The sequence below is a fragment of the Acomys russatus genome, chromosome 5, assembly GCF_903995435.1.
Source record: "Acomys russatus chromosome 5, mAcoRus1.1, whole genome shotgun sequence".
NCBI lineage: Eukaryota > Metazoa > Chordata > Mammalia > Rodentia > Muridae > Acomys > Acomys russatus.
In genome coordinates, this window is record NC_067141.1 from 49,008,418 (window position 1) to 49,142,170 (window position 133,753).

Sequence of the window (133,753 nt, forward strand, 5' to 3'; positions counted from 1 at the left end):
AGAGTTCTTATTTCAAAAACAAGATGAGGAACTTGGGAGATAATTCAGTTGGTAAAGTGCTTGCTTTTTTGAGTGAAATCTCTCAGAACCTCATTAAAAAAAAAAGAAGAAGAAGAAGAAGAAGAAGAAGAAGAAGAAGAAGAAGAAGAAGAAGAAGAAGAAGAAGAAGAAGAAGTCAGGTGTGGTGGCAAGCATTTGTAATCCCAGCACTGAGGAAGTGGAGATAGCTAGATCCCTGAAGCTCAGAGGCTAGCCAGTTAATTTTAATCAGTGCACTCTAGGCCAATGAGAGAGCCTGTCCCCCAAACCAACACCCAGGGTTGATTTACACACACACACACACACACACACACACACACACACACACACACACACACACACTGTTGTTTGACAGATTTCTGGAGAAACATGAACAAGTATCTATTCACCCCACAAGGATGCTGGATGTCCCGTTCTGGTGCTAGGCAGGATTCCCGGAGAACTGCTGGTCCTCTGTCTATGCGGGAATTGCTGGATTCACACCTGCTGCAACAAGAGACAGGAACTAAGCAGTGTGGGTGGGGGCAAGCCCGCAGAAAGCAAAGCTTCCTTCTTTCATGTCCTTTTCTGTGGGCTGCCACCAGAAAGTGTGAGCCAGATTTAAGGTGTCTTCTCACCTCAAATAATCTAAGAAGATCCCTCCCAGGGGTGCCCAGTGGCTCAGCTTTTAGTTGATTCCAGATTTAGTCAATTTGACAACCAGGATTAGCCATAGCAGCTGGCCTTGAACCCGTGATTCTTCTGTCTCAGCCTTAGAATGCTGGGATTACACTTAGATGCTCCCACAACTGTGCCTTTTAAATCATATATGTATAGCATAAATATATTTTAATATGTATAACACAGAAGTCACCACATTAACCATTCTGAGAAAGGCCGTTCACTGTAGAATACTTCCCAAAACCTTTCTCACCATCATTGTCCTAGTTTGGGTTTCTATTGCTGTGGAGAGACACGATGACCACAGCAACTCTTATAAAGGAAAACATTTAACTGGGACTGGCTAACAGTTCAGGGGTTTAGTCCATTATCATGATGTGGGAAGCCTGGCTGACATGGTGCTGGGGAAGTTGTTGAGAGTTCTACATCTTGATCTGCAGGCAGGAGAGAGAGAGAGAGAGAGAGAGAGAGAGAGAGAGACAGAGAGAGACAGAGACAGAGAGACAGAGAGAGAGAGACAGAGAGACAGAGAGAGAGGGACAGAGAGACAGAGAGAGAGACAGAGAGAGAGAGAGAGAGAGAGAGAGAGAGAGAGAGAGAGAGAGAGAGAGAGAGAGAGAGAGAGCGAGAGAGAGCGCACAGAGCCAAGTGGGCCTGGCTTGATCTCCAAAAAGGCCTCATGTACTCCAACAAGGCCATACCCCCTGATAGTACAGCCTCTTATGAGCCTATGGGGGCCATTTTCATTGAAATCACAATCCTTAACAAAATTCCCACTCAGGAGGCAGTTACCCCCTCATTCTTGCCTAATTCCAACCTACAGTGACCCAAATCTTCTGTCTTTCTGTGTTTGCCAATTGTGGGTGTTTTCATACATGGATATATAGCATATGTGACCTTTGTGGTTGGTTTATTTTACTTAGCACGATATTGTTAAGGTTAGTCTATATGATTGTGTATTTATCAGAATCCCATTCTTTTTCATTACTGAATCAAAGTTAAATTAACAATATACCACAGTTGAGTTATTTCCATCTTTTGGCTATTGTGAATTGTGCTGCTAATGCAACTGACCACTACTATTTGATGCTCTCTTTTCAGTTCTTTGTGTGGGGAGCTATACATGGGGAGGTAGACATGCTGGGTTATATGGTAATTCTATGATTAACTCCTCCCACCCACAGCCCTGCACATTGAACCCAGGTCCTTGCACCCATTCTGGGCAAGCTTGCCACTACTAAACTAAATGTCCAACCCTATGTTGAACCCCTTAAAGACCCATCAAACTCTTCCACACTGTGGCTCGACTATTTCATATTCCTACAAGCAATAAACAAGTGAACTCCCCAAACTTTCCCACATCCTCAACCCTCACCGCTTACTTCTTTCTTCCTCATTTTAAAGATGCATTTATTTTTATTTTATGTGCATGAGCGTTTGCCTACATGTATGTGTGTACATCACATGCATGCATGCTGCCTGTAGAGGCCAGAAGAGAATACTAGATCCCTTGAACCTGGGGTAAAAGATAACTGTGAGCCACCACGAGGGTGCTGACAACCAAATCTCAGTCCTCTGCAAGAGCAGCAAGTGCTCTTAACTGCTGAGTCATCTCTCCACCCCTCCTTTTCAAACAGAAAGCTAATCTGCAGGTAAGTCACAAAGGTCTGGTAAGGGATGGTCTATACCTGAGGTGTTACACGGTTTCCTGCTTCTCTATGACCATCTGATGGGAATCATCTGATCCTAGATGCAAGTGCATCTACTACTGCAGCCACTAGGGCCTAACTGTGCCTTCTGGGCACTTAATCAAACGGGGGGTATGACACCTGGTAAGTCCGAAGATAGTTTATCACAAGGGCTGTTCACAATGGTTTGAGGAACTTATAAGAATCAAAGGCTCATAGTGACCCAAGGCAAGGCATGGTTCCTTCATATAGACCTGAAAGGATTTGAAAGGTGCAACTTCACAGGCCCTATGGCCATCGGTCAAGGGGACTCTGCCAGCCCCATGGCACCTCAACAGGTGGGGGAAGTGGAGAAGAAGATATGCCTCACCTTTTGCCTCCGAGCTGTTTCTGAAGCTCGCAGGTAACCAAACCCAAACAAACCATCCAGACCATTAAACTAAAAAGCAAACAATCACAACTGTATCAGCTCAGCCCCACAACACTAAATAATACTTCCTGCCGGTGTCCTTTGACTGTTACCCTTTGTGGGTTTTGTCAAACTTTCATGCTAGTTTCAGATTTCATTTTTCACACACCACGTTGCCAGTTACTGAAAATTCTCCCACAGTCTAGCAGCTTGTATTTAAAATTATACTCAGGGTTTGTTGATTTTCTAATTTATGGGTTGGGTTGGCAGCCGTAGCAGAAGTCCAGGGTTAGGAACCGGAAAGCAACGGAAGACACATGACTGAGAATGTAGAATTTCCTGGCAGGGGGCTGGCCCATCAAGCCAAAGGCCAAGAAATTGCCCCAAAGTAATTTTAATTAGTAACTAGTAGGATCCTAACTTGGAAGGAACTCCAGAAGTTACCTACACATTCTACAAAGTTATGGTTTTTCTCCACCATTAGTTTATGTACAGTTGCCTGGACCCAAACCCTCCAAGAGCAAGACCCTAGCCCCAACTCCTTTCATGGCCTAAGAATTTCATTTCTTCTGAATTTTGATAGCAGGTGTTCCCACTAGTAGCAGGGAAGCAGGTAGTGGTGATGAAAGAGATTTACAGCACTGTCTCTACCCCCTTGAATTTTTGTGTTGCTTTCTGAAGAAAGGGGGCCAGTGTGCTATTGAAATAAGCAGGAGCCATAGAGGACCCTGGACTGGACGGTCAGTGTGAGATTCTGATAAGCAAACGTCTGAAGACCAACGTGGGATGGATGCTTTCCCTGTGAGGCTGAGAACGAGGGATGATTCATTTAGTGTGTGATTTAATTCGGAAAGTGGAAACAATGGGATGGAAACAGCTTTTATTTCTGGGAAAATGAAACAGACACAGATAAAAGCTAAGCAACTACAACAATGGCATGAATAGCAGCAGCCACAAGAAAGCCAAACCCATTACCCACAAAATCTAAAACCTTCTTTTATTTGGATTTTGGACTCATTACTTCCCCGGGGGTGGTGGTGGTGGTGGAGGCTTTTTAATTGAGTTTGTGGTTCCCTTAGAATTGAATAAATCACGTTATTAAATTAACTTTAATTTTTAGTTATTTTAATGTTACATGTTAGCTACCTACATGACATATGTAACATAATATATAACCAATATATGCTTCCAGTCTTTATGTTTAGAGATTTTTTAATTCTCAATTTTGGAGTCAAAATAAGAGTTTTGGCCAGGGGAGGTGGCAGTTGGTGAAGGGATATTTTGCATTTTGGACATGGGTTTCTCTCAGCCTGCTTTAACAGCACAGGGGTTAAGGGCTTAATTGTTGTGCTTTCCCGAAGGCCCTGGATTCCCCTCTGGCACTTCTTTTTCTTAAGATAAACATGAACGTTGACTTAATGTGTGTGTCTATTGAGACTGCAACCTTTTAAATTTTAGGGAAGTTTAAACCCAATTCTCACTTTATGCTTTAATGTAAACACACTTGTGGCCTTTGTTTTGAGAATGGCTTGCTACGGAATTGGGAGGAGGAGAGTGAAGATGCTTGTGTCCTGAGTAGAGCTGGGGACGGGGATGGGAGGTGGGGTGGGGGGTGGGTGGGTAGGTGGGGTGGGTGGGTGGGGGTAGGTAGGGGGATGGGGGTGGGTGGGTAGGGGGATGGGAGGATGGGAAGAAACTCCAGGGCCAGATTTTTGTAAGATTTGGGATTTGTAAGAAAGGCTTTCTGAAGAGGATACCGGAATAGTCATTGTGTAACTCTGGTGATAGCTACCAAAGTGCATATTCTAGGCAAGGATGGGCCGCAGTGGTGGTAACTACAGATTGGCAGAGGGGAGCCTGACTGGTGTCTGGGAAAATCTGAGCGACAGAAGGGTCTTTCTGGTGCCTGGTAAATCATACCCAGTCAATGACATTAGTTTAGTGTCGGGGCTTATTAAGCGAGCCCTGAATGATGTTGGAACTTGTTGGGACTTTTGAAAAGCAATAGAGACCAGTCGCCAGACCTGATGGTGCATGCCAATAATCACGGCTGAAGAAGCTATTCAGTGATTTCAAGCTTGGACACAGAGCAAGGCTCTATCATAAACAAACAGACAAATGAAAAGAAAACAAAAAATAAAAGCTTAACGAAACGACATGCTTCTATGAAGAAATACGATAAAAGCAGAAAGGAGAAGATGACGCCACATTCAAATCACAAGAATCCAAAAGGTTATCAAAGATTATTTTGAACAACCGTGTGCAAACACATTTTCGAACATAGAAGAAATGGACAGTTTCCTGGGCACGTACACTTTACTAAGATTTGTGAAGAAATAGAAAATCAGAATAAGCCAGTGTCAAGTAATAAGAGTGAACCAATAATAAAAGTGTGTCCCAGACAGCTTGATTGCTGAAGTCTACCAAACATCTCAAGACCAACTACTCAACTCTTCTCAAATTTCTCCCAAAAGCCAAAGAGAAAAGAGTTCCTCCAAATTCATTCTAAAAGATGCCTGTCATCCCAGAACCAAAGCCAGATGTGGGCAGCACAATAGCAACAAAAGAAAGCTGGAGCCCAAAGTCTGCGATGCACATAGATGCAAACTTTGATAATAAAATATGACTTTGTCTTCCACATGGACACTGATGCCCACTCACAGCTGGACTAAGGTGGAAGCTAAGAGACAGAAGTCCACTCTTACAGTAGGGTTATTGGATGAACAGATGTCTGTTTTGCCCAAGACTGGGTTTTCAGAGGTATAGAAATATTGGTAGCAACAAGGGAACAATTCAGGGCAAAGAACAGTTGTTTGAGCTGGGCGTGGTGGCACATGCCTGTAACCCCAGCACTCGGGAGGCAGAGGCAGGCGGATTGCTGTGAGTTCGAGGCTAGCCTGGTCTACAAAGCAACTTCAGGACAGCCAGGGCTACACAGAGAGACCTTATTTTGAAAAATCAACCAACCAACCAGCCAACCAACCAACCAACCAAACAAAACCCAAAAAACAAAACAAAATAAAAACAAAGCAAAACAACAATAACAAAAAACTGATCGACACATCACAAGTACACATTTTGTTTCACTTCAATGCTTGAATAAAATGTGTAATGTTTGACTTTTATTTTTAATCAAGGGAACCAATTCCCTCTCCTTCAACATTCATCTTTTCTTTACAGTGAAAATGTTGTCTCTTGTTTAAAATAAACAACCATCTTATTATTTAATCTCTGGTCTAATCTGTCTACTTAATCTATCTAATGTATGGTCACTCTAATCTGCAGCATCACAGCTCATTTCTCTAACCTGGTTACAAATTAGTGCCTATTAACCAAAATTGCCATCTCTCTCCCTACTGTCTACTCTTAGGACCTCTGAGAATCATATTTTAGAGTAAGACCAACTTTTTAGATGGTACAAGTGAACGGGAGTATAACGCATTTGTCTTACACATAACACAATGATCTCCAGTTCCATGTTGTTAACCGTGAAAGGTTCATCTTTTGTTGCTAAGCAGCATTCCATTGTGCATATTCCCCTGGTCTATTAGCTGGTTGGGTGGTGGGTACTTAGTCTCCTTCCTTCTCTTGGCTTTGTCAATGGTGCCGCCATAACGTGGGAGTGTGGCAATCTCCTTGGTATACTGCTTTCATTTTCTTTGGAAAGATACCCAGGGGTAGGATTATTGGGTTGTACATAACAGTTCTATTTCAGTTTTATTTATGGGTCTCCGTAGTGTTTTTCACAGTGGCTGTACAAATTTACATCCCTATCGACAGTGAGCAAGACTTCCTTTTTCTTCACATCCTTCATAGACTTACTGTTTTTTTTTTTTTTTTTTTTTTTTTTTTCTTCTAATCATCATTCTTAGAGTGAGGAGACATCTTCTGTGGTCTTAGCTTGCAATTCCCTAGGGGCTGGTGACGTTTAATCCTCCCTCACATACCTGTCAATCATGTCTGTGTGTTCTTTTACAACTGAACCATGTGCGTGTTTTGATATGAGCTTGTGCAGTTTCTTTCCATATTTTGAATATGAACCTCTCTAAATAAGTAAACAACTAGCCACGTTTGGGTGCTGGTCTATTATCTCACCAAGATAAGTAAGTCCTGATATCATCAGAGAACTCTTAAATGCAGTTATCATAACAACAGTTACTCAACTACACTTCCCTACTTGAAACCACTAATAAGATGTTGCCAAATTTTAACTTAGTGTCTGACAATAAATATCTGCAAATACCTTGCATTACACAATTTTTTTTCCTTTGTGTATTGTTAGAGGCAGAGAGAAGGCAGAAATCATGGCGAGATGTCTGAAGGACCGCTGGAGAGGAAAGGCTCAAAACCAACATTTACTAACACACGCATGTCAAGTGTGCCAGATGGTTTATTTAAATTTTTTGATTCCAGCACACCCCTTTCCTAGTAACAGCTGAAGCACAAGGCAGCTGCCTGAGTTCTTATCAGAGCTGCAACTTGAATGCCTCAAGATCTGGGAATTGGCCTCTAGTCAGTTTTAAAAGTGGTGTAGTTTTCAAAGCATCTGTCTGGAAAACTTGAGGGCCTATCAGCCGTTCACGTTTTAGAAAGAAGGGTTCACACAGATACCCTTTCCAGCAGAAGTCTGCTGTTTTTGGAGACTGGAAATGAAGTGGTTTCCAAGATGTGAGTGATGGGGCATCGGGGCAGGGCCTCAGTGTGGAGGAGGTGGCCACCCCACTCAGAGCACTGGGCCTCTGAGATCTGGAGGAGATAGTTGTCAACAGTGTAGAAAAAGAGGTGGGCAGATCCCAACCATAATCTCTATTTCAAAATTCTGGGCACAGTCGGCCCCACCCTCAAAAGGAGACAGTCACTTCTTCCTCTTTCTCCTGTGCATGACAGTTAGTTCCCTATTCTCAGAAGCCAGAAGAATCTCAGGTTCGCTTAAGGACAGCTGCTCACAGAGGATGGGCTGACTTTAGGGATACCGGATCCCCTTCTGTCTGATGTGCCTCCCTTCATTGGCTGTTTCTCCCTTTACTGCACGACAGGGCAGCCTGCATCCAACGGGAACTCTGCATTTAAGCATTTTGAAAGCATGTCTGCTCCCTTCATTGTCCCCTCGTAGGTTCTGCTTCTGTCCTCGACTTACCCAGTCTGTGTGTTCAAAGGGAGTTTGATCTGACATGTGCTGCTCCTTTGGGCTGATTGGCTAAGTTGATTAGAGCCCTCTGTAGCTTCCATGCTTTTGGATCAAGCTAAGTAAACACTCAGAAAATGCTCAGGATTGTTTTGTTTTGGTTTTTGAGACAGGGTTTCTCTGTGTAGCCTTGACCATCCTGGACTCGCTTTGTAGACCAGGCTGGCCTCGAACTCACAGCGATCCGCCTGCCTCTGCCTCCCAAGTGCTGGGATTAAAGGCATGTGCCACCACTGTCCAGCTTGGATTTTTTTTTTTTTTTAGGAACAGTTTTGCTATTACTATGACTTTGTTTCTGTAAAAAAATAATTTCAAAGTGACAGAAAAGTATTACCTTGAGGGATAGATACAAATCGAAATCCATAGTTCACGCACATAAAACCAGTGGCTATATTTTGTAATCGATTAGTGTTTAGGGAGATTTCATAACCTTCGTAGTAGAATAAGTGATTAGGTATTGAACAAATGAGGTCATCTACTTAACCTGCATGGGCAAATGTTTCATCTCACCCTTAACCTTTAAAGAGTAAAATTCAAATTAGGTACTAAGTGAGCAGCACTCACACTAACACTCAAATTCCGTTAGCACTCCCCACACACTCACAGTGGAATTAAAGACAACATTCATTCTGCACAACTAGCCGGATGAATCAAGATTAAAAAAAAAAGTTCACACCCTTTTGCCTGATAGAATCTTCTGAGAATTTATACTAAAGAAATAATAAAAAGATTAAGCAACCTCTGACTAAAATTTGTACTCTGTTACAGGAAAGTCATTTGTAATATTGAGAAATTAGTCATACCCTAAAATCCAGCAACAGGAAATGTTAATTAAGTTATGGCTGAGCTGCTCAGTGGGAAATTGTTTGGCCATGTTAACCAATGACTGGGAAAAACGAACCATCTAGACCTCAAATGGTAACAATGTAAGTAAATCTGAGGTGTAAAACAAAGAAACAAAACACCAAAAAATGTAGACTCACAGTTTGTAGCCACACTAAAAACAAACAACAAACAAAACAAAAACCCTTACGTTGTGTAAAGTATTCAAAGACATGTATAGAGTTATTCTTATGATAGAGAATGCAATTAAGACAGCAATCTGATCGTCTTTTCTTCCTTCCTTCCTTCCTTCCTTCCTTCCTTCCTTCCTTCCTTCCTTCCTTCCTTCCTTTCTGGTTTTTGAGACACAGTTTCTCTGTGTAGCCCTGGCTGGCCTGGAGCTCACTCTGTGGACCAGGTGCTGGTGCTGGGATTAAAGGCGTGAGGCTCTGCCTCCGCCACCATCACCATCACTTGGCTTCACCCCTGGCTTTTTCTGTGGGTGCTAGGGATCCAGACTCAGGTCCTTATGCTTGTGCAACAGGCTCTTTATTAACTGAGCCATCTCTGCAGCCCAGCTTTAGAATTTTCTTATGTTTTGGTTGATGCCTTTTTTTCACTTTCTCCCCAGTGTCATTATGGAATATTATCCAGTATTTTTGTCCCATAACGAGGACTATTTGAATGTACTTGATTATTCGTGCCAGCATGGCACCTTCATTGCGTATTGTGAAACTAAGTTAAAATATACGAATTGTTTTAAAACTACCGTTCAATTTTCACACCTATGAACATCAATTAAAAAAAAAAAACACGATATATTTAGTCAGCTGTTGTCACCACTAATACTGAGCGAACAACCAACAACTCCAAAGTTCAGTGGCTCAATAAATACACACTTATTTTCCTAGTTTGTGGCTTTGTGGGTAGCTAGAACCTCTCTGTTTGTGCTGCAAGAGGGCTTGGTTTGTACTGGTGTTTCCGGTTGCCCTCAGAACCCCACCTGCTATCACAGGCACCTTCTTCTTTCAGCGGGACAGCAAATCCAAGAGGTCAAGTTGCATTACTCATTTAAGACCTGGGCCCACGACTGCAACCATCCATTGGTCGAACAATGTAATTGTGTCCAGCATCAGCTGCATAGAGAAATAACTCCTGATGAGAAGCCCACGTGATGGCTGAGTGTGATGGAATAACCCTACAGTCTCAGTATTTGGGAGGCAGAGGCAAGAAGACCATGAGTTCCAACTAGCCTGGGATGTGTAGTGAGACTCTGATTCAACAAAAACAAAACCTTACAAACAAAAATAGAAAAAGCAGTTCACAGGACAGAAGGGAAATTCATTGAGAGCAGTGATCTAATCCACCAGACAGACAACAAACAAACAAATCAGCTCCAATACTTCAAAAGAAATGCCTATTGGCTTATAGAGCAGGCAACATTATTATTATTTAAGCATGTAAATCCTGTCTTACTTTTGCATCTAGGCCAGTGACACATTAATAGGATAGTTTATCGAGTGAACATTTATCTTAAAGAGCACGCATATCACTGATACTCTGATGATGTTCACTGACTTTTATCTAGGCTAGGTATCCATTAGTTTAATTGTGGGTGAAATTTGTTTTGGGGCTGTGAACAGCAATCTACCTCTTCTCTCCCTACGTTGTTTTCAGGGACTTCAATCAGGGAGTCATAGACTCTGAAAGGGAATCACCTAGTAGGACCCGCTCTTTGGTAAGAAATGGTGACTAAAGAGAAGAGTCCCTCTGGTTTCAAACCTTGTTATGTGATGGACCTCTTAACCAAAAAGAAGAGGGGTGGAGATGATTTTTAAGGTTAAAAGGTTAAACTAAACGTTCATTTAAACATAACAAAATAAATAAATTTCTTTGAAAAAATTTAATTTCTTCTATTTTAGAATAATAAGTAAAAGCAACAAAAAGATCTGGGTGCAAGCTGAATGGACAACTTGATTATTAAGTTAGAGGCAGCATGGCACTTATGCCAAAGCCTTCATCGTCAAGACTTGGGTTAAAATTGGACGGATACAAGAAACCAAGGGATTGTCAATATCCAAGAATGGGGCTAATTTCAACTTGGGAAGCTCTATGTAGCTTTGTCTACAAGGCTAGGTGGAGCAACTGGAACATTTGGAATGCCATGTTCTGGCTAGAGGGCTTCCTTCCAAAGAGCATCTGTTGGTTTGAAGAACATCTTAATATCTTTTCCAAAGGAAAACAAAAGTTTACACTCTGTTTTAGGTCTCTTACCACTTGACGGTCTGAATTAAATCAAACAAGAGAAAGTCATCAATATTCATCAAACAGACAAAAGCAGAGTCATTAAGCAAGTGATAGCAATCATTTTTTAATAATTAAAAAAGACTACAAAGATTTAGTTAATTCTTTTAAAAAATACACAAAAATTAAGTTTATGGGTTTGTAAAAAGTCAATGCTCATCATGAATTTGGGAACAAAATGCATTAGTACCAGAGGAACTAATTTTTCACTTTAATTTTTCAAAATGCATTCATATCCATTGTTGGCCAGCCACATGCCACTTTGTGACTGGATACAAGCCGAGTAATGCGCCCCTGGCCATTTTGTTGTGACAGCGTCACCCTATATACTTACACAAACGAAGATGGCTGAACCTCCAGGCAGCATGTCTTATCAGACCAGAGTAGCACCGCGTCATTGACAAAAACATCACTGTGGGTACAGGGCAGTGTTCTGCTGTTTCACAACATTTGGTGAAGCAGGCTGGGATCTTCTCATAGACATGTTAGTACTCTCCCTAGAAAGAGAAATGGTACATTCTCTGAATAAAGTCATGGAAGGACTTAGTATCTGAGATATAGTTAGACTGTGCCCATCCGAGGGCACCTACTCTGTGAAACCCTGTGAATATGCTAAAGACTAAAGACTAAGGACGTTGTGTTTCAGATCATTTGTTCATTTTGCAAGGATTCCACAATGGGGAAAGAGCGCTCATTTTATTGTTAAGGCTCTAAGGTAGTTTACATTTGTAACAAATCCATTGTTTGGTTAGAAAATTACACTCCAGTAATAGGTTATAAAAAAAAAAAAAAGATGGGGAAAACAGTATTTCTGCCTCAGGAGAAATGGTAAAAAGTTGTTTTGATTTTTGTTTTTTGTTTTTTTTTTTTAATATGAAGTGAAAAAAATGTAAAGTGTATTTTCAAACGTTTCGTCATTTTATCTGTCTGTCTGCCAGTCTGTCTATGTTTCTAGAAATGTGCAGCCCTGGTATTCTCGTTTGCCTCTATAAAGGCAATATGTATCATTATAAATACCTTGAAAAAAAACCTTCCAAAATGTCAATATCTAAAGGTGATTGCATGTTTCTTTTTGTTTTGTTTTTTCCTAATTCATAGGCTTTAAAAAACTTTATTATTTTCACATATGCTGAAATTGGACATATCTGCATAATGAATTTGTATGTGTTTGCCACCTAGATTCTAGGGTTGGCCATTCATCTGCTTAATGAAGAAATAGCCTGTCTATTTATGTTGCTCTCTGTTCATCTGTCGGCTCCTCTTTTAAGGTGGTCTAAGGTGAGTTGTAGACATCAGTGTACTTTCTCTAGATTTTCAGAATTCATACTACTGATTAGAATTCAGTGGTTAGTGTGGGATTTGGGGTAAATGGACAATCCAAAGTACACCATTCCTTGGATTTCTCCAATGCATACATTTAGTAATCCAGCCTCCTATCAAGGTGAAAAAAAGTTCTCATTTTCCAGCAAGTTCACTTACCTTCCTGTTCACATACCTATTCCTTAAAAGTTAACACTACTCTGCCTTTGAACACAACTTAGCTAAGAACAGCACACGTTAATAGTGTATTTTAATACAATGTTCATCCTCACTGACCTTTGATAGAGTCAGTGTTTTTAATCTGGGTGTCTTGATGTCTTCATAGCAGTATCTTTTGACTGATAATTTGATTATTCTTGTGCTCATGGCATTCATATATCTTTATGAAACCTTAGTTTAGCTTCTTTTGCTATTTACTTATTTACTTGAGATGAGGATCTCACTACATCACCCAGACTGGCCTCTAACTCTTGGGTTCAAGCAATCCTGTTTCAGCTTCATAAGTAGCTGATGTTTATGAGCATGGACCACCTGTCAAATGATGCTCACTGCCCTTTGAGCTTGTGTTTCGGTATGTCCTGGTCCTTCAAATTTCCCTATATTCATAGGAGCCTTTGTCCAATCATCAAGTTTGTCCTCTTTTCAAGTCTCTTTCTTTCCAGGCTTCTCTGTCCTTGCGCAGTCCTCTCTCTCTCTCTCTCTCTCTCTCTCTCTCTCGTATGTGTGTGTGTGTGTGTGTGTGTGTGTGAGAGAGACAGAGAGAGAGAGAGAGAGAGAGAGAGAGAGAGAGAGAGAGAGAGAGAGAGAGAGAGAGAGAGAGAGAATATCCAGGGCCTCCAGCATGCTAGGCAAGTACTCTGTCACCAAGCTACATCCCAACTCTCCATTTCTTTTCTTCAGTGTTCTTTGCAGCAGGCTCCTGTGGTCATTAAGTACACCTTTAACTCTTTTCAACTAAAGCACCTGGGCAATAGCCAGCCCCGAGTCAAAGAAGCCAAGGGAATCCTTTGTTCAGGTCTTTGAGGGAGCTGTCAGAGACTTAGGAAGCATAATCTCGTGTTTGAGCATCAGGTTTGTAATGGCGTCTCTGGGAATGGTGCTCACTTCACATTCTTGGTGATGGGAATGGGAGGCAGGCAGTTAATCTCAGGTTTCTTAGCACAAAGGTGTATCTCCCCTTCCACCAAATTGCCTCTTGGCTGTCATTAACTGCCCAGTTAAAATTTACAAAGTTCTACAAGATTTGATTTTCAGCATTTATGCCATCTTACCAATTGCTTTCACAGAGGATAAGGGCCTGGGAGCTCTCTTCTTTACTAGTTAGTGAAAATAATTTGGTTTGAAGAATAACCTTCTACCCATGAAAGTATCATAATTTACTCATTATTTCCCCAATTTTGAACACTTATTTTGTTTAAAAAAATTTGATACTTTAGATAAGACCATAATGAACACCAACAAATATTAAGCTTCTCACTGGATTATCTTGAGTCTCTCTTTAGGATTCACTTTTAGAAACAGAGTAGTCTAAGGAACTTGACCGTGGCTACCAATTGTCAAAAGGACTGATATTATTCCTACTTCAATTTCACAGCTAATCTTAAATGTTGAATTTTTCTGAAATAGTTCTGTCACTGGCAAACCCTATGAGAAGTAATGTATATTTTAACGTCTTAATGTTTTAAAGGATCACTTTGGAAGCTGCAATGTGCATTGAAATTATGCTAGAATCTTTTGAGATACAGGACCTTTAAGTCCTCAAGTTACTTCTTTACTGCTTACCTTCACGTCACACTGTGAACTGAAGATTGGATGGGTAAACCACAGCAGAGTTCTTGATTTTTAACAATAAATCAAGGTTTAAAAAAATCCTACTTTAAAATAAATGCCATTCCAAAAGATCTGCCCCTGCCAAAAAAGGGAAGCAAAACTAGAGCTACTACCAGAGGCTTTATGGGGGGAAGGAGCAGAAAACAAAAAAATCCAAACCTAGAACAGCAAAAACCACCATCACCACCACCAAACAAACAAACACCAAACAAAAAAAAAACCCAACAAAACAAACAAACAAAACAAAAGCAGCTTCCAGAGCCAGTCTCTCTAAGGGAAGTGCTAAAGCACAAATTCCAATATTGCATTAGTGTTAAAGATAATCTTTCATCTAGGAAGGCAGCGTCTTCAAATTTGCCATGCAGATGTGTAGGTCTCTGCTACAGATGTGTAGCTAGCTATGTCTGCCGAAATACCATGTGGTGTATAAGTGTGTCTAAAAAGGTCTTTTCCACATTACGTGCATGTCTGCCAATATTTCCCTCGCCAATTTAAAGATCACTGTTATCCTGAAAAAGTACAGTGTCCTGACAGATGTTTGGTTTGTATTTGATCAAGGCATTGGGTACCTCATAACGTGGCTGGTACCTTCAAAATGAAGAATGAAATATTGTGAAAATGCATTTTACATTTTCATGATTGGATGCTGTAATTTATTTGCACATTGCTGTCACTTTCATTTTTGCCCTCCACTGACTAGAACAGTGGGATGAATCAAGGGCAGGGGCTGCCGTGTGGGCTTGCTGTATCTCAACTCACCTCAAGAAGTATTTATGACGGAGGAAACATTTATTGTTCTAGAGGTTGTGAGAACTCATTCACCGTGTTCTGGATCCTTGGACCTACCATATAATCTTGCCTAGAAATGCAGCATACAGGAAGCTTCTGGCTGAGACATACAAAGCCTTAAGACATGGATGAAGAACATTGAAGGTCATTACTATTTTCTAGATTTTTAAGAATTGCTTCCACAGCCAAATGTCATTGTTTTGTTTGATCCAGGAAATGGCTGTCTTTGGATTCCCCACAGTGTAAGTAAGAGTAGGGAGGACAGATCCTCCCGTACATTTCTCTGCCTGTAACTTGTGCCACCTTTCAATAAACATTAGACACAAACAAGTACATGCAATTTTTAAAATTATGACCTAGTTAAAACACAGGTGGATTTTGGAATTAGTCTTAGACATTGTCTCTAAAAATGTCATTAGGTAGAGGAAATGTTCCCAAATCTGCAACAATTCCAATAATCCCGAAGCATTTTGGACCTGTAGTGGTCACTTGCGTGCACTCTCAACTTTTGCCCTGGGTTTCATTTCCTCTTTCACACCTGGGGAAGTTCCAGACTTGACTGAATTGAACTTTTTATGCTGAACTTTGAGCTGAGTGTGGGTGAAGAAAACCCACAACAACGCTGCTGTGAGCCTCGTGCCAAATTTTTGCTGTCTGGTGGGTTTTAAATTCTGCCTAGTAATCATCCGAGTCCCTGGGCCCTTTACCCTCCTACTCTTGTAGATAACTTCTTTGTGCCTCCACTTTTATCTTTCAAGCCAACATTCCTGCACACTGCCCACCCCCACTCTCTGTCAGTTGATGATCCTCTCTATGCATGGGGGTGGGGATCAAGCAGTGAATAAAAAGACCCAACAGTCTCTTTTGTACCCTGGTAATGTCTTCCCTTACTTTTTGTCAACTGTGGACTTTCTCTGCTCAAGAGAAACTGTGGTGAGTTTGCAGGGGTGGGTGACAGCCTGCAGTTATTCTTGCTTGGTCTGTGGTAGCATCTCCTCAAAATCCTGTCTCCCTTCTCCCACAACCCCTGCTGGGCTCTTCACAGCCAATGACTAGGCATGAGGAGGACATTAGAGCTATTTTTGTTTGTTTTATAAATAGATATAAATCCTTTGAACAATGCCCAGCATACTGTATGTTCTTTGCTATTATGTGTTATTTTTATTGCGATTTTTTTTCTGAGTGTTCTCCTACGTGTATAATAATAGATGCTTAATAAATATCTTTTATACAACCAGAATGAAGAGATTTAGGGTTAAAATTATCTAAAACTAAAGATTCAGAATATTTAGAATTATGTGATTATAGATGAACGGACATTGATAAACTCTGATGAGATTTTTAAACGTTAGTCTGGCTACAGTCAGTAAATTTTAAATGCATATTTCCTCTAGAGAGTCTAAGTGAGTATTTTGGGAAACATTTCTGTGTTTAGAAATGTGTGTACAATACTGACCAAATTTATTTCTGTAATTTGAAACATTAGAATGCTAAATATCCACAAGGAGAATTTTCAGTAAATTATGAGCCACCTGTTTCTGGGAGACTACATAAGAGTTTAGACAAACGAGGACCAACTATATAGATTGAAATGAAAGCTGTCCAAAGTGTGTGGAGGGAAAAGCTGGCAGCAGAAAGTACTGTGTAGGATTATCACTTTTGCTTACAGAACTCAAAGCCACAGCTATTGGAAATGTGTATGAACACGCAGCCCAGCAACTTTGAAAAGTTATACTGGGTTCAGTGGTCGATTCTGGGAAGTGAAGAGGGTAGGAAAAGCCAAAAGAAACCCACACTCAGTGTACTGTTTTCTAAATGGCTTAAACATTTCCACAAGGGGTATGTATTAACATTTACTTGAATATTTAAAAAAGAGGAGGGTAGTTTCCCCAGTGAATATACATCAACATTCTTTCATATTGATGATAGATGTGATCATACAACGTTAAGTTTTCATGAGGCTTAACGCATGTCCATTTCCATAATGAATAGGTGTCTCACAAATTGTCCCACGTATCACTCTCACTAAAGCTGTAACGTCGTTGGCTCCCGGCAAGCTTCCCGCCCATCTCGAAAGAGCTGATTTGGCATCTGGGAGGGACACGTGTGATGTGTGATATACCAACATTCTTGTAGCCTTGGAGCACTCAGCCAAAGTCTGCCGTAGGACTGCTGCATCTTTTATAATTGTCCTGTAACGAGTGAAGATGACAATAAACACATAAACAGAAACACCATGATTCAAAAGAAAGAAACAATAAACTGATTTTTCTCCCTCTAACAACAAATCACTCTATCAATTCTCAGGAAGCATTTAGTGAGTCAGACAGGGGAGTAAGAAAGCCCAAGACCTGTCTGGACTTCAGTTTGAGAAGCGCTGCATAACATATTAGTTTACTAGACTGCCCTGGAAGGTACTGCAAATTGGATGGCTGAAATCAATAGAAACTTATTCTTTCATAATTTTGAAGGCTGGGCTTTTTCAAGGGGCCAGCAAGAGTCAAGCTTCCTGTGAAGGCTCTGGGGAAATTCCTTCATTGCTTCTTCCAACTTCTGGCAGCCCCCAGGCATCCTTGATCCAGCTACACTTTAGGTAGATATGTCATGTTGACCTCTGCCTCCATTTCCCATGTTCCTGGGAACTCCTGGGAATTCCTGTCACTCTGGGTCAGGACCCTCCACGGTGTTTCCCTTTGCTGCTTGATTAGATCTGCAGAACTAGTGCTTAGGACCTCAGTGTGTTTTCTTGGGAGACCCAATGCAATTCATACTAGGCTGGCGGAAGTTTGATCTGCTGTGAATAGCAGCAAAGAGCATGTAACTGTGAGACTCAGACTCGAAGGGTTTAAAAGTGCTTCACAGAAGTTCGTTATAACAACTTCAATAAAAGCCTAGAATGATGAAGGCTTATCTTTTCTTTCTTTTTTTTTTTTTTTTATTTAAAGAAAGCAACTCTCAGGGTAACAAATTCAGGTATGTGCCATTGTAGTGGATCTCAGAAGAAACTCTCGAGAAAAGACTCAATATAAAGTACACACCCTATAAAAGTGTTCCCTCAAGACCAGCTGCCTCTCCTAAGAGGAACTCATCAGCTTTCCATTCATCAACTCTTATGACATGAAGCTAAAGAGGCATAGCTTCAAGACTTCAGAAAGAGGAGGCACCAAAGGGGAAGAGACAGAGGAAGAAAAAGGCCTAAAGAAAAAAGGGAGTTTGCTTTAGTGCTGGCCATTTAGTTCAAAGTTCTCTGACAGCACTGTAAAAAGGAGACTTGCCATGAAGCAGCCATATGGCCCAGTATTCGGAGTTTTGCCGGAAGTAGAGGGAAGAGGGGCTAAACTGAAGAGATCTGGAGATCCTGAGCCGGGATCCTCGAGATCCTCGGTGGCTGCCTTCCCTGCTCTCCTCCCTCTACCAGCCAGTTCCTGTGCAGCTCCATGCCTGAGAACCAAGGCAGCACTCTCCCAGTGGTCACCTTAACTCCAGAGGATGGGTAACCTCACTGCGGGCGAACAGAAAGGGGATGTATGGTCTATGACTCTCAATTCCAAATTCCCTGGAAGGGAACCTCTGGTTTTGCTTGAGTCAGGTGTTCACTATGGTCCAATCAAGGGAAACAGAGGGGCTCACAAACTAAACAGGCAACGGAGGCTGACTATTCTAGATAACGAGGGCAGGTTTTGGAGAAAGAGTGTGCAATTAAGTCTATGAAATCAATATTCTCCACAGTACCACTTAAGTATGGAAAAATTCTATTTCTATATTGCTACATTTTTGTATACATGTACTTACTTATGTTTGTGTGTGCTCGCATACAAAGGGATGTGAGTTGCATTCCCCAGCACCGTAAGGGAGGGCAGAGGACAACTTGCAGGACTTAATTCTCTTTCTACCATTGAGGTTCAAAGGATTGGACTCAAGTGGTCAGAGCTGGTGGCAAGCTCCCATACATGCTGAACTATTTCCCTGGATTTCTGTTTTTAACAGTGAATCTTGGAACGAATTATTTTTAAAAGAAAAATACTACCTGTGAGCAGGCAAGTTTCACCATATTAAGTCAAATTTGTTGTTGTTGTTGTTGGCTCTGGTTCTGTGATCCCAGCGACTCAAGCAGACAGGGGGTTCGTGAATTCAAGCCCAGCTTGATGCATATATTAAAACCACATTTCAAAAAGCCCCTTTTCTTTGTTGAACGTGGAGCAAGGTTGTACTTTACTTGCTGTGTATTTTGTCAAATAATTACTCTTACCTAGGAGTTGACAAATTCTTTCTCCCTTGGGTAAAGGAGTGGAAAACAGTTTGGTTCTCCCATACTATGGCTCGTATCAAGGGAAGGAATGTTTTGTTCCTCAGGACCTGTTTTCCTCTGTGGCTGTAAGGAGGACTGATGTCAGGATGAAGATGTCCTGAAGAGGAACCATGTGGTTGATTTAAAGTAAGGACATGTTGTTTATTTGTCTGTTTACCTGATTCAGATTTGAAATAAATTAGCCATTTTCCATAGCTATTATTTTCTTTTTTTTTTCCACCTCAGAAAAGCATATGTTCTCTATTTTGGAAAGAAACAAAATATTTTTGGATCTACCCTCAGACAGGTCCTTTGTGTGAGTCTGTTTTCCAGCCAGTGACTTGCTCAGCTCTTTCTTTGCCTTGAAATGGATGCTATCCTTAAGAATGACAGCAGATATCCCAGCACTTGGGAGGCAGAGGCAGGTGGATCTCTGTGAGTTCAAGGCCAGCCTAGTCTACAGAAGGAGTCTAGGCTAGCCAAGGTTACACAGAGAAACCCTGTCTCAAAAAACAAAAACAAAAACAAACAAACAAACAAAAAGACTGATGGTTCCTCCAGCTGTGGAGGTTCACCCCTGTGCCTCTGGCACTCTGGAGGAGAAAGTTCCAGCTACATAGTAAGTTTCTGCCTCAGCACACAACAAATACAACACAACCAACCAAAATAAATAAAACAGCAAACTACAAAGCAAATGAGCAAACAAAAAACCAAGAGGTTGTCATCTAATGAAGGGTTTTTGTTTTTTGTTTTTTTGGGTTGTTGTTTTGTTTTTGAGACAGGGTTTCTGTGTAGCCTTGGCTACCTTGGTCTGGTTTTATAGACCAGACTGGCCTGGAACTCACAGAGATCTGGCTGTTTCTCTCTCTCTCTCTTTCTCTCTCTCTCTCTCTCTCTCTCTCTCTCTCTCTCTCTCTCTCTCTCTCCAAGCCAGGGTCTTACTATGTACTTGAGGCTTGCCTTGAAATATCGAATGGCTGAGAAACACTTAAAGAAATGTTCAACATCTTTAGTCATCAGGGAAATGCAAATCAAAACAACTCTGAGATTCCACCTTACACCCATCAGAATGGCTAAGATCAAAAATTCAAGTGACACCACATGCTGGCAAGGATGTGGAGAAAGAGGAACACTCCTTCATTGTTGGTGGGAATGCAAACTTGTACAACACTTTGGAAATCTATCTGTCACTATCTCAGAAGACTGGGAATAGGGCTTCCTCAAGACTCAGCTATTCCACTCCTTGGAATATACCCAGAAGATGCTCCAGCACACAAGGCCATATGCTCAACCATGTTCATAGCAGCCTTATTCATAATAGCTAGGACCTGGAAACAGCCTAAATGTCCCTCAGTAGAAGAATGGATAAAGAAAATGTGGTATATTTACACTATGGAATACTACTCAGCTATTAAAAACAAGGAATTCCCGATATTTGTGGACAATTTGGAAGCAGCGCTGTTGCTTGATTTATAGCAGTTTGCTTTATTTTCTATAAATGGTATTAGGAGATTAAGGCTTCAAAGACAAGCTGCTGAACAAGAAGAATCATACATGAGACCTGAAGAAACAATCAAACCAACAAACATCCAAATCACAGTGAAATACAAGAAATATGGAGAAGAAAGCAGCAGCACTGCTTCCAACCGGCATAACTCCTCAGCCACTGAATTCAAACGTACCGAGGAAGGTAAAACACCAGATACATTTTTGAAAGATTTCAAAAGTGATGGATGACATCAAAGATGACACAGACAAATAAAGAAGTTCCACTAGGACCCGAGGAGGAAAACCCACAGAACAGAGGAAATGATCAGCAAAATGGATGAGAAAATCAACAATATTGATGAAAAACTGAACAACGTGGAAGAAAAGTTAGCAAGGAAGTGGAGAGACTTGAAGAAAACCAGATAGAATCTTTGGAAATGAAAATCTCAAGGCAGCAAACAAACCAACCAAGTGGAAAGCTTAATCAGTAGATTTAAACAAGCAGGACGCAGACATTAGTGATGAATGGGGACGAGGTCAAGGAGGCGCTGCATCCAAACAGCACTAGGGAGCAGTATGAGCTTGACACACCGCCCAAGAACTCTGGGGTATTATCAGTGGTCTAACCCCAAGCATTTGTGGAATGGGCAAAGGAAATGAGAGATAAAACTTAAGACATAAACAATCTATTCAGTTACATTATAACATAACTTCTCTCCCCCCCAAAAAAAATCTACAGAAAGAGATGAATATCCAAACACAAAAGAAATTCCAGAATTCCAAGTAGACATAACCAGAGAAGAGGCATTTTTTCCCCATATATTATCATCAAGATCTTAGGGATACAAAGAAAAGAAATAATACTAAACGTCTTAGAGAAAATGCCTACTCATCTACAAAGGCAAACATGTTTTAGTAGCATCAGAGGCAAAGAATGGGGCAGTATATGTCAAGCTTTCAAAGCAAACAACTGCTGACCGAGATGCTATCTCCAAGGAAGACAGAGAAGTAGACACATAATGCAAGCACACACCAAGTTTATGACTAGCAAGCCAGAAATGAAAAGTTAAACAGAGCAAAGCTAAAACACCCCCAAGGGAACATACAGACAGAGGAGGGGGCAACAGTCTCAGTCATGAGAGCACAGGAAAGAATCCATTCACTGAGAGGACTAGAACAAAGAAGAGCTTGAGGGGAACCCAGCATGTCCAAGGTACAACTAACACTACGGGCAGAGGAGGAACAGACTTTCTGAGGATCTCTACAAAGGGAGTTCCAGGACAGCCAAAGGCTACACAGAGAAACCCTGTGTTGAAAAGCCAAAAGCCACAAACAAACAAACAAACAAAAAATCTTGATCTCTGGCTTAAATTAAGTCTGTTTTAGAGAAGGTTCCAAGGGTTGTTAATGTATATTTTGTATCTGTTGAATTGAAATATGTATGTATGTATGTATATATATATATATATATACACACACATATATATATGAGAGACATAAACATATTTATGTATATATATTTTTTAAAGTAATTTCATCTATAGTGTAGTTTTGTTGTTGTTGTTGTTTTTCTATTTTTTTTAAGACATAGTTTCTTTGTGTAACCTTGGCTGTCCTGGACTCCATTTGTAGCCCAGGCTGGCCTCAAACTCCCAGAGATCTGCCTGCCTTTGGCTCTTGAGTGCTGGGAATAAAGGCATGTGCCACAACTTACTGCAGTGAGACTAAGAATCAATAGCAGAAGGAACCACAGAACCTGTAGAAATTCTTGAGGATGAATATTAAATTCACGAAAAACCAGAAGGCCCTTCATGAATTCATGAAGGAAAAAATTAAAAAGTCTTAAAATCAAGCAAAACTGACAGTACAATTATTAGTATCTTTGGGATATAGTTAATGCAGTTCTAAGAAGAAAGGTTATAGCTGTGAGTGCTGACATTAAAGAAACATCAGTGTGATGGCAAATATATGACCAAGAGATACATCTCAGAGGCTCAAAACAGAAAAGAGAAGCAGTAGACAGCAAGAAATAATAAAGATCTGAGCAAAAAATTAATGAACTGGAGACTAAAAGAACAGTACATAAAACCAATTCAAGTTGATTCTCTGGAATAAACAAGATTGCCAAATTCACAGCCAAGCTAACCAAAAGAATGAGAAAAGAAATACTCAAAAACATTAGGGATGAAAAACTGGATGTTGTAACAGATTCCAGTAAAATCTAGAGAATCATTAAGAAATATTTTGAATATTTAAATTCAAAGACCTGGAAAATTTGGGGCAGGGGAGGATAAATTCCTGGATACATACGACTTACTAAAATTAAATCATCAGTAAATAATCAACTTCTACAGATCTATAAGAAGCAACAAGATTGGTGCAGAAATTAAGTCTCTAACAAAGGAAAGCTCAAGGCTGGAATGATTCAGTACTGAATTCTTTCAAGGAAAGCCAATTCCCAGGCATCCTCGAACTGTCCCATAACTATGAAGAAAAAAACCCAACACTACCAAATTCATTATACAAAACAAGCATTACTCTTTTTTTCATTCTTTAATTTTATTAATTTATTCATATTACATCTCGATTGTTAGCCCTTCCCCTGTTTCCTCCCATTCTTCCCTCCCTCCCTTTTCTCTCCTTCTCCCCTCTCCTATGTCTGTGACTGAGGGAGACCTCCTCCCCCTATATATGCTCATAGAATATCAAGTCTCTTCTTGGTAACTTGCTATCCTTCCTCTGAATGCCACCAGGTCTCCCCATCCAGGGGACATGGTCAGAAAAGGGGCACCAGAGTTCGTGTGAGAGTCAGATCTCACTCTTCACTCAACGGTGGAGAATATCCTGTTCGTCGGCTAGGTCTTGGTAGGGGTTCGAAGCTTACTGCCTATATTCTCCTTGGCTGGTGCCTTAGTTTGAGGAGGACCCCAGGATCCAGATCTGCCTGTCATAAAGTTCTTCTTGTAGGTTTCCAGGACCCTGTGGGTCCTACTATTTCTCCTTTCTTCCATGCTACTCTTGCCTAAAGTCTCAATCGGATGTCCTCTCCTCTGATCCACTTTCTTGGTAAGTAAAGATTTTCATGGTACGTATTCCTTGGACTAGTGTTTTGATATAAGTGAGTATATACCGTTTGTCTCTTTTTGCTTCTGGGTGAACTCACTCATTATGATAATTTCTAGATCAATCCATTTGTCCACAAATTTCGGAAATTCCCCGTTTTTAATAGCTGAGTAGTATTCCATCGTGTAAATATACCACAGTTTCTTAGTCCATTCTTCTACTGAGGGACACTTAGGCTGTTTCCATGTTCTGGCTATTATGTATAAAGCAGCTATGAACATGGTTGAGCATATGTCCCTGTTGTGTGGTAGGGCATTTTCTGGGTATATTCCAAGGAGTGGGATAGCTGGGTCTTGAGGAAGCCCTATTCCCATTTTTCTGAGAAAGCCCCAGATAGCTTTCCAAAGTGGTTGTACTAGTTTGCATTCCTACCAGCAATGAAGGAGTGTTCCTCTCTCTCCACATCCTTGCCAATATGTGGTGTCATTTGAGTTTTTGATCTTAGCCATTCTGATGGGTGTAAGATGGAATCTCAGTGTCGTTTTGATTTGCATTTCTCTGATGACTAACGAGGACGAGCATTTCTTTAAGTGTTTCTCAGCCATTTGATATTCTTCTGTTGAGAATTCTCTGTTAAGTTAGGAAACAACTTCCTGAACAGTACACCAACAGCCCAGGCCTTAATGTCAACAATTAATAAATGGGACCTCATGAGACTGAGAAGCTTCTGTAAGGCAGGAGACACTGTCAAGAGAACAAAGCGACAGCCTACAGAATGGGAAAAGATCTTCACCAACCCTTCATCTGACAAAGGTCTAATATCCAAAATATATAAAGAACTCAAGAAATTAAACACCACAAAACCAAACAACCCAATTACAAGCATTACTCTTATATCTTAAACAGAAGAAAGTGCAAGAACAAAAAAATATATAATTTCTACAATGAACATACATATAAAATCCTGAAAATTCTTGAAGACATGAAGCTAGAGAAGTAGCTCAGGCAGCTCTGCCTTTAACTCTACGCCCAGGGGGATAGAGTGCCCTAATCTTGTCTCAGGCATCGGCACACATGGATACACACATGGATAAAAATAGTAAAAATACTTTTATACTCTTGAAAAATAATTTTTACAAGCATACATTATAGCCATCCACTATGATGAAGTTTGTTTCACTGCAGAAATGCAAGGTTGGTTCGCTGTACACAAGTCAGTAAAGATAACGCAGAACATAAATAGTATCATCTTATTAGATGCAGAAAAATCCTTCGACAAAGTTCCTTTGTCTAACATCACTTCATGATGAATAGCTCCAAAGAAACTATTAATAGAAGAAAATATCTCAACATAATAAAGGCTATGTACCGGAAACCTATAGCCAACACTATACTAAATGGAAAAGACTGAAATCTTTTCCTCTAAAATCAGGAAGAAGACAAAGGTGCTACCGTCAGGAGTCCTACTCAAAACATGTTCACAGTCTTAGCTAGAGCATTAAGACAAGTAAAACAGATGTGAATAGGAAAGGAAGAAGGCACATTCTGCCTTCTTGCTGACAACATGAGCCTATACTTAAAAGATCAACGACTCCACTAGAAAACACTTAGACCTGATAAATACTTTGATCAGTGAAGCGAGATGCAAAATAAATACACAAAGATGAGTAGCTTTTCATATTGAATTTGCCACGGCTATTAAATCAAGGGGGAAAACTCCCATTCACAATAGCTTTAAAAAATTTAGAAATAAACCTAACTACCCAGCCAAGGAGATAAAAAACTAAAGACCTTAATACTTTAGTCTCTGAAGAAAGAAATTGAAGAATACACAAGAAGATTAAAAAGTGTTCTGGAGTGTTCATGGGTTGTCAGAATTCATATGGAGAAAATGGCTATATTACTACAAATTATGTACACATGCAATGCAATTCCCATCAAAATTCTGACTGGCATTCTGTACAGAACTAGAAAAAAACAACTCGGAAATTCACAGAGAAGCACAACGACCTGGAATAACTAAAGCAATACTAAGCAAGAGCAATGCTGGTGCTGCCATAATACCTGATCTTACACTATACTACAGAGCCATAATAACATAAACAGTATGGCACAGCACAAAAACAGACATGTAGACAAGTGAAACAGAAGACCAAGAGAAAGCTCACACAGCTACTGATACATGTTTTGACAAAGATGGGAGATACGTACTCGGGAGAAAGGGCAGGTTTTTTTTTTTCCCCCCTTCAATAAACGGCGCTGGGAAAACTGGGTATCGATTGTAGAAAAATGAAACTAAAGACACATCTTTCTCTTGATATAAGACACATGCATGCTCGCACTCACACACACACACACGCACACGCAACCACACACAAAAAAATCAAAACGCCTTAAGACTGTAGTGTCAGACCTGAAACTTTAAAATTGCCTCAGGAGAATACAGTAATGCATAGATATAGGCCAGGACTCCCCCCAAAGGTCTCCAATAGCACAGGATGTAATCCCAAGAACTGGCAAATGGGATTACAGGAAATTCAAATGCTTCCTTCCCAGTAAAGGAAACATTTGCCAAAGTGAGGAGGAGATAGTTATCTTATAGAAAGCGAACAAATCTCAGCTAAATGTATCACAGACAAGCTCACATCCAGCATAGATGAAGGACTGCAGAAATCAAACATCAAAAAGAAATCATTCAGTCAAACAATTGGTCAATAGGCAATTTTCAAAAGTATAATTGCCCAGTGAATATTGGAAAAAAATGTTGAACATCTTTCACCATGAGGGAAATGCAAATTAAAATTGCTTTGAGAGCCTGTCTCACCCCAGTCATACAGGAAAACAAACAAGAACAAATACAAGCGAGGGTGTAGGGTAGAATAAACTCATTCACAATGCTAGTGGGAGTGTAACTCAAGGAGCCACTATAGAAATAAGTGTGAGCATACTTAGAAAACTAAAAATAGAACTACCATATAATTCAGTGGTGCCACTTCTAGACACATACAGCAAAAACACTTGCACATCCATGTTTATTGGTGCACTATTATTTCATAATAGCTAGAAAATACAACCAGCCTGGATGTCCACCAACAGGTAGGTAGGCAGTGGGAAAATGGTCTACACACACAAATGAAACTGACATTTGAAGGAAAAATGGGTGGAAGTGAAAGTCATTCGGATACATGAAGTAAGCTAGACTATGAAAGACAAATGCCCTGTGTCCTCTCGTCTGAGAAGCCTTGTTGTGTGTGTGTGTGTGTGTGTGTGTGTGTGTGTGTGTGTGTGTGTGTGTGTGTACACGTGCGCCTGTGTGGCTGGCAACCACACACCTAGCGCGCCGCACAATTAAAGCATACTTTGCGGCTTCTATGAGAACACAGGACACAGAATGGAGGTTGCCTTCGTCTTCTATCCTTGGGAGCCTGGAGCTTAGCAGGCAGTCAGTAAATTCTTAAATGAATGACCGTGGCTCTTTGGGACCCTGCGAGTCATCTTTTCTCCTTCCACACGCTCCCTTCGCCAAAGTGGCGCCTGCCTGATGTCAGCCACTTGGGTCTCAGTGCCCGGCGCTCTGTGTCAAGTCCACTGGGCGAGCCCTTAGGGCAGGGAGCGGCACGTGGAACCGAAAGCAGAAAGGGCGCGGCGAGATCCGGACGGGAAAGTCTCCGCTGAGGCAGCGGCAGCCTATCCGGTCATCCCGGGCGCACCGGGGCCTTCCCGGCCGGGCTGACTCATTCCCAGCCGCCTCCTCGGCGAGCGGAGGCCGCATGCACGCCCAGGGGCAGCGCCAACCCACACCCGCCCCGCTCCTCCTCCTCGCGCGCTCACGCCCGGGGGCTGCCCTGGGAATCTCCACGCGCGCCTCCGCTTCCCGGGAGCCCGCGACCGCAGTCCGCCTCCCCGCCGGGGCCCAGCTCGGTGGAGCAGCCCCGCGGGCGGCGCAGGCGCAGTGGGGCGTGTCGGCCTCCGTCCACCCCCCCCACCCCCGTCCGCCCCGCCCCGCCCCGCCCCGCCCAGCTCGCCCGCGCCCGGGTCCGCAGCTCCAGGCCGCTCGCCCGAGGGAGGCAGCGCCATCAAGCCCGCCGCCCAGGGCCGACTGAGCTGGCGTAGCTGAGGCTGCGTGCGGCCCCGGGAGGGCGGGGACGGGCTCGGTGTGCGGTGGGCGTGGCGTGGACTGCAGGAAGCCGAGGCAGAGCAGAAAGCGGGCAGCAAGCAGCAGCGGCCGCCGCCGCCGGCCTCCCGCCGCGCTGACAGGCTGGGCGGGCCTCCCACCCACCCCCGGCTCTGGGCGAGCTCGCGCAGCGGCTCCGGAGGCGCCTGTTCCGGCGACGGCTTCAGGCGGCTGCCGGGTCCGCCGCTGCGGGATGTGAGTGCGGGCCGAGCCCGCGCGGGAGGGCCCCCCCGCCCCCCCGAGGGCCCAGCCTGGCGGCCGCTCGACCCAGCGCTCGGCCCGGGGGCTTCCTAGACCTCAGCTCTCCCGACGCGTCGCGGAGGAGCAACCCCTGCGCGCTTCGGGGCGCTCCCGTGTGGCCCGACCTGTGTCGCCGGTGGGTGCAGTTCCTGGCTGCCCGATTGGGGGAAGTGGGGGACAGCGGTTCTCCCAGCGTTCTCACCTCCTGCTTTCCCATTTAAGCCCTTGCTGTTGGCAGGGAACTTGGAAGCCCGAAAACCTGGGGGTTTCCGACAGCCTGGGAAGGAGTGGCTGGCTGTCGATAAATGCACGCATCCCTGTGTGCGTTTAGAACCCGACCTCTCTCTTCCTTATTCTTCTGTGCATTTTTCTCGACATCTAAACAGTGCAGGGGTGGGGGTTGGGGGGGCCCGTCTATTGGCCCTGGGTTTCTGAGGTAGTGACTGCTGCTTCTGTTTTTAGGTTCCAGAAGCGGGCGACGGGAACAAGATGTGAACTGTTTTTCCTCCCCAGAAGAAGAGGCCCTTCCTTCCCCTCCCGCGAAGGTGGGTGGGTGTTAGAGCTCGGGGCTGTCTGGTTGCTGCAGTTAAAGGCAAGGGTGTCTGCGATCTGCGAGCCAGTGCCTGCTGGCGAGGCTGGATGCTTAGGTAGAACAGCAGGGCTAATTGTTGCTTACAGCGAAAATGGCAGTGCTGAACTTTTCCTGTTGCTGTGGGGGAGTAATTGGGTAGTATTTATTGTGTCTCATGGATCCTTTTAAGAAGCATTCCTTGATGGTTTTTTACCGTTCGGTCTTGCGGAGAAAAATCAACCGTCCCTTTCTCTATAGGTAGTCCGAGTCTTAAAGTACGAGTGATAGGAAAATACCTGTTGAGGGAACACATTGGCTGTTGTTGCTGCGTTTCTGCTGCTACATTGAATGCTTTCCGTGTTCACCTGCCTAAGCTTGCTGGGTCGGTCGGTTGACTTTACCCCGTTTGCTTTCCGGCAGTTATTAATCCATCAGGGGAAACTCCTCTCTGAATGAAAGGATAGGAGCAGCTGAGTGTGTCAGCGACGGGGAGAAGTGCTGAGAAGGAAAACAGAAGTGGGAATAAAGGAGCCAGGAGGTTGCTTTTGGTTTCATAATAGGCTTGTACAAGTGAGTTGTTGGCTTACTGCAAATATTCTGATACAATTCCCAGCGGACTTGAAAATGAATCATCAATTTTTGGTCCTTTTTTCTCCATGTCCTTCACCCCCGTTTACCGTTCCAAGTATTAGGATCATTTGGTTGTATGTGAATTTGCTTGAGTGATACATCTGCAGATGAGATGTGTCCGGGATTTTTCCTAATAGTACTCAGTAGTGCTATAGGCACTAGCATATATACCTGTACAAGAAAGCTCCAGTATATGTTGGCTAGTGAGCACTTATGTTTATTTTTGCTTTTATGGAGTATTGTGGAACTTGCTCTGTAGACCAGGCTGGCCTTCAACTCGGAGATTCGCCTGCCTCTGTCTCCCAAGTGCTGGGATTAAAGGCGAGCACCACCACCCACCTAGCCTCATTGGTTCCTTTTTTTTGCCACCTTTTCCTTTGTGATTTGAAGATGTCTTGAATGTGGAAAGCCAACATTTTTTTTTTTTCTCTACTTCATCTGGATAGGTTATTTTTGAAAGCTGGGGTCCTTTTTCTGGCAAAATAGGAAAGGCCATTGGCTTTGGGGTTAGAGCTGAGTGTTTAGACTTAGGTTAGAATAATGGCATTCTTTCTGTTTGACAGCTATATTGCTGTTAAATGGATTTATTTTCTTAGACGATTGTGTAAGGATTGATAGGGTGCGTGCAGAGTGGTAAATGGTTTGGTGTTTGAAAGTCTTAACTACTCATAGCTGGGCAGGCAAAGGAATTTCCTAGCTAGGCAATGCATAGATGGACAGCATACTAGGGTATTTACAGCTTTTGGATGGCAAGGGTTTGACTCCTGAGCCCCGTCATGCTGCCCTCTTGTGGTTAACAGTGCAAAGACTTTTTCCTTTGCTCCTCCTCTGTTGCACTGTTTTTCCTTTTTAGGCTCCTACACTTAGTTCTCAGTTTCCCAAACTGTGTGCCAGGTGCTAGAGCACCAGCGAGCTCAGGCTTTGACCAGCGACTTGAGGTAGCTTCAGAGTTAGAAAGTTTCATCTATTTCCACAATGGCCTGTCTTCGTAAGCCTGTATTGTCCGAATTTACTGAGTGACAATTAGTGTGGGACACTTAGCAAATGGCAATGTGGCAGTACTTAGGATGATACCAGGGGTTGGGGAATTGTCAGTACCCCAAGCAACACTGAGTCGTAAGACTATTAATGCTAAGTTGTTTGAACCTGTTTGAGAATTTCCTTGGCTTAACATGAAGAGTTCGCTAACTTTCAGGATTCCCACGTGAAGGCAGTTTGGGAACATCTTCAGTGGCGTCTCAGATAAAAATTTTGATTCAAAGCTAGTAGCAGTTCATAATGGCTTAATGTAGTGCTTCTAATAATGCCTGTATGATTTCTACCATGTTCTTTCACATAATTACTCCTCTTGGGTAGCTGTTACTCTAGTCATTTCATAGTTTTTATTTTATTCTGTACAGGTCTTTTTTCCTTTCCTTTCCTTTCCTTTTCTTTCTTTTCTTTTTTTTGAGACAGGGTTTCTCTGTGTTCTCTTGGCCGTCCTGAACTCGCTTTGTAGACCAGGTGGCCTCAAACTCACAGTGATCCACCCGACTCTGCCTCCCAAGTGCTGGGATTAAAGGCGTGTGCCACCACGCCCAGGTCTGCACAGGTCTGTTACCACTGTTTTTAATAACCTTTTTGTCCCAAATGAAAACTGTTATTTATACTGCTGCTATGATTTGGGTCTTGAATGTCCCTCAAAGGCTTTTTGTGTTAAAGCTTTTGTTACCAATCCTGGCTTTGGATTGCAGGAGGTCAGTGGAAGGCAAGAGACACTGAGATACCAATTCCTCTTCTGTTTCCCTGTTGCTATGGCAACCAGGTCTCTATCTTTCTTATTTTAATCATACTTTGTTGGCCAGAAAGACAGTTTTGAGCCCTCTACATTTCCCCACAATCTCATAGATCAGGAGTAGTTTGTCTCAGTTATAAAGGTCCCTAAAGGACATGCCGCTTCAGTGTTGGATCGCCTTACAGTTGCTCTTCCTGTGTCGCTGTAGAGGAGACTTGCCAGTATTACTTAAGAAAAATCTCTTTTTGTAGTGTTCAGTAGCATTTTTCCTCAGTGCAGACTAAGTCCTTTCTGACAGTCTCCCTGAGCCTTTATTAGGTTTGTTTGATTCTTCAAGGTAGACTTTAGAACTGTTCCTTAATCCAATGCTTCTTAGAATTACATTCAGGACTTATTGTGGGTCTGGAGTGGAACCTGTGCATCTGCATTTCTTACAAGTGTTCAGGTGCGACTGTGATTTTGGTCCGGGGACCACCAAACTGTGAGAATCAATGATTTAAACTGGTTGGCAAAGTTTTTCTGTTAAAGACCAGATAGTTTTTAAGCCATGTTGACGAAATTGTCTCTTTTGCTAGTTTATAGTGGTGCCTTTGTAGTGCAGAAGCAGTCATAGGCAGTACACGAATAAAATGGCATGCTGTATTCCAATAAAACTTTATTTACAAAAACAGCCAGCTGGCTGAATTTGGCGTATAGACTAAAATATGAAAATTCCCAATGTGCATTATTACATAATATCACAATCTCAATGAGTTACTGCTGTACTGTTTATTCATTTAGAGCAAAACTTATCAAAAGAGCTTGTTTGTCTTTTAAAAAGTTCTCTCTTACAATTTATTTTCTTGAGCAGGTAACACATTTAATGTTTTATAATTCAAAATAGTATTTTTGTGTATGTGTAATTTTGTTTGTGAAATAGAAGGAGGGTGGTTGGATTAAAAGTGGCATGTGTTTCTGATTGCAACACACACACATTGCCAAGTTAGTGTAGAAATACTAAATGCTTTTTATATCCCTACTACAGTGTTTTCAGGTGGTTCTAGCTAACTGGAATCATGAAGGCCATCTTTTAATTCTCTGTTTTGGGACCTGTAAGTTCCAGGACACATTTTTAATTTTTTTATATCTCTGTCACTGCAAAAAATGCTGCTTTTCTTGGGGTTGGCTAAATTCTCTTCCCTCATTCTTTGTGTGTGTGTGTGTGTGTGTGTGTGTGTGTGTGTGTGTGTGTGTATGTGTGTATTACAAGAATACAGGTGCCTGGGAAGGCCATAGAAGACATCAGATCCCTTGAAGCTGTCTCTTCAGGTAGTCATGAGGCAGCACACAGGGTGGATGCAAATCTAACTTGGGTTGTCTAAAAGAGTAGGAAGCTCTTTTAAATCCTGAGCTATGCCTCCTCAAGTTCTTTCTCTTGTAAAGGTGTAGTCCATGTTTTAATTGTGTATGAAATATGTAAAAGCTTTCTCTGTTTTAATAATTATAACATTCTTGCCTTGTCACCTTTCAGCTCTTAATTGAAGAATTTAGTATTAGATTATACATTAACTGAATGAATGTTATAGACTCTTAGGAATTAAAAGGAGCATTTCAGATTTATTAATTACAGAAACATGAAGACAGTAAAATTCCCTTATCAAATATAATTAGTTTGCAATAAGGATAGATTAGAAGCAATATTATGTCTCTTGGCTTCTAGTTTAATAGTTTTGCCAATCTAGTATGTTATTTTCTTATGGTCATTTGTTTGACAAGTCAAGTGTTTTATAATTTAAAAAAATTATATATTTATTATATATTCAGTGTTCTGCCTGTATGTATGCCTGCATGCCAGAAGAGGGCCCAAATCTCAGATGGTTGTGAGCCACTGTGTGGTTGCTGGGAATTGAACTCAGGATCTTTAGAAAAGCAGCCTATACTCTTAACCTCTGAGCCATCTCTCCAGCCCCCTGTGTTTTATAATTTTAAAGTTTAGGAATAAATTTGGATAATAATAGATCCTAAAATGATTGTATTTGAGGTTTTCCTATGTATGTGTGGGACTTGGGTGGGTGCAGGGAAAGGTGGAGAGGGAGCCTAAGAACTTTGTGTAGGTGATTGATGATTTCTGGAGGGTTTTGGGTGACACATAAGAACATGGACCAGACTGTGACTACACTGTGCACTTCATTTTATGTGAAGGGGAAATCCTATAAGTGTAGGACAGAAATAACCTAGATGCAAGTTCAGAATTAAGCACTTGAAACCCCCTGCATTTCAAGAACTAGAGAATTCTCAGTATCTTGCAGATACTGTCTCCTATTAGTGTATTTTGAGGTTAGATTGCTTTAAATGTTCCTTTTTGATTTAACATATGTGCATATGCCTTAACGAACTATTCAGTTTTGCTCAACCTATTTAAAACAGTTATCTTAAAACTTACAGCTTTTATAACTTACTATTTGATTTTTAATGTTTATCCATTAAATGAAAGCTACTGGTCTGAACAACCAAGGAACTTATTTTCTACCATGTGAGCACATCAAAGGATTTGCTCATTTTTTTTGATAATTTGATTGTTTTGAGGTGTGTTTGCTTTTCTGTGACTTCACAAGTGGAGGGAAATTGTGTGTTAGTGTTTGTTTCTGCACGGTTTGTAACTAGGGGAAGAACCCTTTGCCTTTTCACCCTGTCCCTGGGATCCTTAAAACCCAGAGTTAAAATAACAATGCTAATGTGCCTTTTGCACTGCGCTGACATGTGTACAGATGCTACAAAGGCCTTAATCAGATAAAACTAACACTGTATAAATCAGTGCAAACATCAACTGCAGTGTAATCACCATTTGTGTGTGTGTGCGTGCACGCGTGTGTGTGTGTGTATGTCTTGGGCATGTGGGGTAGGTAAAGGATTAAGGTGAGATAGAACATGGTGAAATATGCCTAAAAACCGCATTTCAAGAAACAATTCATCTTATTTCAGATTAAAAAAAAAATTTTTTTTTTTAAAGATAATGAGTGTCTCTGTAGCCCCGGCTGGCTGGGAATTCAACAGGTAGCCTAAGCTGACCTCAGACTCATTGTGGTTGGTCTTCCTGCCTCAGCCTCCGAAGGCCTAGGATCACAAGCACGAGATACCACACCTAGCTTTAGAAGGTTTTAACACAGCACTAAATGTACAGGCTCACAGATGCTCAGAAACAAACACACTGGTGTTAGTCATGACATCAGGCTACACAGGGTAGTGCTAACATCCGTGTGGCCTTTTGTGCCTCCTGCTCACTGTCAGGGGCCTGCTGTGCTAACCATTGCCCTACCTTTGTCACCATAAGCAAGAGCAGCTGAGAGGTGTGGAAGTACGCTTGAGAGGCTCTGTAGTTAGCAAAGAGATCTGTTAATAGAAATGGGAGGCAATGTCAAAATGGTGTCTTTTGCATGCCTGGTAGTTTAGATTTGCCTGGAATCGAATTTGATTAAAAGCATGCAGGAAATTTTCATCATGATCAATAAAAATAAACTAACTCCACTGCCAAGAAACAGTCAAAATTTGCTTACTCTTTGTCTCTGTCTGTCTGTCTTTGTCTTTCTGTCTCTCTGTGTCTGTCTGTCTGTCTCTCCAGCCCTGGAACTCCGTATGTAGACCATGCTTATAATCCCCTTATATCTGTTGCACTTAGAGCAGTGCTTCATCAATAGCAAATGCTTTAAGGTTTTGTCTTATGTCATTTTTACTTAATTAATTTGCTTTTTATATGTTCTCATTGTGTGGCCCGTTTTCTGCCCCTGTCTATGCACCGACATTCCTGGTTTATTGTTGTTGTAACCAGTATTTTTTTTTTTTTATGTCCACTATTACATATATTAGGAGGGTTGTCAAGTTTTTAACCCCAGTCATGAAATTTCAAATAGGCAAGCTCACATTTTAGCTGCCAGCTAGATTCTCATATAATTGTCTAACTACAATGTAAAAGAAAAGGTGTAAAACAGTTCTTATTCTTTTGGTCTTCCAATATCAAAGGAGAACAACCTTGTTTATGTGAATGGTTTTACAAATCCCCTAAGCTTGAACTGTGTCCACTCTCTCACGTCCCTGGCTTCCTTTGCATTCAGTCGGCCACCGGGCAGCATAACCTCTCGTTATCCACCATGCTGCCTGAGGTCATGCTCTCCTGTAGCCTGCACCACAGCAGCAGCTCTCTGACCTCATTACATTACCTTCCTTACTTGTTGACTGTGGTATAAAGTTTAAATTTTTTGGTCATTTGCTTCTTTCTTTAACTCTGTACTGTATCAGCCAAGATCGTATTCGTTACAAGTAACTAGATGTCTGGTGGGAGGTAGATGGTTCCTGACATGGATTTGGCTGCTCATCATGTCCAGGTGTCTTATCTCTTGGCCTTTCTTTCATGACTGCCTCATGGCTTTGAGATGAGTACTCTGTCCTAAGTTCTCACGCAGATTCAGGTAGAATGAAGGTAAGAGGAAAAAGCATGAAGATCCTCCTGATAGGTCAGCTTCCATGAAGGATGGACCCCCAAAGCTCCCTAATAATGTCTTGTTTGCTGCTGAAGCTGGCTCGCATAGCTGTCCTTTAGTAGGGAAGATGCCCAACAAAACTGAGCCTCTCTTTAAAAAAGGAGGGAATGATTTCAATCTCTCTACATATGCCCATCTGTGTTTTCACTCTTCCCACGAGGGTGTTAAATTCTTACTGTTTTAATTTTTCCAATGAATCACTGAGCTCACGGTGTACTGGTCCACTCTTCAGTGCAGCACACTTCCCTAGACTACATCTAAATCCAGTAAAATTTTAAAATCAGTGTTAAGTCTCACTTTCTTTAATAATAGTTTGAAGTATTATTTTCTTCCTTCACTAAAACAATTGTCAGGGTAATTCATGTAGTAAGTAATGTTTCTGTGTGTGGCATCTTCTGTTGTGTGTGACTGATTTGAGTATTTTTAAAAAAAATTTATTTTGTATGTGTGTGAGTGCCTGCACATACACTCATGCATACCTGATATCTGTGGCAGGCAGAAGAGGGCATTGGAAGCCTTGAAACTGGAGTTACAGAGATTGTGAGCCACCTGTGACGTAGGTGCTGGGAATCCAACGGCGTTCTGGAAGAGCATTAAGTTCTCTTTATGGCTGAGCCGTCTCTAGCTCATGTTTGTTTAGTTTACATATTTTTATTCCCCTATTAGGTTTACAGCTGGAATTTTATGATTGTCAACTTCAAGTTCATAGTCTTATAACTTGTGCTTTCTGTGTGGCAGTGTACACTGTTTAGTCACTTAGTCACTTGGGCAGAGTCATGGCTACTTTGTATAGAAGGGGCATCTTTACTGATGTCGCTTCGCTGTTTCTCTAATAGGCCAATGTTCTGAAAAAGACTCTGGATGGGAATGGCTTGTCTCACAATGACAGAAATGGAGGCATCCTCCACGTCTCCTGTGCATCAGAATGGTGATATTCCTGGAAATGCTAACGCCGTGAAGCAGATAGATCCAGTCCTTCAGGTGTACCTGTACCATTCTCTCGGGCAAGCTGAAGGAGACTATCTGAAGTTTCCAAACGGGGAGTATGTTGCAGAAGACATTTGTGTGGCTGCTTCCAAAGCTTGCGGTAGGTATCCAAAATCACCACTTTTCCTATTAGAGGTTATTATCTAATTATGTTACTGTAATACAACTTACATGTATAATTTATTATGGCTGTTAGCTGTGTCTTCACATGCATTAACAGTGACAGCAACGTTAAAGTAGAATTTAAAGTGATTGCCATAGAATGGATGTCAGAACAAATTGAAGCCTATAAATGTTTGCTGAGCCTGAAGAATCTTGTTAGCAGCAGCTGATGGAAACAGATGCAGAGACCCACAACCAAACAATAGGTGGAACTTGCAGAGTCTTGTGGAAGAGTGAGGGGGGTGGGGGGAGAGGATGGAGGGAGCCGGAGGAATCAAGGATACCATAAGAAGACCTACAGAGTAAACTAACCTGGGCCCATGGGGCTCACAGAGACTGAACCACCAACCACAGAGCACGCGTGGGCTGGACCTAGGCCCTGACACAGAGGTAGCAGATGTACACTTTGGTCATCATGTGGGTCCCCTAACAACTGGAGCAGGGGCTGTCTCTGATTCTGTTGCCTGCCTTTGGATCCCTTCTCCCCAGCTGGGCTGCATTGTCTGGCCTCAATGGGAGAGAATGTGTTTAGTCCTGCTGTGACTTGATGTGCCAGGGTAGGTTGGTACCTATGGGGGAGGCCTCCCTAGGGAAAGGGGAAATAAGGGTTTGGGGGTATAAGGGTGGGACTAGGGGGAGAGGAGGGAAACGGACTGTGATCAAGATATAAAGTGAATAAATAAATCAATTAATGGAAAAAAATGTAAAAGAATTTTAAAAACATCTTGTCATGGTATATCTCATAAGTCAATCTTTTTTTTTCAAGTGATACAGGGTATAGTATGTAACTCAAGCTGGTCTGGAACTGACTGTATAGCCCAGGCTGGCTTTGAACTTGCTGTTACCTATTGTCTCAGTTCCTCAAATTCTGAGATTACAGATATAAACTATCATCTCCAGCTTCATAAATAAATCTGGAAACTACATCCTGAGCACAGTGTGGAAGTTCACTGTCAGTATGTAGGAATGTGTATTTGGGTAAAATTCTTATTCATTTACCTTTCGTTTGTGTGTATGTGTGTTTTGCCTGTGCATGCATGTCTGTGCACCGCTTGTGTGTCTGGTGCCTGTGGGGGTCAGAAGAGAGTTCCAGATGGTTCTGAGCTGATACCTTTGTCCTCACCAAGAACATTCAGTACTCTTAATTGCTGAGCCATCTCTTCAGCTCCTGGGTAAAATTCTTAACTAAATATTTTACAGCTATAAGCAGCAGGTCATTTATTTCTACTCCTGAGGTTCTTTATCAACCCAATATATACAATTCTGTTGTTTTATTTGTTTTTGTTTTTGGTGTACCTTGAGGTCATTTTTATCTTGAAACCTTCTGATAAAAGTTGTCTTCACTTGGGAGGCAGAGGCAGGTGGATCGCTGTGAGTTCGAGACCAGCCTGGTCTACAAAGAGAGTCTAGGACAGCCAAGGCTACAGAGAGACCCTGACTCAAAAACAAACAAACAAACAAATACAACCAGTTGTCTTAGTATTCTATTGCTGTGCAGAAATACCATGACCATGGCAACTTTTATATATTAAGGTTATTTTTATAAAATTGTGTTTGTTTCTTAGTTTTTCTCTAAACTGGTTATCACCCAAATAATCGAGTCTCTATTATAGTATTTGTTTAATAAGCTTCACAGCACAACTGAGCAGTGCTCTGTTCTTAGGCCTCTAAATTAGTCTGGCCTTCTTCCCGTATAAATCCCAGGGATACTTGCACTTTATGGCTTTCCTTGTTCAGCTCTCTTTTCTGATGTCTCCTGGACTTCTGCCTGTAGCTAAATCCCTTACTTCCTCCTCTAACTCCTCCTCTCCTGAAGGGCAGGAAGTCCAGCCCTATTCTCTTCTCTGCTCAGCAGTCCACTGTAAACTGCTTTATTGGCATATCAGGGGATAATTGGGGAGCAGTGTTTACACAACACTGAGACAAGAGAGTCTCAGAACAAGGTTTGCAACCAGATATGGGGGAATAGAAACCAGCATTTGAATTACATCATAACCTTATGCCTATACTTACAAAAGAAAAGCATTTAATTAGGACTTGCGTATAGTTTCAGAGGTTTACTCCACTGTCATTTTGGTACCATGGTGAAGTTCACGGCAGCACATAGGCAGACATGGTGCTGGAGAATTAGCTGAGCATTCTACACCCAGATATGCAGGCAGCAGGAAGAGAAAGCTCTGGGCTTGGCAGAAGCTTTTTGAAACTTCAAAGCTCACCCTCAGTGACACACTTTCTCCAAAAAGCCATACCCTCCTGATGGGTTTTAAATAGCACTACTCCTTGGTGACCATGCAATCAAACCTATGAGCCCGTAGGGGTCATTTTTATTCAAACTACCACAACAATTTTACATTTTTATGGCCTATCTAAAACTATACAATTCTTTCTGCAGAACATTTTATAGGACCACTGAGATTACTTAAGAAACAGGGTATTTAAATTAAATATGTTCTTTTAATAAAAAGAGCAGTTGATGTTTTTCTTTTAAGTAATGGTACGATTGAAGTGCTACAGGTAAGTTAAATATCTAGTACAATTCATAAAATGTTAACATTAATTTGTTTGTGTGTATTATTATATAACAACAGTAATTTAAATTTATTTAACAATATAAAAGAGGTTAGCTGATTAATATAGGTCAGAATAGCCATTAAATGTAGAGGAAATCCAAATCTTCACTGAGCCTGGAGCTAAATTGGTGTTCAGCAAGCTGTACCAGTCCTCCCATGTCCACTCCCCACAGTGTGGGGTTATAAGCAAACACACAGCCATTTGGCTTTTTCCATGAGTTCTGGGAATTTGAACCCAAGTCCTTGTACCTGTGAAGTAAGTGCCCTTCCCCACTGAGCATCTCTTCAGCCCTGTTAGGAAGTTATGTTAGAAATTTCAAAATAGTTGTGTTCCTGACTCTTTTAAAATAGTTTAAAGATTTTTTTTTTTAATAGGGCTGGGGCCTTAGCTCAGCAATAGAGTTGACCCCAGGTAACACATAGATGCACATATATAAAATTTAAATCTAATTTTGTGTTTCACCTTAGTGACAATTTAACTTCTGTTCATATTAGAGGTCAGATAAAATGCCCAGCTAGCCTGGTTAGTATTATTGATAATTTATTGTTTGTCATATTCAGGATGTGAGTTAAAAGGCATATACTCCTAAAATGTAACCATCACCTGATTTTATTTTATCTACAGCATTTTAAATATAGAAACTAGTGAATAAGGATCAAGTGTGTAGCAAAACCCGTTCTACTTCAGTAGCATTGTAGATAAAGCTGCATTAGGTGAGAGGAGGCCGGGAAGGGTGGAACAATGAGGGAGAAAAGATGTAGATTTAGGACTAGATTACATAGGCCATCTCAGGGACCCAGCGTTTATCGTGGTCTTTGATGAACCTTTTTTCTTTCTTGACACAAAGTTAAAGGTAAGTTAATAGGCCATTTTGTACTTTCCCCATAGCTTGTTTTATGGGAAGTTGGTTGCTTCCCGTCTTCATTTGTAACACTCACCTACCCACCAAAAGCTACTAATATGCTGGATATTTAAAAATAAGCATACAGAGCTGGAGAGTTGGCAAGAAGTTAAGAGCACTTGTTGCTCCTACAGAGGTCCTAGGTTCCTAGCACCCACAACAGTCCATAACTTCAGTCCCCAGGGATCCAGTGTCCTCTTCTGACCTCCAAAAACACCAGGCACACTTAGTGGTGCACAAACATACATGAAGGCAAAACACTCATACACACACTTTTTTATTAAAAAAGATATAAAGACTACAAAATGATTAAAATGTTTAATTTTTAATTTTAAGTTTATAAGTATTCTATGAAAACATGTTTTAGCTGTATGTAATGGCATATGCTTTTAATTCTAGTACTTGGGAAGAAGAAGCAAGTAGATTTCTGTGAGTTTGAGGCCAGTCTGGTCTACATAGTGAGACCTTGTTTTGGAAAAAGCTGTCTGTCTGTCTATCTGTCTGTCTGTCTGTCTGTCTATCTATCTATCTATCTATCTATCGTTTATATAAAGCATATATTTTATATAAATAAGCATTTATTTATATAAAACCTATCATATAGAACACTTATGTACACACACTACATATGTGTGTGTGTGTGTGTGTGTGTGTGTGTGTGTGTGTGCTTTAAGTCCAAGAAAATCTTGATTTACTTTGTTGAAATGCAATGTAGTTAAGTTCTCATTGTCCTAATACCATTGCCGTAGTGCTTAGATTACTGTGGCTTGGTAATAAGTTACTTTTTATTATTAGCAGTGTTGGAGACTGAACCTAGTGCCTTACATGTGCTGCTCAGGTGCCTAACACTGAACTGTCTCTCTAGCCCTGTAACATGTTTTGTAAACAGAAAGTGGGAGTTGCTAAACTTTATTGTTCTATTATAAGATTATTTGGTAATTTTAGTCCCTTTGATTTGTTTTCTCTTGAATTTTGTGATTAATTTGTCATGTCTACATAAAGGATAACTGAGATTTCAGTATTGATTGCATCATATTGCTATCTTTTTTTAAAAAATGGAATGTCACAATCAAATTACTTAGTTATCTAATTAAATTTTATGCAATATAGTTTAATCATATTATTTCCCCTTATTGACTCCTCCCAGATCTTCTCCTTACCACCCAACTTTATACTCTTTCTCTTGTGTGCTGAGATTTTGTCTAGTTTGAACTTGTCCAGGTCCTAAATATTTCTACCTCCTCTTTCTCATAGATGCCTGAGCCTTGGGAGGAGGGATGTGATAGAAACAGCACATTTAGAGTGAGTGCTCCAAAGTCACTCAGGTATTAGTCATTAGCCACTTTGTATTTGTTGGTATTTGACAGAAACAAGTGGGAGCTCCAGGTAATTGTGGGATTCCCACCTCTACAAAGTGTGCTGCTCTTGTGTACTCAGAGGAAGTTGTTATTTCTTAACTCTTAGCAGCAAATAGAGGTGTATATCCCAGCCAGGCCTAGGTATTGGGATTCCTCAGTTCATGACAGTGACCAGTACTATAACTTTGAGGCTTGGGGGTATCTGGGAGCCTTTTCTAAATGTCTAAGAGGTCTGAAGGCTCCCATGATCACAGGCCTGCAATTCCCTTCTCTGGCTCTTTGCAGAACTTGTTTATTCTTTAAAAATTTTTTTATTTAAATAATTTATTCAGATTACATCTAAATTGTTATCCCCTCACTTGTATCTTCCCATTCCCTCCTCCCTCCCTCTTTCATCCTATTCTCCTCCCTTAGGTCTGTGACAGAAGGGGACCTTCTCCACCACCATGATCCACAGCCTATCAGGTCTTATCCTGGTAGCCTGCTTACCCTTCCTCTGAGTGCCACCAGGCCTCCCCACCAAGGGGAAGTGGTCAAATAGTGGGCACCCACCAGAGTTCATGTCAGAGGCAGTCCCCGCTCTCCACACAACTGTGGAGAATGCGCTGTTCATTGGCTAGATCTTAATAGGGGTTCTAGGTTTGCTGCATGCATTGTCCTTGGTTGGTGCAGTAGTTTGAGCAGACCTCCCCCAACCCCTCACTGGGTCCAGATCTGCTAGCCTTGATGGTTTTCTTGTAGGTTTCTAGAACCCTCTGGATCCTTCTATTTCCCATTCTTCCATACCTCTCTCACTTGGAGTTCCAATAGGAAGTCCAAGCATCTATCCCAATCTCCTGCTAAGTGAAGACTTTCAGGGGACATCCCTGTTGGGCTAGTGTCCAATTATAAGTGGTGACAGCACATGCTAGATGTGGAGAAAAGGGAACACTCTTTCATTGCTGGTGAGAGTGCCAACTTGTACTGCCACTTTGGAAATCAATCTGGCACTTTCTCCGAAAACTGGGAATAGGGCTACCTCAAGACCCAGCTCTTCCACTCCTTGAAATATACCCAAAAGATGCTCCACCACACAAGAACATTTGATCCGCCATATTCACAGCATCCTTATTTGTAATAGCCAGAATCTGGAAACAACCTAGATGTCCCTCAGTCGAAGAATGGATAAAGAAACTGTGGTACATTTATACTATGGAATACTACTCAGCTATTAAAAACAAGGAAATCTTGAAATTTGCAGGCAAATGGATGGAACTAGAAATGATCATCCTGAATAAATTAACCCAGACCCAGAAAGATACACATGACGTATACTCACTTGTTTATTCTTGAGCCTCAGGCTCTCTACCCTTATTGTATGTCAGCTGTCTCCTTTGCTATTTGTGTTCTCTTCTTGAGCTGTCAAACATCTGGTTCCCTTATTGATTTTTTTTTTTTTTTTTTTTTTTGGGGCAGCTGAATCCACCAACTACTGTTGTCTCTTACCTGTTGCTTCTTCTTGTTACCAGTTCAACCACAGTATTCACAGGAGTCAGTAAAGGGCCACTCAAGAGGCATCTGTAATTGTGCCTAATGTTAAAATATAGGAGAAGCAAAACAGGTTGATGTCTTAGCTGGCTCCCTTGGGACAGCCTGGAGTGTTTGAACCAATCACAGCTCTGCCCCTTTAGTACCAGTCCTTTGTCAGGCTGCCAAGGGAAGTGTTTTGCTCTGGCCTGAGGGAATGGTTGCATGGTCATCTCCAGTTCACAAAGGCTTATGATAGATAGTAAAATTCCAGTACAATCCTTTGAAATAGTGCTGGCTGAGACTGCTTCAAGAGTTGGAGCAGTTGTGCAGTTTTTTTTAAGGAGTCTATAGAGTGCTCAGAGTGGCCAGTGTTGGCATGAGGGTAGTTCAGCTGGCTGTTTGTCAGGCTTTTTGTTAAAGGAAGCTGGGGCAGGAAGAAAAAGTCTTAACAGCTGCCAATTAGGGAGTCAAATTGCCCTGTTATCCAGTATCTTCTTATTTACAGGAAAATGAGCATGAGAGGGAGGGCTTACAGGAAGAACTCAAGGGCCTGATCATTGACAAGGCTAGAGAGCTTATCATCATTGCTTACCGTGTCCTTATACCTCAGAGGTGGATGGGCCTCTCTCATCTCCCTTGAGTGCTTAATTCTAACATTTGTGAAATTAAAACTTTTCTTTTAATGTTCTACTTATTATAATGTAGCCAGGGAAGTTAACTTTGGATAGTTTTAGCCTTAAAAATTTGTTGACATTGGCTTTGAGATGTATAAACCTGGACCGTATTTTAGATTCACTGAAAGATGTGTGTTCTGCTGGGGGGGTGGGGCGGGAGTTTTTATATGTCTGATATATCTATTTGATTTTTAGTGTTGTTTAAGTTTTTGCCTTTATTGTTCTTTGTAGTTATTATTATCATGCCCATTATTGAGAATAGTGTGTTGAGTTGTTTGTTTTCCCCTTTACTTCCAAGTTTTTGGTTCATAGTGTGTTGATAATTGTTCTGTCTTTTGATTATTATGCCTTCTTTTAATGATAATATTCTTTTTGTCTTTGTTAATTTTTCACTTTAAATCTTATGTTCTTATATCACTATAACTGTGCCAGAATCCTTTTGGTTAATATTTTCATAGACTTTTTTCATCTTTCTCCTCCTCTTAACCTATTTGCATCTTTAGATTTCAAGTGCGTCTCTTTTATGGATATCATGTAGTTAAGCCATATTTTTTTATTTATTTGAGGACTCTATGAGTTGTATGAATTTGCATTTGAATTAATGATATGGAGTATTAATTCCTACTACTATTTTTTCTACGTAATTTATTTTGTATTGCCTTTTTTTTCCTTTTTTATTTATTTATTGGTAGTATATGTCTTAAGGTTATATGCTGTGAAGAGACCCCATGACCATGGCAATTCTTTCTTTCTTTCTTTCTTTCTTTCTTTCTTTCTTTCTTTCTTTCTTTCTTTCTTTCTTTCTTTTCCCTGAGACATGGTTTCTCTGTGTAGCCTTGGCTGTCCTGGACTCACTTTGTAGACCAGGCTGGCCTTGAACTCACAGTGATCCCCCAGCCTCTGCCTCCCAAATGCTGAGATTAAAGGCATGTGCTATCACATCCAGCAACCATGGCAATTCTTATAACGGAAAATATTTAATTGGGGCTGGCTTACAGTTCAGAGGTTTAGCCCATTATTATGATGGCAGGAAGCATGGCAGCGTGCAGGCAGACATGGTGCTGGAGAGAGCCAAGAGTTCTACATCTTGATCCAAAGGCAGCAGGAGACTTTGTCACTGGGTGTGGCTTGAGTATATATGAGACCTCAAAGCCAGCCTCCACAGTGACACACTTCCTCCAATAAGGCCACACCTCCTAATGGGCCAGGCATTTAACCGCAGGGTCTGTGGGGACCATTCCTATTCAGACCACCACAGAACAGAATCCTCAGTCTCACTTTTGGCATAGTTTTGGTTAGAAGTTATACTAAAGATTGGAGTTAATCATTTAAATCTATTTGAATTAGTGTCACTTTGCTTCAATAGCACATGAGAGCCATGCTTATCTATAGCTTTGCTCCTCTATCTTTATGTTCTTTACTTAGCATAGTATATCTCTAAATATTATAGATCCACTAACATAATTATTGATTTGTTGGTTTATCTTTTAAAGTCAGATAAGGCAAAAAAAAAAAAAAAAAAGGAGTTATAATAAAAACAGACAACAGTAACAAGGTCTGGGAGGGATTGCTCAGTGTATAAAGCACTGGCTGCAGAAGCATGAGAGTTCACATAACCAGAGCTCCCACAACAACAAAAGTGGCACAAGGGAGGTGACAACAATGGGTCCCCAGATCAGGCTGGCTGGCGAGGTCAGCTGAAGCAGAAAATCTGGATATTTCTCATTGGGAGATCTTGATTCTTCTTGTACTTCTGATTTTAATTATTTTTCTGTTACAAGTATGTATACTCTTGATATTTTCAGCTCTCTGAAATTCACTGAAACTTAATGCCTTAGATGATCTACTGTTTGTTTTTATTTTATATGTATGAGTATTTAATATAATTACTAATATAATTATGTTACCTTGTTATTAGTTTCATCTGTTAATTAAATTTGTTTCCTTCTTTGCTATTTTGACCAAAATTTTTCATTTATTTTATTTGTTCTCGTGTATTAGATATTTTGGCATAGTTTTTATGTACTTTATTTAATTGTTATTCTAAAGACCATATTTTGGCTTATCGACAATCTTATACTAGTATAAAATTTCCAACCAATTCAGGAACATTGCAGTAGCTTCACTCCATTCTTTTTTGTTCTTTGCATTGTTGGTAGAATTTACTGTTCTGTACACACTAAACAACGCAAGGCACTTATATTACTGTTGACTTAAATAGTCATTGCCTATATTACTCTTTTCTGTATTTGTGCTCTATGCACTGTGTTTTTTTTCCAGCCTAAAGAGCTGCTTTTAATATTTTTAGAGTTGCATGTCTGCCAGTGACAGATCCTCTAGTCTTGTTTATCTGGAAATGGCTCCCCAATTCTCTAGTTCTGTGCATCCCCAGGACAAAAGCATCGCCACAGCCAAGGCAACTTACAAAAGAAAGCATTTAATTTGGAAGCTCACAGTTTCAGAGGCTTAGAGCATGTGGTCGTCATGTGGGTGTGTGGCAGCAGGCAGGCAGGGCGCTGGAACTTTATCTGAGAGCTTGCTGATGCACAGGGAGGCTCAGAGAGCTCCGGGCTCAAAGCCCATCTCAGTCACACACCTTCTCCAGCTAGGCACATCTAACCCTTCCAAAGCACTCAAACAGTGAACCCCTGAGAGCCTCATCCAGACACCGCCCTTAGCTTTGTGGTCTTGCTGAGAAACTACCTATTGAAGTGAAAGAATTTGGATTTGGCATATGAGAAAACAAAAGAGAGCCAATGACTGTAAAGTTTCTTTGAGGTCCTATCTTATTATCACATATATATGAAGCACAGTTCTCGTTACTTATTTTTCCTTTTAGAACAGCTCTATTGTCAAACTGTTAAGAAAAATGGAATAAACATGACTTATAATACTGTATTTTATTATTTTGTTCATGTATGTATTCCTGTTTCAGATTTCTGCCAGTATACTTTTTAATTTTAAAAATTTATTATAATTTATTCAGATTACATCCCGATTGTTATCCCCTCACTTGTATCTTCCCTCTTCCGTCCCATTCCCCTCCCCTAGACCTGTGACAGAGGGGGACCTCCTCCCCCACAATATGACCACAGCTTATCAGGTCTCATCTGGATAGCCTTCTTCCCCTTCCTCTGTGTGCAACTGGGTCTCCCCACCATGGGGAAATGATCAAATTGGGGGCACCAGAGTTCATGTCAGAGGCAGTCCCTGCTCTCCCCACAACTGTGGAGAATGAGCTGTCCATTGGCTACATATGAACAGGGGGTCTAGGTTTACTGCATGCATTGTCCTTGGTTGGTACAACAGTTTGTGCTGGCACCCCTGGGTCGAGATCCTCTGGCCTCGATGATCTTCTTGTGAAGTTCCTGAACCCTCTGGGTCCTTCCATCTTCCTCTTCTTCCATACCACTCTCACCTGGAGTCCAGCAGTGAGTCCCAGCATCTGTCCTGATCCCTTGCTGCATGGAGTCTCTCAGAGGACATCTATGTTGGCCTAATATCCCCTTCTAAGTTATTATACCATGCATGTCTTTCTGGGTCTGGGTTATGTCACTCAGGATCATCATTTCTAGTCCCATCTATTTGATGGCAAATTTCAAGATTTCCTTGCGTTTGATAGCTGAGTAGTATTCCATTGCATAAATGTACTACAGTTTCTTTGTCCAGTCTTTGGTTGAGGGACATCTAGGTTGTTTCCAGATTCTGGTTATTACAAAAAGGTTGCTATGAATATAGTTGAGCAAATGTCCTTGTTGTACGGTGGAGCATCTTTTGGGTGTGTGTCTAGGAGTGGCATAGTTGGGTCTTTTTTCTTATTTGAATACTTATAACTAATGTACAGAACTAGTATTCATCATTTAAAAGTCTCAAGTTGAGTATATTGACAGATGTCCATAATCTTAGCACCTAAGCAACTGAAGTTAGAAAGTTTTAAGTTTGAGGCTATCCTGGGCTCTATAATAAGACTCTGCTTCAGAAAAAGTCTTGGAAGTAGGAATATGGTTCAGGGTGTAAAGTGCTTGCTGGGAAAGTATGAGGCTCCCAGTTCAGTTGTATAGAGCATGTAAAAGCTGTGTTCCTGTTTGAAAAATCATGGCATTGTTATTCTTCAAAAACTTATGAGATAAGAATAGTGATTAAAATTATATTTGGATATTTACATTTAAAATAAATGCTAGCTTTTAAGTTAAGATTTTCTTTTTAGTGTTTTCTGTGTAAAACGTCAGGTGTTTTATGGCATCTTCTTGGACAGTTTCAACTCCCACTAGGCTGTATGTATCTAGAGCACTAAGTTTACAAAACGTGGTTAGCGGGTGAGGAAGCACATACTTTCTGTTATGAGAGAGAGGAAGTCAGATGTTCATTGTGACTCATTAGAGCAGTGGATCTCCACCTGTGGCTCGCGATCCCCTTTGGGGTTTGCATATCAGATATTTACATTATAACTCAGGACATTAGAAAAATTACAGTTATGAAGTAGCAACAGCATGATTTTGTGTGTGTATGGTCACCACAGCATGAGGAAGGTTGAGAACCACTGCTCTCGAGGATGATACTTGAATTTCCAATTTTAAGACATTTTCTCGGTCTAAATTAACAGTCAAAATAGTGTTTATGTAACATAACTTTGTCAGATTATTTGAGTAGCATTATTCACTGTTGCCTTGTGCCCTTTTGTTGTTTTAGTCCTCATAGTTCATTATTTGCTGTAGCCCGAAGTTCATTTACAGAGTGACCCCTTCCCCTCATCTTGGCCCTGGGTATAATCCCTTCACCTTGTCTCTTTTCCTATTTTTTTAAAGTCAGTTTTTCTATTTAATGAACCTCTTTTGTTTTGTTTAAAGATAGGGCCTCACCATGTAACTCTGATATGGAACTTGGTATGTGTATATATATATATATATAGACTGAGCTGGCCATGCTCACAGGGATCTGCCTGTCTCTACCTCCGTAGTGTGCAGATTCAGAGGAGTGCACCATCATGCCAGGCCATAATGAATCCCTTTTAATGACAGAGTTTCTTCTCCCACTTTTCTTTTCACTTAGTCTCACCCTGGTAAGTAGGGCAGTGATCTCTTGTGAATGAATGTTCAGTTTCTGTGACTGTGCACTATTCGTATGTCCTGCAATCTCTCCCCACAAGTTTAGGATTTTGAGGGAATTTTATGAAATTGATATTCTACTGTGCACCTTGCTTTTCTTGAAAAGAAATTGAGAAAATCTACTTAAGCCAGTGACTTTATTCCCATTGGTTTGCTGGTTTTCATAACAATCCAAAGCATGGGTCATACTTCCTGGCACAGGTGTTCTTCTCCCTGAAGTTTATATGTTGCTTTGTTTCTCTGTCACCACTCCCTTAGAATTCATAGGAGGAAGTGCTCGATTAAAGCGCTCCAACACGTTATAGACACAAGTGCTCTAATTAACTACTACATTCTCAAAAGCTACACCAGCTTGTATTTCTAACAAAATTACAGCTACAGGTCACAGAATAGCTCACTAGTAGGAATCTTCCTGTTTTTGCCGAGTGAATGGGCGTAAGGTGCTGCCATGTGGGGTTCATTTGCATTCCTTCAAGACTGGGTATTACATGCTTGTTAGTCATGCAGATTTGCGTTACTAGGATTAATATTTTCATTTTAAACCATTATTAATTTTAATAGTGTTTTAATTACTTCAATTAATATTGTATATTGGTTAAAGTACAAACCGCTGTACTCAACTTTTAAAATTTATCATTTTGCAATTTTTAGATTTCTATGTTATTTTGATATTTTACATTAATAGAATTTTCTAATTCACCTTTCTTTGCAATTCTGATAAATGAACTTTCTTGTGATTTTTTTAAAAAGCAAAGAATATTTTTATTTTTTAGCGCGCGCGCGCGCGTGTGTATATCTCCACAGCAGGCATGGTGATCAGAGGACAGCTTGTAAAATCGGTTCTCTCCTTCCACTGTGTAGGTCTCAGGGATTGGTGGCAAGCACCTTGTGATTTATTTTAAAGAAACATTTATGGATTAGGTTTGTTAGTATTCAGCTTAAGATTCTTATATTTATTTTGAAAAGCAAAATTACCATTTTTACTGTTTTTTATTTTTTGTTAATGAATCATTTTTTATTTTTGCATATACATTTATATTATGATAGACATATAGAATAAACTACAGCAAGAAGAACCATGAAACAACAGGAATTATATAAATGTTACATTCATAGTGTTTTGGCTATTTGTATTTGGTAGCCTTGAAGAAAACATTTTTCCTATCTTGATGCATCTAAAATTCTGAATGTAAATCAATATATCATATCTCATCATTATCAACTTAAAACATCTATCTAGACCTAAAAACATCTTAACTTCTAAAGAACTAAGCTTAATTGTAAAACTAAATTATCTGGTCTTTGACCTCATCAGAGACTTGAGAAGGAATAACATTAATTATCTGAGTATACAGGGAGTGCAGGTTAGCAACTTCTAAAATGAGAAGATGACAGAGACAGTTTGCTGCTTGAGCAGTCACCCAAAACTGTGTTTATCTGTTCTGGTATCACCACCTAAAAGTGTGAAATGTGCCATTTCTCTGCAGCAGTAGATGGCATCATCTTTCGTTTTCTGGTTATGCTTACATGTAATTTCTGAACCTGATTTGTTTTGTTTCTCTCATAATTTTCCTTTTATTCTCTTCCATCTTTATTTTCCATTTTAAAAGGTAGGTAGATCCGATGTCTTTAATATACCTATTTAGTTTTTTTAATAATTTTTAAGTCTTTTTAAAAGTTATATTTTTCTGAACTAGAGTTATAGATGGTTGTACGCTGCTGTGTGCATGCTGGAAACTGAACCCAGGCCCTCAAAAATAGCAACAGGCTCTGGTAACTGTCGAGGCCTCTCTCCAGCACTCTGAGTTTTGGCAGCTGTCTTGGGTCTTTTGCAAGCACAGTATGCACTCTTAACTGAGGAGCCAGCTCTCCAGCTCTCCAGCTCTCCTTCGTATGCATGAGTATGTTTTAATTGATAGTGATGACAAAGTTTTGAGATAATAACAAGCCACTGGATACTTTTAAAAGGATGGAACATTTTCATATTAAAATGAAAAGTTTTATAGACCATGCTAATAATTATATCTGTTACACTGTTTAAGTTATAAAAAATGTAAAAGTCAACTGAGCCATCTCACTGGCCCCAAATACTTTTTCTGTCCTTTTTCCCTTTTTCCTTTACGTAGTCCAAGCTGACCTCAAACTCCTTAAGCAGCTGACCTTAAGCTCTGGTACACCTGCCTCCAGGAACTTGGGTGGCACATGCCTTTAATCCCAGCAGCAGCAGGCAGATTGCTATGAGTTTGAGGCCAGCCTGGTCTGCAAAGTGAGTCCAGGACAGCCAAGGCTATATAGAGAAACCCTGTCTTGGGGGGGGGGGGGGGAAGAGGAACTTGTAAACTTTCTCAAGAAGACAGTTCCAAGCTGGATAAAGTGTATTTTTATCTCCATGCAAGAATATCAGCAGTCTTTTTTTTTAAAAATATATAGTTATTTGATTAAAAACTTGGTTTTAGCCAGATGGTGGTGGCGCACGCCTTTAATCCCAGCACTCAGGAGGCAGAGGCAGGCGGATCGCCATGAGTTCAAGGCCAGCCTTGTCTACAAAGTGAGTCCAGGACAGCCAAGGCTACACAGAGAGACCCTGTCTCAAAAAACTAAAAACAAACAAGCAAACAAACAAACAAATACAAAACCAGAAAATAAAAACCAAGTTGGTGTTCAGGTATGTTTTCCCACAAGTAGTTCAGCTGCTACTGAAGTTTCTGCGGACTGTGAGAGCTGTCGCCGCGGCAGATCATGTGGTGTGTAAATGTTCTGCTAGCCGTCTGCAGTCAGCCCCTTGTGCTTCACCTCTACGTGTCACGTCGTGGCAGATTATGCATGTTATATAAATGCTCTGCAAGCTATTTGTAATCAGTCCTTTTATGCGTCATTTCTAGGTATTACTCCTGTGTATCATAACATGTTTGCTTTAATGAGTGAAACGGAAAGGATCTGGTATCCACCCAACCATGTCTTCCACATAGATGAGTCAACCAGGCACAACATACTCTACAGAATAAGGTACTGTGTGACACCACGCGCTGTGTATTAGTAAAGCCAAAGGGAGGGGAGCTGTCAGCTCTGACACATGATAATTACGATGTTTCCTCCTGTTGGGATGCCATTTCATGACTTTTGGTTATAATTAAGGATTAAAAAAATAACAGGTGAAAATGACTTGTGTAAAGTCCTGTCTTAATATTGTCATTTTTCCTGGGAAATGTGATGCATGTGCAATAAGATGCAATCTTAACACTTTTCTTCTTTAAAAATAAGTTTTTAGAGATGAAAGATTTCTGTTCATAAGTTAATTTAGCTAGTAATTTATGGTACCATGTAAAATCTATTAACATTCAGAAAAATTAAAATTCAGGATTTTTTTTCAGTATAAAAGAGTAGCAAAGAAATAATTTAAATTTTACAAAAAGCTGTAATTCTTCAGGCACTTACGTGTTACTTACTTTTCTTATGACTCAATGAAATATTAAGAACTCCTTGTAAAATAAAAAGAATCTGATGTTGTGACATATTACTCACACTTACTCATGGCCTTATAGCTTTGGGAAAGTATCAGAGTTCAAACTTAGACCTAGTTTGCTCCATAAGCACTTTACATGTATTTCACTAAAGAGACAATATGTGTAGTATTCAGCGTTCATCATTATTTATTTTCATTTGTTGAGACAAAAACTCATGTATCCCAGACTTTATCTGGACTCACTGTCCAACCAAGGACGACATTGCACTTTGTTCGTCCGTCTCTGACCCCCAGTGGCTCTGAGATCACAGGCATGGGCCACCACACCCAGGTTAGTTTTGCTGGAAATCAAACCCAGGGTGTCACACATGCTAGGCTTTATGGTGACATCATTATGACTTGAGGAGTTCTTAGTACATTTTCATATTTCATTACTTATTTTCTTTTCCTTAGTTGGTATAAAATACGTACATGCATGTTTTTGAGTTTTCTGTTTTTAAGGTAAAATTTTTACCGAGTGTAAGCATCATTTTTATGTAGAATTATGAGGAAGACAATGTTAGTAAGAGTTCAGTGTCTAAATAGTGAACATAGGAAGAGCAGTGAATCGGGCTGGAGAGATGACTCTGTGGTTTAAATGCACTGGCTAGAGGACGCAGGTTCCATTCCTAGCATCCACATGGTGGCTCATAAATGTCTGTAGCTTCAGTTCCAGGGTACCTGATGCCCTCTTCTGGCTCATACACAAAATAAATATTTATAAATTTTAAAAGAAAAAGAAGTAGTGGTATTCTTACATACAAGTGACCAGTAGCAACAAAATAACGAGGCTTTCAAAAAACAATTTTTTAAAGCTTTAACTATTTAGAAATAATCTAAATAAGAAACAATATGGGTGCCAGAGTTCACTTTCTAGTGCTATATATAAGCATCATGACCAAAAGCAACCTGGGCGAGCAAAGTGTTTACTTCATGCTGCACCTTACAGCCCATCCTAAAGGGAAGCCGAACAGAAACTCAAAGGAGGAGCCTAGGGTCAGGAACTGATGCACAGGCCATGGAGAATCCCTGCCTACTGGTTTTCCTCCCCACTATCTTGCTCGAGTACTTTTCCAATAAAACCTAGGCGCACCTGCACAAGAGTGGTACTACCCATAGTGGGCTGGGACCTTCCACATTGATCATTAATCAGAAATTATTTGCCTATAGACCAATCTTAAGGAGGCAATTCCTTAACTGACATTTTCTTTTCTGTCTAACTCTAGCTTGAGTCAAGTTGACAAAATAAATAAAATAAAATAAAATAAAACCTAATCAGCATCATGGGTAAATTAGAAACTTAGTTGAAAAATATGAGGAATGAGAACATAATAAAACTATCCCTAAGTACCTATGGTGCCCTGAGCCTCCTTGGATCAAATTTCATGTATGTTCAAGGCAAAGAGCTTGAATAATTATTTCTCCAAAGAAATGGTTGGCATGCAAATAGCTAATAGGCATTTGAAAAGATATTCAATATCATGAGTCCTGTGAGAAATGTAAATCAAATGCATGATAAGTTAACAACCAACCCACTAAGATGGCAAAAGTAAAAAGGCAGACAATGAAAAATGATGGAAATTATTTGTATAATTAGAATGCCAATTAGTTAGCATTGTTAGTGAGAATAGGAACCAGTGCTGGCATTTTGGAAAATGGTTGGCCATTTCCCCCAAAGATAAGTACAGTGTTACTAACATGCATCCACAAAAGCACTGTTCACAGAGTGTCATTCACATAAAAACAGAAGCAACTCAAGTGCTTTTCAAGTGATGAGTGGGTAAATAAGGGATGCCACATCATACAATCCAGTTAGAATTCGTTAGAAGGAAGGAATAAAGTGTATGCTATAATGTGGATGAAACTTAAAAACATGCTAAGTAAATGAAGCCAGGTAAAAAGACAACATATCAGCTATTGTTTTGAATATGAAATGAGGAGAATAGAATCTGTCAAGGTGGTAGCTTGTAGCTAGGGTTTAACAAGGTCACTTACCTGGGTGGGATTGCTAATGGTTGTGGAGAAAGAGTAAAAATGTAAAATTAAACTGTGGTGAGGTGATACTGGTGCCACACTGAACACTACAAATCACTAAGCACTGTAAATGTCTAAGCTGCACGTAGAGTGATTACATCTCAAAGGTTTCACTTTCAAAAGTGGATGTACTTAACTATTCTTTAAAAGATAAATTTTAGTGTTAATTTTTCTAAAAGAAGGAGAAATTATTTGTTTGCACAGTAGATGCATTTTCAGATGCCTCTATTAATGTTAGTGGACTTAAGATTTTTGCTGACTTTTATATCTACATTTCTCATTTTCTTTAATTGCTTCTCCTTCTACAAGCTGTTATATGTTGCACCAAAGTGGGCTGTCTGTTGATTTTATAGTTACTTGGGTTTCATTTGCTGCTGCTCTTATTTGATGCTTTGTTTGTTTATGAAGACAGAGTGTTATTCTAGGTAGCCCAGGCCAGCCTCAGCTCATGCTTCTCCTGCCTCAGCTTCAGCTGGTTGCGATCGCTTTACTCTGTTTCTTGTATTTTCTGCTTAATTTATTATCATGTTATCATCCAGAAATATTTTTGTTCACAATCTGATTTCAGCACTGCTATTTGTGGTTTTCAGCAAAGCATTAATGACTTTTAGTGTGATGACAGTGGTTGGATGGACTTTGGTTTGTGCTTGAACTCTGGAGGCTGATAGAATATTTCAATTGTCTTGCAGGTTTTACTTTCCTCAGTGGTATTGCAGTGGCAGCAACAGAACCTATAGATACGGAGTGTCTCGTGGGGCTGAAGCTCCTCTTCTTGATGACTTTGTCATGTCTTACCTTTTTGCTCAGGTATAATTATACTATATTATATTATATTAATATTTTTGTATATGCATTAAACTAGAAATTTCTTCCTGTGTAGCATATATCTTTTATAGGGTAAGTCAGCTTCATGTGGGAAGATTGCCATTCTGACTTCTGCACCACTTATAGAGAGATAAAGGGATAGTCTATTTGATAATAATTTTTGATCTTATGATTTACAAATGTATTTTTGTTCTGATTCCTTGAATTGACCCTTTTGAAACCAGTTTCTTTTTCTTTTACAATTTAGGTCGTTTTAAGGATTTTTAAAAAGATGTGAAATAAATTTCACAGCACAATTCATGTTACCATTAGGTGGTAAACTTCTTTAGAGTTTTTAAAAAATAAATTTTGGATAATTTCAGGCTTATATGATAGACAGTAAAATGTAACAAAAGGAAGTAACATAAAAAAGGAGCTGTGATAGTTGGTAGGCTGCTCTGGGAAGGCTGGCCATGTGTTGACGCTTAGAGTGAGAACCGTGTTCAGCTATTTGTCCACAGTACTCTAATGATACACTTTTGTAGTGTTATTTGAACATTTTATAATACATTCTTCTCTATTATCTTGAATTAAACAGTAATTGAAATGTTTTCTATTAAATTATTTTATTTTCATGGGCTGCTAGAATAACATGGACAGAAATTAGAAGAAAGCAAAGCAAAGGTACTGTGTTCCCTTGGGTGTCTAGCCCAGTGTGTCAGGTTAACTCTGTAATCAGACGTGTTAGCCCAAGGGAAGAACAGCATGGAGCTTTACACCTCACATTCCCAAATCAAAATATTGAAAAATAATTTCCTTTGGGATGTGGGCCACTTAGTTTTTTCATTATGGTAAAATGTACATAATAAATTTTAAAAGCATACCATTTTAAAATGGCCCATTGAGCACATTCACATGGCCTCACAAACTGTAACTGCCATCCATCTCTAGAACAATGGTCATCTTTATATCCTCAAACAGGGTCAGATTGCAGTGTTATCTATTCCTTAGATCATCCTTACTGTCATCTAAGCAGGACAGACGTTCTGAGCACACTGTATTTTCTCTAAGCACATCTACTATTTTTAATTACCCTAGCAGGGAAAGGGACATGGTAAGACAAATTCATTGAAAAATGAAGCGGAATGAATAATGAAACAAAACACAGACTTCCACAGCATCCTTATCAGTATCAAGTCAGCTCGTCCTGGTCCCAGGAGTCTACTAGTGTCCATCTCTTGAGTGTGCCCTGTGCTTTCTTTTTGTTTCATTTCTCTGTCTTTGCTCTGGTTTGTATCCATCAACAATGCCTTTTTCATTTAAAAAAATCACATGAGGTTTCAAATCTTCCATGAAACCTTTTCATTATGCCAACTGTATACAATCTTAACTGTTTCCAGGCTTCTAAAGTAGCTGCTCTGTGGTACTTCATGTTATTTTACCTGGCATCATAATTACCTTCTTGCATATTTAACTTCCAAAAAATTTTTTTTTATTTTTGATGGGTTGAGACCACATCCTATGTTTCTTTATATTCCACAGAAACTCTAGTACGATGTCTTCAGTATGAACTGAAATAAATGTATATTTGATTAATTAATATTTATTTTAATTTAGGCATTTTTATGTTTTTATGATAAAACTTTAGGTGCACTCCTTTAATCGCAGCACTTGGGAGGCAGAGGCTGAGGTCAGCCTGGTCTACAGAGAAACCCTGTGCCAAAATACAAAACAAAAGAGAGATCTCACAGTGAGATAGGCTATGAACCCAATTAAAGTCAGTGTCTGCTTGTACATGAACTTTTGCTAGTATTTTGTGGTAAAAGATATAAAAATAAAAGCAGATGTTGATTTATGACTTTTAAATGCATATTTTTAGAATTTAATTTATAGGATATAACATAATTAAATGTGACAGTGAAACCTGAGACATTTCCTTACACATTTTTGTTTTTCAGTGGCGGCATGATTTTGTACATGGATGGATAAAAGTACCCGTGACTCATGAAACTCAGGAAGAGTGTCTTGGGATGGCAGTGCTGGATATGATGAGAATAGCCAAAGAAAAGGACCAGACTCCACTGGCCGTCTACAACTCCATCAGGTAGTTTCCTTTTGTACAGACTTAGATACTTTATGTAATTTACTTGTATCCCCCATGTTTGCCCACACATTTTTATTTCATAATAAAAATGGTGGGTCATAGAGATGGCTCAGTGGGTAAACGTACTTCCTGTATGACACCGAGGCCTGAGTTCATATTCCTAGAACTCACATAGAGGCTGGTTGATGGTGTGCTTCTGTAACTGCAGTGATGGGTGGATGAAGGAAGACAGACAGATCTCCAGTGCGCTGACCACCATTCCAGTCAACACAGTGAGACAGGCACAGGTTGAGTAAGAGACTCTGTCTCATAAAATAAGGTGGAGGGGCTAGAAAGATGGCTTCTCAGCAGAGGTGCTTGCTGTACCGCATGATGACCTGAGGCTGATCCCTGAAGCCCGCAAAAAGGCGGAAGGAAAGAACTGAGTCCACAGAATTGTCTCTGGTCTCCAGGCAAGTTCTAGGGCAATGGGCCCCCATATATATCATGCATAGACCCACAATAATATTAAATAAAATTTAAAAGTAGGATCTAGAGAGATGGTTCAGTAGTTGTGATCCCTGCCTGCTTCCCCAGTGGACCCAGGTTTGATTACCCACATAGTAGCTCACTCTAGTCCAAGGCTATCTGATGCTCTCTTCTGACCTCTGCACATGCTCAAACGTACATGCAGGCAAAAGGACAGAGCACGTAGGATAATAAACTATTTTTTAAATTAAAAATACTCTAGGTGGGACGTGGTAAAGACACCCACCTTGACTTCTGACCGTCACTTGTGGATGCACAGCAAGTACACCAGCACACACAGGTGTAGTACTTTCTTGTGTGTATTGCACACAATCAGAAACTAAATAAAAAAACTGTAGGGCAAACTTTTTCTTAGTATAGCGCACACTTTGTGAAAAGGAAATGGGTTTTTGTAGTACAAAATATCTCAGGTATTCATTATTTAGTTTGCTTGTTCTGAAAAGACGAGGTAAGTTCAGAATAATGGAAGAAACACTTGAAGGGATAATATTTATGGCTAGTTCTTATATGTGCAAATAAACTGAAGCAATATTTTTCAAATAATGGTTCATAATTTACATGTATCAGATTTCTGTCTGGCATACAACCTGGAAGATTTGGATTCTGAGTGTGAGGGGAAGCCCACAACAATGAAGTTGTACAGATGATCTGGACTTAGTGTTCTCTGATACTTTCTGTATGTTGGATTTTTGAGAATCATGATCAGTTCCTATAGGCCAACGCTAATGGCTGTAAAATGTCTACTTTTAAAATGCAGATATATGTACACATATATGTGATATACATCTCATATATATGCATACACATGATATATATCTTGCATATTACATACTTAGTGAATTAAGCTGAGGCTGTGAAGAGGCCACACCCCCTCCCACTAAGCGACTCAGTCATTCCTTGCTGGGTGACCTCAGAGCAGTTCCATCATATCTACTTTGTAGGGCATCATCATCTTTGTTTCCTACCTTGGTCTGTAAGTATTCTTTCATTGTTTTTAGATGTCTTGTTAGGCATTGACACAGAAAGTAGGCTGTAAAGTCTAATTTCAGAAACTCACTTAGAAATATAAATAATTAAATCTAAAAGAAAACAAAAAAAAATCTACTTCCTACTAAGGGCTTGATTGTTACTAAAATGCAGACAGACAGGAAAGGGAGATGGCTCAGTAGTTTAGCATGGGCACTCTTCTTGTATAGAACCCAAGGTTGTTTCTAGCACCTCCTATCAAGATGTCTGACAACTATTTGTAACTGCAGCTCCTGAGGATCCAACACACTCTTCTGAACTCCCCAGTTCCAAGGGATCCAGTAGAGACATACATTGGGCACATATGTGCGTGGAGGCCAAACATGAACATAATGTAAAAATAAATAAATATAATTAAAAACATGTAGACAGATGCCCTTAGTTTTTACTAGATATTAGATAGTCTCTTCACTTACTCAGTGTTATTATTAAACACTTGCTCTATGCCAGGTAGTCGTAGAACAAAGTTGAAGGAAGAGTACAAGTTGTTGATAGAAATGGAAGGAGCTAAAGGAGGCAGCTTAACAAAAGCTCTGAGCCATGAAGATGAATGCCGTAACTGTAAGCCCATCTTTAGGCTTTCTTTCTTTCTTTCTTTTTTTTTTTTTCTGAGAGGATATCCCCATTTTTGAGAACATGATCTTAACAAAGTCTTGGTACATGGTTAGATTGTGGTTTCTTTGAGGTCGTGCTGTCTATGGTTTTTCTGCATATATTATGTAGTATCCTAAACCCAAGGAATAATGACAATCATTATTATTTGGCTTCTTGAGATAGGATCTCATGTAGCCCAGGATAGCTTCAAGGTCACTATGCAGACAAAAAAGACCTTACACTTGCCCTCCTCCCTGTACCTCCCAGGTGCTGGGACTTTAGGTGTGTGTTACTGTGCCTAATAGTACGTAATTCTCTTGATTCTTTTAACCCACTCTCGGAATGAGGGTATAAACCTGTTTACAACTTTTAAAATACTTTCCAGTTTTTATTAGTGTTTATTAACTGTACAAAATAATGGATTTCTTTATATTTGGATACAAGAATATCAATTTCATCATTGCCCAAATAGTCCCCATTTTTCTTTTGCCTTTTCAAAAACTCTAGACTCCATATATGAGAGGAAAGACTCCATAGTCATTTTTTTTTTGTTTCTTTTACTTTAAAAATTGTGTAATTATTAAACCCAGTTGCCCTCTAAAGTAGCTTTCTCTAACAAGTGTGGCTACTTGACCTCACAGCTCTGGAGAGCTCCACAAGAGGCCCGTGTCAAGTAGGGAAAAGTATAAGCTGCAATACGCTGGTAATACCAGTTCTATAAAGGAAAAACCTGACTTTTAAAATCTTGCTTTATATGCATGGTGTATCTATAATATGATCCATCATGACCAATTTCAGGATAGCAACCTAAATGTCACTAAATGCAGAATGAGGAGCTCTGGCCACCCTTCACCACTCACACACATTTGGTAGGTGTAAGCATCCTCAAAGGCATAGACAGTGTGAAAATAGCCAAGATGGCAGTTTAAAAATAATTAAGTTATGAGTTTTGAGTCTTTATTGCCTTTATAACCATTTAGTAGTCTTTATAACTATTTAGTAGTCAACTAAGAATCCTTTAAATAACGGGCACTCAGCCTAAGACAGCTGTAGAATTTCACTGGCCCAGGATCCTGTAGGTGATAATACGGTGGCACTCAAAATAGTCAGAGAACGGAGGGTGGACCCCCTAACTCATCTCTAGGAAAATATCAGACAACTCTCCTGGAATAAGAGCTAGCCAGGTAAGAGATGGATGTTAGGAGTAAAGATTAGTATGGAAAGACATGGAAAATTTTATTTAAATGTACTTTAGAAACAAAGCTATCTTCTTGGGGAGGGGGGTTGGTGGGGTATTGTACATAGAAATGAAAATACAGAAGAACTTCAACATTTCCAAAAGGAGTTGTTTTGATTAGAAAGAAATTGTTAGGAGTTATTGAAGGTAAGCTCACAAGACAATGCAGACATTAAAGTATATTTATATAACGAAAAATAGTGTCCAACCAAATATGTCTGTTTCTAGAATTCAGATAAAATTTGGTGTATAGCATTATAGGAAATATTTGTAGCACAGAGCAATAAGTGCCAAAACTTATAAATCATCTCAGGCACATAAGATAATTAGAGGAAATTAAGTTTTAGACTGAGCATTCATTTCACTAGAGGAAGAAAATTAATATGCCATATTCTAAACTCTGTTGTCACTCAGAGACTGTGTATCAAATGAAAACTTAAGGATTTTCACATATATATGAGATAGTAGTTATGTCAGACATGCTTAGTGTGGGTAAAGGTAGAACTAATCTCCCAGTTTTGTTTTGTTTGTTGTCTGTGTGCTAGCTACAAGACATTCTTACCAAAGTGCGTTCGAGCAAAGATCCAAGACTATCATATTTTAACACGGAAGCGAATAAGGTACAGATTTCGCAGATTCATTCAGCAGTTCAGCCAATGCAAAGCCACTGCCAGAAACCTGAAACTTAAGTATCTTATAAACCTGGAAACCCTGCAGTCTGCCTTCTACACAGAGCAATTTGAAGTAAAAGAATCTGCAAGAGGTTCTTCAGGTGAGGAGATTTTTGCAACCATTATAATAACTGGAAACGGTGGAATTCAGTGGTCAAGAGGGAAACATAAGGACAGTGAGACACTGACAGAACAGGTAATTCTTAATGATACATTCTTGTTCTTTGTTGTATTAAGTAGAGTGGCTGTAAAAGCAAAATAAATTTGGTTATTTGAATATATTCTTGACTTCCTTTGCTAATAGAAATTTTATTTGTGTAAAGCCATCAAAGTTGTAACTGTAGTTTGTATTACAGTGTTGATAAATGTTTTGATAATTTTTGTGACAAAATAATTAGTAATGACTTTCTTAACAGTTTCAGAAAAGGATTGACTTCTTGAAGTAATTTTAAATTAACTTTGTTTCCTTTATTCTTTCACTATTATTGAAACTTAAGTATAATCATAAAGCTAATTAAATGAAAATTTTTAACTGATTTTGATAATATAATTTTATTATATTTGCATTGAAACATTTAAATTTGTTCACATATATCACTCATATATGGTTTGAGAGATTTAGTGTTATCATATTATTTTTGCCACAGTTGGTATTTGCCCAGTTTTCTGATAGTCATTCTTTTTTAATATTAATTGGGTTAAGTTCTAAAAATGTTCTCATTTTTAAGTCAAAACAAGGTGCATAAACTTAGTCTTAGGACTCAACTTTAGGATCAGTAATCACATTTAATGCCTACACATTGTTACCAATAGCCCTTTAAAGAATGTTAAGTGACTGTCATTCCCTTCTCAGGCCTTGTTTGAAATGGCACTGTAACATTCTCAATGCTCTTGATTACAGGATTTACAGTTATATTGCGATTTTCCTGATATTATTGATATCAGTATTAAGCAAGCAAACCAGGAATGCTCAAATGAAAGTAGAATTGTAACTATCCATAAACAGGATGGTAAAATTTTGGTAAGTTTGTATTAAGCAGTAGTAGTGGTTACACCTTAGACCTTTTCAGAAGCATTTTAGAGTCTTAATACTTGGATATTTTGGTTAGTTAAGTATGCTCTAAAAAACACTAGCTCAACAGACCTTTTATTGTATGCAGATTTTTGTATGAATATCAATACTGTCTTAATCCAGATATTTATATATACTATATTTTACTCATTTTTATAAATAAAAGCTCAGTCCCTCCTACTCTCTTTTGTTAGCTCTGAGTTAAACTTAATTCCCTCTTGTTTAGACTTTCAGCAGTGTGTGGGAGGCAGGAGAAGGCACATTACCCTATACTATAGCACAGAGGCATGCACTTCTATTTTCCTATACCCTCTATTAATAATATGATAATAGTGGTAGTGCCCTTGGAATCATCATTTCTCTTACATTGAATCCATTGGTGTTCTGCATCCCATATTTGTCTTGTTTTTCTATGTGTACCAACTGTTGGTATTCTCCCGGAGACTCTGGCAATTTAGAAATCAACTTGGAATTTTTGTTGTTTTTGTTTTTTATGAGACAGGATCTCACTATGTAGCTTTGGTTGTCCTAGAACTTTTTCTGGAGACCAGGCTGGCCTGGAGCTCACAGAGGTTTGCCTGCCTTTGCCTGCTGAGTGCTAGGATTAAAGGCGTGTGCCATTGTGCCCAGTGTAGGAGATATTTTTATATTTTTATGATTTTGAACTTTCTCACCCAAGAACATAGTTCATTTTCTGTGTGTTCACATAATATGTTGCATTGCACAAGAATATTTTGAAACTTCTGATGATAATTTTCAATTTTTTGGTTAAGTTTAATTCAGCATACTACATTTTTCTCACTGCTATAAATGGGTCTTTATTTTTAAATTATTCAATCACATTGATTATTTTGATAGATGGAATATAAGTACTTTTTCATATGTATATGTGATTTTCCATTAGATAAAGTGGCATATTTTGGCATGCTTATATGTTTATATATATGTATTTTAATAAAACTCACAGCATAGTTCCATATATAAACACTTCAGTTTCTAGTTCATGTATTTTAGGCTGAGCAGTATATAAAAATAAGTGTTTAAATTTATAATTAATCTCAACCTTTATGTAGGTTAGCTTTCTAATTGATTCTAGCTGGGTCATTGAAGGTCATTAAATATGAATGTTTAGTGACTGACTGGGAAGGCAGGCTAAGCCCGTGTTTGTGATTTTAAGTGTCAGGTGAGGCTGGGTAACTGGAAGTAATGAAAGAGATCTGAACAATTTAGAGGAACTTAATCTATAGTAGTGTGGAGAAATTGTAACATTTGAACTTGATTGATTTTAATTACATGCTTTCCTTTTCTGATTAGGAAATAGAACTTAGCTCATTAAAAGAAGCCTTGTCATTTGTGTCATTAATTGATGGGTACTACAGACTAACTGCGGATGCACACCATTACCTCTGTAAAGAGGTCGCACCTCCTGCCGTGCTCGAAAACATCCACAGCAACTGCCATGGCCCAATTTCGTGAGTAATGCTGAAGTTAAAGTACAGTTCTAAGGAACTGGCTCAGTACATACGCATAAGGACCCAAGCTTGAAGTCCAGGCACCCATGTAAAAAACCGGACATAGCTGTGTGCCTGTGATTCTAACACTGGGTGCAGAAACAGGCATATTGTGAGAGCTTTTAGGCTTGCTGGGCAGCTGAGAGCCTCAGGTTCAGTGAGAGACCTTTTTTCAAAGCAGTAAGACAGAGCTATAAAGGAAGACCATGCTGTCCTGGTCTCCAGGGAGATAACACTTTTCAGAGGCAAATGTTGTTTAGCCACATAGTCAGCCCTTATCTGACTTCATGGTGCGACTGGCTGCACATCCAAAATAATCACTGTCCCTGAAAGCAAACAAACGAAAACTCCTCGGTTTATGTTTTATTAACTTTGAAATACTAGTGAGGAACCATTGTGCTAAATTTGAAATTTGACATTATTTTTGGGTAGTCTAACCTCAACTGAAGCTTAAACACAATGTGTGTTATACCCATGTTTCTAGTTAGTACTGTGCTGTGGAACTTTCCACAGTGCTGAAAAGGCTTGGTGTTTGGATAGTCTAATTATAGTTTAGACTTTATATTTAATTCTATTTTAATTTCTTTATACATGACTAAGAATTACTGTTCTAGTTTGCTTTTTGTTGCCAAACAGAAAAGCAATTTGAGAAAAAAGGGTTTTTAATTGGCTTACACATCAGGCCACAGTCCTCACGGAGGGAAGTCAGCACCTGCAGCATCCTGGCTGCTCTCCTTGCTTATGTGCAGGCCACCTGCCTGAGGAGAGTACCACACAGTGTAGGCTGCACCCCCACCTCAGCTAACTTCCCCAGATAGCTCCCCAGAGATGGCCACAGGCCCCCCTTCCCCAGAGATGGCCACAGGCCTCCCTTCCACAAAGATGGCCAGAGGCCCCCCCTTCCACAGAGAAAGATGGCCACAGGCCCCCCTTCCACAGAGATGGCCACAGGCCCCCTTCCCGTAGATACTGCCTGTTTCCACTGGACTCGGTTGTTTCAGCTTGATGATAAGAATTCACAGGCCATGTAACTCACACCTCTGCAGACTTTCAGATTTTTATATGTTACCTCTTGCTTTCAGGTGCTGCATTTTCAATTTTATGCACATAGTAATTCTTTTTTTTTTTTGCATATAGCAAATTTTAAAATTAGTAAATTCTAGTCACTGTGGGTCTTTGTTAGATTTGATACTGTTTTAAATATAGAAAGATAATTTTGTATTAGTACTTATGGGATAGATGAGACATGAGAAATACATTATAATATACTGTTCTCAGTGTAAATTGAAGTCTTATCAAACTATGTTTTTTAATTACTCAATTTATAATTAGAAAGTATAACATTAAAATGATGACTTTTCTTTATGGTTTTACTGTTTCATATTGTCTTAAAAAATAATATAATTGCTAGGTATGGCAATGCACACCTATAATGCCAGTACTTGGGAAGGCAGAGAGAGGCAGGTCTCTGTGAGTTCGAGGCCAGCTTGGTCTACAAAATGAGTCCAGGACAGCCAAAGCTACACAGAGAAACCCTGTCTTGAAAAATAAAACAAAACAAAAACCCCCAAATAATAATTATCCCTTGAATTGGTTTGAGCTCATTACAAAAATAACTTGATACATTGATTTATTTTGAAAAAAATTTGTGAATATATATATAGTAGGGAGGTCTTCTGAAAATTGTTTTTTTTTTTTTAATTTGATTGTTGTAACATTTTTCATAGTTACATGTACATGCTGCCATTCACATTGTTTCTTCTTAACTTTTAGAATGGATTTTGCCATTAGTAAACTAAAGAAGGCAGGTAACCAGACTGGACTATATGTGCTTCGATGTAGCCCTAAGGACTTTAACAAATACTTTCTGACCTTTGCTGTTGAGGTTAGTGCATCAAATTTATTAATAGCAACATATTGTATAATCTGTATTTCTCTATCATGAAGTATTTTATTTTTAGCACTTACAAGTATAGTTCTTGTCAGTGGCATAATAATGCTTAGCTTACCTTAATAAACTACAAAATAAATAATCCATAAAGTTAATATAAATGTATAAATGATGATAATTTCTTTCTTTATATTTGATGTTCATTTTGCTTTTTGATGTTTCAGTATTAACCATATGTCAAGTAGTATTTCATCAAGCACACTCAAGTCAGCTCACAATTAAACAAAATCAAATCATGGACAGGAAAATAAGTAAAAAGAACATTTTCTGATTACTAGAAATGTTACTAAGTGGAACAAAGCAGACAACAGGAACATAACAGATAGTACTTTAAGCTAGAATTTGTGTTTTAAATGGAAGAGTGCAATGGATCTCATCATTAAATGCATATTACCTTGGATCTCATTCAAGATTGTTTCCTATCTATAGTTATCTTAATAATATGTGCAAGGCAGCTGCATGGTCTAAATCTTGAGAAGATTTGTAGCAGCATCCATATTTATTTTACTTTTTGAAGATGCTGAAAGTAAACATGTTATTCAATTATTTTCATAAAAGCAATTATCTTGTACTCCACACATATAGAGAAGGAATTGTCTATACATGCAGAGCATGTCTCTCATCATTTCACCATTACATGAGCTGACAAGTCTAGCCTCAGAGTCTTTTCTTACAGCATACGACTGTCTGTTGTGTGAAATTATTAACTAAAAATGCACGAATCTTTGTTTATCATATGTGCCTAATACATACAGTACTATTAGAGGACGAGGATACTCTCTAATATATCCTCTAATTATCATATGTGCTTAACACATGACATTATTAGAGAATTATTATTAGGAATTAGAGAACATAGGATACAAACCTATGTTTCATAAACCTATCTGTTGGAAATAAAAAATTTTAAAGTCAACAACAACAACAAAAATTTAAAGTATACTAAAAATACTCAATTAAGCATTGTGATTAATATAGACAAAAACTAAACAATATCAGAAAAGATCTTATTTATTCAGAAAGAGCTTTTAGAATACAAAAGACATGAGGTTGTCTTGAGGGATTAACAGTTGTTTTATAAATGGCTCAAAGAAGGATGAATAAAGTAATGAAAAGCAGGTCAAATTGTTAAGATGAGTGAAGTACCTCATAGTTTACTACATAGGGCAAATATTAGAGATAATTATAAAAACAAAATAGTGTACAATGGAATGCTAATTCTTTGCTTGTGGGAAGGAGTTAATCCTGTTAGGGAGGGCCTCAACCATAAACTACTCAGTGAAGTGAATTAAGGACAGAGGAGGAGGGAGCTGTGAGCTTATGGAGGTCAGAGTGCTGCACCATGTTAGACAGAGGGAAGCTCTTTCAGATGCTGGTGTTACTCACTGCTTCTTCCAGTGAAGTCAGTGGCTGGGCTCTTCTGGAGGGTTGGCACTGTGATTAGATGCCTGCCTCAGACACTGCTTTAGCATTTAAACTCAAGTGTCTACCTACTCTGTCGGTTGTTTTTATGTTCTCCTTTTGGCTGAATAATCAGCATGATCACCATTCTGATTTTTTTCCTCCTTTTTGTAACTAAACTTGCATAGCGAGACAATGTCATTGAATATAAACACTGTTTGATTACGAAGAATGAGAGTGGAGAGTACAACCTCAGTGGGACGAAGAGGAACTTCAGTAACCTTAAGGACCTTCTGACCTGCTACCAGATGGAAACTGTGCGCTCAGACAGTATTGTCTTCCAGTTTACCAAATGCTGCCCCCCAAGGCCAAAAGGTAGCTTAACCCTCCAGTTCCTTAGACATGCTCCTCATGGGCTGTGTGTGGGTGGTGCTTTGAAAAGAAACAGCCAAGAGGCAGTGTTGTATGAGAAAGCAAGCTCATTTGTCTAGTGTGCTTTGGTCCTTAGAGCCCGAGAGTGACTGGAAGCTCCAGTCTAGATGCTATTTTAAAGATCACTGCTTGGAACTCTTGAGCCATTTACTTTTATTCCACTTCTAAACTGCCAAACGTCACCACCAAATTCCTGTGTGTTTTAAGCTAATACTTTCATGATGATTTTAGGATTTTAGTTTCTTGTTTTTAAAATAAAAAAGCAAGATTGGAAATCTCTTAAAATAACTTCTTTAAAGTTCTGGGGAAAATTCTGTTAAGAAATGATTGTAAGTTTGAATGTGTTTCTTAGCTGGTAAGATTATATCAATCAGAGTTGAAAAATAAAACTGCTAAAATAACTAAGCAGCTGTTGAGAGTTTCTTAGACACAGAGCACACTCATGTCACTTACCTTAGAGTAATTCATAATTTTGATATGCTTTGATTATATCCATAGATAAGAAACATAGGTATGTTGTCTTTTTTTTTTTTTCCAGATAAATCGAACCTTCTCATCTTCAGAACAAATGGTATTTCTGATGTTCAGATCTCACCAACATTACAGAGACATAATAATGTGAACCAAATGGTGTTTCACAAAATCAGGAATGAAGATTTGATATTTGTAAGCCATTAGCTATTGACAATTTTTGTCCCTTTAAAGCAATGTTTTTTAAAAATTTTACCTGATATTATATTCATATTATCATTGGCATATTTTATTGTAACATATTATAATATCTTACCTTAATTTTAAGACTCATATAATTTTTACAGTTATAAAATTAATAAATCAGAAATATGCCAATCTTACAGCAGAAATTAGCAAAATTAATTAATAATGGAGTTATATTCTTTTTTCAGAAATTTAAAATGCTCCTTTGGAACTCTAAAAATTAAAAATCTTCTACAAAAGACATCTGTCTTAGAGCTCCCATATATGCAAAAAAGTGAGGTGAATTCAGTAGATTATCTTTAGGGAACTGAAAATTAAATGGAATGCAAGAGGTGATGATTTGGCTAGGATGTGGTCTATGAGAGGTGTAGGTTTTAGTCTTTTTATCCTAGAGGTTAAAATGAAAAGTAGAGGGCTTGATCCTAGGTTTGTTCAAGGGCAGGGATTAAAGGTGAGGCTTATCTCTGAATAGAGCTAAGACCAGCAAGGACTGCATCCTTTTGAAAATTTTACCTACTAGCAAGAGTAAAAGAAGATTAATATTGTCTATTTTAATTGACTTAGTGAGAAACAAAGAGGGGTTATAAGCTTTGGAGCTTAGGCTTCGTTGTATTACCTTTGTGGTCTGAGAAACACTAAGCCAGTAAGTTGAAGACAATACCAAAGATGCTTGTGAGAAACACATGTAGACTTTTTGTAAAGTGCACTCTGATCCAGGAATACAGTTCCAGCACTTGGGGGAGAGAGAGAGGTATAGCAGGAGTTCCAGGTTGTTCATAGCCACATATAGAGTTGAAGGCTATTCTAGGCTATATGAGACCTTGTTAAAAAAAAAAAAAAAAAAAAAAAGTAAAGAGAAAGAGAAAGAAAGAAAGAAAAAAAAAAAAAAAGAAAAAAATTTTTCTTAATTCAGGCTGTCCAGGATTCCCATGGACAAAACTACTCCAAGCATGAGCTTTTAATTAAAAAATTGAAACATAAAGCCAGGCTTGGTGGTGCATACCTGTAATCCCAGTACTCGGGAGGTAGAGGCTGGCAGATCTCTGTGAATTCAAGGCCAGCCTGGTCTAGAAAGTGAGTCTAGGACAACCAGGACTGTTACACAGAGAAACCTCTTCTAAAAAAAACCAAAACAATAACAACAACAACAAAGAAAAACAAAACAAAAAGAAAGGAAGGAAGGAAGGAAGGAACGAAGGAAGAAAAACTGAAACATACAGTGAAATTATCCAGGAGTAAGTAGAGGTCATCAAACCAAACATCATACTTAAACTTCTAATAATTTCACACAATTTCCAAGTAGAGACCATAAAATGTAGGTATCTTTAAAGAGGAGTTGAAAACAGTAAAAATGAAAACATTTACTTAAAAGGCAAAATTCCAAGGAAAAAGGAATAGATATGAGAAATCTGCTTGTACTTGCCACCATCAGAAGTGTAGAAAGCAAGTTATTCATCCACCACTGAAATGAGTGAGTGAATTGAAAGACAGAGCCGTTGTGTGTAGCTCAGTGACAATGCATTTCTATAGTATGTACAAAGTCTGACTTTGATCACAGCACCTCAAGTTTAACAACAAACCTCAAGATTTTTAAATGAAGTTTATTAGCTTATGCCTGTTATTCCTGTCCTGAAGAGACTGAGGTAGGAAGTTTGAGGCCAGCTTGGCGTGTAATAGTGAATTCCAGGCCACCCTCAGCCTCAGAAACAGTGAGAGGCCAGATGGGGGTGGAGAGGGGCAGAGGGAGCAGGACAGAGAGAGTGGAAGTAGAAAGGAAGAGCAATTGCAGGAGGGTGATGCCTTAGTTTTCATGTACAACAGAAGCCGGAGCAGCCAGGGAGCTTGACTGCTACAGGAGTACTACATAGCAGAGCTTGTACTTGAACACAGGCAGCATTGCTTCAGAATGCAGGTTCCAGCAGTTACTCTGGTAAGACTCATGATAAATGTTAGTTCTCACAGTACTGGTGGTAGCTATTGCCTGATGTATATCTAGTCTATTTCATGCTTTGGTGCTGCCATGTATTTATTCACTTACTAACCAAAGCAGTTCTACAGGAAAATGTATTGTTGCTCATTCTATGAAGACTCCAAGGCATACTGAGTTCAAGGTCAGCCTGGGCCACACAATGGAAAAGAAAAGAGAAGAAGGAGTGGGAGGGGGCGGTGACCGCCAGACGGAAGCACGAAGGGACTATATAGCCTCCAGGAAGCCAAACAGTGGAAAGTAGTGAGAAACAAATGAGGTGCTCCCCCTCCACACACCTTCCTATTAAACTAGGAGGAAACCTAAGAAAAAGGATCATTTGTAAACAAACTTAGGCAAACCCTGACTCTAAAAAGTGTAACAATATAGCCATTGCAGGAGATGTGACAGTATAATAGTGTGAAAATAAACTTTATTAATCCTTTTTTTTTGTTCTTCATTATTATTTAAGGAAGAATAGACAATTTCATACCTCAAATTTAGATTCAGTTTATAACCAAAATGTTTACCATTTAAAAATAGTTTTGTTATTGAATGCATTTCCTGATTCCTTTATTTCATCTGTCTTTACTTACTTCCCACTTACCTTTTTTTATTCTAAAGAATGAAAGTCTTGGCCAAGGCACTTTTACAAAAATTTTTAAAGGTGTAAGAAGAGAAGTTGGAGACTATGGCCAACTGCATGAAACAGAAGTTCTTTTGAAAGTTCTGGATAAAGCACATAGAAACTATTCCGAGGTGTGTATGTCTGTTGGATCCTTTATATACCTTCTTATACTATGTAAAGATGTGTATTCATAAGCACATTAAATGCATGTGTGAGGCTTCAAAATTATAAAATTTTAATGCTTTCATTGCATCTACTAATTATGCATAAAATAGGTTTCATTGTGGAATATTACATACAGAGAGAATACATTTCAAGCATTCAGGCTCTGTTACCTTCTCCCGTCCTCCCTCCCAATGATCCTCTTTCTCTTCCAATTAACCTGTTCTACTTTTGTGTCTCTTAAGTGTGTGCATACGTGACTGTATGCACTTCACTAGGATTGTTTACATGAGTGTGGGTGAAGGTCTGTTTATAGGAATAGAGTCACCTTAGCAGTGGCTCCACTATTGAAGACCTATGTCTCCATGCTCTATTAACCAGTAAAATCCTTTGGGAGGAGTGGGTCCCATGAGCTCCACCTCATGCTCCCTGAAAGAGCATTGAGGGGCCTCATCTTGTGTATATCGGGGCAGGGAAACACAACTGCTTTGAGTTCAAGTGCATCAACATGTCAAGGCCAGAAGTCAGTGTTCCATGCTTCCCTTTTCCACATTTTCACATTTTTTTCCTCCTACAGTGGTCCTTGTGAGGGTATATTAATTACTTTTCCATTCAGAGTGTATAATAGCAGAGAAAGCATGGCATGCTACAGGAGAAGGCTGGCTGATAACTTTTTTCATCCAAGTACCAGTGGGGGGTGCAGTAAAAACAGACAAAGCCTTCAACTATCACCTCCAATAACTATGTCTGCTAGCAAGGCTCCACCCCTAAAGACCCTATACTCTTCCTAAATAGCATTAGCAGCCAAAGACCAAGTGTTTAGATACATGTCCATATACGTGGCGTTTCTTACTCAAGCAATCACACAAGGGTGATATAGATGTCTTATTTATGGCTGAGAATTTGAGAGTCACTTATTCTCCCGCACTTTGACCAGTTATCAGTCTCTGTGGTCACTGCTGACCACTGTGAAAAGAAGCTTCTCCAGACCAAAACTGGCAGCGTCACTAGCCTGTGGGAAGAAACAGTTATTTTAAGGGCAATTGCACGGGGATGCCACGTTCCCCATTTAACAAAACAGGAGTAGGGCTTTTACCACTCAGGCCTATGGCCTCCCCTGTCACAAACTTTTGACCAGGTTTAGAGTAGCAGGCATGAATGCCTCCAGTGAAGCAGGTCTCAAATCAACCAGAAAGCAATCTGTCACTCCCATAGACACGTGTCACTGCCACACCTTTAGGCATGTCTTGTCTGGTGGATTGGCATTGTTACACACAGGGTCATAGTTGAGTAAGACTGTTGCTGCCAGTTTTGCCCCAGCAGCCAGCACTGTGAGGGCTAGCTAACAGGGAGCAAGCTTCCAGCCAAGTTCCAGCATGATTTATCTCTGTCCTTGACTAAGGTGTGTTGCATCTTCAGCTGTAGGCTCTTACAGCCTCACTGGCCAATCATGCATAGGGAGGTAGCCCACCCCGGCACTGGATTGCCACTTAACAGCATGGGCTTCTGGCAACAGTCTGATCTAAATACACAAGATCTCTCTCTTCAAACTCTTAGGGCTTTTATTTATTTTTCATTAGCTTACAGATTATCTGATCTACTTAAAATTTTCACACATTAGTTTTTATCGGCTATCTCCCCCTTTCCTCTGTCTTTACTCCTCTCCTATCTTTGAGTCTTTTCATCTCTAGTGTTTCCTCTTCTGCTTTTATAGTTGTACATTCTGTTACCCCCTCTTCCCTTTACAGAGTGTTCTTTCCCTCTCATGAGCTCTTGGGTAATATTTGTACTCCATATAAATATCTAAATTCACATGCATAAAAATTAAAAGGTGGAATTCACAAATGAAAGAGAGCATGTGACACTTGTCTTTTGAGTTGAAGTGAGTTACCTCACTTAAACTGTGTTTCCACTTCGATCTATTTTCCTTCAAACTTAATTTCACTTTTCTCTATGACTACATGGTATCTCATTGTGTACCTGCATTGTGTTTTCATTATCCATTTATCAGTTGATGGACGTCTAGGCAGATTCCATCTCCTTGCTATTGTGAATATAGCAGCAATATGTATGGCTGTGTAGGGATCTCTAGTAGGATGCAGAGTCCTATAAAGCAGTCTTCCTTAAGCAGTAATCATTTTAGGAAGTGAAGGGACATTGATAGTACTGTGTGTATGAAGCATTAGTTATTATGGGTATAAGTGCAAAGAAAAACAAAAAATAAACTACTCTAAGACTAGTGAACGGTACTGGGAGAAGAGGTGTCTTAAGGCAGGAGTAGAGGTAGAAAAGGAGGGTGAGGGCATTTGGCAAAAGGTAGACTGCAAAGAGAGTGGGAAAATGATAATATAAAAAGCCCTGTCTCCCAGGAGGCTGATGTACACCCATCTGCAAACCAAACCTGACCAGATTCTTTAAGAGAAGAAAAGAATTAAAAAAAAAAAAAAAATCAGTGCAGAGCAGGGACAAGTTAGTCTGCTAAGTGACATTGGATATTAAACAATGATTAGATGTAGAAAGAGCTGGATTGAAATATACAGTATGTAAATTGACTGGCCTGATGTTACATTCCTTTTGAACTCTCTAGAGTTCCTTCATAATCTCCTAGAGTTCTATCAAAATTGAGCTTTTTTTTTTTTTTTTTTAAAGGAACATCTATGACTGCCTGATGATCAAACTACAAAAGATTTGGGGATTTTATTATTTATTTAATAAAGTTTACTCTTAGAGTTTATTTAGTTATTTTAAAATTTATTTTATTTTTACTTTATGTCCACACCATATGTGTGCCTAATGCCTGTGGGGGGGTCAGAAGAAGGTATAGGATCCCTCGGAACTGGAGTTGCAGACGGTGGTTAATGGGTATGTGGGTGCTGGGGCCAAATCCAGGTCGTCTGGAAGAGCAGCCAGTGCCCTTAACTAGTGAGCCATCATCCTAGCCTAAAATTAATAGGATTTTAAAAATAACTTATTAGTATACTAATTACTTTTAGTGTTGTATTAGAGACATTATTAAATCTTTACCTAAATGGAGGCTGCTCCCTTTAAGCATAGCTACTCAGAGCTTTACAAGTTCCAAGGAGACTCCTCTACAGTTTCATCCACATAAGAATAAACGAGCCAGGCAGTGGTGCTGCATGCTTTTAATCCCAGCACTCAGGATGCAGAGGCAGACAGATCTCTGTGAGCTTAGGCCAGCCTGGTGTACACAGCAAGTTTCAGGACAGCCAGGGCTAAGGGCTACACAGAGAGAGAGGGAGTAGGGGGGGTGGGGAGAGGAAGGAAGGAAGGAAGGAAGGAAAAGCATGAAAGGCACTATACTAAAAATATTTTATTGTTCAACTGAGAGTAGGACCAAAAATGTTTCTCTTAAGTCAGAGAGTATCTTTCTAAATTATGCATACTTATGGACCTCACTGAACAGAATTCCATCACATTTCTTGTTTCTCCCTTCCCCCTTAGTCTTTCTTTGAAGCAGCAAGCATGATGAGTCAGCTTTCTCACAAGCATTTGGTTTTGAATTACGGAGTATGTGTCTGTGGAGAGGAGAGTAAGTAAAACCGCTTACTTTCCTATGTCAAGTCATATCTGTCTCAGAGAATCCTTATTATTTAGGACTACAATAGATATCAGTAAAACCACAGAATTAGAGATGTGGATGGACTTGAAAGCATTTGGAACTGTTCAGTTACATCTTGTGAAAAAGGAAACTGATGTTTAAAGCTAAAATCCAGAATAGGGTTAATATGTCCTCTTATAATGCCCAAGTGACAGATAGAATACTATAGTAACCAAATACAAGCTTTTATGTGCACATAATAGTACAGATTATTGGTGACTTGTGTAACACTGGCCCTTTCAGTACAAACTCATTTGGAGTTATAAAAACAAAGCATATAAATGATAGACTGAATTATTAATGAAACTGATTGAAGTGACAGAACATTGGCACTAGGTAGGTTCCCCAGTTATGCTAGAGTATATATATTTACATTGTATAATACATATATATATATATATATATGATATACATAAAATTATGTGTTAGGCATAAGTTGTTTGGAGTCCTACCTCTTAATGTTGTGAATAAGCTAAATACAAAAGTACAAATGTATCCATTAATTTTCCTTTAAGTTACTACAGTTTTCTTAATTTGATTTATTTACCTATTGTATCTACAAATAACATTAGCATTTTGATATTTTGAATGTACATGTTTAATTGGATGTATACTTGAGCTTTCTTATTACCCACATTTTATTGCAGACATTCTGGTTCAAGAGTTCGTAAAATTTGGATCACTAGATACATACCTGAAAAAAAACAAAAACTCTATAAATATATTATGGAAACTTGGAGTGGCTAAGCAGTTAGCATGGGCCATGCATTTTCTAGTAAGTAATTGCTGCATTCTTTTTTTTTTAAACTGAATCTTGCCATTTTATTTTGTAAAAGTTATATCATTATTTTAACCTGGCAACAAGAAGTAAATCTTGGAATGTTAGGTGTTGAAGGATGTTGTTGCAGACATACATAGATAGTAAGCTGGCTTCGAAAGACAGTGTTCGCATTCCATCAATCTCTTGGAACTACCGTAGAAACCCATCTTTTCTATCACCTGGGATTGGAAAATTTAACCAAAGAAGAATATTGTGCTTCTGTGATAGCACCTTGTGTGGTCATAGACAATTGAACCGTGTTCAGTGAGAAGGCAGTATTGACAGAAGTGCAGAATGCCAGAGTGCCTGACAGTTATTAGTATACATTTACTGAAATGGAAATAGGCTTTTCTAATGTTGGTTACCACCTACAAGTGCTTATCATTTGGAATCTGCTTTGAAAAGTAACACTCATCTCATTGTCGGTATAGATTATTGCATCAATTACAGTAAGAAACTGAAGACTTCTTTTTATTGTCTCTAAGTAGGCTCAAAGTAATATTTACTATGCTGTCTCTTTGTCCTCTTTAAATCTGTGTTGTAGCATTGACATATTATATGCACATATATTTGTATATTGATATTTGAATGCATGTGCATTTAACTTTAATAGGAAGAAAAATCCCTTATTCATGGGAATGTGTGTGCCAAAAATATCCTGCTTATCAGAGAAGAAGACAGGAAAACAGGGAATCCACCTTTCATCAAACTTAGCGATCCTGGCATTAGCATTACAGTTCTGCCAAAGGACAGTAAGTTCTATACCAACTGCATTCAGCTTCCATAAATTTTATTTGGGTGGTACCATAAAAATCATGTAAATTTTCCTTTAATTCTAGTTTATTAGTGTTCTTGGCTACTAATGACATTTAGCTACTACTTGTAGTAATTTAAATTAAGTAACAGCTAAATTGTGACTGTGTCTATTTCTTCTTTTGCACAAGCATGTCACCATAGACTGAAATGATTGTTCTGTGTGTTTGGACACATGCACATGCCATCGCACAGTGTGGGGGTCAGGAAATAACTAGTGGGGAGGACTTCTGCTATGAGTCCTCAGAACTGAACTCTGATCTTTGAGCTTGGCTGCAAGCACCTTTAAACACTTAAGTTATATTGCTGGCTGTATTTTAACTAATTTTCTACTTGAATCTTCCAAAATTAGAATCCATATTAATCAGGTTTTGTGCATTAGTGTACAATATTCTGGTTTAGCCAGTGCTACCCAACTTTGCTGGCTTACTCCAAAGTAAGGACAGAGATAATAGGACAGTAGTGCAGAGAGGAAAATCTTACAGGGGTTTTAGATCTGGCATTTGAGGAAATTTACCTTTTGGAAAAAGAAGTTAAAATGAGGGAAATTTTTCTGGTAAAGGAGAGAGGAAGTAATAAACTCTTTAATCTCCTTGCTGTGTAGAAAAATATTCATATCGCTTTACCACCATGCTCGTTTTCTTCTCTTTTTCTCTTTGTCAGAATCCCAGAAGGGAGATTCACACTGCTTTTTCCTTCCTCAGATGCTTGGTAGTGGAGTCAAGGACTACAGAGACTTTACTTGGGACGTTCCATGCTTTGAACATTACTCAGCCTGTCAGTTCCATACCAAGGCTATCTTGGCATAGTTTAATCCTGTGTCTGCTGTAGTCATAATGCCTGTTGCCCCTTGTTTATCTGCCAGTCTTAGAGGCCTCTGCTACCACATTATTAAAACACCCACAAACGACCCAACATTACTTACGTCACTTACATGTTAGAAATGTATATTAAATACCAAGAGTCAATTTTAAGACAAATTTTATATATTTCTCTCTGTGGGAGAGAGACTGAACTAATGGGAAGGTTGTGAAAATGGTACCCCAGGTGAGACATTTTGGTTTAAAGTTTAGTTGATCTAAAATTTATTACGCGGGATACTAATTCTAATAATGCTGTTAAAATGTATGTAACCGTGGGGAAATCCCTCAGTCTTTGGGGATCTTAACTGTTAAAGCTGAGTTAATGAAGTAGGATCTCAGGAATCATCCAGCTCTTAAGTGTCTGGCAAACAGGAGCCAGACCAGCCTTCTAAAACCATGAAACACTCACTTAAATGAGTTTGAACACTTTTCACATATAAAATAACGGTTTGTGGAGCTTATTTAATTATAGTTTGTTCCTGTTTTTTCAAAGTTCTTCAGGAGAGAATACCGTGGGTACCACCTGAATGCATTGAAAATCCTAAAAATCTAAATTTGGCAACAGACAAATGGAGTTTTGGTACCACTCTGTGGGAGATATGCAGTGGAGGAGATAAGCCTCTGAGTGCCCTGGATTCTCAAAGAGTAAGTTCACACAGACCAAAGGGAGAGGTACACTGAGACTTCAGGTTTCTTACACATGGTATGATGTCTCCTAGCCCATCTAATTGGGGAGAAAACAAGTAGAATTTATTCTTAGCATTTGGTCCTTTAATTATAGAAGCTGCAGTTTTATGAAGACAAGCATCAGCTTCCTGCACCTAAGTGGACAGAATTAGCAAACCTTATAAATAATTGCATGGATTATGAGCCAGATTTCAGGCCTGCCTTCAGAGCCATCATCCGTGATCTTAACAGCCTGTTTACTCCAGGTGAGTAATGGGCCCATCTCACTGATCACTCTCTTGTTTTAATTGGATAGTTTCTAATTTTGTAGTTCCATCTCAGAAAGTCATTAATGTCTTTCAGGCCCTTCTTTGTCCTGTATACACATTCTATTTGACTGAACACTCTTATTTTTTAAAAAGATCTTTTCTCCTTTTATAACCTTTTTTTCCACTTGTTTATTTGTGTGAACAAGAAAACTTAAGTACAAAATTTATTATCTGTATCTAAAACAAGAGTTTTAGAAATCCAATGTACATTTAGTTTGTCGGTTAATAAAAAACATGCTTATTTGATCTTATTTGTATTCGGCTGCATGAGTTTTTAACAATACCCCTTTGGGTTTTCTAGTTCCCATCTATGTTATAATTGACTTAATTTTTTAAACAAAAGATAGATTTATTTTCATTTGTCCCTAACTCCTTTAGAATGCTGAGGTAAATGTATGCCTGTCCCATAGTTAGTCAGAACCACTCACCTGTCTCACCACAGGAATTGTAATAGCACTTCACTTTGTAAATATTAAAACTGCCTATTTGAGGAATAATTAAAGGCCCTTATTACTATAATATAAATAACTGTGAGTTTCCCTGTGTTATTTAGTATTTTAAACTCATTGTTTCTTAGCTTGAATATCTACCAGTGTTACTCAGAGAATATATTTGCCAACATAATATAGTGTCATTCTTTATTTCTACAGATTATGAGCTACTCACAGAAAACGACATGCTACCAAACATGAGGATAGGCGCCCTGGGATTTTCTGGTGCTTTTGAAGACAGGGACCCTACACAATTTGAAGAGAGGCACTTGAAATTTCTACAGCAACTTGGCAAGGTAAACTGTCATAAGTTTTCAAATAGAATATAATCATTCCTCATTTTATTTGGAAACAAAAAGGATTTGGACTAGAGTTACTAAATACACTTTTCACAAAAATAAATTAAAAGGTATTTGTAGATTAAAAGCTTACTTGTTGCATATTACATAATTTTTCTGTTAAATAAACACTTTTCTTTACTGAAGGATGCATCAGGTCCTTTACAATGGAATGCACACTCAACATCTTTTAAGAGGATGGGTGACAAGCTAAGGAGTACTTTCCAAACTGAAGTTGTTCTGAGTCTCTTGCTTGGAAGGGGGAGTTTGTGGTTCATATTAGGTTAGTTTAATAGAGAAGGGAACACACAGTGTTCTGTCTGCCTCTCCAGCTTTGTCTTGGAAGACATAATCTGATTGCTTAGAGCCTAGGGCCTTGAGTTACCATGTCCATTCACAGAGGTTCAATTAAAAGGTTGCACAGCTGTGCAGAGCCTGTGTTATACGGTATAATATATAACAATCAGGATGAGAAAGGGCAGTGCTTAGCAGGCCCAGCTGTAGTAACCAGCTCTCTTCCTTGTTTGCTTACAGTGAGCCATACCATATCTCACTATGAATTGGATTTTGGCATAGATAGAGCAGGAAGGCCTCACTGAGACCATGAACCTAAATTAGAGTTCCAGTTGAGCTTTCCTAATATAAATAGTGAGGGTTATGTTAAAGTTAGCCTGTTATTAATAATTGGCTGTTCAGATAGTTTTTTTGTAAAATATTCTTGAGAATATTTGAAGGGATACAGCAATTGAGGGAAAAAGTCTAGACAGTGGGAATATTCATTATCTATGGCAGTGCAACAAATTACTGTAAAACTTACCAGTTTATTTGAGATGGGGTCTGAGGACAGTGTACCTGGGTTGCTTTGGATCAAAGTGTCAGCTGAGCCTTGAAGTTTTATCTGAAAGCCTGACCAGATCTATGTCCTAGTTCACACATGCAGCTATTGACAGGCGTCCTTCCAAGAGTATATGGACAGGGCTGACTTACAGAGTGGCAGATGAGAGCATACACCCAAGGCGGAAGCCATGTTTTTATAACATAATCCTATATTATGTCTCATTACCCTTGCCATATTGATCCAGACTTTCTTAGATCATAGAAGCCATTTCATTCGCTCTTCCTCTGTTACCTACTGACATATCATAGAAAGTATTCTTTGCAAAGTCTAGGAAATTATACTTTAAATATGAAAGTAATTTCTTCATTTTACAATGAAATGAAGTATACGAAATTTAAACACCTTGTCTGTAGTCACACAAGATAGACACACACACAGTTGTGAGATTAGAACCTGACTCCATGCTTTCTACCATCCCACATGTGTTTGGTTTTGTTTGTGTGAATATTCTTCAGTTATGCCATCTTCTGTAATCTTTTTAATTTTCAATTATATTAAAAAATACGCCTTTTATTCCCTGAGATTTTTATTGTGGTCACATAGTAAAGACCCATTTATGAGGGAAATGTTAGTATTGCTCATTCCTGGACATCTGATGAATCCATCTCAATTTGTTGTTATATACAATTTTTTTTTTATGAGACAGGGTTTCTCTGTGTAGCCTTGGCTGTCCTGGACTCACTTTGTAGACCTGGCTGGCCTCAAACTCACAGCGATCTGCCTGCCTCTGTATACCGAGTGCTGGGATTAAAGGCATGCGCCACCACACCTGGCTTTATACAAATATTTTTATGGCCATAACAACCACTAAATTACTGAGAACAGAATAATAAAAGCCTTAAAATGATTTCACCTGTGATTCTGAACAAACTGGTTTTTCCAGCCCTTAGGTACAGTCTTTAATGGATATAATAGTCTCTGTTAAAGAATTTCCTTGGTAATATTTAAAACTCTGGATGGGAGAGTCCAATTCATTTGAAGTTAAAGAAATCTAGTTCAATTTTATTAACTTTAATTGTTAAAGAGATCTTCAACTAACATCCATCCCCTCTCCCTCCCTCTTTCCCTTCCTTCGTTAAACTCAGGGTTTCGCATATGCTGGGCAATTGCTCCACCACTAAGTTATACCCCCAACTCCTTTTTATTTTGAGACAAAGTCCTGCTAAGTTGTCTGTGCTAGAATTTAACTGAGAGCCTCCTGTCTCAGCATTTCAAGAATCTGTGATCAGAGGTGTGCAGCACCTCACTGGACTTGGTTTTCGTTTTATGCTTTTATCTCTTCTAAATTTATGAAGAGCGTGGATGTGTAAGCATTTGTGTGATTAAGGCCTATGGTGTTAATTAGCTTGGTTGTAGTGAACATTTTATAACTGTGTGCATATGTATGTATTTAGTCATCACTTAATATACCATGTGTGCATATACACTATAATAACCTGAAAAGGGAAAAAAACACTTTCATTTTCTAGGTAGAAATTCAGTATTTCAAATTTGAACATTCAAAGTGTAAAACTGTAGTTAGCTATTAGGGTCACAACTTTTTAAACCTGTGGAAGAAAATGTAAAGGTTGTGCTAGGAACCAGAAATCCTTGGAAGGGTCTTAATAACTTTCAAATCTGAGTTTTTCTGAAAATGTGTGGTTTTGACATTATACAAACATTAGAGCTCCTATTATGTGCCACATGCCTCACTGGTCACAGTTAGGAGTGCAGGCACTGGCTCCAAAGGAACTGACAGTCGTGAGAAGAAGTGGTCAGCAGACAGAACTGCAGAGAAGGGTGGTAAGTGTATGTCCCACTTAAACCTCAGTGACATAGGCTCTTAAGATTTTTTTTAATAGGATACAAATGTCAGATGTCAAATTGTAATTGTTTATGTTTGTGATATGTTTGATTATTGTTTGGGATGCCAACTGGTGTTGAAATTGTTCAAAAATCTTGTTTGGCAGCCACGTGGTTGAGATTCATGGGTATAGCTTCCCTGTCATAGCCAGAAGTCACAGTCTCCCAGTCCAGGTCTTGTGGCTCTCATAGGAAGGACCCTACCCCACCCATCCCCTCAGTGTTCTCTGAGCCTGGGCTGCAGGAGTTGTGTTGTGGATGTGTCAGTTAGAGATGGACACCACAGTGAGATGTCTGCTGTTTGGCTAGGTGTAGTTTTCTGTAATGATCTCCTGGTGCTACAAAAGAAGTTTCTTTGATGAGGGGTGAGAGCTACATTAACCAGACTGGGCCAGAGCATAGGATGTGCCAGCAGGGCCAGGCCTGAAGAATAGATATGGCATGGAGAGCAATGGGACAGACAAAGTGTCATGCATCTTTTTTTTTTTTTTTAAGACAGGGTCTCACTGTGTAGCCTTGGTTGTCCTGGACCCGCTTTGTAGACCAGATCTTGAACTCACAGCAATCCGCCTGCCTCTGCCTCCCGAGTGCTGGGATTAAAGGTGTGCGCCACCACGCCCGGCTGTGTCATGTATCTTAAGAAAAGAGAAGGCATGGATTTCTTTAAAGACTTTTTTTTTTTTTAATGTGGGAATATCGCTGTAGCCTTTCTGAAGTAAAGCAGACTATTAGTTTGTATCTTTATTTGTATAATGAAATTTTGTGTTCTGAGTGGATGAACATAACAAGTATTCTCATTCTTCACAGTCCTAGGTGCTGAAAAGTCCAGGGTCAGAGTTCTAGAAGGGTTTGGTTTCTAGTAAGGGCTCTCTGCCTGGCTTCTGATGGAGCCTTTTGTAGAGGGAACGTTTTGGAGTTATTCTTGTTAAAGGGTGCCACCCTTGTGAGCATTTAACCTTTATCATTATGATATGGCACTACTCCAAATAAATTACATAAGGGATTAGGCCCCCACAGTGTAAATATGTGGGGCCATACACACTCCATCCATAACAGTCCTTATTCGCTGATAGCAATGTCACAGTGCACTGAGACAGAGGGAAAATTACTGGACGTCCGGTATAGGAGTAGCATGGCTCCTCTGGTGTACCTGGATCTGTCTTTAATAATTGGTGCTCACCACTTGTTTAACTATGTTTTTGAAATGTGCTATTTGTTTCTCAGTCTATAATTCATCTCGAAGAAGTGTTTATAGGTATACTACCCAGTTCTTAAAAAATGCTTCCATTTCTGGCTCCGCAAGTTGTCTAACATAAACTGAGAATTCTTTCTACTAACTCTAGCTGCCAGCATTTCCTGTATATTTAGAAATGAATAGTAAGTTTTCTTGAAAACTTCTGGCTTCCATCCTAATGTCCCCTGTTGTTCAGGGTAATTTCGGGAGTGTGGAGATGTGTCGCTATGACCCGCTGCAGGACAACACTGGGGAGGTGGTGGCTGTTAAAAAGCTACAGCACAGCACGGAAGAGCATCTCCGGGACTTTGAAAGGGAAATTGAAATCCTGAAATCTTTGCAGCATGACAACATTGTAAAGTACAAGGGCGTGTGCTACAGTGCTGGTATGTTGCCCATTGAAACCTCTCTTAACCTCACAGTATGTCCTTTACATCCTGGCTGGTAGGGACGTAGAGTTGTCTAATGATTTGTCATTGTCCAAAGAGATGCATGGAGACTGGCAGGGCTATAACTACATTAGTATTTTGGCTGGTTGGTTAACCATCCTTCTCACCACTGCCTTAAAAACATGTTTTTAAAGTTTACTTCTTTATACAATCTGTTAAATGTCTTTGTATTAGATACTTGTTATAATTGAGAAAAATTTATTATCAACTTATTTTGATTCGCACAAATAATTAAGGCTAAAGAATAAATATTTCTAAAAAATCTTCTTTTTAAAAATTTGGACTAAAAACCTGTATTCTTAACTATTATATCACCTTTAATTTATAATAAACTTTTATCATCCTGGGCCCAGATTTTGTAGACACTGTATATCATTTACGTATAGTTTCTTTGGTTTTTTTTTGGGGGGGGAGGGTTGTTGTTTTGTTTTTTTTGAGACAGGATTTCTCTATATGGCCTTGGCTGTCCTGGACTTGCTTTGTAGACTAGGCTGGCCTCAAACTCACAGCATTCCACCTGTCTCTGCCTCCCTGAGTGCTGGGAATAAAGGTGTGCACCTGGCTACATATAGTTTTTTTTTTTTCCTTAGTGTTTAATCAGTAAAATACAGCACAGTAAAACCTTATGTTTCTTTTGTGTTTTAAAAGGTCGGCGCAACCTAAGATTAATTATGGAATATTTGCCATATGGAAGTTTACGAGACTATCTCCAAAAACATAAAGAACGGATAGACCACAAAAAACTTCTGCAGTATACATCTCAGATATGCAAGGTACCCAACATCCTAGATGTCTGTTGTACATAAAAATGAACGTGGTGAACTAACTCAAAATTCAAGCGAACTTGTTAACTAAAAAAGAGAACTTGTATGAATACAGCCCTGTAAATTATGTTCATACAACCACTGAAAGAAAAATGTATTTTATCCATAGGGCATGGAGTATCTTGGGACAAAAAGGTATATCCACAGGGATCTGGCAACAAGGAATATATTGGTGGAAAACGAGAACAGAGTTAAAATAGGAGACTTTGGATTAACCAAAGTCTTGCCACAGGACAAAGAATACTACAAAGTAAAAGAACCAGGTGAAAGTCCCATATTCTGGTGAGTATGGTATTTTCTAGTATAATGAAGTGAAACTTTAGAGAACCTGCTTCAAGCTTTATTTTTACTGTTACTTAAAAATTTCAGTTTAGCATTGCTTCCAATAACAGCAAAATTTATCACATGCTTTGTATTGCGCTAAATGCATTTCATGTATTATCTCAGATAATCTATTTGGAAAATAAAAACTAAAGGTGGTTGTGAGCCACCTGATGTGGGTGCTGGGAATTGAACTTGGGTCCCCTGGAAGGGCAGGTTATGTTCTCAGCTGCTGAGTCATCTCTCTGGCCTCTCAGGAATCCTTGTTACAACCCATGGAGAATATATATTATTATGATTATTAGAGACACGACAGTCCTAACCTGAAAACCCCAAATCACAATGTACTGACACAGGAGACGTGTTAGGTGCTGACAGAGGAGGGAAGCTTCACTGACAGGCACGTATATAAGTAAATGTCCCTGCGTCTGAACCCTAAAGCACTTGTACTTGTCAAGCATTTCTGATGAGGTCTGCAGCTCCCTGTAAGCAGGGGGGACGTGTTATAAATGAAAGCTAAATAGCTTGCCCAAGGTGCTGTCGTGACTAATACATTGTAGTGCCTGGGACTCAAACTCAGTTTGATCCTGGTTTTTATGCTTTTAAGCTTTCTAAGCCATGATAATGTTATAACCTGGTATTAATTGAATACTGAATTTATAGCGATTTGACATTAGAAGTAATTTTGATCTTTAGTTAAAATTGTCAAGAACATTCATATTCATTTTACTTATTTAACTGTTTTATTAACATGTTAATTATCTATTATAGGCTTCATGACATTGTTCACACATTCATGGAATATATTTCAGCCACATTTACTCTCTTTGCTTCACCTTCATTCCCATCGGCTCCTTCCCATGCCCAGCCAGCTCCCATTCTGGGGTCGGTCGGTTGTTTTTATGGTGGCCCAGGGAATTTGATTAGGCTTTGTTCACAGGAACATAGTGAGGGCTTGGACTTTCCCAGCAGCTCCACCACTTAAAAATCTCTCTCAGATATTTGGGATTATTTACTGAATATAAATGTCATGGAGGGATGGGACCCCATAAGCTCCTCTTTGTTCCAATGATAGAATGTTGACAGGCCCAGTGTTATGCATATAGTCATAGCTGATCTGACTTCAAGAGGACGACAGCCGCTCTTGGCCACTAGAGACAGAAACTTCTCAGACTAACGCTGACAGCAGCACCACTGTATAGGCCTAAACATGGTTGTATAGAGAAGTTAGTTTAATGGAACAGGCCCATGTATCAAAACAACGGCAGTAGCGCCCGCAGTAGGACTGTGACTTCCTGAGCCACAGGCTTAGTTGACTGAGTTGACACTGCCGTACATGAATTGCCTTTTGTGGCCCGTGCCTTAGATCCAGTTAGAAAGTAGTTAATTGCACCCATAAAAGAGTTGCCATTATTGCACTAGTAAACATATTTTTCTGGCTGATCAGTATTGTTGCATATAGGACCCACAGTTGAGTCAGACTGTTGGTGTATTGTGTATTGTGTAACACTTTAACACTTTGTGACCACAGTGTAGTAAGATCTTAACATTCTGTCCTGCAAACTTTGTTTTTTTAATGTGTTAAACATCATTGTTTCCATTGAAATGTACTTTGGTGAAAAGTTTGGTTGGTTGGTTTGGTGTGGTTTTGGTTTTGTTTGTTTGTTTTTGAGAGTGAGCCTCACTGTATATCCCTGGCTGGCCTAAAGCTTGATATATCAGGCACACTAGTCTCAAACTCACAGAGATCTGCTGGTCTGCCTCTGGTGTGCTGGCATTAAAGACATTTGTCACCTCCCCACTGATGCAAAGTTTCAATGTGTTCATTTAGGATGCAGTTTGTCTTCTAGGAATGCCATGGTGAACATCTTTTGGTTTTATATATGTTTCCAGTAGAATTTCTAGCTTATTTCTCTGCTGAAGTAATACTTTAAAGGCAGTGTTGTTTGAATCAAAGGGTGGTGTTTAAAATTTAAAAATAGTATTACAAATAATATAACTGTCACTTTACGAATATTTTCTAAAAAATTGCCACAGTTACTTAAAGTATATAGATCAGTTTGTTACTGCTAAATTCAGGGTTTATCCATATGTCCTGGTTATGATTATTTAATGCTCTCAATATACAACATCCCAGCTATTGTGAACTATTCAGAAAGAATTTTGGTTAAAAAATTTAGAATAAATTATTTCAAAAGGAGTAAGTTATATTGATATTATGAGTGTGTTTTAAAGGAAGAGTTTTTCCTATATTTTAGAGATTTGGTGATATATTTTGCAGTAATTATGATTAAAAACATGATCATGTCAGGGATTTACTTCACTACAAGATATAGGGCTTTCTAAGTAAGATTCTGGTTACTCAAGAAACAGCCAAAAATTGACAAGTAGGACTTATGAAATTAACAAGCTTCTGTATGGGCAAGGAAATAGTCAAGTGAAAAGACATCCTACAGAATAGGAGAAAATCTTTGCTAGCTGTACATCCATCTGACAGAGAATTAATATCTAGACTATACAGAAGCCTAGCACACTAAACACCATTACAAGGGCTATAGAGTGAATGGCAGAATCACAGACTAGGTGGAGCAGTGGAACTAGAAAGAGACAGCGCCCTGCCCTGCCTGAATGTGTCCTTTCCAAAGGGATGGGAGGACATTTAAGAAATGACTAGGCATGAGGATTTAGCTCAGTGGTAGATCAGCCCTGGTTTCTGTTGTAGTTCCCCTCTCCCCATGCCCAGAGGTCTGGTGTAAGAACCCTGAGCATTGTGCTGTAAAATTTAAGGCATTATTCAGTAGACACTGTGTAATCAGCCCCTTTCTGGTGTGTTTTCATAAAGATTTATTTATTTATGTACTTTATGTATATGGGTGTTTTGTCTGTATGCACATTTACACACCAGAAGAGGGCATCAGATCCCATAGTACTACAGTTGTGAGCCACCATTTTATGGGTGCCAGGAATTGAACTCAGGATCTCTGGAAGAGCAGCCTGTGATCTTACGTACTGAGCCATCCCTCCAGGCTCAGCCTTCCTGATTCTTAAGGCATCAAGTTACATTTCTTGGTAGAAGATGCATCTCTCCCCCTATTTTTAATCTAGATTTATTTAAAAGAACAATTTAGGAATAGCAGTTCTTAGAAAAACTTTTCATTTAACATTTGATGCTGCGAAAAGAGACACGAATGAATGTGTTTGGATTTGTATTGTCCGAGGGCCAGGCTTCCTGACTTACTAGGAACGCCCATTACTTAATATGTATTATGTGCATCGCTGTCACTCATTGTTGGGGAGAATAGTATAGCAAAGCCAAAAAGGAAAGCTGTTTGGATCAGATCACAAGCTTGCAAAGACCCTATCCTAGGACTCGGTCTGGACTGTCACTCATTCCCAGCTATGACAGCAATGCATATAAAATGTCTATCAGAAGTGTGTTAGGGCCTCAGGGCCCAGTATTTTTGTTGTTACTGGTTGGATGGGCACTGTATATGACAAACTAAAGCTCCAAGAACAAAGCAGATACCCACATAAGTCATGACGCTGTGCAAACGGCATGGTAAGCCACTCCCCTCCTGAATTTAAGCTCCCAATGCCAGCTGAGTCAGTATTGCAAAGGCGCCTTCTGAAGATAGCCTCGCGCCTGCTGTGCAAATGCCTTTCTGTATCCCTTGGGTGTTTTGTCGTTTGCTGGGATTTCCCCCTTCAACATAATGAGTTGTTACGTGAAATGAGTTGTTGCATGAAATAACTTGTCTTTTAAATGACTTCCATACACTGCAGGTATGCTCCCGAATCCTTGACAGAGAGCAAATTTTCTGTGGCCTCAGATGTGTGGAGCTTTGGCGTGGTTCTGTATGAACTTTTCACATATATTGAGAAGAGTAAAAGTCCACCAGTGGTCAGTGTGCTGTTTAATTGATTAATATTCCCCCTCCAATTGCTTAACTTTTGTTTTAAGCATAAGAAAGGCATTATCCAAAGAAGAAGAATATATCTTGGGCCTATTTTAGAACTTCTTGTTACTTACTTGGAGACAATATTCAGCAATACCCAAACAAAATAGCCATAAACTTACTGAATTAAGTGTATTCACTTGTCCATTGTCTCTGACTGTAACAGAATACCCAGCACTGAATACTTCATAAAGGAAAGGGGCTGATGTAGCTCACAGTTGTGGAGACTGAAATCCAGTGTTAAGCCAAGGACCCTTTGGGTTCATTGCAGCATGGCAGATAAACAGAGGGAACTAACTGAAAAAAATATAAATAAATAAATAAAAAAGATGGCATGGAAAGGCTTGAAACTGAGAGCCAGGAGGGCCAGTATTCCTCTTACTGTGAAGCAGCCTGCTCTCAACACTCAGGAGACAAGCATTAATCTCTCTCTTTTTTTTTTTTTTTAATTTATTTATTCACTTTACATCCTGATTGCAGCCCCGCTCTTCTCTCAGTCCCCCCTCTCACACCCCACCCTCCTGTTCTCCCTGTCCTCCGCAGAGAAGGGGAAGGCCCCCATGGGCATCAGTCTACCCAGGCACATTAAGTCACTGAAGAACTAGGTATGTCCTTCCCACTGAGGCCAGACAAGGCAGCCTGGGTAGGGAACAGAATCCAAAGGGAGGTATCAGAATCAGAGAGGGCCCTTGCTCCAGAAATTGGGTAATTCACTTGAAGACCAAGCTCATATCTGCTACATATGTGCAGGGGATTTAAGACCATTCTGTGTGTGTTCTTTGGTTGGTGATTCAGTCTCTGTGTGCCCCCATGGGCCCTTGACTCTGTAGGACCTCCTTGTCCTCCTCCTCTTCATCATTGTCTTCTTCTTCTTCTTCTTCTTCTTCTTCTTCTTCTTCTTCTTCTTCTTCTTCTTCCTCCTCCTCCTCCTCCTCCTCCTCCTCCTCTTCCTCCTCCTCCTCCTTCACCTCCTCCTCTTTCTTAGATTTATTTATTTATTATGTATACTGTGTTCTGCCTGCATGTACACCTGCCCACTAGAAGATGGCATCAGATCACATTATAGATGGTTGTGAGCCACCATGTGGGTGCTGGGAATTGAGCTCAGTCCCTTTGGAAAAGCAGTTAGTGCTCTTAACCTCTGAGCCGTCTCTCCAGGTCTTCCTGTGGAGTCCTTGACCCCTAACATCATTCCCCCAACTCTTCCACAGGACTCCCCAAGCTCTGTCGCGTGTTTGGCTGTGGGTCTCTGTAAAAGTAACATTTATTCCCCTGTTTCAATTGTTGTCGCAGGCCAACTGCCTCCTTCTGCTGGCCTAGTCTTAGTCCTGGAAGCTTCTAGCCTCTGTACAATCTAACCTAGGCCTAGAATGTTTTCAGCCTCTGAGACTCACTGCTTAATAAGCTCACCCTGGGCTGGCTGGTTCAACTCAGCTGTTCTGGCTCAAACTCTTCTCCGAGATGATTTATTTAATCTGGCTTCTCTTTTTGCCTGGAATTGCTCTGCTTGGTCTCAAACTAACTCAGAAATCTGCTCTAATCTTCTGGATTCTTCTCATTTTCTGGCTTGTTCCATCTTCACCTGAGTTCTCTCTCTGCAACCCATCTCTCTATTACTGTCCTGGTAAAACTGCCTCCTCTCTCTGGAAAACTGCCTCTTAAGTAGCTTCCCTTTTCTCTCTCTTCTTGTTAGAATTGGATGTATCCTATTCTGTCAAATCTTCTCTGATTTGTCACCTTTTCTGCCACTCAATTAGACATTGCTTTCAAACATGGTAGCTTCCTTCTACAAACTAACTTTACCTTCCTTTGGGATTAAAGGCATGTACCACCATGCCTGGACCTCAGCTTTTCTTTGCCTCATATTTGCTCTATACCAGGCTGGCCCTGAACTCAGGTCTGTTTGCCTGTCTCCTGGATTAAAGTCGTGTTTGTATTCCAGCCAGATCACACAGACCTCGAAGGTCTTTGGATGTGATATCTTGCCAAAGCAGCCATGTTCTGAATGAACAGTCCTCTACAGGTCTCTGCATCTGTTCCCATCAGCTGCTGGGTGAAGCCTCTCAGGCGTTATGCTAGCCTCCTGTCTATAAGCATAGCAGACATCTAAAGAGCTCATCGTTCCGGTGCTGCCAGGGGACAGGACACCTCGTAATGGCATTTAAATTATGTTGAGTGTGCACATCTACTCTAGGAAGTATTACAAAACATAAAATAAACTTTTGGAAGTAATTTCTACTGTTCATTATAGGTTTCATCAATATAGGGAAGTATGAAAAAATAAAAATTATTTTAATGAAGTTACTCAGAGATAATCATTTGAATATTGTGACATTTTCTTTTAGGCTTATGTTTATATAAAAGCGAAACTTTAAAAGAAATGCCTATTGTTTTATAAAGTTGAGTTTTATAAGTTTCCTGTGTAGTTTGCTAATTATTACATTGTTTAATAATTTATTTTACTTTGTCAGTAATTACTTACAGCAAGTATGATTTTAATTGTCCAATAGCATCCTGTCACAAAGTTGCATATTTCTGGATAATCATCTATCATTTTTATATATAAATGTACACTTTTGTTTTTGGCTATCATGTTAGAAGAAAAGTGTGTTTGTCAGTGAGAAGTTATGAGTTAATAAATCACTATTGATTGCTTCAAAAGAAAAGCTACATCAGGTCATGGTTTTACAGCAGTGATAGGGCTGAATAATTTGTTATATTCACCATTATATTTTTAATGAAAATTACCAACCTAATATAAAAGTAGTTATATCTAGTTTATCTTAATTTTCATTTCTGTTTTTAGTGTGATATGTTTATTTACCAAGTCATTTAAAATGGCTTTGTATTACAGGAATTTATGAGAATGATTGGCAACGATAAACAAGGGCAAATGATTGTGTTCCATTTGATAGAGCTTCTGAAGAGCAACGGGAGATTGCCAAGGCCGGAGGGGTGCCCGGACGAGGTAACAATTTTTATTAATTAATTTTTTGGTTGTATGATATGTGTGTGTTATGTTAATGTGTGTCTGTTTATGTGTGAGAAAGGTGTGTGTGTGTGAGTATAGGCACACATACCACAGTGCACATTGGGATCAGAAGAAAACATTTGGGCTTGGTTCTTGCCCTCCCCCTTGCTCTTGTTTCCGCTGCTGCACTGCGCCCTCCAGGCCGGTTGGTCCTCATCATGTCCCAGGTGATTTTCTTGTCTCTGCTTCTTGTTCTGTCCTAGGAGTGTTGGAATTAAAACGAATGCTGCTGCACCTGGTTTTGTACATGGGTCCCAGAGACTGACTGTGGTTATCAAGTTTCCATGTCTAGTGCTTTTTATCCACTGAGCCATCTCCCTGACCCAACAATATTTTAATCCACAATAATCATCCATTTTCTTTTCTTGTTTTATTGAAAACATATGCAGGCTGGGCGTGGTGGCACATGCCTGTAATCCCAGCACTCAGGGAGGCAGAGGCAGGCAGATCTCTGTGAGATCGAGGCCAGCCTAGAATTCAAAATGAGTTCAGGATGGCCAAGGCTACACAGAAGAATTCTGTCTCACAATAAATAAATAAATGCCAAGACTATACAGAAAATATGCTGTCTCAAAGTAAACGAATGAATGAAAGGAAGGAAGGAAGGAGAAGGGAAAGCAACGTACGCGATGGCTGTGTTTCAAGGCCACAGCATCGTTACTGCTGTAGGCAAATGAGCTGAGATTTCCAAACTCATACCATGCTCTAACTAACATGATACTTTGGTTCGTTCTAATTGGGGTTTAACTTTTCTCTTTACAGATTTATATGATCATGACAGAGTGCTGGAACAACAATGTAAGTCAGCGCCCCTCGTTCAGAGATCTTTCACTTCGGGTGGATCAGATCCGGGACAGTATGGCTACATGAAACAGATGACCGCACTCAGAGACCAAGGAGACTCCAGAACCAGAACAAAGCTCTGAGGCCACGTTGCTGCGGCTCTGTCCACACATCCTTATCACGATGCCAGCCAGAAGAAAGTGTGAGGCTGTCTACTCAAACCTTTGGAAATTTTGTGAGTTTTTTTCATGTGCCATCTGTAAAAGACACTGCTGAAGTCTTGCAAGACGCTTGTGAAGAGCTGCATGGAGCTCACTACGCAGCATTACATCTCCTCTGGCAAAAGAGGAGAATAGGCAGTTTTCAACTCAGCTTTTTGAGAAATGAAAAAAAAAATGTAAATTTTGCAGTGTAAGAGATACACAGGACACACATGTACAGTTTTTACCATGTGGAGTGTATAATACTTGGCATCTTGTGTGATTTACATGAGGGCTGATGTTTATTAATGTTTTCTAATTTTTCCATATTTGATCTATAGTAACTTCATGATACAAATTAAAATGCTCAGAAAATTAAATAGCTTTTCTGTCTTTCTCATCTATGTTGCTCTGGAAGGGCCTGTAGTTCCATGTCACTGTAAATACTTTTCAAAGCAAAAGGAACAAGAGTATAGTTTTATTTATACAGGAAATCTTCCTAACCCTAATGAATTTTGAAATGGGACAATATTACAAAGACATAGCACAATCTATTTTCTTATTTGTTTTCCTTGTGTCTGTTTATGGTAAATATGTTTTTAAATAGAAGTGTCTCCAACTTTTCTTATGACTATAATGAATAGTATTCTTTTGTATTTTTGAGATTAATAATGCCAGAAATCCTTTCCTCCCTTGAGCTGATAACTGCCAATAGCACTGTACTTGCTGAGACTCATTATTATGCATTAAACTGAAGCATAAGCCATAACTGACTTGTAAAATGTACAAGTTCTTTAAGATGCACGGTGGGTTAGAGCATAGACTGCCACTGCATGAAGGCCTCCAAGCTCGCTGTCGCAGGTGTAAGGAAGTCGGCCCGTGGTCAGAGTCGCCAGGGGATGTGTGACGGGCGGGCGCCTCCAGAGGGAGGAGAGCACACATATCTTCAGAGTATAAGGAATTGTTATCTATGTCAGTGCTGCTCCATCTTAGACAATGTTGTGTCAAAAACAAAACAGGAGTTTTATGTGTTATTTATACAAAGTTTTAAATATTTGGTAATTTGTTTTAAAAGTTCACCATTTATACCTTATGTTTTGAGAACTGCCTGTTGGATTCATTTGAACGGATAATTATTTACTGGATGATTTGTCTTCTGGTGGGTTTTTTTTTTTTTTTTTTTTTTTGGTTGTTTGTATATTAATCCCATCAAATAGCTGACAAAGATTTTCTCCTACTCTGTAGACTATCTCTGATTTATTTTGAATTGGCTTGTGTAATTTAGGAAAGGGGACTAGTTTTAATAGTTTTCTTCCTGGGCGTTTAGTTTTATCATCATCACATGGTGAAGAGTCTTTCCCCTTAGAATATGCTTTTGGTGCCTTTCTTAAGGATCAGAATGCTGTTACTGCCTCTGATACAATTTAGAATTAGGTATTGTAACATCTCCAGTATTTGGTGGGGATTTCATTGAATCTGTTGATCACATTTGGTAATTTGGCTGTTTTCATAATAATTCTATTTTTCTCATTTCTTCAGTGCTTATAGTTTTAAGTATAGAGGACTTAAAAAATCTTTGGTTAGTTCAGTTGGCTTTGGGGGCTATTACAAGGAGATTGGTTGCTGAATTATTTTAAGCTAATTTCTTACTGGTGTATGAAATGATTTTTATGTGTTAGTCTTACATCTTGATGCTTTTCTGAGTTGTTTATTAGAGATAAAGTTCCCTTGATGAAATATTTAGGATCTTTAGAGTATTGGATCATATAATATGCACACATGTATTTTTATTTCTATTCCTTTTGTATCATTTTGTTTTCTATCTCTTGATTTATTGTTCTAGCTAAGCATTTGAGTATCGTGTGCTATACCCTTGAATAAGAGTGGGAATTGATGTCCTGTCCTAATTTATGAGTCTAGAGGAAATGCTGTTATTTTCTTCCTGTGCAGTGTAAGCTAGGAATATATTGCCTTTCACATTAAGGCAGGATCACTCTGTTTCGGACTTTTCAGCTTTTATCATGGAAAGACATTGAATTTTGTCAAAGATATTTTCTCCACCTCTTGGGTTTTTTAAAAGGGTTTTATTTTTATATGTACGAGTATTTACCTGCAAGTGTGTGTGTGTGTCTGTGTGTGTGTGTGTGTTTAAAAAGATTTTTTAATTATTTGAGAATTATATAAACTGTATTTCATCACATTTATCCTTATGTCTCTGTTTGTCGCCCTCACCTCCTTACACCTTCTCCTCTCCATAAAGTTCAATTTGTATTGCCCAGCTGCACTCGGGAACGAGGCCTGCCTGGAATATGGTTGACCTACCAGGGGCCACATTATTAAAAATGTTCTTCCTCTCTCAGCAGCTTTCAAATGCCAGTAGCTCCTCAGTTAGTAATGTAAATACCATGCTCACCTCCATGCTAGGATTTTATCTGGCTTGAGCTTATGCAAGTCTCATGTATGTTGTGATAATCACTGTGACTTTTTATGTGTGACTGCTCTGTTGTATTGGGAGAAAACTTTTCTTGGAATCATCCTCCATTTCTGGCCCTTATACTTTTTCCACCCCTCTTCCTGGGCCTTGAGGGTAGAAATGTGATATGTACATTCTGTTTAGGGCTGAATACTCAACATCATCTTATTCTGTGTATTTGGGCCAGTTGAGGATTTCTATGTTGTCATCAGTAATAAGGAAAACTTCTCATATGAGGATTGAGAGATGCACTGTTCTATGCATTTAGCAGTAAGTTATTAGAAATCATTTTAATACAATGTTCCTTTAGCAGAATAACAGTAGTATGGTCTCTTGTAGATCCTAAGACCTATCTAGCTGCATCCTCTTGGCCCCATTAATAATACCATTAATGGGTTCTAGATCCAACCCGAAAGTGGTTGATTGCTCCCATAACATTTGTGCCACTATTGCACCATTGGGTTTATCTTGTGAGGACAGTTGTTTTTGTAGTTTGTAGGGTTCACAGCAGGGTGACTCTGATGGTTGTTTTTTCTTCTGGTAGCATGGTTATCACCTTCCAAAGCTATGAAACTTGGTAAAGATAAAGCTTCCAATTGAGTATCTGCTTGATTTCTCAGTGTTCTGCCAGTCCAGTATCTGGAGTCTTTAGCAATAGGGTCTTACTGTCAAGTTCTGAAGGGTTATCCAAGAGTATTGGCAGTAGCCTATAATGCTGTTGAGGGGGGAGGGCTGTGGCGTATCTATGGGATCCCATTTGCCAATAAATTAAAAAGAAGTAACCTACTCCTGCTACTGGTTTTTTTATTTGCTGGTAGGCGGTGTCTAGTTTGGGGCGTTGTCCCTGTGGTATAGCTCTAGTAAAACTTTTTATATATAGAAGAAACAGTAGGTTTTCATATAGCTTTTTCAAAAGGCTTTAGCATTAGTTTTCTTTCTGCATATTCTTTCCTCTACCGTGTGTGTGTGTGTGTGTGTGTGTGTGTGTGTGTGTGTGTGTGTGTTTGCCTGCTTGCCTAGCCTTCTTGTCTGCCTGTCTACATTGTATCTGGTTTTGGTGTTAGAGTAATAGTGGATTATTAGAATGCATTTGGAAGATTTCATCCCTTCCTGGTTTGTAAGAATCTCACTGTAGTCCTGGCTGGCCTAAAGCTCTCTGTGTAGATCAAGCTGGCCAGAAATTCACAGAGATCTACCTGCCTTTGCCTACCAAGTGCTGGAATTAAAGACATGTGCCTCCATACCTAGCCCATACATGCCACAGTGTGCTTGTGGAGTTCAGAGGACAATGTGTAGATATCAGTTTTCTCCTTCTGCCATGTGGGTTGCAGGGATCAAACTCAGGTGGTCAGGCTTAACAGCAAGTACCCTTCACTGTGGAGCCAACTCACCAACCCTCCGATCCTTCCTTTTCTGTTTGTGAGATAATTTGGAAGGCACTAGTATTAGTTTAGGTGAGTCCACAGTTCCCAATGGACATGCCCTCTGCTTTCCTCTTTAATGACCCCCACATTTCCTACCTGTTAGTCCTATGTCCCCAGGACATACCAAGTAAAAAGTGACAGCCAGTTTCCTGAGCACACACTGATTCTTGGCTGGCTGCTTTGAAACAGAGAAGAGAATCCTTTGTGGGTTTGAGATACAAAAATGCACAGTCTGTCTTTGCATCCTAAGGTGTCTTGGTAATTATGAGCTTAAGAAGTGCAACCCACACAGGCAGAACTGCAGACCCACAGAAGAGCCTGGCACAGAGAGCAGACTGCAGCACGACGGCCACTAAAGTGAAGATTGGCAGCAGCTTGGGGTCCTGAACCTCGAACTTGCAGATAGCTCCCGAAAACAGCCTCCTCATACCCCTGTCATTGGTTGAATTCGCTATTCTGGATTGCAGGAAGAGTGGTCAGGGACCTAGTTCAGTACCCTCAAGGTGTAAGTGTTCAGATGGTCCAGCCTTCAACACTCCTCAGTGCCTCAGGTGCAGAAAGTTCTGCTTTACATGTGGAAAGGTCAGGCCCTAAAACAGCAAAGTCATGGGCTCTAACTTGGTGGATGCTCTGGGCCCGTGGCATTCTGACAGAATGAACTTTAGTCACAGCAATGACTTGACTTGTCTGATTCACTGATTCCTATAGGCCTAGTGAAGACCATCCAAAGGGAGGGAGAGACTACATCTTCACAATGAGGAATAAATACCTTATATTTCATGGTATCACTTTATTTTTTAATATTTATAGTTTTATATTTACATTTAGTTCCCCCCTCCTCTTTTTCACCCACATGTGTTTTTACATGTGTGTCCATGTATGTGGAGGCCTGAGATTGGTGTCAGGAATATTTTTCTATTATCCTTCGACTATATCATTTGAGGTAGGGTCCCTCAATCTATTCTAGAGCTTGCTGGCACAGCTAATCTGCCTAGCCAGCTTGCTCTGATGATCCTCGTCTCTGCCAACTGAGGGTAGAATTCACAGGCAGGCTGTCATGTCCATTCCTGGTGTTCTTGGTTGTACAGCAAGTGTTTTAACAACTGGGCCACCACCTCAGCCCAGATTTTATATTTTAACTTGTAACTAACTGGAGAATATTTTTATTATTTCCTTTTTCTATGTTTGAAATAGTTTTACCGCCTTTTATAAACTTAACTCACATTTTACCCCTTCTTTCTCCCTCATCTACTAAAAACAACAGGACCACTGATATCCATTGTAATAACAGTTGCTATTGTTGCTAAAGAGCAGGAGAAAGCATAGTTGTAATGGAAGACAAAGTACAGGAGGGCTCAAAATAAAACAACAGAAAGAGTAAAAAGGTAAAAACTAAAAACTAGAAGAAACATCCATCTTATACAAAAAAGGACTCAACAAATCGTTACACTTTTAAGTTGACAGTGCCTCAACAATGGAAACCATAGCTAACAGAAAAGCTTAGATGCCAGAAAAAGATTTCAGAGTCCTACTTTTAAAAAAACTCAATCTCCTTATAAAGACTCAAGCAAAGGAAAGAAACAAGGAACCCAATTCAGGGTCTAACCAAAAGGAGGGTGTGGACAATACTTTGATGCAGAAATTGAATGTAGAAATTGAAATAGAGACTCTGAAAAAGAACCAGAGATTCTGTAAATTAAGGAATCAATGAAATAAAAGCTCAGTGGAAAAGCATCAACAGAGGAGGCCAACCTGTAGAGATAAACTAATGCATTCAGACACGCATATGAAAGGAAACTGATGGACGTAACCAACACTTCCAGGAGTTGTGGGATACACTTAAGAACCCAAAGCTAACACTCCAAGGAACTGAGATACAATTTTAAAGCACCATCAGTTTATTCAGTAATATCACAGCAACACATTTCCTTAAAAAAAAAAAAAAAAAAAAGAGAGAGAGAGAGAGAGAAAGAAATGGATACCCAAATACAAGCACTTTGTCATTTTTGTTCTTTGAGACAGGATCTTTCTGTATGCCTTGGCTGGCCTGAAACTCACTATGTAAACCAAGCTGCCCTGAAATGCACCACAGTCTGCCTGCCTCATGTCCACAGTGCTGGAATTAAAGGCATGTACCACCACGCATGGAACAAGAGGCATGAACACCAAGTAGTCATGAACAGAGATCAACCTCCTCCAACATATAGCCAAGATGTGGGAAAAATAACTAAAATCTATAAATGAAAAGCACAAATAGCAGCAACATCAGAATAAGACCAGATCTCATTAGCAACCACAAAAGCCATGAAAGCATAGAATAACATGTTTCTATCCCTGAGAGTAACTGGGCACCAAGATTTTCATACCTATCAAGTTTATCTCTTTAAATTGATGTAGAAACATGAACATTTCAAGACATAGATGGAGATAATTCATGATAATCATGACAGGCCTGCAGAAAATAAATATTATACAAAAAGAAAAAGTCAGTCTCATACATGAGAACACAGGAAAGATACATTTTATGGGAAGAATAGATGATCTGAAGAAAATTGGGAGAAGCTAATCATTTCAACATAGAAAACAGTAAAATTTCAATACGAATAGGATAGGAAGGGAAGAATTATCAATAATCCAACCAACCAGAACAAGAACCATCAAAACCATATAAAATAACAAACTCTTCTAAAAATAACATTAAATGTAAATAGCTTCAATTTACCTACTTAAAAAAAAATGCAGACATACCATATAAACAGACAAAATCCAATTATGTTGTCTTGAAGAAATACATCTCCCTGTCAAAGACAAGCAAAAACTAGAGTATAGAAAACAGTCTGCGAAGCAAACAAGTTATAACCAAGGTAAGGGAGAAGATCAATATATATGTTTTTAAGAAGGGTACAAGTCACCAAGAAGATATAAGAATTTATAAATATGTATGTGTTCCAAACATTGAGGCTCCTAGTTCCATAAAATAAATACTAAAAGGCATGGAAAAATCAGGTATGTCCAGACACAAGAGGAAATTTTGATATGCCATTCTCACCTTTGGATGGGTCTTCTAAACTAAAATCTGGCAAAGAGCTAAACTGTACCACAAATCAACTGGATTTAACAAGGATTTATAGACTGTTTCATATACTAGTTGGTACTATATCTCCTCACTGGTAATAGAACCTTCTCTATAAGCAATCATGACTGGCCACAAAGCCAGTTTTAACAAATGCAAAGCAATTAAAATAATTCCGTGTATCTTAGCATACAGTGGTGGAGTAAATAGATATTAACAGCAAGAGAAAACACTGAAATGACACTAATACTTGAAGACTGAATAGTAAGTGCACTCATGAATGAATGGTGGAGGAAATGTTTAAATTCTTAAATTCAGATACAAATGATAGCACAACCCACCAGAACCTCTCACATACAGCCAAAAAAAATTGTAAGAGGAAGTTTATAAGAGCTCATTTTTAAAGAAATAAGAAAAACCTAATGATATACATCAAAGTTCTAGAACAAGGAGAAGTCAAGACTAAATACAGTATATGGTGAGATAAAAATTGAGCAAAATTATTGAACAGAACAAAACCTAGACAAAGTTATGTCTCAAAAATATAAGATTGCCAAGCTAATGAAAAGACAAATGAACCAAGTTAATGAAATTAGAAATGAAACGGAAGTTACAACAGACTACAAGGAAATAAGAAAGATCATTAATGAAAACCTAACGTTCTAACAAGCTGAAAAACTTGGAAAAATGGATAGACTCCTAAACACATGACCTACCAGAATTTACATTGCTTGTTTGGGGAGCAAAACAGTAAAAGTCACCACAAAGAAGAGCTGCAAACTGAATAGATTCACCAATGAATTTTAACAAACTTTTAAAGGAGATCTAACACAAATACTTTCTAAGCAAACTATTCCACAAAATAGAAAGGAAAGAACACTACCAAGTTCATTCTTCAAAGCTAGTATTGGCCTAGGAAATAGCAAAAGGTGACAAAACAAGGTAAAACAACAACAAAAAGAGAACTGCAGGCCAGTCTGCCTGATGAACACACATACAAATTCTCAACAACAACAACAACAAAATAATAATAATAATAATAATAAATGAACAAAAACTTGCAAATTGATTTCAAGACTACTTTAAGAAGATCATAAGTCATGTCCAAGGTATTTTCATCTGAGGGATGCAGAGTTTGTTAAACATACATAAACCAGCAAATGTAATCTACTATATAAATAGACTTAAGGACACAGATCAATTTATCATCTCAATAGATGCAGGAAAGGATTTGGCAAAGTTCAACATTGCCTTCTTGATAAAAAGTCCCAAAGAAATTAGAAACTAATGATATGTTTCAAAACAATCAAAGATCTACACAAACATATATGTGATGTTATATAAAATTAGAAAAAAACAAGGGCATTTCTTCTAAAATCTACAAATATGCCACCTCTCTCCATCCATAGTCACTAGAGTATTTAAAGTCTTAGCTAAAGCAATAAGACAAGAAAAAGGAACAAATAGGATACAAGTAGGAAAGGTTAAAAAAAATAGTCTCTATTTGCTTATGGCACTATGCTATACTTAAAAGAACTTATAGTCTCTACAAGAAAGGTCTAGAATTTGATAAATACTTGCATGAGTCAAAGCCATAATATACAGACCAGTAGTTCTATTTACCAACAATAAGCTGGCTGAGAAAAAAAAAAAAGAAAATATCTATTCATAATAGCTTCACAAAAATGAAGATATCCATGAATTAATCTAATGATTGTATTAAAGATTTCTGCAATGAAACATCTGAGACACAAAAATGGAAATTGAAGAAGACACTAGATGATGGAAACATCGTCTGTGCTGCTGGTTGACAGGACCAATAGTGTATAGGTAGCTACAGTATCAAATGTAGCCACTGATACAATGCAATTACTATCAAAATCTCAAAAACATTCCTCATAGAACTAGGAAGAAAACTGACATTCATGTAGAAGGACAAGTCTGAGAACACTGTTGGACAGCATGACATCTAATTGCAAATTATCCTGCAGAGCAATAGTGACAAAGATAGCAGGGCACTGGCACAAAACCAGACATGTATACCAAGGAACAGAGTAGAGAACCCAGAAATAAACCCACACAGCTGTAAGCACTGTTTAAAAAAAAAAAAAGGAGCAAAACCAAACACCAGAACACACACACACCACTTTCAACAAATGGTAAGGTGCTGGGGAAGCTGATATCTGTATACAGAAGAATGAAATTAGATCCATCTCTCTCTCTACAAATACCAATTCAAAATGGACCAAGGACCTGACTATAAAACTTTAGTCATCGCAATTGCTAGGGAAAACACATCTTACAGCCATTAGACTGGCTAAGATTAAAAACTCAAGTGACAGCACATGCTGGAGAGGAAGTGGAGAAAGGGGAACACTCCTTCACTGCTGGTGGGAGTGAAAACTTGTACGACAACTTTGGAAATCAATCTGGCGCTTTCTCAGAAAATTGGGAATAAGGCTACCTCAAGACCCACCTATTCCACTCCTTGGCATATATCCGAAAGATACTCCACCACACAACAAGGACATTTGCTTAACTATGTTCATAGTGGCCTTATTCATAATAGAGAGAATCTGGAAACCACCTAGATGTCCCTCAGTTGAATGGATAAAGAAACTGTGGTACATCTACACAATGGAATACTACTCAGCTATTAAAGACAAGGAAACCTTCAAATTTGCAGGCAAATGGATGGAACTAGAAATGATCATCCTGAGTGAGATAACCCGGACCCAGAAAGACACACATGGCATATACTCACTTATAAGTGGTTATTAGTCCAACATGGATGTTCTTTGAGAGTCTTCACTCAGTGGGGTATCAAGACAGATGCTGGGACTCACTATTGGATTTCAGGTGAGAGGGGTATGGAAGAATGGGAAGATAGAAGGACCCAGAGGGTCCAGGAGCCCCCACAAGAAGACTGTCAAGGCTGGTGGATCTGGACCCAGGGGGGCCTGCAAAACTGCTATACAAACCATGGACAATGCATGCACTAAACCTAGACCCCCTATCCAAATCTAGCCAATGGACAGCCCATTCTCAACAGGTCTGTGGAGAGCAGGGACTGACACTGACATGGACTCTGGTGCTCCCTATCTGACCACTTCCCCTTGGTGGGGAGGCCTGGAGGCACTCAGAGGAAGGGGAAGCAGGCTATACAGATGAAATCTGATAGACTGTTGTCATATGCTGGGGGAGGAGATGCCCTTCTGTCAGGGGAATAGGGCGAAAGAAGAGAGGGGGATGTTGGGAGCCATGTTAAATTCAGCCATGTTAGAAATCCTGTGCTTAGGCTGCACGCTGTGACCTTCGAGTTGTTGACCCTTGCTGAAGGAGGTATTGTGTTCTAGGCTATCTTTGGATTGACTACCCAGAGAAATAGGGAAGTCCTTACAGGGAGCTATTCAGGCAATTGTATTCTTGCCTGGGGGCTAGGGAAAGTGGGATTACAATAGATCCTGTTGACCTTGCTATATAAAGCAAGGTCCCTCTGCATTTAAAGGGAGTTTCGATCAGAAATTTCCAGACTTGACTCAATTTTCTTGCGTCTCTGCCCACACCCACTCTTTCAGGTGAACCCTGGTTTGATTTGTCCCATGGCCTGGGACAGGGGGGAACTGGAAGATACAAGTGAGGAGATAACAGTAGGGAAGTAATCTGGATAAATTATTTTTAAAAATCCATTAACTTTTCTCTCTTTAAAGAACCTACAAATACCAATGTGAAATCAAGGTATAATAAAATATATAATTCAAAAAAGGAAAGAAAGAAAACACATCAAGATACAGGCATAGGCAAAAGGAGAGTGGTATCACAGTGAATAACTCAAGAATCTGTAAATGGGAAATTAAAAATTCTGCATAACACAGGAAACTAGCAGCATAGTGAAGACAGCATACACAATCAGAGAAAACCCTCTCTAGCTGTATTTCAGACAATGAACTAATATCTAAAATATACAAAGTGCAATAATTAAACAGCACAAACCCATAAATCTTTGAATCAATAAATAAGCTACTGAACTGGGTAGACAAGTCTCAAGAGAAGAAAAAGAGAGGACAACAGATAGTTTTAAAATGTGTTCAGTGTCTTTAGCCATTAGGGAAATGCTCAATAAAACTACATTGAGATGTTATCATCCCTATCAGAATGGCTAATGTCACAAAAGCAGTGACAATGAACACTGTCAAGGATGTGTGGACATCAACATGGAGGTTTCTCCAAAAACTTAAAAGAGAGCAAAAGGTGTGGTGGTGCACACCTTTTATCTCAGCACTGAAGAGGCAAGGGCAGGTGGATCTCTAAGTTTGAGGCCAGCCTGGTGAACAGACCAAGTTCCAGGCCAGCCAGGACTCCATAATGAGACCCTATCTAGAAAAAAACAAAAACAAAACCCTACCATATGACCTAGCAGCATCATTCCAAGATATATAGCTAAAGGACTCTGAGTCCACAAACCAGAGATGCTTGCATATCAACGCTTATTTCTGCATTATTCACAATGGCTAGGAAACAGAACTAGTCTAAGCATTCATGGGCAGGTGAAAGCATCGGTAAATGTGGTATATATACACAATGGAATTTCATTCAACTGTAAAGAAAAATACGATTATAACTTTGCAGGAAAATATTTAAAACTGTAAGTTGTTCTATTAAACAAAGTAACCCAGACTCAGAAGTATGAATACTATGTTTCTGCTCATGATCCTAGATCTTAAATTTTACATATGTGAGTGTAACTGAGGCAGGGGACCGTGAGCGGGGAAGGGAAAGAGTATGTGACATGACAGTAGAATGGGGTGGCGCTGGACAGAAGTGAATGGGGGAGGGAGGGAGCAATGGGTTGGAAGAGCAGAGTGGGAGGAGGGTCAACATAAAATGTGCAATAACAAGAAATGTGTTTCTTTCATGCTTAGTCTTGGTTGTCAATTTAACTGGGTCCAGTTTCAATTAACAGACAAACATCTGGGCACAACTATGAAGGATTTTCTTAAATTAAGTGGGAAGACCCACCTTAAATGTGTGCTGCACCTTCTGGTGGCAACCCAGATATAAATAAGTCCAAGGGAAAAGCTTTTGGGTTTTGTCCATTTGCCTTTTGTCTGACAAGACTTTCTACCTTGTGTGTGAGTTCATCTACCCTGCTGTTGCTGCTACTGCTACATTCCTGTGCTGGTATCAGAACCTGGCTTCTTCAAGCTTCCAGTGTAGACTAGTTTGGACTGAAGACCAGTGCTGCTCTAGGAATCCTCTAGGCCTCTAGTACCAGCTTGGGAGTGCTGAGGCATCCAGCTTTGCTGTCTCAGTGTGAAGACAGCCGTTGCTGGACTCCTCTGACTGAACTATGTAAGCTAATCTAATAAACCCCTCTTTAAGACATACTCGTCTATTGGTTCTGTTCGTCTACAAAACCATGTACTTTGAATGCTAATTTAAAAAATTTTTTTTAAACCACAGGAACTTCTGCTTCCTCCAGCTAAAGGTTTGACTATAAGATCTCTTTAAAAACGATTCTTTACCCAGCACCAGTGAGCAAGCTAGGAAGTTCAGGGGCTTTTTTTTTTTTTTTTTTTTTTTTTTTTTTTTCCAATGCCAGATTGTGTGCCTCTATTGCTTGCTGAGCTTTCCTTTACTCTTGTGCTTAAAGCTGTGCTGGGAGTGGGGACCACTCTTCGTCCCTCCCTACATGTCTAGGTTTGACGTTAGAGTTCCATTTCCTTAACAAATCTAAATTTTGTCCATATTTAAAGGTACATCTTCATCTAAAGCCTTGCGGACCTATCCAACCATGACACAATATCAATTTGTATCAAACATGGTAGTTCTCTTTAATTATAAAGCTAACTGAATGCTGCCTATATTTTGAAAGCAGCAGAAAAACGAAACATTTTTACAAATGCACTGGAAATGTACATCTGTGTGGAAAAGAAGCTTCATCCTGAGATGCAATGCGGCAGAAGATGAACAGAAATAAGTCTCTGAGCAGACTGTTATAGGACATACCTGGGGGGAAAACTAAACAAATGTTTTGAATGATGTTTACCCATCATTTAGTGAGCCAGAATTGCACTTTGGAACTTTTGTGTTTTGCTTAACTCTGTAGCTGGTGAGGGGGCTCGGCAGCGAAAGGAGCATGAATAGATCTCTAGGCCCTGAAAGTCTATCAGCTACTACAGTGCCATGGCTTCTCCGGTGGGCACAGTTAGCTGCCTTAGGCTGCTGAGTCAAATTAGGTGGATGGCTGAAATGAGCCTAGTGGTTATGGGCATGAGTCTATACATTAGACAGAGTGTACGATGTCCCGTGTACCATTTAAACACCACTTAAGAGTTTCCAGCCATAATGATAAAGTCCAAATAGGTAAATTTCAAATGCCTACATGGACTGTGGCATTTCTAGTAGCATCTTCTTTAAAATGTATATGACAATGTAGGAGTCACTAACTGCTAAGATTCTCCTCGCCATCATAAAGCTCTGAAGCTGCTTGTGACTACTCTCCAATGTAGTTCATGGTCGAGCACCCACAAGCGCAATTCCAAGAATAAATAGTAATAGAATAGACATAGTAAGATTTTTATTAAGTTAGCATAGTTTCTACATCTCGATCACCATTGGTGTTTGTTTTATCGTTGAGTATTGAAAACCAAGTTACGGGATACACGCAACAGCCAGCTCCGGTTTCGTACATCCTATCTGACAGCATTTATCTGCAAAACCTCTAGGTACCCTTTGGGGATGATCTCCCTCGAAGGCATTGATTTTGTTTGTGCGTTTCTTCTGAAGTTTTGCACGTTCACCATAGGCACTCATATCGTGGGATGAAAACTCTGCCTTAGGAAGCAAGTTGGCCTTCTCAAACTGATAGTCAGGCTGGGATTGAGCTTCCCAAGTGTTTATTGCTTTCTCCTGAGAGGCACCTGCATGGGCTGACGAGAGACAATGGAGAAAAGTTCTTTTTATCCAAGCCTTTTATTAGATACAAATTTAATATTAGAATACTAAGATCAGATAATTATTAAAAATCACTTTAAATCAAGGTTGGAAGCTACAGTTAGTAATAGGCCATGTGCTTTTAAGTAAAATAGTTGTGGTGGTTTCCTATGAGAAAGCTGAGCAACCCTTGAGTATTTTGCAATACCATTTTTTTATTGGGAATACCACTCACAGTGTGTAGAAATCAGCATTTTACAACAGTGAAATCAGCAATTCCTAGTGTAGGCACAAGGTTGTGCTGCCATCAGCACTAATTCGAGAACATGTCTCTCACCTCTCAAAAACAATAAAAAACAAAGCAATCAGAAGCCATAACTAACAGTCACACTCGTCATTCCTCTTGCACTAAGGCAACCAGTCAGATATCTTCCCCCATGACTTTATTTATTCTGTACATTTCACACAAGAGGTAACATCTGGTATGTGGTCATTCTTGTCTGCCTTTCTAATAACATAACATTTTCCACATTTATCCTGGGTGTCGTGTGCATCCCTCCTTCATTCCTTCCATGGCTAAATGCCTTCCTTTGTGTGGGTTTCCCACATTACATTTCACTAGTCCATCTATTGGGTCAGGGGTATTTTGGTGGTCTTCACTTCTTGGCTGTTATGAATAACACTGCCATAGATATTCACGCCCGTATTTTCACGCATTCATGTTTTTAGGCCTTTGGGACAGAGGTGGAGTTACTGGAGTCTCAGGTGATTCCGCACATCATCTACTGGGCTTGCACGTCATCTTTGGAGAAATACCCATTGGATCCCATAGTTGTTATCTGTTCATTTGCCTACACTGTTTGCCTTTGCTTATTTCCAGAGAAGCTGTCTTTTCATGTGTAGGTTATAAGCAAGTAGCTAATTGAAACACTTTGTTCTTTAATATAGAGAAATAAGAAGCAGAGATGTGCTTAAAGTACAGATTTACTGTTATACTGTTCCTGTTTTAAAAATCGTATTTTATGTGCATTGGTGTGAGGGTCCCTTGGAACTGGAGTTACAGACAGTTGTGAGCTGCCATGTGGATGTTGGGAATTGAACCCAGGTCCTTTGGAAGAGTAGACAGTACTCCTAACCACCAAGCCATCTCTCCAGCTCTCTTATATTGTTCTTAACTCAATAAACATTTTTGGATACTAGAGCATAGAAACTAAAAAAAACCTCCTGAATGTAATTATTCAGAGACTTTGTGGATGTCCTCTGTGGCCACATTTGTTTTGTTTTTTGAGACAAGGTTTTTCTGTGTAGCCTTGGCTGTCCTGGACTTGCTGGCCTCGAACTTACAGCGATCCTCCTGCCTCTGCCTCCTGAGGGCTGGGATTAAAGGCATGCGCCACCATGCCCAGCTTAGTTTGTATGTTTTTAAAGCTGTATTTACAGGTATGCTAGGCACAAATTGTTTCCTGCAGAAAAATCAAAGTCAAGGATAAGAAATGCACACTGATGAACACACACGCCCTCCCTTCAGAATTTTACCTGGGTTTTTGAATCTTCCCCAGGCCAAAGATGGGATCCGGTCAGGGCTGAAGGTTTTGACATTTTGTGAGGATTGGGGAGCCAAGTGCATCATAGGAGTTTGCTTGCTCATCTTGAACTGGCTCCAGTCACCCGTGCCACAGATTCTTATAATTTCTAACAGCAGGTACCTGCCGCACAGCTTCCTGCGTTTGACTCTGTCTTCATCTATGGAGGAGAGAGCAGGCGGTAGGAGTACAAGCCACAACAGACAAAAACAGCACAGGAGCTTCATCTCTGGGCTACACCACAGAGCCAAGCAACGGCCGTTGCCCCGCCCCTGCCACGCCTCCTCCAACGCCACGCCCCTAGCCACGCCCTCCGCTCTCTGGCTGCCCTTCTGTACCCCCAACCTCCTCAAGAACCTTTGGGTGTGTTCCAGGCTTGCTTGGACTTCCGGCTTGAAGGAAGTTGAAGTTAACGGGCTCTTCTTCACTCAGGAGTCAAAGTTAAAAAGTCTTCTTTCCCTGACTTTTTATTGATTCGTTTTCCTTGTCGTCTTTGCCAGGAGACTGCCTAATGAAATATAGAACACAGGACCCCGATTAACCAAAATGTACAAATGAAAGTTACTGCATCGTCCACTTGGAACGGTAACGCCTTTTTTTTTTTTTTTTTTTTTTTTTTTTTTTTTTTACACGAGCCCTCTCTTCCCTTCCAGAAACTTCCCTTCATCTCCTTCATGAATTATATTTTTCTAACTTAAAAAACAAAACAAAACTGGTACTGGAGCTAGAGAGCTGTCATGGTAGTTAGGAGAACTTGCTGCTCGCAGACTCGCAGAGGATCCGAGTTCATTCCCCTGTATCCACAAGGCAGTTCACAATAGTCTGTAATTCCAGGTCAGGCCGCCATCAATACCAGGCGTATACGTGGTACATATACAGACAAACGGGCAAACACTCATACTCATCGAATAAAATAAACTTTAAAATGACTCATTTGCTAGGGTAGCATGGCATCTTCTCACGTCTATAGCATTATGTACCCTAGTCTCACTTACTGGCCTCCCTACTCCCTTTCCTTCCTCGCACCTCCCACGGGTAAGTAAGCGTCATTTAGTATCCTGTTCCCGGTACAGTTGCCTTAGTTACTTTCTATGAACACATTCTTCTTCTAATAAATCTTTGTTATTGTTTTGTTACATTTATTTACTGGTGTGTGTGTGTGTGTGTGTGTGTGTGTGTGTGTGTGTGTGTGTAGGTTGGAACTGGTTCTCTCCATGCACCATGTAGGTCCCATGAATTATTGTCACATTGTCAGGTTTGATGGAAGTGCCTTAACCTGCTAGGGCATCTCACTGCCCCGGAACACAATCTTAACTGCTACACATTAGTATTACCAGTACAGTGACTAAATGGATTTGTTTAACTGAAAAAAAAATTATTTAAATGACCAATTTTGAGTGAATTTTCTAATATTATGAAATTAATTTCAGACTTATTTATTAGTATCTTGTACTATTAACTTTATTCTAGAACATTATCATAAAATATTTGTCTTTCTGAATCAAACACACTTACTTAACATAATTTACACTTATATCCATTATTCTACAAAGGTCATAATTTCATTTTTTTTCTTTATAAAGGTATTTAAAAATCTCATGTGCATATGTGCCACATTTTCTTTTCTAAAAAAGTTTAGTGTTTATATTTAAGTATGTGTGTGGGTATGTGCACTCAAGTGTGGGTGCCCATTGAGAACAAAAAAGGATGATGTCATATCATGTGGAGCTGAAGGTACAAGTGGTTGTGAGCTACCTGACATGGGTGCTGGAAACCAAACTCAGCCTCTCTGGGAGAACAGCACATGCTGGTAACCACTGAGCCCAGTGCATTATTGTTACCCACCCATTGCTTGAAGGACACCTTGGCTGGTTCTATTCCCTAGCTCCTGTGAGTAGTGCAGCAATAAAAAGGTGTGTGACTGTCTCTGTGATGGGTCGACTCAGCCCCTGTGACATATTCCCAAGTGCTGTAGAGCTGTGATATGGTAATTTTCTACCTTTAGTTTCTTGAGTAACCTTCATACAGGCAACATGCATTTGTATTCTCACTAACAGCGAATTTGTTCCCCTTGCTCCACATCTTTGCCAGCATTTGTTGTCATAGGCTTTACTTATTGATAATAGCTCTTCTGGGTAGACTATATGGACTCTCAGAGCAGTTATAATCTGTATTTCCCTGGTGGGTAAGAATGTTTTTTTTTTTTTTTTTTTTAGCCATTTGCATTTCTGCTTTTGAGAGCTCAGTTCATTAGCTCATTTATTAACTAGATAGATGATTGGCTTTTCCAGTGTTTAAAATTTGCAGTTCTTCATTCAGGGTGGATATTATCACCCTGTCTAATGTGTAATTAGCAATATCTTCCCCCATTCTGTAGGCTACCTCTTTACTGTTGTGGCTGGACTTTTTGTTTTTTAAATATCGTATGATCTTTTAATTACTGGGATTATTTCTCATGCTGTTGGAGTCCTTTTTCAGAAAGTCTCAAGCTATGCTGCATCCTGAAGTGTTTTCCACATATTTTCCTCTTGTACACTTTCACAGTTTCTAATTTTAAGGTCCTTGAAGAATTTCAAATTTTAAAAAATACAGCATGAAAGATAAGAATTTAATTTTATTCTTTATGTGGAAATCGTGTTTTCTCAGCACTGTTGTTAGAGGCTATCTTTTCTCAAAATATTATTCTAAATACCTTTGGCAAAAACTAGGTGGCTGTAAATGTGTAGCTTTATTTTGGAGTCTGCTATACTATTCCATTGGTCCCTATTTCTGTTTTTATGCCAGGACCTACTGCTTTTGCTTCTAGGACTCTGATATTGAGTATTGTAATGCTTCCAGCATTGTTCCTTCTGGTAAGTATTTCTTTAGCTGTGTTTCCAAGTGAATTTTAGGGTTACCTTTTCTAGTGCTGCCAGGAATGGCACTGGAATTGTGATGACTAGTGTACTGAATCTATAAACACCTTTTGCTGGTAAGTCATTTTCACAGATTAACTTTGTCCATGAGCATGAGGAGCCAGTCTATTTTCTATCATCATTACCAATTTATTCAGTGTTTTAACTGTAGAAGTTTTCATCTCCTTAATTGGCTTTATTTCTAGCTATTTTAGTTTTTGGAAGTTATTGGGAATGGGTATTCCTCCTACTTTTTTCCTCAGCGAGTTCATTACTATTCTATAGTAAGGCTACTGATTTCTTGTATATTGATTTTATGTCCTGCTACCTTGCTGCACATATTTATCAGTTCCCAGTGTCATCTTCTGTTATGACACTCATAATAGCGTTTTCACACTTATTCTATGTACCTTTTAATGTCCTAATACATTCTGTAGTAGTCTTTATTTTCAGTTTTATAATCATTGGTGCAATATTAGTAGACTGTATGGTTTGATGGTCTTGCTGACACAGCAGTTTAGTCCTTTCTTGGCAAGTGGTGTTGGTGATTGAGCCTCTAAGAGTAGGCTGCTCAGTAAGAATATATTGGCCACCAAATCAAGAGAAGGTATTCCAATGAACAGATTACAGATTGCCACACAGAAACACAAGAAACAGGAAAAAGCAAAGCAACTTAACTCTTTCATAAGGTTGCCATTCCTCAACAACAGGATCAGTTGTTGAGGACTTCAAATATTTCTGGTAAAAATTACCAACGATCTGAAAAAGACTATGGACAAGTAGACAACTTCAATCCAGAATCTAGAAAGGAAAGCCAACAACACAGAGGAGAAAAAAAAAATCACCCATGCACATGAAAAAGATAGTGACATTGAAGAAAGTTCAACAAGAACATTGACATTTTGACAAAAAAAAAAGTTACAAATGAAAATCCTAATGGGTCAAAAATCAAAACCAAATAAACAAAAACCAGAGGGGGGCAATAGGAAATGGCTCACAGACTCAACCAGGCAAAGGGAAGAAAACAAGGGAAAGTAAATAAGCTCGATGTAGTAGCACTCAAACACCAATAAGAAGATTAAAAAAAAAAAAAAAAAAAAAAAAAAAAAAAAAAAAAAAAAAAAAAAGAAAGAAAGAAAGAAAGAAAGAAAAGAAAAAGAAAAAGAAAGAAAGAAAGAAAAGAAAAGCATTGACCACAGCATCCAAGAAGACAACCAAAGAGACCAAACCTAAGAATCCACAAGATGGGGGAAGGATCACAGAGAAATACTAAAGATATAGGGACTATATTCAATAAAAATTGTAGCACCCCTAAATCTAGAGAAAAATTGCATTCAAATAGCACAAGAGACATTTTGAATCCCAAGTAGACATGACCAGAAAAGTTTCTCTCCCCAACATATTATTGTCAAGATGTCAAAAACACTAACTGAAAAACAGTATTAAAAGCAGTAAAGCTGAAATATCAACCCTCCTACGAAGACAGAAGCAGAGTAACATCAGGGTTCCTGTAAGCAACATTCTTAAGAAGGAACCCGAAAAATGATACATTTTAAGACCTGGAATTAGAGAACTACTGACCAAGATGGCTGTGGCTAGCAAAGTTATCTTTCAAAGTTGATGGAGAAACAGGACAATCTTTAGTGTCTCTTAAGCATACGATGCTCCAGCAGCGAGTAGGGGTACTTTTGACTTCATGCTTCCATATGTCTATCTCTTGTATTTCTTGTTCTTGTTGTTCTAGTGAAGAATTTTAGCACTATATTCAATTCAGTGAAAGCAACCTTGTTTGGTTTCGTATATTAGAGTAAATGCTCTCAGCTTTTTACCCTTTAGCATAATATTGCCTGTAGATGTGTTAGGTTGAGACATGTTCTTTTTATTCCTAGTATCTTCAGGGATTTCATCATGATGAAAAAGATGCTGAACTTGGTGGAAGGCCTTTTCTACATCAACTGAGATGATCTTATGGTTTTTGCCTTAAGACCATTTTTGTGTTTAGTTAAACATATTGATTTGCATATGTTGAATCAATCTCTTTTTTGATTCACTGAGTTTAGAGTGGCTTGAATGGACATGGGCTGGTTACTCCCTGTAGCATGGGTAACTTGCCAATGACCACACCACTGAAAACATCAGCACCTCTCAGGGAGGGATGAGGCCTCAGGACCATCCCACGCCCATTCCCTGGTCCATGGTGGAATGCTGAAAGTTCCTATTCTGTGCAGGTCCATGTCCAGAAGACAGCATGTCAGAGCACTCTCCCACATTCTCCAGAACTTTAGGGTTTCCCAACTCCACTCTTCCACGTCATTCTATGGGCCTTGGTGGGGGTCATATAAGTGTCCTGTTGAGCGCTAAGCACTCAATAGTCACTTCTTCCCTGTACCCATTAAGAGTCTCTGCACTGATATCTGTCTTCTTTATAAATTTTTAAAAAGATTTATTTATTTTATTTATTGCATATGAGCACTTTATCTGCAGAAGAGGGCAGCAGATTACATTGTAGATGGTTGTGAGGCACCATGTGGTTGCTGGGAATTGAACTCAGGACCTCTGGAAGAGCAGGCGGTGCTCTTAACCACTGAGCCATCTCTCCAGGCCCTCTTTATAAGTTTTAATGAAATTTTACTATATGAAAGTAGTTTCATCAACTTCAGAATGCCAGCCACAGCTACAGAAAGGCATGAATTTAGTAATAGTCTAAGTGCTTCCGGTTATATTTTATTTCTCATTTCTGTCTTCTGACTCTGTCTTTTCTCCATTTTCTGTTCCCGTAGTTTTGTCCTGAGTTCTAGTGGTATCCATGAATACTGTTAATTCAACCAATAGTCAGAGTTTTTAAGGACAATATATAAAGATTAGGGCAATTTCATCACTTTTCTTGAGAATCAATCAACTGGGCATGTGTTCTAGTCAGAACTCTTTAAGGGAAATTCCGAGAAAACGTACACTTATCATATCTAGATGGAGATTTAAAATTTCAAGACAATCTGATTGACATGCTACTCTGTGCTTTCTGTCCTGCTCTGGCTAGTCTCTTCCCACCCCCTGCCTACCCCCCCCCCCCAAGATGTGTGCCACCACACCCACCCTTTTTTTTTTTAACTTGTTTAACTTTAAATTTTATGTGCATTGGTGTGAGAGTGTCAGATCCCTTGGAACTGGAGTTAGAGACAATTGTGAGTTGCCATGTGGCTGCTGGGAAATGAACCCAGGTTCTTTGGAAGAACAATCAGAGCTCTTACCCACTAAGCCATCTCTCCAGTCCTGCTCTGGCTAATTTTATGTCAACATGACACAAGCTAGAGTCATCAGAGAGGAAGGAGCCTCAGTTAAGAAAATACCTCCATAAGATTGGGCCTTGGGCAAGCCTGTTGGGCATTTTCTTAATTAGTGATTGATGGGAAGGGCCCAGCCCATTGTGGGTGGTGCCGTTCCTGAGCTGGTGGGCATGGGTTCTAAGAAAGCCGGCTAAGGAAGCCCTGAGGAGCAAGCCAGGATGCACCCCCCCTCCATGGCCTCCACATCAGCTCCTAACTTTAGGTTCCTGCCCTATTTGAGTTCCTGTCCTGACTTCCTTTGACGATGAACAATGATGTGGAAGTGTAGGCCAAATAAGCCCTTTCCTTCCCAAGATGCTTTGATCGTGGTGTTTCATCATAACAATAGTGACCCTAATTATGACCACACCACTGTCCTGTTTTATACTTTCCCATGCCATCCATTACAAAATGACATGCAATAGACGTCACTTCTTTATCTGTTTACTCTTTTCCTACCAGAATGTGTTCTCCATGCAGGTTAAGAATTTCATCTGATTTATTTACTATGACGTTTTCCTTGCCTTGAAATGTATCAGGAATACAATAGGCTCTTAACAATAGTATAGTGTACTAGATACAATTAACAATATTATCAACAAATAATTAATTACATGCTAGTAACATTTTAATATTTGGTAATTTAATGGATGAGTGAATAAATGAGAATTTATGAGTTCCTTTGTACTGTTTCCCTACTTCTGTAATCATTTTAGTTTATTATTGTACTATTTAATGTTTAAAATTCTTTTCAAAAAACTCATTAGTGAATTGAGTCATCTTTTGTTCTTATTTACCATCTGGTGTCCTAAGTTGAACCTTAGTGGATATCTGTGAAAAAAACACATCTAACTAGCATTTATTATTAGCACAGTTTAATGGATTTATTAAATTGTTATTTGGATGTATTTTATTTTATTATTACTTTAAATTTTTATGTGTATGGCTGCTTTGCCTGCATGTATGTCTGTGCACTACTCGTATGTGTGGTGCCTGCAGAGGCCAGAAGAGAAGTCAGAATTTCCTAAGAGGGCGTTGGATTAGGGTGAGCTATTGTGTATGGCAAAGCGGTAAGAATTTGTAATCATTCAACATTAATGTCATCCAAAAGCAAGAAGACTGTTTTTTTTTTTTTTTTAAAGAAAAAAGGCAAAATGAGTTTTGCGTAAAAGTATTATTAGCAGAATTACAATAATGCAAAGAATGCTTCTTTCACATCAAAAGGACAAATTCACACGTAAATAATGATTTCTCAGATCATAATAAATAATCAAAGGGACCAGAAAGAGGCATCAACCGGGTAGCAAGAATACGTGTGAACACTGGACAAGTTGTGCAGCTAGCTCCATATCAGCAGAGTTTAGCAACGGCTCTTCTGGTACAACTGAAGTGGCAGCATTGCTTGCTCAGCAACACCCAGAGTGCCTCGTTCTCCATGAGGGAATATCTGAGAGTAAGTATTTAAGTCCGGGAGGACTGTTGCCTTCGGCGTCACCTTGAGTATTATGGGAAGTTTTCTTAAATCCTTCCAAGCTAACACCCGAATCACTCCACGCAGGTGCATAGTGTAGTAGCTCTGGTAATGATGCAAGCCCCTTAGACACTGCTGCCTTAGGTTCCTCTGACACATCTGGAAGACATTTCAACATCATATCAAAAGGCTCTGCATCTTTGAGGATGAAGGATGGCACAGTTTCTGTCAAGTGAATAAAAAGGTGGGGAGGAGGAAATATTCACTTTAAGGAGCAGTCAGGAAAGGACAGACATTTGTATAGAAAAAAAATAAAGCACTTTATCTGGATGTAATTAAACGCTGAAACAGGGTCAGCAAGTATTGACTTTCTAAATGGTTTTGCTTGCTGGGCAGTTCAAAGTGCTCCAATCTTACCAAGGCTCTGCTTACTGCACATGGCTTTTTCTGCATCAGCCCTCCTGCTTTTTATCACAGTAACTTTCACCCTTTGACACTGAACTCTGATTTTTCTCAAATCATGGTGGTCATTGAAAACACCAGTTCTTATGTTTTCTAGCCAGGTGCGGCACCGCACGCCTGTAATCCCAGCACTTGGGGAGCAGAGGCAGGTGGATCGCTGTGAGTTTGAGGTCATCAGGTCTACAGAGTGAGTCCTAGAACAGCCAGGTTTATGTAGAGAGACCTTGTCGCACAAAACAAAAAGCAAAATGAAACAAAACCCACACTCATTTACATGTTTTCTAACCTAAAATAATTTTCTTCATGGCTCTTGAGGCATGAAATATTTTCATGATTTAAAGATCTTAAGCGTCCCATAGTGTCAGGATACTGCTTCAGGATAAAGTTTAAAAGAGAATTTCCAACAGTTCAGCTCTGACAGAGGATGAGCTATGTCTCTAAATACTTACGGGGCAATCTTTCTTCCCCAGAGAGTTTGCCCCAAGTCAATGGTATTATATATTCAAGAAAGAAACAGCCTAAAAGGACACTTCCCAAGCAGTGTGTCTGTGTGTGTCCCGCACCCCCTCCTGCCTGCATAAAGCAAAGTGCTGAGTGTGTGTTTGCTTCAGTGCTGTGGGAAAACTGCTAGAAACGCCTGCCCCTTCCTTCTTTGTACATATCTACAGTTCAACAATCGGTGCCTATTTCCACGAGCAATGTCAGTTAGGAGATTAAAAAGAAAACTTTTTTTTTTCTGCCTACAAAACCCTTTAACACAAACCCTTCCTCCTCGCTCCCTCCACCCCACCCCACCCCACAGCTTTAACTATTCCAAATGCACAAATTAAAAGTGTTAGCAGAGAAAGAAACTGGAAATGCTGGCTAAGTTGAAGCACCAGTGCAATGGCCCAGTTCTTGCTGCCGTTCTTCATGCAGAGCAGAACAGTGTGCCGACTTATCAATGAGTCATTCCTTCTGAAATAATAAAACCAAAGAACCCAAGAGATACGATGCAGGCGTGGAAGGGGAGATGTCTAGTTAGTGACAGGCTTACCCTCTACAGGGTGTCCTGGGACACAGATCCTTCCTAAGAATCCTGTTGTCCTTCCAGCCAAAAACAAACTTCAGCAGCTGGAATATGGCAGAGGGAAAGCGGTAGCACTGTCCCCGAGTTGTCTTCTCTCTGCTCTGATCATTCAAAGTCTAAACTGGCAATGGCAGGCGACATTCTATAGCACTTTGTGTGTATCAGGCGTTTTAGCTTTCTTTTTTCTTCCAGTAAGACATTCTAACTTTAACTCACCTTATGGATGGATCCCTCCTTGCTCTAAGACTTTGTCCAGATATGGCTTTATTGGCTGCCAAGCTGATGATACTTTTTATGTGCTTAAAGTCAGTTAGCAAAGACCAGTTGTAGTTTAGATCAGAGCAAACTTAACAGGGCTTTGAGCTTTGAAGGTCTTCATTTAAAATTATTTTTAACTTACTTTGAAATCCGTATTTTTAATTTGTAGATACTAGGCTCAACTATTGCACTATGCTCTAGCTGAATCCATACAGGCACACAATTTTTAATCACTGGGTTTTTTTTTTTTAAATTAAAATATCATGTATATAGCACCAATGAGTTTTTGGCTATAAGTCTGAAAGCTAGCCTCCCTTCTCACCAGTCCCCTTCACTTTTTATTTCGGTCACTTAGTCACTTTTCTTTCTCTTGCACCTCTCTACCCTTTCAATAGAACTGCAAGACCCAAAGCAAAAAGACGCAAGGCAGGGCCAGGCTCATTGGACGATGTGCCTTTAAAAACCGGGAGCCAGGAGTGGGAGTTCTCCCGGGCATATTCCAAAGCCCAGATTTTGGCTCCCAGTAGGACCAAGCACCACCACCTAGTGCGAAGCTGCTGGCTGCAGCACGTCCAACTCCTTCTGATGGATTTTCACTGGATCTCTTTAACCCAAGCAAGTTGCCAAAACCAAACCTGAGCCTGGCGGGTCGCAAACCACCAGCCGAAGGGGGGTGGCGGTTCTAATTGTTGGGCAGCCAATGGAAAGCGTGGGAAAGCTGGTGCGTGATCAGAGGGTACTCACCTGTGGTTGGCCGGGATGGCGGAGGAGTTGGCTCCTCCTGCCTCAAAGCCAGTCGCCCTGTGGAAGCCCGGCAGATTTCGATCCATGCACGGGCATATCCACCGCCACACACCTGAATGACTTGATCCATCCACTCCTCAGAGACCCGCGCCCTGCAAGGCTGGCTCAGCAGCAGCCAGAATCCTAAGAGCTGGAGCAAGAATCTGGAGGACATCCCGGTCTGGGCTGCTTCGGGGCGGCTCAGCCTTAAGCAGGACCGGACTTCTGTTGCTTTCCTAGTGCTTAGCCGGGCTTTTATATCTCTTGGGCGCTCTCAGGGTTGATGGTTCCAGCTCCGCCTCCTTTCTACCCACGCACGCACAGGGCATTGCCTTCTCCGGTCTTGTTCGCCTTACCGCGTTGGTTCATCGTGCCGCTCTTCTGTCCTCTCTGCTCTTAGCTGCAAACCATTTTGTATGCCAAAGTTACTCTGGATCTGAGGCTTTTCCTTAATTGCAGAACAAGACATGGCCATTGCTTTAAGTCACTTCAGCAGTAAAGTGGAGACCACCTATCTTCTTACAAACAAAGGCTTGCCAGTGTGAACATTTGCCACGCTACCTTTTAACCCCTAAGGTTATAATTGCAGTGGCCATAGAAAGAGTAACCTGCCCTAGATAAACTGTTGAGCGGGGGAAACTGACAACTTTTCACCTGAATCCTGGTAGAAGACATTGAAACTTGGTGGGTTGGTTTTTTTTGTTTTGGTTTTGATTTTGTTTCTTGTCTGTTTTTCTGACGTGAACGGGGCTGCTTTTTGTGATTTCTTTTCAGAAAATTCATTATTGCTGCTTTAAAAATGCTGTTGAGTTTTGTATGTGGAGATTCTGCTAGTCATAATAGAGTGTTGGATTTTCAAAATATAAAATTATATCCTCTGCACCATTTGGCCTCTCTCTGGCTAATTGTCTTCTGTGCACTTTGTTGCCTTATTGTTCATCCCAAACTCTTCAGGTCTATATTGAACGAGAGCAGTAAAAACCAATGTCCTTGTCGTATTCAAAATATCAGAAGAAATAAATGCTTTCAGATTCTCCGCGTGCAAAATTACACAGGCTGTGCCTTGTCATGTACTCCCGATTATGTTAGGTACGGACTTTCTACAGTTTGTTTTAAATCATGAAGCAATGCTGAATTTTCTTATGTTGAGATAATTTGTATGATTTTTTTTTGCAATTCATTCTGATGGCATATTACATTTACTGATTTGCATATGGTAAAGCATCCTTGCACCTTTTTGATGCATCAACCTTGATGACGTTGAATGATCTTATTGATGTTTTAATATTTTGTTGAGTGTTTGTGTGTCTACATTTATCAGCGGCATTGGTCTATAGCTTTGATTATTGTGTCTTTGTCTCCTTTTGGTATTAGGGTGGTACTGACCTGGTAGAATAAATTTTGATTCTTTAGAATAGTTTGAGAATAAGTAGTGGTTCTTTAAGAATCTGGTGAGAGCCTGGCGAGGTGGCTCATGCCTTTAATCCTAGCGCTCCTGAGGCAGAAGCAGGCAGATCTCTGTGAATTTCTAGGCCAGCCTGGTCTACGAAGCAAGTCCAGAATAGCCAGTGCACTGTTACACAGAGAAACCCTGTCTGGTGGGAAAAAAGGATCTGCTAAGACTCAGTCACAGAGCTATCTGGGGTAGGGCTTTTCTCTGTTGGCAGACATCTTGGTTACTCTGTTTCATTAATTGTCTTAGTCTGTCCTGGTTTCTATGTCCTCACGATTCAATTCTGATAAGTTATCTATATCCAGAAATTTATTCATTTTTTCCTTTTCAATTTTTAAAAATGAAATTGATTTATTACATATTGTACATAGCATATAAGACCTTTTCAAGATTTTTTTTAAACGTTATCCTTGATGAAGCATGATAATATTTTGTAACAAATATAATTTAAAACCCAAAACCAAACAAAGCCACCTCAGGTTGTGTTGTCTCAGCCTTGAGGTCTAACCAGACTAAAGACCCAAAAACCTACGACATATTTTAAAAAAACAAGCCTGGAAATCAACCAAACATTCCTAACTCCTACTAAAGGATGTCCTAGTTAAACATCTCTAAAATGCAAAAACTGGCTGTCATGTATTATACATACACATATACACCTATATGTATATTTCACTTGTTACAAAAAAGGATGTGGGGCATACAGCCAGATTACTAATGCCTTCCAATGCCATTAGTAGGTTTTTGTTTTCTCAGAAAACTTAAAATATTTTTCATTAAACATATATAAGAAATGTTTAGCATATGAAAATACCAGACCAGAAAACTAAGGTGCTGTTAGCATTCCTTCAAATTCCGCAGCATGTTTTATTTCCATACAGTTTTCATACACACACACACACACACACACACACACACACACACACACACACACACTCCATGTGATTCTTTAATCCAGCAATAAGGTATGCCCTGCTCAGCTGCATAAAACAGGTGGCATTGTTGAAGGCGTCTGGCAGGAGGGCTCCCAGGGGACAGGTAGATGGGCAGCTGTCCCTGGAGACGTGTTCTGAGGTTTTACTGTTGGTTGGTGGGTGGGGCTCCACCGTGCTCCTCACACATGTAGTAACTTGTTCATCTGTAACTTTAGTTAGCTGCACTGTCTCCTTCATTTCTCAGTCTCAGTTATTCTAACTAGAAGCTTCTCGATGTTTGTCTATCTCTTCCTAAAAACCAGCTCTTCATTTCGTTCTTCTCAATTATAGTTTTTAGTCTCTATTTATTCTTTGATATTTGTTCATTTGGATTTGACCTGTCCTTGCTTTTACTGATCTTTGGAATATACAGTTAGGCTGCTTTTAAAATCTTGTCATTTTCCTGAAGCATTTATTGCTGTAAATTTCTCTCTTGCTTTTGATTTTTTTTTTTTAAATTTCCTTAACCTTTGTTATATTGCTTCCATCTTCATAAGTTTTAAGAATTTTCTTCTTTCAGGCTAAAAGTTTATTCTTTTACATTGTTTGAAGATGTACAAGAAAAGAGAAATGCAGTGGGGCTTTTTGTCGTATCATCAGAGCAATGTAACATAGTAGAATTTTAAAATTATTTATTGTGATAGAAGTATATAGACATGATTGAAAACAATTTTAGTTTCCCTTGTTACCTCTTCAATGACATTGCATTTACACAGTATCGTTTGTTCAGACTGCATATGTTAATATGTTAACGTAATTTCTGAAGTTTCTTTTATTCTTGATTTCCAGCTTTGTTCCATATGACCAGAAAAACTACATAATACGATTTTGATATTTTAAAATTTGTTATTTTGCTTTGCTAATATATGGCCTATTGTAGAAAATGCGCTATGTGTTGATGAGAGGTGTGCGTGTGCGTGTGCGTGCGTGTGCGTGTGTGCGTGTGCGTGTTGGGCATTGTAGAGAATGCCCCACATACTGATAAAAGGACGTGTGTTTGGCAGCTGTTGGATTGAAAGTTTCCACTAGTATCTTTCTGTGTGAGTTAATGCTGGTGTTTCTTTGTTTCTAGATGTCTGCCCAGTGTTGAAAGTAGGATGTTGAAGTCCCCAACTCTTACTGTATTGGAGATTATTTCCCCCTTTATATCTACTAGTGTTATATAAACTGTGTGCTATAGCATTGGGTGAATTTACATCTATAATTGCTATGTCTTCTTGTTGAATTGGTCTCATTCTTTGTATTTTTTGGTGGTTTTGTTTGGTTTTTTGAATTTTTGTTTTTGTTTTTGTTTTTTTTTTTGAGACAAAGTTTCTCTGTGTAGCCCTGGCTGTCCTGGACTCACTTTGTAGACTGGCCTTGAACTCACAGTGATCTGCCTGCCTCTGCCTCCCTGAGTGTTGGGACAACAGGCATTTGCTACCACGCCTGACCTCTTTGTCTCTTTTTATAATTTATCTCAAAGTATATTTTATCCAATGTAAGTATAGGTGCTCCTGTCTGTCCCTGGTTTTCACTAGTGTGGAATGTCTTTTTCTCTCTACTCAGTGTGTGTGTGTGTACTGGTGAAGGGAATTTCCTATGGGCAGCAGACTGTTGGGTTGGGCAATATACTGAGTTATCTATTTCTAAGATCATTGGGCCTTCACTAAATCCATTTAGTCTGTAACTTGTTATATTTTGACAGCATATTAATTTTACATATTATTGTGCCTAGTGTGACCTTTCAGTTTGTATGTACAGCATGCACTAGCCAAATCCAGCCTCTCTCTATCCATCCCTCCTCACCCCCCACCCTTTAGGCTTCTACATACAAACCTAGTTTTGTTTTTTCACAATAGTATACACTACTTGGTGAGAAATAGTATAGAGTAACTAAAACAACTAAAAATGTGATGGCGTATAAAAAATACTACCGATTTCTAAGTCTTATTACCTTGAGATTTGGGAAGGCAGGGTGAAGCTAACTCACTTCTGGATATTTGTCCCAAGGCAGTAGAATTACCATAACAAAAGAGATACCTGTTCACCCAATGTGCACAATTCACAATAGGCAAGGTACAGAATCAATATGATATAGATACACAATAGAATATTACTTAGCCACCAAGAGAATTAAATTCTTTTATTTTGTAGCACAGTGGAAGACAACATTACATTAAATGAAATAGCCTAGGCACAGAAAAAGAACTGCCATCTTTTCTTTCTCCTATGCAGAAGTCAGTATTTTTTACTTGGGGGATCTAGTCCATTTATACTTAAAATTATTTTACTAGTAGCTAAAGACTTACCCTGTCATTTTATTAACTTGTGACTTCTATTTTATTCTGTTGCCTTGGTTTAATATATTTTTAATGTAGGCTTTATCCTACTTCTCTTTTGTGTTTCAAATGAGTCGTATTCTTTCGGTTTTCTTTTCTTTCTTTTCTTTTTTTTAAGATTTTATTTATTTATTTTATATATGAGTGCTCTATCTGCATATATACCTGTATTCCAGAAGAGGACATCAGATTGCAGTACAGATGGTTGTGAGCCACCATGTGGTTGCTGGGGATTGAACTCGGGACCTGGGGCCTGTGGAAGATCAGACAGTGCTCTTATCCACTAAGCCACCTCTCCAGCCCTTTTTCAGTTTTCTTATGGCGGTAGCTTTCTTTCTTTTATTTCTGTTTAGGACTCTGCTAAGCATCTGCTAGGAGTTGCTTTAATGGTGATGAATTTCTTAATTTTGCTTCTTAGGTGCTCTCCATTTCTTTCCCCCTTCATTTCTGAGTGGCAGCTTTGCTAAGAACAATTTTCTTGGTTGTGAAGTGTTTTCTTTCAGAACTTGGAATCGGTCATTCCCTTCCCTCCCCATCTGCAGGCTTCTCCTTGTAAACTGTTAGACCTATGGTAGCTGAGTGTGATTTTTTTTTTTTTTTTTTTTTACTTTCCTCTTGCAGGTTTTAAACTTCTTTTTGTTTTAAAGATTTAAAAAAATTTTAATTACATGTTTGTGGTGATGGGTAGCTATGTGTGTGTTAGGTCCTACCGCAGGGCGTGGCTGGCATGGCCCGCCCTCTACCTAGGGGCGGGGCTTCCCCTCTCCCAGATATTCACTATATAAACCAGACATTTTGGTCTCTCCTTCCCCCTTCCCTCTCTCCTTCCCTTCCCTTCCTGTGCCGCTTCTAATAAACATGCATTTATATATTATAGCTTCACCACCATTTAGTTAATACTGTTTATTTAATCAATCGGTGTGACTACAGGTGCCTGCGGAGGTCAGAAGGACATGTCTGACGCCCTAGAGCTGGAATTATCTTTTATTTTTCAGTGTGACTAAATATGCCGCAGGAGGGTCAATTCTGACGAGTCTATTTGGAGTTCTATGTGCTTTCTAGGCCTGCATTTCTATCTTTGAGATCATGGGATTTTTTCCAGCTATTAGTTCATTTAATAGGCTTTTGTTTGTTTGTTTTTAATACTTTTCTGTATTTCTTTGGTTTCTGGTGCCCAAAATGTGAATACTTATTCCTTAAAAATGTCTCAATAGTCTCAGAGATCCTATTTTTTCCTCTTTTCCCTTTTTATTTTCTGTGTGAGGTATTTTAAGATTGGTCTTCCGGCCAAGGCATTCTTTCTTCTGTTTGAGGTAGTCTGTAGTTTACACGTTGTTCAGCCGCATTTTGAGGTGATTTATCAGGCTTTTCATTTCTAAGATTTCTGTTTGGTTCTTTTCAAAAGTCTCAAGCACTACACTTTAATGCTCACGCGTCACACGAATTGTTTTTCTAACTTTTTCTACTGTGTTGTCTTTAATTCTGTTTGACTACCTTGTACTCATGCCTTGAAGTTGGATTCTTTATCAGGTATTTTGTCAGTACCCTTTGTATCAAGGTTTATTGCTTGCGTGTTCCTTTTGAGGCATCCTGGTTTTTTTTTGGTTTCTTGTGACCCTGAGCTGATATTTACACACTGATGGGCCCATTGTGGCTTTTGTAGCACCTTTTGTGGGGTGTCAGTTTGCTAAGACTTGTTGCCTTTTGTTCCAGTTGGGCCTGTGGCACAGATTCCCTATAGCTTCAGCTGCGATTGGTGGCTTTGAGTAGGATGTATGTGGTTACATGGGTCCGGTAAGCCTTCCTGTCTCTGGCATCATGATGAGTTAAGAGTTACTCCAATGGCCCAGCAGGCGAGGTGCTTAGCGGGTGAGGTGCTTACAACTGTAGGGGTGAGGTTGCTAGAGACCAGCTCCAGCACACAGGGTAAACCAAGGCGGGTCACAGCGTAGCGAATGACCAGCCAGCTGGTGGCTGGTGTTTCTCCATACACTTTAATTCTTCTTCTTTCAGGTTGATTGGTGGCCTTGCTATTTATGCCTTAACTCTTAAGGAAAAGGGACATAACTAACTATTCCTGCCTTCTGGTTTCTCTGCTGCCATAACAGCTCTCTAGCTGAGAACCTTTGTTGTTTAGCAACAGGAAGGCGTAGTCAGCTCAGCCAGGTGGCTCTACTCAGGTAATAGTGCCTTAGTGCGAGCTCAAGGAAGTTCAGCAATGTGTGGTGGCCTCAGTGCTCACTGCGCTGACCCCCACCCCCCCATCTCTTCCCCTCCCTCCCCATAGTATTTTGGCTTGGGTTTGATTTGCTTTGTAGATTTACTCATTTTATTTCATGTGTATAAGTATATTTTGCTTGAAGGTGTGTCTGTGCACACCTGGTCTCCTAGCAAGTGAGAAGAGAGTTTGAATCCTTGAGCTGGGGTTGGGGCTGGTTGTGAGCTGAGATGTGGGTGCTGCAAATTGAGCACTGCTCCTCCTCAAGAACAAGTATTGTTAACCATTGAGCCATCTCCCTAGCCCGTTTCTGAGAGCAGTTGGCCACTGAAGTGTGTCTTTATTGTGGCACAATTTGATTTCTGGCTACATAACTCAGCCATTACCACAAACATTCTCCGAACATCACAACCACAACCTGCTCCCCGCCCTGGCACAGAACCTGGATATCATACTTAATTTGGGGGGGGGGGGGGAAGTGCCATCGCTAGTAACTAAATAAGCCTATGGAAAGACGGCAAGAGCCTGTGACTAGGACCCTAGATAAGATACGACACTTCTGATTACATAGTTGCCGCAAGCCCTTCTCAATTTTCACCAAATAAAACTCTCAGGGGACATATAGTGAGCCATTGCTGTAGCACCAAGCACCACTGACTGATGATAACCATACACACAAGACCTGCCAACCATGTACACCTCGTGAGCGTTAGCCTCAATAGTCTAAGTCGGGTGATAGGAGACAACCATCTAGCCTTGGGCTGCATTGGTTAGTCTCTCAAGTGGAAGCGTTTTATTTCCAAGGAACTACTTACTGTGCAGGGGTCAACAATATTGGGCAAGGGGCAGCAGCATTTCGGTTAAATAAAAACATATTTTATACCAAGAATCCTGGAAACCACAGATGTTTTCTTTTGGCTGCCCCAGAGCAAGTGGAGCCAGTGGCTCTCCACAAGTTTGTAAACCCTGGAAACAGTCATCCTAGCAATAGAGGTTGTTCTTCTACGTATCAGACGCCCGTTTCACTTCTTGGTGAGCCAGTGATCTCCTGTGAATATTAGTCATTAGCAAGGTTTAAACTGATGTCCAGTTATTAAGAGGTCAGCTTGGGTCTAAGGCCTAGAAGGAATGACCAGTGAGATCACGTGCTGCCTTGATACCAGGTAAAGCTGGAGGGGCCTCAAATGGCCCTCAAAAGCTACTCTCCCGCTCCACTACCACAGACAAAGTCTCCCAGCTAAACGCCCTTCCTTGTGAAAAGAACTCAGCACCATTCCCTGCTTGTCCCCAGGGCGGTGACCTTCAGTTCCCTGCAGCCTGCTGGCGTATTCAAGTGAGCCAACCGCATCCTCTCAGGGCACACAGGGCTCGCTTCACCCTCCCGATACTATAAAAACCTGCCTCACACAGCCCTTGCTTATTCAGTCTGTTCACACCTGACACTCCTGTGTGACCCACTACAGCAGACAAAAACGCACGGCCCAGTCCTGTAGCTATATGGTTAACAACTGCTATCTCTTTTATCCTCTTTGGCAAAGTGACTAGAAGATGATTCAAACCACCCACCTCTCCAATCTACCATTTCCTCCTCCCCCATGGGGCGTAGGTCTTCCTTTAGACTTCATAATGTTGTTTTCTAAGATTCCTGCGATCTTCCCTGTATCCCTTGTACCCCCTCCTAAGAGAGAGAACTGCCCACCAGAATGGCTGCATCCACTCCTGCAGGGGATGGGGGTCCCACCGCTGTATTCTCCACCACCAGCAGTTTCTTTTCTTTTCTTCTTTCTTTTGGCCGGAGCCTTTCTAACTAAAGTACTGTACTATGGTTTTGATTTGTAGCCAATACTTCTGGTCGTTAGGGTGATGGCTAAAGCTTCCAACTGTTATTTCCACCTTGTTTGGACTCGGAGATCTGGCCATCAAAATCCGGAGCTTCCTTGCACCCAAGATTTAGTTCCTTTTGTGGTTGCTCTGCTGCAGCTGTCCATTTTATTTTATTTTATTTTATTTTATTTTATTTTTGTCACTGGGCCTTCAGTTATCCACTTGCCAGAGAGCCCTGCAACGGGCTGGTAAGCTCCTCATCGGGGCCCCCTCCCACCCCATCAGTTGCAGGACCTTTGGACAGGGAGCTCTGCTGGCAGATGCCGGGCCTTAGAAGTAGACCTTGAGCATATCAGGTTGGCTCTCCCCCCCCCAACCCCCCTTCCAGACCAAACTTTCCATTGAAATGCCAAGACTGAGAGGGCTCAATCACACGACCCCACCATGTCACATGACCCCACCACGGTGTGCCTTCCCTGCCATGATGGATTGCACTCTATCTGACCATGAGCTAAAATACTCTTCCTCCCTTGAGCTGCTTTCTGTCAGGGATTTGGTCACAGAGATGAGGCAGCTAACATCTGTGGTAGCTATGGACTTGTTGTATGTGGACTTGGATGTACAGAGGTACATTCCTGATATGCTTGATCTGCTGAGAATTCTCCTTGTGGACAGGCACTAAATATCACTGAATGCCTCCCCCGTATCTGTTGAAATGACTCACGCTTTGGCTTTTCTACTCTTAGCTTGGTGTGATAATTCCATCCCCGCCCTCACCGTTGCTCTGCTCAGGTTTTCTTTTCTTCATGATTATTTACAGCTTGTAAGTACTTAGGAGTCCACCTGTTCCTTCTACGCCATTCAATTTGTTGATTTTAGTAATTCACAGCAGCCTCTTATTTTTAGTGATTTACTTTATTTTTAGCTCTGTGTATATGTGTGTGGAGGGAGGTATGTGCACATGAGTGAAGGTGTCCACAGAAGCCAGAAGGTGACATTGGATCCCCTGGAGCAGGCAGTTGTGAGCCACTTAACATGAGTGTTGGAAACCGAACGCTGGTCCTCCACAAGACATCCCTTGCCATAAACTTCTCTCTTATAAATACTTTTGCAACTTCTATAAACTTTGGGACATCGCATTTTTATTCTAAATATTCACTTTTTTTTTTACAAAAAAAAAAATTCTTTTCAGCTATAATTGCCAGTCGGGAACATATAGTTTAGTTTCTGCAAGTTTGTTAATTTTCCATGATTCATCTTATTGTCAGAAAAGGTATTTGATATGACTTTAATCTTCTGAAAATAAATTTAAGATGCATTTTGTGACTTAACACATGATCCACCGTGCAGAACGTTCCTCGAACAGTTGTTAGGAATGTGTGTTCAGCAGCCGAGGATGGATGTTAGGTCCATGTGCTTTGAAATAATGTAATTCAGCTTCCTTGTTTCTTATTTAGGTCATCTGTCACCTGACCTGACAGGGGATGAGTTCAGTGTTGGCCACCTTGCAGGGGTCGTCAGCAGCTGAGAATGCTCATAGTCATGATATAGGCTGTTGGACCTTTCTGTGGCAATGCCCCCCAACATCATCCCAGTTGGTCTACTGAAGAAGTTATGGCTGAAGGCATCCTTCTTAGAAGCGTCTGCCTTGCAGACCGTTAGCTGCTGATGGAGGCGCCACAGGATGAGCTTAGTTTTGAAGCACTCTCAAAAGGACTGCAGCTCTGGGGTCTGGGACAGCGATGGTACTGTGCCCATCAATCTTCTGACATCAGTGTGTGATACGTAGGTACTGGTGAGCCTGCCAAGGAGTCAAGAATAAAAACACAGGTGGACACCAAGTTAGAGTCAGGGGCTCCTGGGTTAGGGTGGAAAGGCTGGTGCCTAGAGCATGGCCATGCCCAGAGAAACAGTGGGGTCCAAGTACAGGTTAGTTCTATATAGCAATGAGGCTAGTGTCTGAGATGTGAGCAAGGCGATCTAGTCATTTCTGGAGCAGCATGTGTGAGGATCAGGGCACAAAAGGCTACAAGAGGTGGTGGGAAATATGCAGTCAGGTTTCTCTCTTTATGGTTTCCAGGAAGGAATGGCTGTTGACTACTCTGTGGCAGAAGATACTGGCATCCTTTGAGGAGCAAGGAAGCAAGCAAGCAAGAAAGGAACACAGTGATTCCACCATGCTGTGCAGCTGACATTAAAGAGCCTCTTGCCTTTCCTTTCTGTTACTAGGCGTCCTGGTGTCTCAGATGAGCATCAACAGGCCCATCGACATAAATGTTTCATGTCATTCTGCTCCTCCATGTTGCAGACTTTTTCTTTTTAAATTTTTACACATACATTCATATTATATGTTGCAGATATTTAATGGGCCCTCTCAAGGTTATTTTGTTTTATAAATAGCTGCATTTTTCTTGCGGGAGGGTGAAGGCTTCTACCTCCTATTTCATCGTCTTCATGTCACCTCTTGGACTCAGGTTGTGTTTCAGGACTTTTTTTTTACCACGTTGAATGAATCCCCTTGAATGTTATAGGGTTTTTTTTCCCACTTAACATTACATTTTTGTTATTTATGTTCTCTAATGTATGTAGTTTCAAACGTCTAGGGAAAAAAATCAAGTTTGTTGACCTGGCAGATATAGAAAACACCTTAGTTTAAAAAAAAAATTCTTTATTATGGAAATATGTATCATATAAATTGTATGTGTCACATAAAGAATGCCCACTTACTGATTTTAGTGACTATTGTTCTAACATTCTTTTTAGTTTGTTTGTTTTGTTTTTCGAGACAGGGTTTCTCTGTGTAGCCTTGGCTGTTGTGAATTCACTCTGAAGACCAGGGTAGCTTCTAACTCACAGAGATCCACCTGTCTCTGCTTCCCAAGTGCTGGGATTAAAGGTGTGCGCTGCTACCACCCGCCTGTTCTTCCATTCTTATTTCACCTGTATCTACAATTTCTCTCTCCCTCTCTCTCTCTCTCTCCCTCTCTCTCTCTCTCCCTCCCTCTCTCTCTCCCTCCCTCTCTCTCTCTCCCTCCCTCTCTCTCTCCCTCCCCTCCCTCTCTCTCTCCCTCCCTCCCTCTCTCTCTCCCTCCCTCTCTCTCTCTCTTTCTCTCTCTCTCTCTCTCCCTCCCTTTCTCTCTTCCTCCCTCTCTCTCTCCCTCCCTCCCTCTCTCTCTCCCTCCCTCTCTCTCTCTCTCTCTCCCCTCTCTCTCCCTCCCTCTCTCTCTCTCTTTCTCTCTCTCTCTCTCCCTCTCTCCCTCCCTCCCTCATCTCTCCCCCCCTTCTGTGCACACATAAATACATATGCACACACTATCACTTTGGATAGTCACCTACTCATTCAATTATGACAATGAAAATTATGGTGATAGTTATTATAATTTTAGATAATATACCTTGAAATGCACAAATATTAGGCATGCAACTTTGACAAAGGACACTGGTGTATGCCATACCTTTATCACGATATAGACAGTTCTATTTTCCCACATAATCCTTTTTAGTCAATCCTCAGCTTTCCAGGAAAATGCTGTTATGGTTATGTGAGGTTACTGTTGCCTTCGACTTCATGAATCACAATGCATGAGCTTTTTAATCTAAAGGAGACTTTGCCAGAATGGGTCTCTCATTTAAAAAAAAAAGGAGAACAAGAAATGACAGAGAAGAATGAAAGCTGTGCAGTGAATCGTAATTGAAGCAATTTAAGTGATGGGTACTAAATGTGCTCAAAAAAAGCTGGGCTACTTAGGTTATCCCAGGCCTATGCTTCCAAACAGAAAAGGAGTGAATGTAACACCAACAGCACTGAGTTTGCAGCTAAGACTTCTGGCAGCATTTGATGCTTAATTTCAGTTCCAGAATTCAGCAGAAAATTTATAATAGAAAGAATTTGAGGTTCTTCTTTGATCTTAGGTCAGTGGTTCTCAGCCTGTGGTTCACTACGTCTTTAGGGGTTGAGCAACCCTTTTATAGGGGTTGGATAGCAGATATCCTACATGTCAGATATGCACATTAGGATTCATAACAGTAGCCAAATTTCAGTTATGAGGTATCAACAAAAATAATTTTATGGTTGGGGATCACCACAACATAAGGAACTGTACTAAATGGTCACACTTTTAGGAAGGTTGCTGATGTCTATTATATCTTATACTGATGGAAGATATAAAACATTCAAATTTTCTGAAATACAGTTCTACTATTTAGGTGGTTTTTATGCTTAGAACAACAAAGTCAGAGCAGTAGTAACACAAGTGTGTTTGGGTCAGAAGAAATTGCATTCTTTATTGACTATATAAAAGTGAACTGACCTGTGAGAGGATTCCACCATGACACTGGCAGGCATGCATGGCCTGACCCCTCCCCTCACAAAAACTGCTCTTCCTCAGCCCTTCCTCTTGATTTTTAGATCTCCCAGATTTTCCGGAGTTACCTGTATACCCCTATGACCCAGGAACTGCTCTGATCTTCATAAGTCATGAGACTGACCAATGTAGGTATTGAGAAAAACAGTTGAGATCTGAACAGTCTGCTTTGAAGAAAATGCCCGAAACAGCCTTCTGCACTTTGGGGGCATGCACTGTCTTCCTGAAGTCTCCTGCAGGTGCCCACAAGGCCAAACCCCAAGGAACATTTCCAATCCTCTTGCTGAATAGACACATCCAAGGGCAAGAAATACCACAAGGCTTAAGTAACAGATTGTATTTAATAATGGCTCCCAGCAAGAGCCTATTCCTTTCTCAGAATGGCAGAACAGAAAAAAAAAAAAAAAAAAAAAAAAAAAAAAAAATCTGGGTTCTGGCAATAGTTTCTAGAATAAACATTCATGTGTTGGAATTGTTGAACTCTGTACACCACATGAATTAGAGTGCCTGTTTTGGATTGTTCTGGTTGCAGAGCTTTTGAAATTTGACATGTGTATGTATGTGTGTATGTATATATATATACACGAGATATGCCATCTATAACATCATATGAAGTCTCTGCCTCTGTCTGTCTCTGTCTGTCTGTCTGTCTGTGTTTCTTTCCAGTGCTAGAAACTGAACACACTAGCCAGCCACTCTGCCACTAAACTACATGCGCAGCCCAATTTTTACGGTCTGAGTCTGTCCCTTCTCTTCTAACCCAGGCAATGTTTGGTTGCTTTTTGAGAGAGAAGTCTCATGTAGCCCAGGCTGCTCTCGAAATCACTATGTAGCTGAAGATGACGGGGTAGCCTGTGCACTTTTGATCCATTTTCATACATTTTATATGGTCCTAAGACATGGCAAAGGTAACTTTTTTTTAAAAAACATATTTATTTATGACACTTTTGTGTTTCCTTTGTTATTCTAAAGATCGAGCCCAGGACTGATACACACCAGATAAGAACTCTATCACCGAGCTACAATCCCAGTCAATCATCGGGTTTAAAACTTGATTTGGACACTACTCAGATACAGCCAACACACTGTAGTGAAGAGATTCTGAACACCAGTGGTTAGCGGAAACTATCCCTTTTAGACATAAAACATCAAAGAATTTTGAAGAGGGGCAGTGCTCTCACTTGATGTAAATTTAAAACATTCAAAATGCTTAGGGGTGCTGGAGAGATGGCTCAGAGGTTGTGAGCACTGGCGGCTCTTCCAGAGAGCCTGGCTTCCATTCCCTCTTCACACATGGCAGCTTACAGCCCTCTGTGACTCCTGTTCCAGGCACTTTGCCGCCCTCTTCTGGCCTCTGTGGAACTGCACACGTGTGCAAGCAAAACCCCCATTCACATAAAATAGAGATAAATCTTAATAACGCTTAAGTATTAAAATCTCATAAACTAGCCATTAAGTACTAAAATCTCGTAAACTAGCCAGGCACGGTGGTGCATGCCTTTAATCTCAGCACTCGGGAGGCAGAGGCAGGCAGGTCTCTATGAGTTCAAGGCCAGCCTGGTCTACAAAGTGAGTCTAGAACACAGAGAAACCCTGTCTGGAAAAAAACAAAACAAAAGAAAACAAATGTCATAAACTAAGTTGTAATTATTCCAAAAGCAATCGCAAAGTCTTTCTGCTGCAGCAGACTCCTGGATGCTCACTGATGCCCTTCGTGAGGTTCCTCACGTAGGTAGCTTTGCTTTGCTCTGCCAGCATGTCATGGGAAATGCAAAGCAACGAGGCGAGAGTCCCACCCCAACTTTGTCTCTGGCTGTTGGCATGACCTTGGGGGAGGCTACTATGAATCTCTAAATCTTTGTTCAGAAAGCAACTTCCGTTTCTTTTCTCCCCTAGTATGTTTTCTCATGCTTTTTTTCTTGATTCTTCTTGAAGCCACACAAAAGTCCATGATAATAAGCGAGCTATGAAGAGACCA

General features: G+C 39.8%; 3 protein-coding genes across 5 annotated transcripts; 1 reads left to right on the plus strand and 2 right to left on the minus strand.

Moving 5' to 3' along the window:
• The first annotated feature begins 28,235 nt into the window (after nt 1-28,235).
• On the plus strand, nt 28,236-92,869 carry Jak2 (Janus kinase 2). 3 transcript variants are annotated; one of them, XM_051146314.1, is made up of 25 exons: nt 28,271-28,435; nt 28,762-28,844; nt 36,625-36,875; nt 51,938-52,061; nt 55,281-55,398; nt 57,354-57,499; nt 61,430-61,751; nt 62,457-62,576; nt 63,942-64,099; nt 65,912-66,023; nt 67,679-67,865; nt 68,461-68,588; nt 71,230-71,364; nt 74,858-74,945; nt 75,662-75,789; nt 76,448-76,586; nt 78,004-78,155; nt 78,292-78,442; nt 79,156-79,292; nt 83,505-83,694; nt 84,406-84,530; nt 84,691-84,863; nt 88,686-88,803; nt 91,713-91,826; nt 92,652-92,869. In XM_051146314.1, the coding sequence occupies exons 3-25, from the start codon at nt 36,650-36,652 to the stop codon at nt 92,757-92,759; spliced, it is 3,399 nt and encodes a 1,132-aa protein (XP_051002271.1). In that variant the 5' UTR covers nt 28,271-28,435; nt 28,762-28,844; nt 36,625-36,649; the 3' UTR covers nt 92,760-92,869. The 3 variants fall into 3 exon arrangements, with proteins under 3 accessions (XP_051002269.1, XP_051002271.1, XP_051002268.1); XM_051146312.1 differs by lacking the exons at nt 28,271-28,435; nt 92,652-92,869 and adding an exon at nt 28,236-28,254 and having other exon boundaries at nt 91,713-91,862; XM_051146311.1 differs by lacking the exon at nt 92,652-92,869 and having other exon boundaries at nt 91,713-91,862.
• A 13,627-nt stretch (nt 92,870-106,496) lies between these two features.
• Nucleotides 106,497-108,622, minus strand: Insl6 (insulin like 6). The gene is made up of 2 exons (XM_051147120.1): nt 108,315-108,622; nt 106,497-106,774 (listed from the first exon to the last, which is right to left on the minus strand). The coding sequence occupies exons 1-2, from the start codon at nt 108,586-108,588 to the stop codon at nt 106,497-106,499; spliced, it is 552 nt and encodes a 183-aa protein (XP_051003077.1). The 5' UTR covers nt 108,589-108,622.
• A 7,306-nt stretch (nt 108,623-115,928) lies between these two features.
• Nucleotides 115,929-118,928, minus strand: Rln1 (relaxin 1). Its single transcript, XM_051146939.1, is given in 3 exon segments — nt 115,929-115,993; nt 115,996-116,274; nt 118,583-118,928. Coding segments are annotated over 3 exon segments (558 nt in total). The 5' UTR covers nt 118,797-118,928.
• Nucleotides 118,929-133,753: the final 14,825 nt, after the last annotated feature.

Bases quoted from the DNA above. Each gene is read 5' to 3' on its own strand.
- Jak2 (XM_051146314.1), top strand. From the start codon at position 36,650: ATGGGAATGGCTTGTCTCACAATGACAGAAATGGAGGCATCCTCCACG. The intron at 71,365-74,857 runs GTGTGTATGTCT...CTTCCCCCTTAG, and splicing joins CACATAGAAACTATTCCGAG to TCTTTCTTTGAAGCAGCAAG. The intron at 79,293-83,504 runs GTAAACTGTCAT...CCTGTTGTTCAG, and splicing joins TTCTACAGCAACTTGGCAAG to GGTAATTTCGGGAGTGTGGA.
- Insl6 (XM_051147120.1), bottom strand. From the start codon at position 108,588: ATGAAGCTCCTGTGCTGTTTTTGTCTGTTGTGGCTTGTACTCCTACCG. The intron at 106,775-108,314 runs GTAAAATTCTGA...GTCTCTCGTCAG, and splicing joins GGGAAGATTCAAAAACCCAG to CCCATGCAGGTGCCTCTCAG.